Consider the following 121,896-nt stretch of genomic DNA (forward strand, 5'->3'; position numbering starts at 1 on the left):
TCTTAAATAATTCCTGATGCCCCTTCCCTCTCACCTTTGATCAACAGGTGATGGAGTCATTCTGACAAAAACCTTCCATAGTTGAAGTTTCTCTTTATCCTGGGAGCCTTTTGTTGATCTGGCCATTTTACACCCTTCCAGACACTTGTGAGTCCAGGATGGACACTGCTGGCCCCACCCCGTAGCCATCTGGGCCCCCTGGAAATCACTGCCTTCCACTGGGTTCCTGCCTGCACAATGCTGGTTGCTCAAAGCATGGACAGCACTCAAACCTTCAGCTTCACCCAACTTGCCTCAGAACCTCTGAAAAGTTCACTCCCACCCTGTTTTGTGGAAAGCCTCTGGTCCAAGCAATTGAGATTCTCCTGAGAATGGTGGGGTTGAGTGTAAGGTGGAACATGAAGCACAATACAGATTAATATTAAAGAAGAAATTCTCCACTCTACAAAATTGCAACTAATAAGAACTTTGAACATCCACTTGTCACACCAATTCTACATAAGATTTTCCCCCAATTTCAAGTACAGGGTTGCTTCTCCTGATCATCACAAGCTCTGCAAGACCCTACTGAAGTGGTAGGGTTTTTAATCAAGCCCTGCATACAGCAATTGAGAAGATAACCCAAGATACAGATGAAGGAGGGAGCCCTTCCCATGCATTGTCTTGCAGTTCAGCCCAAGACTGTGCATTTGTGGAGAGGGTTAAAGGATTTGATTGATTTTAAAGAAACCTCAACCTGCCACACACTATTCCATGAAAGTGAGGTTACTTTCCAGACTGAAGATAGATAAAACTGCTTTTGCACATCCATGAGCTGGAAATAAAACTGCATATTTATGCTACATCTACTTACTTCTTAGTAAAGGTGCACAGGACTGAACAAATCAATTGCAGGCACACGGGATCAATAATAAACTGGATGACCACAATCCTGGAAAATGCATTTGCTTAATTACATGGTTTCCACATTTCCCAATAAACTACACTTCCGTACAGCCACTAAGCCATTTTTACTGAAATGCTTTACCATAAAACAAACATATTTACAAATACATTTGCACAATGGATTGAGAGCAGCCCTAAGGAGAAGGACTTGGAAGGGCTGGTGGACAAGAAGCTCAACATGCCCTTCTGGCAGCCCAGAAACCCTCCTGGGTTCATCCCCCCAGCATGGGCAGCAGGTGAGGAGAGGATCCTTTCTCACCTGTACTCCTCTTGCAGTATCAGAACCATCATCAAGGAACTAATGTTATAATTGAAAAGAACTTATAAACTTCACCAAAAAAAAAAAAGGCAGAAAAAAAGAGAGTTAGTGATCTTAATATTTAAAGACTCAAAATTAAGAATAAAGGAAAAAAATGTTTAGAAAGCTAGAGATTATAGAATCGTCTCAGTTATGGAGAAGTATTGCTAACTCCTACCATTCCAGGAGAACATGCTCAACTCGCAAAAGGAATGGTTTGTTCTTAGAGCAACACAGCTATTTAAGAAAATTACATTTTTGTTGTTCTTTTTCTTTACCTTTGGCTCCATTTCTGGGCATATTTTACCTCTTGTTTCTAAATGCACAAGGGCTCTTTCCTTATGGAAGGAAGCAGATTCTCATATATTCAGATGAATGCAATCCCACATACCAGGACACTCAGGGAGCTCATAGGCCTATGAAGAGACCATGTAAAAAATGATCTTTTAACACCTTCTGTTTCAAATGCAGAAGAAAACTGCTTAATCCCAGGCTGGACATTACAGGGGCCTCTCTTTTTCCCCATCCCATGTCAATGAAAGATTTCTCTACAGAAGAAAATCACAGGGGCTCTTCAGCAGGTTGTAAAAGAACCTGGATTTTTTGCTTGACTTTTCATCATTAAAAATTGAGATCCTCAGCTGGAGAGCAGGGGGAAGTGTAGGAACATCACTTGAGCTTAATTTTGCTCTTACATAAATCCGACTCACTGGTGCTTTGGCTTTATTTGCTCTTCCTTTCATGTGGAGCCAGTCAGGTGTGTGGAAGGTGGAGCTGCCTGTGCACAACTGGCAGCGCCGCATTATCAGAGCCCAACGGGATGATCTATGGAAGATGAGGACTGAGCTCCTGGCTTTGCCTATTTGCTGTGGGAGATGTTCTCCTGTTGATAACCAGTGGTGAAAGGTTTTTAGCATTGTCATGGGAACGGCGGTCATCTTCGGAGAACAGCCTCTCCTCCATGCGAGGCTGCCTTGCTTGTTTACACTACAAAGCCATTTTTCAGGAGTATTTTGCCTTGGATTTCCAATAGTTTCACTTTTCTCAAAACCCAGGTAGTAGAAATTACAGAGATCATAATGATGAATGGTGATACAACTCCTAAAGGGAAACAGGCAGGACCCAGTATGTGTCAAAACCATGAGCTAATTTTGACTTGTAGGGAAAGTGATCTGACAACTTCATTACCTTCTACTCAAAAGGCTCACTCTTGCTCTCTCTCACACACATGCTTCCCCCAAGAATTTACCAACAGGATTTGTTTGTACAGTCTCACATGGTGTGGAGGTGAAGCCAGCACACTGTACAACCCTTTTTAGCATGTGCTGATGCAGAGACATTTGCAATGTCTGTGTCATCAAGTGACAGCCTGTGCAGAAACACAGCTGCTATGAGGGTCCCTCGGGGGCTAAATCTTTTATACTGCTGCATCTCCAGGTTACAGAGACAGAAGGAAAGGCCTGGCAGTCCTACCATGCCACCACCAGTAGCTCTTGTTAAGACCTAATGTTATCAGCTCTCAGGGATGAGGCAGCAGCAAGAAAAAAACCCTTGTGGAAGACTTTAGTTTTTTAAAAACTACTACAAAAAACCTGCACCCTTTATAGCTTCAGTACTCAATTCTGAAAGAATGTGGTAAAAGCAGGGTTTCCCATGATCAACAGTTTGGGTAGATTTTGAAAATGAAAAACTCTTCCAGTATCTGCCTCCATTCTGCTCCTGAAATGACCACCTGCCTCTTTAGGATCCGGTGGCTCAATAAGGGTCTTCTGCAGGACAAAGAAAACCTTCCAGTGACAAAATGCTACTCTGATTAAAGACCACCAAGAAACGAAACTGGCTTTCAGCTTGACAGAGATCCTCATTGCAAAAACCAAAATTACATCCTCCAGTGATTTATTCCCAACCCATCTCTGGGGATCACACCCCTTCGCTCACACACCTGCAAGTGTTCTTGAGCAGGCCACAAGTTAGTGACAGGTTATGTTACACAATGAAGTAACGTAACAGTGAAGACCTTTTGTTTTTTTCCTTAAAATTTTCCTACTCTGGGATGCTATCAACCCCTGTGAGTCTTTAATTCACAGACAGCTTGTAACACACCATGAGAAGCAGACCCTTGCTCTCAAATCCCTACTGCACTGGCCAAAGGCATCAGGCGCTTCCAGAGCTCTCATGGCCCACCACACACCTCAGCATCTGCAGCACAAACCCACAGTGCCCCTTGATGTCTCCGTGCAAGACCTTCAGCATGGTTATTAGAGGGGTTTGTGATCCGATTCCAGACTAGAGGTGGGGCTGAGCATTAACACTCTCTGCTGGAGCCAGCCCTGGCCACTCACCTGGGCATGACAAATGCAATGACCTTGACCTCACCCTGCAGCGAGTTCCTGTCTGGAACAAATTAGACAGGTTAAGAAGCTAAAGAGATGGCACCACACAGATTAATCAAACAGACAGACATTGGGAGAAGGTCTCCAGTCTCCTTTATTTTCATTTATAGAAATGTATGAATACTAATCAGCAGAATATAAGGAAAATATTTCAAGTATTTCCCAGTCAAAAACACAAGGCTATAGTCAGCCCTCCTGGCACAGCTGAGCTGACTTCCTATTTAGAGCCCAAGGACTGTATTGCATTTTGGACCAACTCAGGGATGTTCCTTGAACCTGAATTCCAAGGGCCAGTTTGTCCCTGGTACCTCCTATCCTCAGATTTGACGAACACATTTCCAAGTTCTGTCATTACCTCAGCAGCACAAGATCAACCCTCTGTAAGACTGAGGGCCAAATGAAATTATGAGACCAGGGAGGGTGAAAATAGAAGGAACAGATACACAAGCATGAGCAGGAAGTATCCACAAAGTGCTGTTGCCACAAAAAGAAGGCACTTGAGTTAATTTACTCTGCATTGTTGATTCCTCATTGAGACTTTAGAAAAAGAATAATTAAACCTGAGTTCTTATGGCCTTTTTTGTCTGATTTGTTATTTGGTAAATTCTCACTCCTTTCAAAAAAGGGGGAATTTGCAAGAAGTCATCAAGGTCAGACAAGATTCTCTCAGGGAGAAAAGAGATCAGCACTTCCCAGCCAGCCTGATTTCTTTGGAAATTGAGGAACACACAGAGAGAGAGAGGATTCCAGGTGCCCCTGTACAGCCAGCAACCTCTGAAAAGGCAGTGAAAGCAAAGCCTCCAACATGGAGAAGTCATTGCTTTGGCTCCTGCTGCTGCCGCACACTGGGGCTTGCTGGGACTGCCAGGAGAAGTCAGATGAACAAGAAGCTGTGAACAGAAGGGCAGGAGCAAGTGTCCAGCTGGCGAATTCTCCTCCAGGTTCCCTTGCATCGATGGTTCCCCACTGCCTGCCAGTGCAACAGCTGATTCCTGAAACACAGTCATTACAGGGAGAAGGTGAGAGAAAATGAGCTGCACCTCCACTGCAGGGCAGTCACCACGAGGTACAATAGGGCTTAAATCACCCAGTAAATCCCATTTAGTCTGAGAACATCCATTTTCACTCCATGGGCCCGGTTCTGCCTCTCTACCACTGTAAAGCAGCAGCAGCAGCAGCCACAGTGAGGCCCACAGGTTGTACCAATGTGAAGTAAAACCTAACAGTGACAGGAACAGACATTTTTCTGTAGCACTGTGCCCCTTCCCAGATTTTACCATTCAGTAAATACATCGGTATCTCCCAGCCCTGACCGTCGGAGAAGCACAGCTACCACAACTGGATCAACTCTTGTCCTATGCAGAGAGCTGCCCACAGATAGCCCAAAGACCCCTAACTTCTGCTTGGTTTATAGTTCTGCAGAAACTGGAATTATTGCTCTGCTCCAGATATGCCTGCCCTTGGCTTAATGAGGTGTCACGCTTGAGAGCTGCGATTCATGCATCACACATGGTTGGAAAAGGCTTGCTGTATTTTCCTCTTGCCTTGGGGTCATTTCAAAATACCAGAATCTGCACAGGGAGGATTCAGACAAAGCTGGCTGTGCACAGAGCAATTCCACACCCTCCAAAACTCTGGGCGGCAGCCTTACCTTTACTCCTTAAACATGTGAGCTCTCAAGTAGCTGGCTTCCCTGCTGGCTCTCACAGGTCTATAACAACATGGACCCACCAGCTCATCTTACAGCAGGACTCTGGGAACAATTTCTAGGCTCTGCTCAGTTGGGATGGACTTAAGATATCTGCTGAGATGTGGGCTGAGTCCTGATTTCAGGGAACCACTCACCCCAACTCCATTACTGCTGCCTCTCTCCAGTCTTCAGCCTGCCAGCATCTGAGGATCATTCCCACAGGATACAGTGCTCTTTTTTTTGGAGCTTCCATTCCACATACACTGCTCTTCAGCAGATCAGGTGGATGACGTTATCCCCTCTTTTTGCAGCCCAATGAGGAAATGAATTCCTGAATATATCTTTTATTTCACTTCATCTGATGCTCCTGGCTGGCTACAGAGTTTTATTAAAATAACATTACTGTAAGCTTTTATAATAACTTACATGTTGAATGCAGGTAAGAGCTACTCTTGGCCACAGCAGTTAAGATTTTCTCCTTCCTTATCTAAAAGCTTACATAACAAACTGAGGAAGAAAGGAAAAAACTCTATTGTGACTTCCTCTTCCTGAAAGACTGAGAAAAATCCTGCACACAAAGGCCATCACTGGCAGTTTTGGCAGCGCAACATTGTGTGCTTGAGGCTTGACAATCCCACTTTAGAATTCCTAGTTCTAACAAACATGCTTATTTCAACCTTTACATAAGTTTGAAACATACTCCTGCCCAACACTGATGGGCAATGATTTTCTCAGGCAGGGCTGCCAGTCAGTTTCAGAGGTGCCTTTAGTAAGCAAACAATGGGATTAGGAGGTACCAGGATTAGGCAGTGCTGGACTGTGCCTCCAGCGACCATCAGAGTTTGGGAGCCAGGACTTCTCTGTTGCTGGCTCTGCCCCAGATGTGTTTCCCAGCTTCAAGCCATCCTTCATCCCTGCCAGAGCTTACCTAACTTGTACAACCTGGGTGGTCCCCATCTATCACCCCAAAACTTCTTCAGTTCTCAAGGGTAAGGATGCTGAATGTGCAGAGACTTAACAGTACCTCCATCTCACCTCAGATGCCAGCACATACCCCAAGTTCCTAAGCCAGCTACCACTCACCAGAAGTACTCATAGAGGGTCACCCGTAGAAACAAAATCCCCAGTGCTAAAAAATAAGAAATAGAATTGGCTTTATTTGACATCTGACAGGACTGTTAACCTTAGAACTAAGGCTGGAGTGTCTTTACACTCCACAACTGTGCCACCCTAAAGTGAGTGAGATTCAGCAGACTGAGTGCAGGTATTCCCACATGCACTCCTGGCTCTGCCCCTGGTTTATTACATGAGCTCCACCACATCATTTCAATTCTGCAAGAAACTCATGGTACACAACAAGAAGCAGTTAGTATACATAGAGTGCTCCAGAGAGCTGCATGCAGTGCACTGCGACCCTGAAACAAGCGGAACAAGGGAGAAGAATGAAAAATTCAACACGGAAACAAGAGCTAAAACTCTCACTTTTGGCTGCCGGTGCCATCGCCATAGCAATGCTGACTCGGGGAGTGCAGAGCCGGGTGCTGACACTCCACGCAGATGGTGTGGCCCTCCCTGAGGTAATGCATCCAGCGAGTGTAGGAGTGGTGGTTGTGCAGGCAGCCCGGCGTGATGGCCACGAGCTGGAACTCCACACAGTACCTGCCAACCGAACAATGGCGGGTCAGCTCAAAAACCAGGGGAGGCCCTGCACGGGGCTGCCAGAGCCACACTCACCTGTGAGACCACAGATCACTAACTAAGAAAAACCAAACCAAACCAAACAATCCCCCCATCCAAGGTCATTAAAAGCAGAACACGTGGTGTACCTGCATTTTGACAAGGTTAAATAGGGAATAAAACTATTCTGCTGATGCTTTCAGCTAACATATAAAAAATATCAGGTATGACTGGCATCTGTTTTTACCAGTAGGGACACAGACTGGTCAAGCATTTGACTAATCTAATTCCAAGTCTGGTACCCACTTGCTGAGCCACACTTCCTCTATCATCTCCTCTCAGAACAGGTTTCATAGAGCAGGTTGTGACAGGAGCTAAGATTTGGTCTGTAAAGGTTTTCCTTGTGATGATCTCCCTCCTGCAACCAGAGAGACTCTGTGGGTGGCATATGGCTGAGTCCCTGAGCTGAGCCTCCAACTTACCCTGCCCTTTCACTGGCATCAGCTGCAGCTCTTTTCTTCCTCGCTTTTCCAAACCCTCCTGTAGTTATTAATGCCGGGACTGTGTATACCAAAGAGAAAGGGTACAGAGCATCAGTGGCAATGCTGCTCTAAGGCTCTTTATGTCTGCAAAACAGAAAAGATGAGCTTTTAATGTCATAGGGTTTTAACAGGCAACAAAAACAATTCTAAGTTTGTATTTTCATATTATCCATCACTGTCAACCATTCCACTCAGAAGAGAATCTGTATAACTGACAGATTTTTGCCTGAGCAGAGTAAGCCTACTTACAGGATCAGCCAAAGACAGGGGGAGGCAATATTCGCTTAATGCCAGCTCTCAACAGGTTTGAAGAAGTCACTTGCAGACTGGACAGATTTTGACCCCAAAATACCAACCAAAATGACAAGCAACTCTTCTAAAAGAATCATAAAGGTGTTCCATGAAAATCTGATTTGAACAAACTAAACCCAGGCTTTTTCTCCAGAAATCATCTGGAGGTCTCCCTTGCCTGCACTCTGCTCCAGTGCAGAGAAGGCATATCTCGGCCTTGAGAGGTATTGCTCTTTTGTGACTTTTTGCAGATAACTCATAAAATAAAAAAATACATATATAAAAATGAAAAAAAAAGTGTTCAACACCCACTTACAGAAGTTTTAAACAGACATAAATCTGCCAATCTTACCAAAATTTTCAGAGATTTACACTTGTATAAGTGAGAGCACAGCAGACCTGTAACATCTCACTTTTGAGACACAGTGGATCACAGTAAATAGCAGGTACCACTTCCAACACTGTCCTGGGAAGGATGTGTCTAAGCCCTTGCATGAAGAGCTCAGTTCTCAATTAGCCCAGGCAGGCCCATGGCAAACATCCCGGTGTCTAAAAACAATTCTTCAAATAGAGTAAAAATCAGCTCTGCTGACCCAAACCAGAGTCCTCCCCACAACTACCCAGACACTTTTCAATGGACTTACTCAGGGACTGTTGGCACTCTGTTCCTTGCTGAGTCCAGTACTCTACACAGCCAGCCCTCTCCTCCAGAGCAGGACATGCTTCTCCCCCGTTCCTGGGCTCCTGAATGATGTGCCTCATCCGGACACGATAGGTTGTCTTACAAGGCTCTGCGCAGCCACTCCAGGCACTCCACTGAGATACGACACAGGGGATCACTGGAAGAAGAGCAACAAATGGGGATGTGGAAGGTTAAAGGAATGATGCCAGTGAAATGCCTGCTCCAGAAATAACATTTTTTGACATAGCTCAGCACAACCTTCCTTATTTTAGACCTGTCCCATAGTTCTCTTGGGCAGTTCTGAGTAGTTCTCCTCCAGGCCCCTTCACCGACCCCACAAGACGCACTGAGCCCGGTGGTGCCCGGACACGCAGCCAGAGCCCGAGGAGAGCAGGGGGCTGGTCCGCTCGGGGGCAGCGGGGCCGGGAGCGGCCGCGGCCGCAGTCCCTCACCTGTGCAGGCCTGGGCGTAGTCGTGGCAGCAGTCGAGGGTGCGAGCGCACGCCTGGTCGCAGTAGCAGGGCCCGGTGGAGCCGTCGGGCCGCCGGCCGGCGCTCAGGCAGGCGGCGTCGCGGCCGGGGCAGCACAGCCCGCGGGCGGCGCAGCCAGAGGCGCGGCGGGGCAGGGCCGGCGGTGGCAGCGACAGCAGCAGCAGCAGCGCCGGGAGCCAGCAGGGACTGCCGGCCATGGCCTCGGAGCTCCGCCACCTGCGCTGCCGCCGCCCGCTGCCCCCCCCCAGCTGTGGCGGAGCGCCGGGGCGGAGGAGCCGGCCCGGCCCGGCCCCCACAAGCGGCAGGAGGCGGCCACACCGGGCGGCGCTGGGGCGAGTCCTGTGGCGGCCGCTTCTCCGGGACCACGGTGTCAGCGCATCCCCGGTCCGGGGCCCGGTGTGCCGGGCTGTACCGGGACTGTGCCTGCTTTACTGGGGTTGTACTGGGGTTGTACTAGGGCTGTACCGGACCGTGCCGGGGCTGTGGCCAGTGCCGAGCCGCCGCCCTGAGGCGGCAGGTGCCGCTCATACCAATACCCTCATCTCCTGCCACACTCTTTGTGGCACCTCGCGCTGGCCGCGCACCCGACAGTCCCTTTCGGTGGACTCATCAAACCAAAAACTCTTCAGCCCTGACTGCTGGCATTTACCCACCAGATTATCGAAAGATTATCATAAAAAGTAGATTATAAAGGAGACCAATATTTTTGCTGGATTTGACTCTAGCATACCTCAGGAGCCATTAAAAAACAGAAAGTACTTCATTGCCGGTACAGCAGCTCCTAAGGAACACGATCCAGCTGGCTATGCTACCTCTCTACAGAATTACCCTGTAATTTCTTCTTAATTCGAAATGCAAGAAGTTTAGAGAGATTACAGCTACTCCTGTGAATTATCTAGCTATTCAGTACAAATCAAAAGGCTTTACTGTAACTTTTTAATCAAAAGAGGCTTGCTCTAAAATATTGATCACAACAGATGTTATACCTTGCTGAACACTGAACTGGGATTTATAAAACCCACCCACTGGTTTTTGGGGGTTTTTTGCAAGCAATTATGCTATTGTACTAAGACGGGGTATGGACAAAGCATTCCCATTTCAGGGAAACTGCAGCAAAGATGTTTCTAGAAAAACAGAAAATAACATCAGAGGACAGGTTAACACCTTCAGCATGTACAATTCTGGAGGCATGCTGACACTGCATCAGCTTGGGCATGACATGGTAAAATGTTCCAAAAAGATAAGAAATAAAAAAAACTTTAGCTTTTTTGTATATCACTAGATGTCTGCAGCAAAGAACAGGCATCTCATTTTCTTGGCAGTGGTCATATTGTCACCTTGGAAATCGCACATGTAACAAATCCTTCAGTGAGCAAGAGGCATAAAAGCTGGGAGAGGAAAGAGCACTAGAAATCAGTAGCTGTGGAGTCTAGGAAGCAGGAATTTAAATATATCAGGTGTTAATTTCTGCCTCTGCCAATGAGTCACTTACTCTGTGACCTCGGGTAAGTCGTTTAACCAATGCATGTCTCGTTCTTGATCTAGAACAGGAAGGACATTCAAAAGGAGATTGCATTACTCAGCTAATAGTTCACACAAACCAGAGGCGGGTGCGGCTCTTGCGCAATCCCCCGAGGGGCAGTAACAGAGCACACTTCCCTGGTCCAGCACCCATGCTGCGATGCTCCACATCCCCCGCCAACAACTGAGGTAGGAGGAGCACCTTCACATTATTCTGAGATACACAGACTGAATGAAAATAAGCTTCAGAAAGCTATGGGTCTGCATAAAGACTGCAATTTTGACTGACCCTGTGCGGTTAGGAAAATTGGATCTGGGTCCAGGCATCTCAGTAGGGATTTTATTCAACCCCCCTCCCCAGCAAGTTCTTGGGAGCAAACTTTGTTTCTTACATTCCCAGAGTGACAGCAGTTCTCCCTTGTTCTGGTTTGACATAGCCCTGGGGATTTTTTAGGGTTTGGTTTTTTTTTTTTTTCCCTCTGACAGGCTCTGAAGATGCCAAGGAAACATGGCCCAAGCCATGCTGGACCACATCAGCCCAGCAACAGATTTCTTGCAAGACAATTGCCAAGTCTGGGTGGGTTTGCTGGCCCTGTGAGGAGTATTGGAGCCAAGCAAGCGTGATTTTACAGAAAGGAAATGTGGCTAGTCTGTCATACAGGGAAAAGTTCAGGAGCAGAACAGCTTGCAGGGATGTCCTTGGTAACACCAGTGGGTGCTCCCTGTTGTATAAAAAGGGGCATTCTTTTGTTGATGAAAAGCATAGTTGGTCAAGATAGAAGTTTTAAGAGCAATACAAACAGAGGATGGTAACTTTTGGGGAGAAAAGGTTTAACTGCACCTTCTCCTCCAGGTTTTTTGGAATTGTTTTTGCCCTGGGACCTCACAACAAGTTTACACAGGACGACAACCAAGTCCAGCTCTCTGGTATTTCTGGTAGGATCACGCTTTCTTCTGCTGCCTGCAGAACTCAGCCCATGAGTCCCAACACACGTTCTACAGTGTGATCACCAGCAATTTTTGACAAGTCAGATGATTTGTGCTGTGGATGATAAAGGAAGGCCTTTGGCTGAATGACCAGAGCTGCCTACAGACCTCACAGCTGCTGTGGACCAGGACTGAACAGGATTGGACCTGGATTTTATCCTAAGACATCATAGAGAAACAAGTTAAGAGCTTTCTTTGGCTGCTTTTTCCAAAACTGTATTTCCATAGACCTGTGTGACCCTGCATTAAAAATTAAGAGTGCTGTATGTTCTTTTTCCACCTGCAGCACAGCACTGCTATGAGCAGTGTCTGACTCAGAGCCTTGAAGAAAACAGTCAGAAGCAGACATCTGAACAATGAAAGAGGTCACATCTAGACCATATTAGCAGAAAACCACAGGCACTGACCTGAGTAACATCTCTTACCAGCACTGCACAATCCAGATGTGCATAGTAGAGATGTGCACAGTCCAGATGTGCACAGTCCTTTGCAACATGGTCCAAAGGGAGCAAGACCAGTTTTTTCTTCTACAAGAAAAGTTAGGCTGCCAATTACTCTGCTTTCAGCAAGTCACAGCTAAATATGACAGCAAGTGGGATGAGTTACAGCTGCAGAAGCTGAGAGGCCGGGCAGCATGCATACAGCTCTCACAGGACAAGGGCACTGTTCCTACTCTTCCAGTTCCTGAGGAAGTGGAATATGAGGAAAATAAAGATGAATGAACCCTGCAATAAACACTGCTACAACTCTCTCTACAAGGCTACCACCTCACCCTCTCTAGGAAATCCTCTATAGTTGTCATGATCAGGCAAACCTACAGGAAACCACAACTCACCCGTGGCTGAACCCAGTGCTGCATTCCTGAAGGCCTGAGAGATCCTGTCTTCTGTTAGCCTTGCAGACCTCCCAGGAAGCTTTATATCTTCCTGTTCCCAGCTCTCAAGCCACAGCTGGGGAAACAGCAATGCTGTGATTGATGGACAGACTCCTGTCATTAGGCAGAGGGAACATCTGACAACACCCAGATAATGGTGAGCTTTCCTCTTCAGTGTGAGGGAAAATCATTAGACTCATCCATGGATAGATGCCTTTGTTAGATTCCCTGTCACCATTCAGACAGGAAAAAGGCAGCTCAGAGGAGACAATGGTTTACGTTTTGGTTAAAAAAAAAAAAAGAAAGGAAAAAGAGCAGGGAGAGAACCCACCAATGCCCCTTCCAGCAGCCTGCAACACAGGGTAACTGTGAGGCACCTACTTGTTACTTGAAAGGAAGACTTAATCACATCTCTCAGGCAGCTGGCTGGGCCATCCTCTGTGCCTGTCATATCCAGCCCGCACAGCCTGGTGACCCTGCACCCAGACCCGATCTGTTTTCTGTCAATCCTCTCCCTGCTCTGCACTATTCCTGCAAGTACTTTTCTACAGGGCAGGAAAAGAACAGTAAAGAGCAGATTTGCAACTGCTTTATAAACTAACAAGATAACTCAGGAGTTGTCCCCTCCTCACCAAGCCTTCAACTTGCAAAAAGGCTATGGAACAGCAGGTCTACCTGGTCAGCTCAGTCAGAACAAAAACCCAAGTCTGCACGCAAAAACATTCACCAAGTCACTGTAGCTCCTTTTGAGAGATGAGACCTCACCAGCATCCCTTTCACTCCTGCCGATGTTGCTACTTACTTTACAGGCCGCAACTTCAGTCAGGAGAACTTCAACAGCACTCTGGTGGTTCCAGAGGCAAGACTGACTGGTGGGACTCTGGCCATAGTTTAGAGGAGTGACAGAGAGGGCTTACAGAAGGAAATAATGACCAGCAGCACAAAGTATGTCACCCATATGACACAGCAGCAGCTGCTGTGAAGCATGTGCCTGAGGTCCAGGTTTTCATATGCCAGGAGCCACTAGAGGATGCACATTGCTTCTGGCACCTTTGGCAAACAGCCTTTTCCCCAGGCATTTTTCCTAAACCCTACTAAGGCATTTCCTCAGGAACATAAAGTGCTGACTAAAAAGTTCTCTGTAAATTCCAGTCCTCCTCTATAGATTACCAAGAAAATTGCATCTATAAATATCCTGCTGTAAAACAGTGATGGCGAATACTCAGAGGAAAAGTCTGCTTTAAACTGGTGGTGTCCAGGGCCTGATCCACATCTGCTGAAAAATGGATTCACTCTCAAGACAGATCTTCTCCCATAAGGGCTGTATCTCAGAGAAAATATGTTTTTATACCCTCTTATTAGCCTAAATTCTTGCAAACATGAATGGAGGCCAAGCCAGTATAACAATTACAGCACTGCTCTTGTAAGGCTTCAAATGATCTGAAGCCATCTGCATGACATGACAACTGTCTCTCTTCATCAGCAGGCCAGATTTGGAAACATTGGTGGGGGGTTAAGACAATGTCCACCACTGCTGCAACTGTGCAGCACAAAGTGAGTACACATACTCCAAGCTGCTCAACAAGGGCAGAGGTAGAGCTCAGTATTTCTTCTCACTGGGAAATGGTACCCGGAAGGCAGCTGCTGCCCACAGGACAGGCTCTTTCCCAGACCGAAGTCCGGGTACTCCAGTGTGTGTGGGAGGATCAAAAGCAAAAGCCTCACCTGTCAGTTAAAGAGCAGCCCTGAACCAGGAGGCTGTTGAAGACACTGCAGCCACCCACAGTGGGAGGAGCAAGTAGGTGTGGGACTGCTCTGGGGCAGCCCCTGGGTGCAAGACCCACCTCCAGGGAGCAGCTTTCATGAACAGCCTTCAGGGAATCTGTCTGGGCAAGCAGCTTCTCATGAGGCTGCCTTTACTGACTGACCAGCCTCGTGCAGCAGCTGAGCCTCCCCAGCCCACAGGAAGAACACCTGCTACCCTGCTGGATCTGGAGGAACGTGCCTTGCTTCATGCAGTCAGCACTGAGACGGCACCTCCAAAGGTCTTGCCGGCCCTGGAGATCCTCGCTGAAGAGTGTTACGTGAACCTGAGGGAGTCTGCAAAGTAGAGAAATGAGGCCAGCCCCTGGATTTAGTATTTGCTTTAAGACTGAGGAAGTCAAGTTTATTCTAAGCACTAGAGGGAAGATTTTAAGCTGACCCAGTCACAGCATTCAAAACTGAGCAGAGCAAGCAACAGGCACAGACAAGTATAGACAGTCCAGTGGACATTTTCCCAAATGTAGCACTAAAGAAATCAGGCAGATTCTCAGGATTACATGGATAGAAAGGGTCCTGAGCCTGTTTCCATTTCCAAGACATTTTGTTGCACTCCACCACTGTAAGGGATCTGCCAAAATACATGGAAGAGTCTATAGTCTAGAAGTTATAGCTGCAGAACATCTGTTTAAAACACTGGATGCTGTAAGAGACAGAAATGCTCTGCTTCAAAACAAAGCCTTCCTCTTACTGCCTGGAACAGTCTGAGGGTCCCAAAATCTGGATCTTCCTTGGGTGGTCACAAACTCAAGTTTGTGCTTCGCTGGCTGTCCATGGAAATATCCAGCCTATCAACACAGCTGATGTGTCAGATAATCTTATCACTGAGCAGAGATGGAAGCAGAGGAAATAACACAGCAAGTAGAAGCAGCAATAAGTAATGGACTGTGCTTTGCTATAAGATAATATGCAGCAGCTAACACATGGGTCTAGAAAGAATAATAATCACCATGCAGTCAAAATATGCCTGGGTCTTTGGGAATACAAATGTTAAAACTCTCCCTGTGTATGAAAATTTCTATTAAAAGCAACATCAGACAGAGAAATAATATGTGCTATTTTCCTCTCAAATGCTCACGCCACCAAGAAACAGATCTGTTTGAGAAAAGTAAACATTTGCTTAAACATACCAGCCAGTGAGTGACTCCAGGTTTCAGTTTAGAAAGTTGCACAAGTACCTACAGGAAGGTTTCTGTTTCTGCTACAACTGATAGAACTGACAGCTCTGCCTGGCCACTGACCCGCAGAGCCCCCACAGCACCGAATGTGGACATGCCGTGGTTCTGCTTCGCAGGCTGCTGAGAGCTGCAAGGGAGTTCTGTTTGCAGAGGAAGAGCTGCAAGTCAGCCTTTGTCGAGAAAACGCTTCCTGACCTCCATCTCGTTCAAGTCAACCAATAGACAAACTCAGGAGCTGGCCAGGGCCAGCAAAAGTCAGGCTGCTTTAAAGCCGGAGTTAAACCTCCTCATCCCTACCTCTTATCAAAGCACGTAGGAAGAGATTTTCAAATGGGGTTGTCTGCCCCCATGCCTGCTACAGCTAAAGCAGTGTGTGTACTGGTTCCCCGTGCCCCGGGAGGTTCTGTCACGGCTGCTCTGGGGACACTGGAGCGGGTCTGGGGGGCTCTGGGTGCATTGGGTTTGGGGGGCTCTGGGTGCATCGGCTTTGGGGGGCTCTGGGTGCATCGGGTTTGGGGGGCTCCGGGTGCATCGGCTTTGGGGGGCTCTGGGTGCATCGGCTTTGGGGGGCTCCGGGTGCATTGGGTTTGGGGGCTCTGGGTGCATCGCCGTCTGGGCCAGGCCGGTGCAGCCCTGAGGGACGGCAGCGGCCGCACAGCGCCCCCTGCAGGCTGGGCCTGGCCCAGCGCCCCCAGGAACCCAAACCCAGCTCCCAGGAACCCAAACTCTGCCCCCCAGGAACCCAAACTCTGCCCCCCAGGAACCCAAACTCTGCCCCCCAGGAACCCAGACCCAGCGCTCCCAGGAACCCAAACTCTGCCCCCCAGGAACCCAAACTCTGCCCCCCAGGAACCCAGACCCTGCGCCCCCAGGAACCCAAACTCTGCCCCCCAGGAACCCAGACCCTGCGCCCCCAGGAACCCAGACCCTGCCCCCCAGGAACCCAGACCCAGCTCCCAGGAACCCAGACCCAGCTCCCAGGAACCCAGACTCTGCCCCCCAGGAACCCAGACCCTGCGCCCCCAGGAACCCAGACCCTGCGCCCCCAGGAACCCAAACCGAGCTCCCAGGAACCCAGACCCTGCCCCCAGCAGTCAGGGGCTGCCTGGGATTAGCACCCTACCAACAGTTTGAAATTGCATCCTGATGCGTGCGTGCAATAGCAACAGTCTGAAACCCGACCTGAGCAACTGTTCTTGCAGAGGTAGTAAAACATGCCAAGAACATGTTTAAGCTGCATCTGTGCCTCCAGCTCCCACTGGACAAGCAGCACTCTCTCCTCCCTACAGGATGTTTGCTGGTAGGTCTGCTCATTACATTAATGAAGTAATTATACTAGCAGCAGTTCTGGTCCCTCATCAATATGTAGTTTCAAGAGATCACACTGCTTACATTAATTGAATGAGAAAAATCTCGATTCAATTAAATTGAAGACTCCTTTGAATGCTGAATAGTAGTCGACTTTCCATCATTGCTGTTTCCTAACAAGCATACATGGCAAAGGCCACTGTCAGCTCAGACATCAAAAAGTCCCCTCCCAAAACCACTGGAACTGTTTTATTTAACTGAGGGACCACCCTTGTCCAGTGGCTGAGCACAGCCTGCCCTCGTGATACCTGCAGCACAGCAGCAGCCACAGCCTCAGCCAAGCACTTCTACTCCAGGGTGTGTGGAGCTCTGTTCCATGAGATCATGCCTCATCTCCTGGCTTGAGGCAGCAGGCAGCTCCATTATCACTCACAGCAGCACACTGTTGCTGTGCTCTCCAACTCCCCAAACAATTGGGAGATCCAGGAATGAGCTGTTAAACGTGGGTCAAGAGAATTTCAGTCACCAGCCAAATTCACCCAGTGCTCAGATTTTATTAAAAACAGGCTCTCAACAGTACAGAAACACACTGTGCTGCAGCATCCAGACACCCCTTGCCCTCTTCACAGACTGCCAGGGATACACCACTAAAGCTTTCTGGATTGGCAGGGGAGAATCAAGCCCTGACTCCTTTCCTTACACACAAGGCCATCCTCCCAACCTGACAACTGCTCCAAGGAGCATTTTCCTTGCCTTTAATGACTGTGGCAGGATAACATTCCAGGCAAGGAATGCAGCCCCTGCAGACAAAAGCATCCAACTGCATTAAACATGCAGCAAGTTCCAGCATACATTCCAGTTACATGCCTTGTACCCAGGGGACAAAAAATGTAACACCCTCTATCTGTTGGCAGGAGACAAATTCATCACGCCTGACAGCTCTGAGGAAAGACCAGAGCTGTCGCAGGGTGATGTGAATGCTGTGGCTTGGATGAGGATCCCAGGCAGCAGCATGGGAGCAGCAGAACCATCCATCTTCTTTAGCAGAGCACTGAAACCCCCGGAGGGCCCAGGACAACTTCTTATAAGTCTCAACCTGTCAAGAGAACAGGCAACATTGTGTCTGTCCACTCTACCACAACAGCAAATATACAGCTTTCAAATCACCCCAGCCCCCATAAAAACCACCATTAGACAAGGGCTGCTCTGCAAAGAGCAGAAGCTTTCTCCCTGTCAAACAGGATGAACTCAAACTGCACTGTGGGAGCTTTTAGAGCAGGACATGCCATCAGCCTGGGGGATCTAACAGAGCAGAGTGCCAGAGAAATGTTCAGGCAGCTCAACCAGCTCCACCATCTGAACTGAGCACTTGTGTCCTACTGCATCCAGGAGCACACAGAGGGCACAATCCTGCTCTTCAGAGACTTCAGCCTCCCTGGAGAAAGAGCAGCTGCACCTGAACAGCAACAGGAGGCTGGAACTGGACAAGCCAGTGGCAACAGCAGTTTATCTGATGAAGTTATGTTAAGCACACTTTCTAAAGAATTAGTGAAATGCTAACCAGACAGGTTTTCAAACGTCACAGTTGATCTTCGAGTAAAAAAAATAACACCAAAAGCAATCCTTCTCTTGCAAACAGACACATTGCCGAAAGCATGACTTTCATCCACTTCTCAAGACATTGAGAACATCCCATTCAGAGGTGGGGGGGAAACCCAAAAAGTATGAAGAACAAAAGCTCCCAGACTCTGCAAGAAGTACCTTGGTTTAGCACTGCTTAAATGGGGCAAGACAAAAACATTACATTTATGCCCTTGAAGTTGAATCAAAACCTTTCAGACCCCTCTGCCACTAATTTGAGGTCTTTTGGAAGAGCTTCAGCTAACAGGAACTTCCCTGCAGGGAAACTGAAGTATTTCAACAGGGATACTCAGGTTTTAGCACTTACAAGGGCCCCTTCTGCAATCCTAATCACTCTGCCAAATCTCCAGGGACATTACCTTGTCAAGGCACTGCAGAAACAACTTCCTTGGAGAAAGGTGTTCTTTCCATTTTTATTTAAGCCAGTGAACATAGGTGAATTAAAGTCTTACCATTCTCCCCTGGCACAGGGGCACACATGGTGGAGCAAACCAGACAACTGCTCACATCACACACTTCTTCACTGTCAGCTGCAGCCTTAACTTCAGGTCTCCCCAAGGCTCAGCCCCACTTCTGCCTTCACAGTGCCCTGGGGGTAAAGCCAAAGGGAACCATCAGCACCAGGCCCCTGATTCCAATGTTTTGGACAGTTGGTAACACCAGGGTGTGGGACACAGCAGCACTTCCCTGCTGGTGCATCAGACATGATCTGGCTTGAAGAGCAAGAAATCAACACTGTCGCTCTGATGGGGAAAAAATCAGTCATCACTTACACCAGCAAGTCCCTAGGAGCTGGAGCTGTGGCTGCACACCTATGGCAGCTGTGCCACACTCACACCTTCCCTGGCAGAGCCACAAGCACCATGATCTAATAGCAGAGGAAGTAGCAGAGCCATGCCCACATTTGCAATCCCTTCACACTCCCTTAACCTGGCCAGCAAGGGTCAGGGCAGAAAAGCCTTGCCAGCAGCACCTTCCACAGGGACACACTTCAGCCAGAATGGTTCCTGTTCCTTAATGGGGCAGCTGCTCAGGGCAGCCCATCACCCACACACCTCTGTGCACAGTGCCCTTAAAATGAGCCCTCTGAACACAATGCAGCAGGGAAGCAAACAGGACAGAGCAGTAAGCCACCATGCTATTCCACCTCAACACACACATGGGCAGCTTGCAGCTTCCTTGGCCTGCTGGTTGCCATTCACTTTGGACATGATGGAACAGAAGGCCCTCCGTGTACTCTCATTTCTGCAATACCTAGGCTAACACTCCTCAGTCTGGTCTCCAGGGTTAAACCAGAAGCAATTCCCTTGCAGAAAGATATTTCCTCCCCCTCTTCTTTTTTTTCCCCTCCCTTCTACTTTTAAAATTTAATTTACACATGTGATTCACACCTAATTCAAAGACTTACCATTATGTGCTAGAGGTTCAGGCATGATGGAGCAAACCAGACAACTGCCCACATCACACACTTCTTCACTGTCAGCTGCAGCCTTAACTTCAGGTCTCCCCAAGGCTCAGCCCCACTTCTGCCTTCACAGTGCCCTGGGGGTAAAGCCAAAGGGAACCATCAGCACCAGGCCCCTGATTCCAATGTTTTGGACAGTTGGTAACACCAGGGTGTGGGACACAGCAGCACTTCCCTACTGGTGCATCAGACATGATCTGGCTTGAAGAGCAAGAAATCAACACTGTCGCTCTGATGGGGAAAAAAATCAGTCATCACTTACACCAGCAAGTCCCTAGGAGCTGGAGCTGTGGCTGCACACCTATGGCAGCTGTGCCACACTCACACTTTCCCTGGCAGAGCCACGGGCAATGATGGAGTTCATGTAAATCCTTCCCCCAAAATAGGTGGCTGGTTGGCATGCTCTACAGGTACACAGGGCAGGGAAATATTCCTTAAAAATATGGAGAACATTGACACATGGGGGTTCCAGAGCAGAGCTCAAGACAGCCAAGACCCTTAACAGAAAAAGAGGCATCAGGCAGAGATTAACAGATCATTTCTGCCTTTTGCAGCCCCAGGTCTGGTGCCCATGCGAGGCTCTCGTTCTCCGCCGGCAGGCGCCGTGCTGCCCGTGCAGCCGCCCGAGCTCATGAGCACCATACGGTGCCCGGGGCAGGGCAGGACCCCCGGACAGCCCCGGAGCCGCCACGCACCGCCCATCCCGGGCTGCGGTCTCTGCCCGCGGGGCTCCTGCGGGAGGGACCCACACCCGGCACCTCTCCAGTGACAATGCGTGGCCCAAGTAAGTCAGTAACTCTTTTGAAACTGAGCAAATATATCTCTTTTGAAAGAGCAAATATAAATACGTGTGGTTTTAGTTCAGTACGGAACAGTTATTCTGCACTTACCGCTGGGCCCTGGCAGGGGCTCGGGCCTGCCGGCGCACGCCGCGGAAGTGCCCTCATCGCCGGCCTGGCGTGGGGCACGGGGCTCCCGCCGGCGCCTTGGGCTCTGCCGCGCCCTACGGGGAAACAAAGCACAGTGAGCACCGGGGGCAGCGGACAGATAGCACCGGCCCGCGGCCGCTCCGCTGGTGCATCAGACACGACCTGGCTTGGACAGCGGTAGTCAACACTGTCGCTCTGACGGGGAAAGAGTCATCACCTCTACCAGCGAACGCCTGGACACGTCCGGGGAAGCTCCGTGTGACCTTCCAGGGAAGAGCGGCCGGAGCCCGGTGAGGGGCCCTTGGGGATAAGACCCGAGGCCGAGCGGGAGCGAGGCGATCACACGGAACGGGCGGATGCCTCAGCGGTCGGGCGGGCGGGCACGGAGACGCCCCGGGCCGCCCGCAGAGGCCCGGCCACCCACCCAGGAAGGGGCAGAGGGGAATCCCAGATCCGCCCAGCCCACCAGTACCTCTACGCACCTCGGCCGCTGCGGAGAAAGAGGCCGCGAGGGCCCGCGCGAGGCGCTTTATGGGCTCCGCAGGCCCCGCCCCGGGCCCGCCCTGCTCGCCCGCGCTGAGGGGCAGCCATCGCCGCCATGTCGGGTGGTGCCGTGGCGGTCCTGCAGAGCCGCTCCTGCTCTATCCCATCCCCGCCCCGCCCCGCCGCCCGCAGGGGGGCCGGATCATCCTCCCGCCGCTGCCGCGAGCTGGAAGCTGGGGAAGGCGGTAGGAGGCACGGCTGGAGGGGCGGTCCGCCATTTCGCGGTGCCGCGCGGGCCGGGCGCTGCGCCGCATGGCGAGGCCCGGCTGCGCTGTGGGCAGATGAAGGCGGCCGGGGGCGGGCGAAGGGGGGCGAGCAGCGGAACTCGGGCTATCTGTATGTGTGGTATTCTTTACCGGGATGGGCGAGCGTGGCTTTGGACATTTAATTTTCTCTTACAAAATAAAAATAAAAACCAAAACAACAGTTCAGAGATGTTCAGTGACTTGTCCAAAAGCACGAGCAGCTGCAGCGCCAACATCCATCACGCCCGTGATCCCGTCAGGCCGGAGCAGCAGCCCCGGCAGTCTGTTCGGTGCTGCCCGCTCAGCCCTAGGTCGGCCTCTGCTGCTGCACCGGAGCTCGGCTTGGGTTTGTGTCGCGGGGGGACCCTGCTCCTGTCTGGGGTACACATCAGAGTCAGGTACTTGGCTTTTAGGTGCTTTAGACAGGTGAATTATGTTGCGTTAAATAGTTTGCCACTGAGTGACGTGAGGAATGGAATAAAGAGCAAAGGATGTGTCTTGAATGAAAACAGCCCAGTTTGTAACCCAAGCACTACCGTGAGTGGTGATTTTTATAGCTAAAAATTCAGCCTGGAAACGGGGTGTGAATTCAGTCATCGGGCTCTAGTGGAGACACTCCACATGACATCCCTGAATACACGTGGAAGGTATTCCCGGAGCCCTACACTCCAGCAGCCTGTGCATCTCTTGGTGTTCAGCGAGGTCAGCCAGGCACGGCGGCTCGCCCTCCCCGGGGGTGGCCGTACTGCAGGACCTGCTACCACACGATCCCGAGCTGTTCCCTCCCTCCCTCCGTCCCAGCTCCTGCCGGGGAGGGCAGGAACTTGTGTCTCTGGAGTAACAGCAGCTGAAGAGATGGGGTTGAAATGGAGCCACGCAGGGCACAGGCAGGGAGAGGGACAAAGCCAAAAGCCTTTACAGCAGCTGAGACTAAACATAGGAGATGAACAGCTGCGTGCTGCAGGAAGAAGCTTTGGTCCAGACAAGCTCACAATCATGTCGTGGCTCCATGCTTTGTTTTTTTCTGTTTGTAAAATACACACAGGTTCTACCCCGACAGGAGGCACAGCCACTTGGTCACTCATTCCAAGGTGTGAGAAGGGTCGGCAGTGTGTGACTTGTCCTGTCAGCACTTCACAAACCAGACACTACCTTGGTACCAGATCCTACCACCTCATCAGGTCATGAGGGGACCTGACCAAGCTGATTGGGAGCGGAGTGCATTCTCTGGGACCAGTGGAAGGGGAAGGTCGTGCTTGAAATGCGATGAGAACAGGAAAAAGCCACCTGGTGAACGTGTTGGCTGGTTTCCAAACAGAGCCAGGGCTCTGCAAATACCCTGGGGCAGCCACAGGAGCTGTTTTAGATGCTCTGAAAGATAAGCATGCCTTTTTTGATTCACCTTCTTGTCCACACATCCTGCAGGGAGATAAATGGGCCTTACAGGATGTCAGGCAGAAACTGGTTAATTCAGCTGTTAAAATGCTTTTTCCAAATTGTGTTTGTATGCAACTAATTTTTGAAAGCAGCTTATCAAACAGGACTTGTGGAATAAACCTCAATGCTGTTAATCCAAGTTCCAGAACACCAAAAGATGAAAAGACAATCAAAGGAAGGACATTTTAAGAGAATTACAGGGAAAACTAATCTTGTTACACTGCAAACCCCTGTCACACACACAACACAAAAGGAACTGTAAACGTGATTCGTGTTCGTGTTGCCTAGCTTGGCAAGGAAGGGAAAGCGGGGAGGTCTGAGATAGTCAACAGCTGCAGCAGAATTTAATATTAAATTTATTCGGTTTTATGTTTGGGTTTTATTCTCCTTGGCAAAACCAAGTGGAAAATGTCTTTAGCTCAGTCAGTCTCGTTGGACTCAGGAAGTTCCTCAAGAGACAGCAAAAGTCTCTTCAGTCCCAGTTCTCCTCCTTGTCTCCATACAACAGGAGCTCTGGTGCCCCACAGCCCATCCCGGGGCATCGGGGGACACTCCCGTGCCCCTGCCCAGCCTCACAGGCATGCCTAGGGTCAGGTTAAATAGCTAAAAGTCACGTTTTGGGTTTTTTTAAGTACCACAGCCCCGGGAGAATGTATTTGTATTCTCTGCCAGCCCTCACAGAGACTCTGTCAGCATCTCCTATGTGCCAGCACAGGATCATTGTTTTCTCCGGGCAGGGGAGACTTGGGAAAAGATGAAATGCTCCTGAAAGGCCTTGTTAGAGTAAATGTTTCATGTGTTTCATTAACTCTGTTACATTGTTACATATGTAACAACTGTTACATATGTTCAGGGTTCTTTTAAAAGCTGAACTGAACATGAAGAAATCCAAACTTTAGTTGGGATACAACCTCTGCTTTCCTGATGTAACAACCTAAACTAGAAAATCAGCACCAGATGCCTACAGTATTCTTGACATTTCTAATACAGATTGTGATTTTCCAGCAAATAGACTTTATTAAAAAAAAAAAAAAGGTAGGCATCAAGAAAGCCATGAAAAGACCTCCCTAAACTGTTGGGTCAGCAGCTTCACTGTGATAGTCAAAATAAAAGTCACACTGATGGGGCTTGGAAAAAATACTTCATGAGCTTCTGCGAAATCACACACACTGTTCTTTTAGAATAGGAAAAATCCCAAACACGAAATTCACAGAATGGATGGCTCCAGGCTGCTTCCCATTCAGCTCTCCTACAGAGCCTTTTACAAGAGCTAAAAGGTGCGTTTTAGCTATCTTGCAGGTCAACAGTCCCAAAAACTTTGGCACAAATTCTTTAAGATCTTCATCCTGAAACCAAGACCGATGGACCACAAAGTCACATTTCTTCCTTGGGGAGTCAGGCCTTCAGGCACTGAAACCAGAAGTGGAAGCTAGTGAGTCCAGCCCTCCCGGCTCTGCCCTGGGCAGCCCTGCATGCAGAATGACTGCAAGGTTAAAAGGCTGGGGAAATAAGGGGGTCAGTTTGAGGAGAAACAAGAACATTGTCTCAGCTGTGTCTCCTGCCTTTGCTGCATCACGCACAGAGGAGACAACAGGAAAAGCAAAGGACTGTAGTACTCAGGCAAAGCCCCACTTTTACCCAGAGCTCACGTCTGCTTACCCAGAATCCACACGGTGCCACGGAGTCTCTCACCAGGAGGCTGTGATTGCAGCGAGGTCTGGAAGAGGAGACACTTCTCTTACACAGCCCCAAGAGGGGATCAGGGTGTTTAACAGCATTGAGCAGCTTCCTGTGGCAAAGTGTCTTAATCCAGGTTCTTATAAAACACAGCATTAGCCACAAGTGACTGCTGCAGAACAATCCCAAGAGCAGGCTCTAGTCCCATCCAAGGAGAAAACTCAACAGCAGCAGATGAAGGCAGGGAGAACCCAGGCCCACGGCTGTCAGTGTGCTCCCTGCTTTCCAAAAGGAATTGTTTAGTAAGGAGTTTCTGAATTGGAAAAATTTGCAATACAAAGCCTCAGCCTAGCAAGTTTCTTTTAATTTTTAAATGTACAGCATTTTAGTTCTACAAATGTAAAAAAATTTAAAAACAAAAAACCTTTACAATGTTTGGGGGTTTTTTGCTTATAATGATTACACCCAACATGATTCAATGCAATCTGGTCTGCAGTTCCTGTGGCCTGATTGCTCTGGATGATGCAAATAAAATGGCCAAGACATTTAGCTGAGATAGCACCTGCAGGAACTGCTCTCTGTGGCAGGAGTTCTTGCGGGCACTGCACACAGGTGTAGGAACTGCTCCTGCAGGTCACAGGTAAGGAAACACTGACTGTAGCTCACACTCGAACGAGACACTGACACATGTCAGCCTGCGGGGCCAGTGCCGGGGCCAGTGCCGGGGCAGGAGCGGAGCTCTGGTTTGCAGCACTGCCCCCAACATCGCTGAGGCAAGGCAAGGTTGTGGCTCAAGTTACAATCAAACAAGGAAACAGTTTAAGTCTCTACTTTGAAGAAGTCCCATCCACCGGCTGTGCCAGGTTCCTCATTTAAGTTAACTTTAAAGTTTCACTTAGAAGTCCAGCTTGAGCTCCCATTAACACAGCTGCACTAACGCTGTGGCACAAAAAACAAACTGTACCCACATTACTTTGCATTCCCTTGCCCTGCCAGGTCTGCACACCCTGCACAGCACAGAACATAGAACATTCTATATGCACTTGAGAACCACTGGAAGTTACTCCACAGCTCAACACACTGCCCGGACTAGAGCACAAGCATTACAAATCTATAAAAAGCAGCCCCTGTGGTGGTGTACAAGAATAAATTAACCAAAAAAAATTAGTATTACCATTTATTGGTGACAAACACTACGTTTTACTTACATTCCATGGGGAGAAAAAATTCCAGCGTAAACAATGAACGGAAGCAGTACTGAACTCGCGCGGCTATCGTGCTGTACCTGGACCAATGCAAACCTCATCGCGCACCGGCCGTGCGCAAGAACACAACATCAAAAGCAACACAGTTATATATAAACATAGGTAATTTTTTTCAGCCCTACATGGAGATGTAATTAAACAGTATAAAGCACTCAAGGAAAATCAATCTGCAGTTTTATATGCACTACATTGAGATCATATCCTGTACTGTAGTGAGCTGTAAGCCACCGACACACAGTCCCTAAAACACAGCTCAGAGATCACTGAAAGTCACATTGCATTCGAGTTCCCCTACCCCACACTCAAGAAAACTAGAAATTAACCAAAAAAGATCAAACCAAGTTTAAAATTCCTGAAGTGTTTAAACTCCTTCAACCACTGGATAATTAGGGTTGGTTTGTGAAAATATGGGGCTTTTTAAAATGGTGGGACACAGCTTGTTTCCAGTGAAACGCTGCTATTCCAACAAAACCAAAATAACCACATACAGGGATATGATCTTCCCAAGTTAGTTCACAGGTAACATGTCAGTCTCAGAAGACAAAGTTTCTAAACTGTGCTATGGTTCTAGATACAATTAAGAAACTTTTAAATGAAAAATTTATAGTGTCATTTCAATCAAAACAACATAATGAAACTAAAAATGTATCACTGCTTGAAGAAAAAGCAACAGTTATGATTTAGACACTACAGTAGGTTGTAGAGACTGTAGCACTCCAACAGTTAGGTTACATTAAGAGGAAGCATTTGATTTTCTCTGGTGCTTTCAGGTTTGGGTTCAGTCAAGAGCCTATTTCAGGCAGTGCTGTCCAGTGTTTGTCCCAAAGGGTTTGCGCTCGCCGGTTTGAGGAGAGGGTCACTTTCCATTTCTTGTTTCACACATCTAAAATGATAAAACACCTGTTACTTAGGAGACAAAACACTATTTCCACGAATAAGATGCTTTAAATTGGATACAAATAATTTGATGTGCATTTAATAATTTGTTACCATATAACTGCCCCAATTTTTAATCAATTAGCACTTTGTTAATCCCACCACAGTTAATTTAAGAGTTTATTATCTCAATGAGAGGCTCAACTTTCTCTCCTCCCAAACCCAGCCAAGGGAATAATTTGCACCCTCTCCATGTTTCTGCTGAAAATGAGCTTTGACCCCTGCATATCCCTTTACCTGTGACACACAACAGTGCAAAAGAGAGAGAGAGGAGCAGCTGGAACCATGAGCCCACTGCGATGTCACACTCCTTACAGAGAAATGGGAAGGGGCAGCTGAGCTGAGGGAAGCCAGAACTGCTGGGGCCCAGAACTGTCACACTGGGCTGGGGTCACACCACAGCCCCCACACTTCACCCACTCGCTCCTGCTCAGTGCTTTGCCTTTGACACATGGAAGTGACAGGCTTGATCATCCAAACCCCCCTCTGGTCCTGCTGGAGGGCAAACAGCCCTTGGCATTCCAACCTTTCTGGCAAATAAAACTCCTCATGTTATTTGTCTAAAAACTCTCATAGGGTTAATTTGCATCAGTGCAAGGGAAGTCGGTGGAAACCACTCACACAGACATTGGTCCATTTCCTGTCCTTGGCATCTCTGTGGTTTGTTGGTCCAACTCAGACAGCAACTTTAAAATATTCAGTGCAGCCTAAAGAGAAGAGAGAGCACTCAGCAATTCAGCCTCTGGCCAGTTCAGTAATTTAGTGAAAGCACTCACTTAACCCAACCAAATGTTCTCATTTTGGCAATATTTTTAAAGAATTTTTTTTAAGTTGCATAATTATGGTCGAAAAGACAAAGGTGTAGAATTTCATCTTGCTTCATTAAACAGTTCGATGGCGCTGTGACTGGGGATTCCCACTGCACTTGTTTCAGCACTGGGGGAAAACTAACACACCAGACTAGAAACAGCAAGAAAAAAGACACTAAATTAGTAACAGCTCAAACGGTGTGGAGCTTAAGACAAAGAATAGAAAAATACACCGAACCAGAGTCCTTTTCCAAAAAAGAAAACAAGTTACACAAGAATCAAAAATACAACACAGGTGGGGCCCACGTGACTGTTTAACAGGGTCAGTGTGACATGGCTCAGGCCAAGGTCAGTCACCTCCCTTGAGAACTGGTATCTTTTTTCCACTTCATTCAGACCAGCTTCAGGTGCAGCTTCCCAGCACATCCCTGACTCTGGCACAGGCCTTAGTGACAGCTGAACTTTGAACCGAGGAGGGGACTCACAGTGGCCCCAGTCACAGTGTTCAAGCTCTGAACCAGCTGCTCTTTCCCCTTCTCCCCCCTATCCTGACCCCTGTGCTCAGTCTGACAGGAGCTCTGCATAGCAGAATGTAGAGATGGGCATGAAAATGTCCAAAGAAAGTGACAAAGACCAATGAAATCCATATCAAACAATGTCCATTAGAAAAGTACTGCAACAGTTTTTTTGTATAAAAATCAGCAAAATCAGGTTTTCCTACGTGTATTCACATATTGCAAACTATTCCTTCAGGCTGCTGCACTCAGGTCACCTCTGGAGCCCAAAAGAACAAGAAAAATTCCTCTGAAAGGGAGCAGACTGGGAACATCCTATCAGCTCCACGTAGTTTTTTATAGCCAAAGTCCCCTGTAGGTTTCAGTATAGCAGCCTCATTCTTTCACAAAGAAATATTTCAGCCAGTGGTAATAAAAAAATCTTTTTTTATAAAGGGAGATGAACAGATTTAGAGTGTCTTTTACTATCCAGTGCTGAACTGCATTTCTTCCACAAGGGATTCCATTTCTGCAGCAAGTCTGGGAACATGAACCCAACTATCACAGTTCCCAATGAAATATCAGCCCATTCTGACATGGTAAGAAAATAAGCTGAGATGCTCCTATGGTTTATAAGTTCCTTTTTGTGCATTTACTGTCATGGGCTCATACAAATACTATCAAGATGCAGCAAATGTGCTTTTTGTAGACCAAAACTGTGAACACATGTTCAGCATATTAAGCATTATTTAGATTAGATTCTGATATTAATAATCATTATTTCCACAACCTGTGAAATACTAGACAAAAATTAGCCAGGGAACTAACAGTGAACATCTAATTCCTTGCTCCCAGCAGTGATATAAAACCTCGGTCTCCCCTCAGGAGTAACATTTCAGCAATGTTCATCATACCATGTCGTGGCAAGACTCCACATCCTTTCCAATCCCATGACTGATCAGCGGTGGCTGAGAGGAACAGTTTATAAGAGATACAAACTCGTTCTTGTTATTTTTTGGAAAGTCTTTATATTCAACCTGAAGAAAAGAGAAGGATTTATTTCTTTTTGTTAACCAAGTACAGAAAGTATATCACAACTGCTACAGATTATTTGCCCATATATGAAGCTGAGCCTTTCTTCTCATCATTCTCTCAGCCAGTAGAACTACTCTATTTGAAGTTTAACCTCACTTACAATGTTTTTTAGTACTCACAAGAGCTTGGCAAGGCTCCTGAATGCAAGTGGCTACTCAATAATGATTGTTACTGGAACCTTTATTCTAATCACTGCTGTCTGCATTTCAAACTTCTGTATTATGCTTTTTGATCCACTGAGCTCATCTGTCATATGAATATAGGAACTTAATGCAATTCTCATTAAAGGGACCTAAAATGCAGAGCTTACAGCAAATGTTACTATACGACGGATTAGTGAAAGAACCTGATTTCAGATCAGCCACGTTCAAGTCCACACTGTCCTCCTACATCAGGACAATTTTCAGAAAATGCTTCTTTAATTTTGTTCTTCCAAGATCTCAGAGTAGCACTGAATTGGGGCTGAGAATGGGACAGAAATGTGCATTTGAAAATTAAATTTAAAAGGCTGCAAAATTTGGTACATGTCATAGGTAAATTCAAACTACGATATGAATTTCAGCAGGCTCAGAACTCATCTCTCACCAGCAGAACTGAAAAGCTTTTGAACAAACAAAAGGTTGGACCAGCTTGGATAGCTCTGGAAGAAGTCTTGCAAAGCCGAACATTTACCTGGATTCCTTGAACATTGGAAAGATAGTCCAGCTGCTCGGAGGGCCTGGTCAGAGGTCCATGGGGGACGTGGCCTGAGGAGTTGTTGCTCTTCAAAATGGTCTCGGCAGTAGGAGAAGTGCCCCCATAGAGCAGCTCCCTGGCGATCATCGCCGTCACAGTCGCCTTGGCAGGGTTGGGAGCTGCCCGACTGAACTCTTTGGTGTGGTGTCCTTGATTGGCTCCTACAGCCTGTGCAACCTCAGGGACCATGGGAAGAATTCCAGCAGGAAGCTGCTGATGGCTGAGATAAGGCATCCTAAACTCATCTTCTTTATTACCTGGGAGAAGAGAGGTGCACACTGAAGAGCTGCTGTTTGTGAGTCCTCCTGCAGGCACACACACAGGCACCAAAAGTCACTTTGGAAAAAAATAATTAATTTCAAATTACTTTTGAAATACTAACAAACTTGGTAAGCTCAATCAGCCTTTGGAGGGTCAGAGCTTCAGCATCATTGAGACAGTTTGTTTATTGAATTACTGACTCAGTGCAACACCTGCTTCTGCCAAAAGGGAGCCCCTTTACCTCCAGGAGCAGCTTCTCCAGGTCAGTCAAGCTCACAGACACCTCAGCTGAAATCACATTCCAGATACATCTTTTGCTTTCAGATTTTTTTATTCCATCATTTAAACTGTAGGAGCAAATAATGAAACCACAGAATGACCAGAACCACCATTAAATGATGTAAAGAGTGACAGTCCACAAAGTTTAAACTGTATATTGTGAGACAACAGGTAGGAAAGGTAAAATGGAATGTTAGCACAAAGAAGCAAGACTATTTACAGCAAATGTCCAGCCACAGTCAATTGATAGCAATTTGCTGACATTATGGTGTAAGTTAGATTAAAGAGGGATAAGAATAGCTTTTTAAAGGGGAACTCACACAGAGCTATGGATGAAACTTACACAGATGTGCTCAAGAAAATTGGGGAAGACAATGACACCAAAATAAACCAAGGAATCACTATTATGGCAGAACAGATTAATAAAGTTCTGCAGGGCAGAGCTGCTTCAAGCCTAAGGATGAAAGCCAAAACTTGTAGATGGAAGAAAACAGGGATAGAAAAATCTGAATAGGAAGTCAGGAAGTTTATCTAAGACCTTATGGATGCAGGAAAATAGTACTAAAGTCCAAGTCAATCCCAACTTAATATAATTTAAACAGCAAAGTTATACTCAAACACAAAGTACCTGAAACATGCTCTCTAGAACAGCAATCTGTGGTGACAGACAAACTCTCCATAATGATTCCTCCCACCAGATGACATTCTAGAGAGCAATGTCTGTGTACAGGGTGGCCAGGTTTGGGGTGCTTTGGTTCCAGCCTGCCACCTTGGGTGTGACCACCACAACTACTGACTGCCTGAAACAAGTGCAGGCACAGCTCCTGCTCTCAGTCATCAAAGACCAGGCACAGACAAAGGTGGTTCTGGACAAGGCCACTTCTTCCCTCTCCAACTCTGCCTTAGGTTGACCAGTTAGTACTGACACCCTTTCTCATCTTCATCCCAGGACCAGGGCCTTGGGAGGAATAAGTTCTTTGGGGTTTGAACCAAACCTTTCCAAGGGCTCCACTTAGTTTGCAAGGCAGCAGCTGCACAGCTCTGCTCATCCCAGAGTGCTACATGGCACTGCTGAAGGGACTGGGAACAGACCTGACACCCCCCAACAGGGCCCTGCTGCTTTCACCAGGTTACTCACTAGCTGAAGTCTCTTCAGAGCCCGGCTCAAAGAAGGTTACTTTTCTTCCATCACCTGGTTTTTTCACTGGGGTCTTAAAAATAAAAGGAAAAGAACTCAAATACACAATACCCCTTTAAAACTTTTTTCCCCATTAATTTTAAAACAAATTTAAAGTTTTCAAGATGCAGGTGATCTGACCAGCCAAAATTTAACTGAAAAAGTTATTATTCAAAAACATCAATAATCACATTGCTAGCAAGAAAAGAGAAGTTCAGTGATTCTTATTCATTGAAGGCCTAAAACTACCACATCCCAGAGAAGTGGTATTAGGAGCACAGCTACTCAAAACTAGATACCAGAATAAAGCCAGTTAAACTGCCATTAGTTACTGGTACTGCTGAGGGGAGCATACCGGACACAAATGAGCACATACACGAAAACAAGAGAACTAACCCTAGATTTGCTGTTTGAGCTCCCTGGTAGTATCTGCTGAATCACCAGCAGAACACAAGGCTCCTTCCCTGCTAAGGGACCCACCAGAGAAACCCATAACAAACTTTCCACTGCAACTGGTGACAAGGCTGTGTAAAACTATTGCTACCAGAGTACTGTAACCTATAGGTCCGCAAGTTTCTAAGACAAACACATTGATTATCACAGGTTCTGAGACATTTCACAAAGCAGAACACATTCATTTAGCCTTCTGATGAGACTTTGATTTACTTGAAAACCCAAACACTTAATGTATCCAAAACACTGGATATGAAATATTTTTTCAGAGAGCAGTCCCCTCAATACCATAGTTTCCTGGCTAGCGCAGAGGGAATGAACTTCCTACCCTGTTACTGCCTTGCAAAGCTGCTTCAGTTTCAGCTCAGCCTTTGCTGCAACATTAACCAGCTGCTGCTTCCTCAAGACTCACCTTCTCTTCTGTCTTTAATGCTGGTTTTGGAGGTTGAGGTTGAGGGACTTTGAAACCTAAAATTTCCAACATATTTTCAGCTGCATTGCGTTTAGCAACCTTTTTGTTCGTGCCCATTCCTTCAGCTGTGTGTACACCAACTTTCACCTGGATAGAAGAGGAAGAAAACACAATTCTTAAGCAGTAGTATGGGGATTCCCTTATTAGTGATCTGTGTCTCAAGCATGCTGTGAGTCACAAAACAGTTCCAAGTGGTCATTGTTCTAAGCAAGTTGTCATTTATTACCAGTGATCATTGGCCTTCGAGCACAAAAAACCCCAAGAGAAGTCACACAAAGAACTGTGTTTCATCATCTCACCTTGGGTACCCAGGTTAGTAGTAATAAATCCTTTGTTACAAAATATAAGCAGCTTAGTATCTCTTAGCAGAACATTAATACTCCTGTTAATTAAAACATTAGGCAGTTACAACATAGACTACTGGTGCCCTGTGCAATTTCTTTTTAAACATGACTCAGATCACTTTTCTTGAACCTTTATCTTCTGTGAATGTAGCCCATTAGATATTTTGTTAAATCATGTCATGGAAACCTGTTAACTCTGTATATCATCATGACAACCTGATTGCCATTAAAAAAAAAAAAAGAGATGTGAGCCACACCACCAGATCTGTGCAATGGTCACACCCCACGCCACCAGATCTGTGCAATGGTCACACCCTACACCACCAGATCTGTGCAATGGTCACACCCCACGCCACCAGATCTGTGCAATGGTCACACCCTACACCACCAGATCTGTGCAATGGTCACACCAACCTGCATCACGAACTCCCTGCGCCTGGGCAGCCCACGTTCTGTGATGAGCATGTACTCGGGTTCCTTCTCCTTCTTGGCCTGCTGTATCTGGGCAAGTCTGCTAATGGGATTCATTCCTTGACCGTATTCTGGACTTGTCTGCAGCTACATAGAATAGTGTTTAGGAAGTAAGACAAACTTTGTGAATATTTGGTTTAATAGACAAAACACAGCATGACACTGAATTCATTCATCTCAAGATTTTAAGAATACTGAAATAAAAATTGCTTAGTGAAACACTGTCACAGCCAAAGAGAAATACTGAACTTATCTGGCTCCGCTGTCACACTTGACCACATGTAACCTACCCTGCTAATAGCTTTACAAATTCTAATCCTGCTATATTAGGAGGGACAGCCTTGCAGGACAATTTGCATGAGCAAAATCAAGCAAAACCCGAAGCTGTAAAGTCTGAGGCTTTAAAGTCAGAGCTTGATTTTTATGCACTGCTCTTTCTTTTCTAAGGTTTCTCTTTCATCCAGAATTTACTGGTAACTGCTATAAAAGTGGTGTCAGAACCCCATTAGAGTGGGAGCAAAATAGCAGCTCATTTGTTGCACCAGACAACTGGGAAAGGTTGAGCAGCTGAAGAGTGTTTATAACTGACTCAGAAAAGCCTCTCTGATGATTATTTGCACAGTCAAATTTCCAACCTTTTCTCTCTTACCTTCACTATTGATTTTGTTTTCTTTTTGATTCGTGGCTTCATTTTCTCAACCATAGGAAGGGGTGGCAATTTTTTCAGTTCTTCTAGGACTGCTATTGCAGCATTTTTCTTTGAGATCTTCTTGCTCTTTCCTTCACCTTCACCCATGAATTCTCCAACTGATACCTTGGTTACAAAACTCTTCATATGGGGAGGACCACTTTCCTTGGTCACCTGTTTCAGAGGGAAAAACTGAGTGAAAGTGTGATAAACACTTATTAAAAATGGCAGGGCACATTGTTTATAGCAAACTTCTCTCAAGAACTAAGGATAAAGAGATTTTAGATCTTCATACCATCCAAAAAGTAAATCATATTCACTCTAATAACATATTCCCACCCAACTAAGCATATATTTTAAAAGGATGAGATGCAGCAAGCAGTAAACAGTATTTACACAAGTCATTAACCTTTCTTATTTAATTGACTGATTTACTGTTTCAGTATAAAAATATGACTGTTCTATTTCATCAGTGTGTACTTCCCCACAGTTAACATCACCTCATTAAATATATCATGGTACAGTAATAGAACATTACAGAGAAAGCAACTCTTTAGGATCTAGCATTTTAGTCCAGAAATTCTGACTTCTGAACTCTGAAGTTCTGAAGAATTCTGGAGATATCTAGGAGATAGCTGCCTGCTACAGATTTAGTCTTTTAACTCCACTCCTAACATCGTACTCCAAAATATCCATATCGTCAAAAAGTAAGAATGAATTAAGAGCTTCCACCCACAATTGGCTTTGTGTGACAGTGTATTTTTACCAGTGATTCTCAGGCTGATCTGCAATAATTGAAAGTTTCATGTAAAATTTCATAGAACTGTTTCAGAAGCAATTTAGTTACACACAATTGCATTTTCTTACTATAATAATTCAGATAGTTGGCTTAAATGTTACTCTGCCAGCTTAGGAAAGCAGCATGATAAATTATTATTTTAGTGAAATAGAGATGCTCCTGTGGAAGCTCCTGATTTAAGATAACTGAAATGATCAAGGAGGGGCAAAGAGGCAGCAAGCAGCCAGGCCAAAGGGAAAGGAAAGTCAGATGCACATGAGGTCACCTCATGGCAAGAAAAGAAACCTACTTGTGAGATTCTGCACCTCATGGGTAGTCCAGATCAGTGCTTAATTAAGCAAATACTTCCATATGTGTCTTTCAGAGTGAGCTCTAGTCTTTTGCCTCGACTCTGCACTTCCATGTTCTAACCACTAATGCAGGGTTGTGTTTTGGTTCTTCACTGTAATACGTTTTTTTCAAAAAGCTTGGAAAAAAGATTGCACAGACAACCACAGCATAGCTGTTCACTCCATGTGATCATTTTAGGGCATGAACTTGTGAACAGGTGGATTTTTCTTTTTTCTTCCCTTTACCATATAATCTCCAAGACAAATCAGGGTGACTGTCAAAGGTGAAAGTGTATTCACAACTAACAAGACATGTTAAAAGTCAGTTGTTTGGGTTATCTAGGAGAGACTCAGCTTAATGTGCACCCTTAATAGTCTAATAAAAACAAATCTAGAGCTTGTAAAATAAACATACCTCAAAATTCACAGGCAAGTTCCTTTTAAGTGCAATCTCAAAAACTTGGCTTATTTCAGATTTATTGAGATTTTCATCATCTGGTTCTTTTCCGTTAACCTAAAAGAAGCATACTCTATTTAAAATAAAGATCCTATTAAATTGAATTTTATCCATTCAACCACTTTACTGAACTCTGCAAATTTTAAGTACTCTAACCTTTACTGCCATGTTACGTGAATGTGGAGAAATGCAGCTCACACACTACAGAACTGAATCTTAAGAAGCTCATTAAGGTGTATGGGTAAAAGGTTGCAAACCTTCATATTTTCATGTGCTCATTACAAGAAAGAACAAATTGAATAAATGCCAATAGGTTTAAAAATGTGTTTAAAGAAAGTGCTACATGATTTCCAAATGGAAGTACCTTTATGAAATACAATTTTCATATACTGACTGGACATTTGCACCAAAAGCACTAAGACAGGATCAGGTAAGAGAAAGGGCAGGAAAAATAAAGATTCTAAGAGTGGGACCAGTGTGAATGAGGGATGGCTGACGAGCCCCCTGGCACAGTCCTGTCTTTTCACATGCTCCCTTGTAAGTGCTTCATCTGCAGCTTTGTTTTCTCATGTCAAGAACATCCTATCAGGAACTTCCCTAAATCAAACACAGACCATCTCTGAGAACTCAAACCTGCTAGGACAACAGTGCCAGGGAAGCTTTCCTACAGGCACATCTATGTATCTCCAGGTAAAACTTTGACTGGGATTCCAAAAATGTCTTCACTGGTGCTGGCATCAACATGAGCTAAGGCATGTCAACAGCAACAGAGAAATTTTAGGACTAAGTGTCCAGCAGGGATATTGGAAAGATTATGATAAAGATGAACAGCAACAATACCACCAATTTTATCATGCCACAATACTAGTTATGCAGCCAGGTAATAAAAATTATTTAAGTATCTTACTGGAGCAGCAGCAGGGGAGCTGAGCTAGAAAGTTTTCATAGATTAAAACTTGTTTGATGGCAGCAAGCATCCCCCAGGTCTGCTACTAACAGGTTAGTTTAAAACATGAAGGATTTTTTTATCCCATCAGTTAAGACAGCCTCTTCCCATCTCAGAAAAAAAAAAAAATTAGTAAAATTTTCACTCCTCCCACTGTCCCATCAGACTTCCCACTGTTCTCATGGGCTGACTTGCCCGTCAGGCTTGAGCTGCAGGGGAGCACGCTGGGCACAGCCCTGGCACTGCTGGTGCCAGTGGCAGAGGCAGAGCAGGTCCGTGTGGAGCCGTCCCAAGCACTGCTCCGCTCTGGAGCCGAGCCCGCGGCAGCCGCACTGGGCACGGCCCCGCGCGCGGGGCAAAACGGGGCAAAAAGGGGCACAGCTGGGCAAAAGGGACAAAACCAAGATCGAGTACAGCAGCCTAAAGTCTCAATCATCATCTCTCAAATCCCATTGCCAATGCACTTGCTAAGTTCACAAGGAACAGCAGCATATTCCCAGGAGCAGTATTTGAACTCCTAAGGCCACGTTCACTCTGGCACTGCCAGGAAGGGTCCGTCACTGTCCTCACTCACCAACATTGGCACAACAACTTCAATCACAAGTACTTTTCCTCTCCTTGTAATTTCAGATATATTCTAGTTTTTCAAATTCCAATGTTTTTCTTTGTGAAGATGACCAGGACTTCTCTTTACTGGATTAAATTTTTGCCACTTAATATCCTCTCAGGAGAACACAATTAACAGAAGGGAATTATTTGCTCTATTGCAGTGTATGTTCTTAACACATTCTAAGTCTGTGTGCACAGTGCAAAATGAAGGTTCTTTTCCTCAATACCTTTATCTAAAATAATGAGTTGTTGTTATTATTATTATTATGAAAATAACCATTAACAGACTATAGCTATTTTACTGATTATTTTGCCTCTACTTGAGTTCTGGATCAGTTTACTTTATAAAGCGAAAATAATCATACACACACACTCTCACCCTTTCCCTGCACACTTCAAGGCAGGTGATGCCTAAAGTTTATTTTTGAAGTATTTTGCATGTTTGCATTGACTGAACTCTCCAGGAATTATGCCTCTAAATCTGAATGAGACCCCAAAGCATTTACCACTCTTAGCTCTCATCACATTGTTCAAGCAAATTCCAGAAGTACTGTACTCCATTACGAGGGACTTGCCCTCTTCCAGGAACTCCTTCCACAGGCCCTTCCTCAAGGCTGCTTGTGAGCAAACACCGAACACCTGTGGAGGTGCTGCCCAGAAATGCACTGATTAATCAGTCATCAGTCTGAGCCTGTTCTTCCACATTAAGGGTACTAAGAGCAGCTGATATTTACCAAATGAGTTGGCAACAAACACAGAAGCAAATTTTGAGGCAAAAATAGAATCCCTGCCTAAGAATCATGCTAGGAAGCTCAGCTTTACATGTTTCCTAAGCTTTAAATCAATGCTTTATCACTTGTCTTTGAATATGCTAACCCCATCCTGTACCTTCACCAGCACGTCCAACCCCGGCCACACTGAAGGTCCTTGTGAGGGCTCCCACCGCAGCCCCCTCTCAATGAAGAGCTCTAACATTCAACTGAGTTCTTCACACAGGGCTTGGTCCAGCTGAGAGCCAATATTATTAGTTTCTTTTTCCTGCCTCTTGCTCCTAGATATGCAGCCCGAAAAGGTGTGAGAAATGGTCATTCTTTCCCTTAAAGTCTAATAATTTCATTCAATGATTTCTTCTTAGAATCACAGAACCATTTAGTTTGGAAAAGATCTTTAAGATCATTGAGCCCAACTGTTATTGTGCACTGAATATTTTCTAATTTAAAAATAAAGAGCAAAATTCCATAAAAACAAAAAATTGTAAAAAAAACCCCAAATAATAAAAAAAAATTAGAAAATTACTCCCCCTTAAAACACATTAGTTCAAACTTCAGAATATTCTGTTTACACAAGCATACACACAAATGGGATACACCAAAATAACTACATTTAAAAGGAAAATTACTGGCAACATCATATGACTGGGAGGAAGTATCAGGATTATGTCTGCTTGTGAAATCTTCATTTGCTTCCGTTGTATACAGGCATCTTTAACAGCATCTCTCGTGACCCCACACTCCTGTATCCTTTCAGGCCCCTGCCTCAGTGGATGCAGGAATGAACAGGGTTCACTTAGCACCACAACCTTCCTTATTCTACCTTCATCTTGGCTACAGTGAAATGCTGCTACAAAAACAATCCCCTCAGACTTTCCTAAAACTACAACAGTTGAAAGCCACAAATATCAATTAATTCAAGTACCAAACTTTAAGTGAAAACTCGATTTATTCAAGTATTTGTTATAAACCAGCACCCCCTGTTCCAAGGCCCACTCTCCTTCTCCTAAGCTGCATTTCCTATTGTTCCTTTTACAGACAAGTCAAATATAAATTGAAAAATAAAATGACAAATGCAGTTTTCTCAGAGTCAAGACACCATTCGGGTCCTGTCTTCTTAATAAAATAATTCTCCCTTCTTGCAGTCTTACATAATTTACTTCCTCTACCTCTGGATTTATATCCCTCACACAGAATGAGATACCCTAAAACAACTGCAGTGTTTGTTCTGAAGACCTCACATTATCCAACTCCAAAACACAATTCTCTACATTTCCAGAAAGTCACCTGTACTGAAGCATCTCTAAAACACTTAACAAAGAATAATTCAGTGACATGTGAGCCCTGCAGAGCTGCTCTCCCTGGGTCTGTGCTCCCTGAGGGGCGAAAGGGCCCATGAGAGCAGCTTATCTGTTACGAGGATGGGTGCAAAAAGGGGATGTTCTGCACCACTGATACAGAACAATATTCCAGAATTTGGGGTTCCCAGAACTGAAGGGGAACATCCTCCTCTGCTTTGGCCTCTCGTGCATGAAGACCAGCTGGCCCCTGCCCACACTCTGCCAGTCACCAGTTCAGATTTCAGCGCAGGGCTCACCCCAAGTCCCAGCTCCTGTTCCCAGCATCACTCTCTTTTCCCAACAGCATCTGTAATCCCTAGGAGCCTCCATCTTTCAATAATCTGCATTCCTCCAGGACAGCTTTTGCTTACCCAAAGCACCTCCACCAATGCCTCCCAAGCCTCTTCCCTGAACTGTCAGATCCAGTGCTTTTGCCCAGTTACCTGGGCAATGCTCACTCCCACACGCACCAAGTTTTAACTCAGTGTCCCTTGGCTTCCCAACACATTTCCTCAAGCCTCTTGCTCTGCCATTCCTGGTAGTTCCCAGCTATTTTTTTCTCAGTCTGAGACCCCTTGTTGCCTTCTTGTCCAATTCTTCATTTTCCTTCTTTCTCAGCACACAGCCAGACTCCATATCCAGCAAGTTCTCACACTCCCCAGACTGCAAAGCACCCAACACGCACGGAGGGGTGCAGGCTCCCAGCCAGCCCAGCAGCAAAGCAACTCCTGTGCCCACAGTGAGACCTTCTGCCTAAAGCCACTCAACAAAAAAGCATGAAAAACACAGTAACGGTATTGGAACAGAAAGTGCTGGGCAGCCATAAATATATGAAGGGATAAAAACTGTCTTCTTATATTCCTATCAAAATGTGTGTATGAGTTTACTACTTCCATGCATTTCTTGTTCTTCTAGAACTTCCATGGTTCTTTCCAAAATCATGTAGGGATTTTGCCCAGGAAGTAAATCCATGCCTGAGTTTTATGTTGCCTATTTATGCACTTCTTCAGAAGTTTGTTTATGATCTGTACCTGGTAAGATATTAATTCCTATCTATGCTTCCAGTGCTCATATCTGACAGAGGTCTACAGCATTGCTGTGGAAAAATATGACAGTAAAAAAATTAACAATATCATCTGGGAAAATTCTAGTTCCATAGAAATTTATGGTTTTAAATCAAAGTGTTTCTATTGACACAAGTAAGTCACCACTGCTACACAGAATTAAATTTCCCAACTGTCCCCTTCCTCTCAATAAGAAAAAAATCTATAGTAATATCCCAGTTTATTCTAGCAATTTATGCTTACGACACTAAGATTAATTCCCACCTCTGGTTTCTCAGGCAAGGGCTCGTTCTGCAGAACTTTCAGTGCTTTAGCAGCTGCATCATGCTTAGCAGCTTGTCTTGTTCTTCCCTTCCCATGAAACTGCTGCCCTCCAATTGAAAGCTCCACTTGGTAAAGTAAAGGCCCGACAGGAAATGGGTAAAAGTACCTGCAAAGAAAGAGGTAAATAAGCAAATGATTTGGCCTACAAAGTAAACAGACATCTAAGTTAGATGTGGGTCAATGTCTTGGATATCAATAACCACAATTCACCATGGAAGCCCTAATTTCAAAAAATCAAATTTTGATTTACAGCCTTAAAGAATTTAGTGAGCAACCTTTGAAACAAATATTGACACTCCTTGTTTTACAATAGGAACACATTTCTGACCAAGTGCTACACAAAGACAACATAACCATGCTTCTATGGACTTGGCAGGCCAGGAAGTTTTGAATTCTAAGTTCCTATGCCTATATAGAATTCTTTAAACTGCAACTTTAATTTAAATAGTTTCAGAAGAAGCATCAAACTGTTTTCTTCAGTTTTGCTTTTACACACAAAGGAAATGCAGGAAATATGTACCTAATATTTAGCTATTTGCTCAATGAAGCTGGCTATACATGAATGTTCTCAAAAAGACTTCAATTTTCAGTCCAGCTCCCTTGCCCCACCCCAAAGAAATAAAGCACTGGAGATAAGGCAAATTACAGATATTGGTGGGTGTACTTCTCCAAAGCTCCTGCCTCGCAAGCTGGCCATGTTTCAGCTGAGTGTCCCTGGAAGGGGGACACAGCCAGTTTTCAGCAGTCAGCACCGAGGCACAGGGTGGTGAGAGCAGAGGTTCAAAGGCAGGAGCCTGCAATCCCCCGAGCCAACACCTACCGTGGGGGGTAGGTACCACCTCGCATGGTGTAGTTGTAGGTGGATCTCATCCCCGTGTAAGGGTCGATGGGTTTGTACATGGGCTTCTTCCCCAGCTTCATGCAAAGTGCATTCAACTCCACTGTGGGGGTTACACTGTCTAAATAAAAAGGAATAGAAAGGGTTGTCCAGCTGTCACAAGGAACTGAGACAATTTAAACTCTTTTTGCTGGCTCAAAGCAGGGAAAAATGAGCTCAACTTTTGCCACATGCAGTATCTTAAATGACTGAATTCCAAACAGAACTGCTAATGAACAGAAAGAGAATAAGTCTGTATGATGCACATTAACATCAACAGCCTAGTACAGCTGTGGCAAGTCCTGTTACAAAAAAGTAAATTTGCAGGGAGCTCTTTTTGGATTTTTTTTTAAATTTTGCTTTTAATTTCTGAAGCTGCTAATTTACCTACGTTTACAGTGTATCTAACAAAGTGCAGAAAAAGAATTTTCTGCAGGAAAGAAATTTCTCCAAATATACATTCTACATCCTTTCTGTGTCTCTTGTTTACTGAGAATGATCAAACATTTCTCTGTCCTCAATGACCTAAGAACGATTTTTATGACTCTTCACTTTCAAATCACAACTGGCCTTGTCAAAAGGCAGGTAAATTGCTACTGAGGGCTAAAACATTTCTCTCAGTGCCGGTATTGTGGGCATGAAGAACTGACTCCCAGTCCATTCTCACTGGAGAAAGAACAGGCAAGTGTCATTTTTTTCTACCACAGGTCTCACTGGCTCAGAAATCAGTTGTACTCTAGTACAAGAGGTCTGGTGTGAGGTAATTGCCAAAAGAAAGCGAAACTATGGAACAGATGCACAAAGTAAGTACTTGCTAGCTTTTAGTATTTTCACTGTTGACCGTACAAAGTGTTTCTAAGGAATGAATTTAGGTAGTATCAGAACAAAGGAGAAGTTTTAACCCTTGCTGAACACACTAATGCTGTCCTAACAGCTTTGGGCTACATGCAAAGCACACACGTGTGCAGCTAAGATGTGAAGACTGCATACAGAATTTTACATTTTAAAAAGAGCTTAAAAGCAATCTAAGTAATGTAAGAACTTCACTAAACATAGCAAACTACAATTTCAATGCTTTTATACAAATCAATGTATATATTTATTTTTAAAGTACAAATTACACAAATTCCAAAGTTCTGATCCCATCTCCCACAACATAAACTTCTTTGGGTTTTATGAAATTAACATTTCTAAAGTAGTCTTTTTTGTCCAGCTTTTGAACTATCCTGTCAGAATTACGTAACTCATTCATCTGCCCATGAAAAAGATTATTCTTTGCTGTGACCAAATTCCTCACGTAGTTTTTTGTTCTTGTTGTTCTTTTTTTAATTTGGTTTTTTTTAGGATTAGGATAAACATCTTTTTCAGGATTTCCTAGAGTGTAACAATACAAGACAGTAAGTCAAGCAACAGGTTCTTCAAGCCAGAATGATTTGATGGAAAAAAAAAATATTTTAAACTTATTAATATGATTATATTTATCATGTCACCTACAACAATCAAAGATTAAATCAAGATGAAGTTCTCACAAAACCTGACAATTTCCATTATTAAACAGGCAGAATCACAGTTTTTATTCGTCCTCATGCAACTTCAATACATACCAAAAGCAGAAAGGTGTATTCTCTCTATGTATAACTATTTTAAATCAGTTTGTTGTGGCATATACCTGGATTCTTGCCTTCACTACGAGATGGACGAGCTGTAGGCTTCGGGAATTTTGTCCCTTCCAAAGCTTTGGCAGCTGCTGCATGTTGCGCTTTTTTAATACTAGTTCCTTCAGCTTCCCAATGCTGGTCCCCAAGAGTCAGCTGCACTGTAAACACCTCAAAACCACACACAGGGTATTTTGTAAAAAGCTGCTTCAGAATTAATGTAGTTTATTAGACCCTATTACACAAAACAATGAGTCTTTCAGTGATGCACAAGTTGAGAATATGGTAATCCAAGTTCTCCTTAACTCCCAGGTCATCTCCAGATTTTCAACACTTTGCACATCAACAGGATTTTCCCAATTACTGAACTAAGAATTTCACAACAATTGTAGCTGGCAAATATCCTGCATGAGATCTGACAGGCTAAAAACCCAGAGCAGTGTGGGGAGAGGTGACAGCCCCAGGGGAGCTGCTGTGCCCAGGTCACTGAACAGCAGACTGGAAACTCACCCTTCTTTGTGACACACAACTCCACTTCTGCTTTAATCCTCTGAAAGGTTTTTTAAAGCTATTTTTCAGCAGTTTGAAGAAAGTTAAGTTCCCACTGTACCATAAAAGCTTCTACATGCCCACAGGTGAATGAAACACAATTGAACAGATGTTCTCAATGTTATTCCAATACTTTCTGTAAATGCCAACTCCTTCACACCTTGACACCTTGTGACATTTTGAGAACCCAACTTTTTAGTTCCCAGGTACCAGTTTCACACTTCCCTACCATTGATGCTCTGGGGGGGCTTCCCTTTCCTCTCCATTACTCTGGATTATTTTGCACCAAAATCACACACTTCACCTTTCCACTCCTGAAGGTGAAAGAGCATGAGCAGCAGCAACAAGAAACTTGTATGAACATTTACCTTAGAATGAGCTGGACCTTGCTCACTCAGAAGCTTATACTCGGGCTGAATCTTGTTGAAACGGGCTAATTCATTCACAAGACACATGGGGGTTTTCTCTTTGGGGTTTGCCATGTTTGAAGGAGCTGAAAGGTTGCATAAGATCAGATAAATGAACCGATAACTGTGAACTGTACTACAAATTTTAATTAAAAAAAAGAAATCTCAGTGGCTTAGCATTTAGTTGTGTGCAATGCTGGAATAGACAGCTTTGCTCACTGGCCAAACTGGTAACAATCTATTGAACTCTGGGATTTCCAAGCAATGCTCATGCCTAAAAAGCATCATCATTAAATTCAAGGTTCTAATGCAAGCCAGAAGTAGGAAGTCAGAAGACTCCTGCATACAGTTCCCATCTTATCTAGTACATTTCAAGGTCCAAATCTTCCAAGTATTCATAATTACCACTTGCTTTGAATAAATTTCAAAACCTCACATTTCCCTTTTCCTGTTTTCCCCTATTAGCTATTTTTTATTACTCTTTATTTGTTCTCTTGCATTTTGTTAGTGTAATATATTTATCGTTAAACTGGTCATAGAAGAACTAAAGATAATAGAACTAAAACTATTTCCAACAACACTTCTTCATACTTAAAACAAGCTACTGGTAGAAAAGATGGATAGTAATGTTTCAAAAATTGATGTCATACTATTAAAACTATTCTTTACTATTACAAACATATCACTTAATTGCTGGAACTTTAGGTTAAAGTATGCTTCTAGCTGTCTCCAACAGATTTCATTCCATAGGGAGAAAGCATTGCAAGCTACTGCAGTTGGATAAATATTACTTTTAAATCATGTGTAGGCGCAAGGCATCAGGAATATATCAAGCCAAACTGTAAGGGTTAAAAATCTATACAGTTATTGGCCCTCTATCTTACCTGCAGCTGCATTGGTGGATGTAACTGAAGCAGAGGGCAAAGCAGAGTTTTGGATAGGTCTGCCTGCATTTTCAGAGGGCAAAGAACTAGTAGTAGAAGGTATACTCAAAGGCTGTGAAAGAGATGGGGTTTTATTCAGTATTTGGCTCCCAGCAAGGGCAGCAGAAGGTGTCTGAATCTGAACTTGAGACATGTTTCACTTCCAACCAGAGCAGATTCTGTAGGCAAACAGCTTTGAACGCAGACAAATTCCAATTTTGGAAGCCAAATTATTGACCTAAAATGTAAAGATGAAAACCAGATTATACTAAATATTTAGCATTCTCTAACTAACAATCTACTGAAATTATTCCTCCATCAGCAAAAGGGGAAACAGTGTTCAACCAAGCACCCATTGTTCCCATTTTGTCCAATTAGTCACTCACACATCCAGTTTGCACAGCACAGTTCCACCCATACACCCCACTGTGTTTCACACTTCTCTCATTTATAGAAGAGTAGTACAGAAGCGTTATTTATGCTTGTTCATTACTGTCTGTCTCTTTTCCCCACCACTGAATCCACTTAGAAAGCAAATCCTGTTACTCACACCCAGAGCCACTGGTTATACACTGAACAAAGAGCAACTTCCACAGACAAATTACATTTCATGCATTCTACCATTTGAAGTTAAACTTTTCCACTTGGAGGGCAAGAAATAAATGCAGTCTTTACAAAAAAACTGCTTAGAGCATACATCCTTTATTATTATCATAGAGTTTTCCCCCAGGATCACCAGGAATGCCAAGCCACTTAAGAGGAGAAAAAGCTGGAGTCCAGCAGGAAATGCTGAAGTAGCTCTGGTGGGGAAAAGCAAAGGTGTAAGAGTTCATAAACTGTATCAGCTACACGTATTCTGAAGGTTACTTCTGTTGAAGTCAGGACATGTCTCAGTCACAGTTCAAGCATCAATTTAGAGTCACTTGGCCTTGCAGCACTATAAACAAGTGTTGGAAGTGCTCACGGGCACTACCTATGGCCATTTAGGAAAACCCCCTCGGAGCGCAGGACGCGCCCCAGTCTGTGTGCAGTGCTGTGACAGATCTTTCCTGTGCTGACAAATTAGTATTAGATTTCTCTTACACATGGATGCAAAATTATCCTCATGTTCAGCCAGTGGAACCTAAATAGACATGAACAGGTCAGCTGTCCATATCCACTTACAAGCCACATATCAATTTATAAATACATTTTACAGCCAAGTAAATCCATTTTACACACAAAGGCACTCACACGTGCACAGACACACACTGGTCACCTACGGATCTAATCAGGGCAGCACACAAAGGTTTATTCTTTCCTAATTTATAGGTGAAAAGGAGAAATCACTGCTCCAGCTACCACCAGGCGGGCCATTAGTAGCAACACAAGTCCACTAGGGCTCTGTGAGCTTCAAATTCTGAACCTGTGAATGGATTTCCAAATGTGAGAGGAGCAGCAATGAGTCAGAGGGAAGTTTTTAGACAGTTACTGACAAAACAAGCCTAAGAGGAGAACCTAGATCAATACATTCATGGACAGAAAGATTTAATTATTTATTAAATAAGAGGTAAGAAGCTACTGGAAAACAACAGATACACCACCAAATCTACCATGTGGAGTATTTTTACTTTGGAAAAAAACATCATAAACATGTCAGACTTATCATACTACCACCTGTATAACTTTGTTTTTACTAGAGAGCAAAAATAGTTCAGTTCCCATTAGTCCAGAAGACACATATGCAGATTACACTCAGAATAAATCCTATATTTGACTACTAAATTTGCAGCAGTTACACTGGGTGCATTGTAACTGTGAGAGTGCTATTAGTGAGTCTGTCTAAAGGACCTCTACGAAATCATAAGACAAAGAAGAAAATTATTTAGAATAAGACTCCAGGGTAATAACTTTACAATCACTAAGTTTAATTCCCAAGAGCATCACTAGAATCACTGAAAATTTTCAGCTATAACACAATAATAATTGCCTGGCAAAGACTATACCAAAGCCTTGCAGATGAAGAAATGCAATGAAGTCTTGCAATGAAAAAAGCCAACTCTCCTTTTCTGCTGAAGTGCAATGTCTTTTTAAGTAACTGAAGTTACAGCTTTTAGCCACCCATTTTGAGAAGACAACACCAAAAGCTGTTATTTTGATGTCAGAAACATCAGGATGTTTCAGATCATGCTGGAAAGGAGGTCTGACATTATTTTCAGAAAACTTCTACAAGCAGTTTGCTTTTAAAGCAAGGCACTACCTTTCACATATTTGCCATTGCCTGGTTTTAGGGAACCAGGTTTCAGCTTCAAAACACATGGGTGAAAGTGGCTTTGTAGTGGTACAGTGCAGGGAAGAGCAGTGCACAATCCCTGGGGTTTGTTTGCCCAAGAAGGGGGGCCCCTGACAAGGACAGTCCAGTTTGCTTTTGCTGTTTCCAGCTGAGTCCCCGAGAAGCTCAGAGCAAAGCTCAGACAGTGCCCAGCTCTCCCCAGGACAGCTCCTCTGTCACAGCTCCCTGCTCACAGGGGCACCCAGGACACAGTGCAGCCCCTACTCACAGAAATCTGTGGGGACTCAAAGGCACATCCTACTGCTTGAGACAAGCAACTTCAAAGAACAAAAGAACAAAGAACAAAATCTGGAATTTGTGTTTGCATTCACAGCTACCTGTGCAGGTGACGATCCTTTAGCTGATTTGTGGGAAATATTTCACTCAGATGAAAGAACTCACTGTCCATCATTGCACACTTAACTACAGGTTATTTGGGGATTCTGAAAGGCTTTACAGCACATTTACAAAGAAATATGCTCTTTACCCTATAACAGGCTTATAAAATTCTAACTATCCAAGAAAAAAGCACCATAATTGAGAAAGCTGAAGCTAACCACTCATAAAGGCTGTTTCAGTGGACAGAGAAAGAAAGATGGCAGAATTTCAGGGGATTTTTCCATGTAATCAGGGCTTAGATCCTTCAAACTTTTCAAGATACCTACTGGTACAAGTAACTGATCCCTACACACAGTACTCGAGGTGTTGCTAGAATTAAAGGCCACTCAGATATCCAAGAGAGGTGAAAGAACAAAAATTTTACTCACACAATCTGAGCCAGAAGCTAATTACAGAACTGCTCCTTTCCCACCCTTCCACAGTTACTTTTCGCTAACTCATACCAGAGTATTTGAAGTGTTACCAAAACAGTGTTGCAGTAGAAGGTTATCCTCACCAGGTGGAGGGGGAGAGGGGGGTGGCTGCATCAAACAACTCAGTGACCTATGGACAATACTAAACTTAAATGGATTTCCAGGTGACAGAAGACTGCTCATCACTTGTTTTAGATTTTTATTTTCTTTTGGTGCATCAATGCCTGGAACATTCCCAGAAATTTTGAACACATTAAAATGCAAAGTTCAGGTGTCACTAAGGTAGCCAAAGAAATGCACAAAGATGTGAGCATGGTCAATCCACTCACCCAAAAAGAAATTAAAATCTTCATATATAAAAGAATGCAACATTTTTAGATAAAAGTTTTCTTGGGGGTTTTTTTTTTGTGTTGTAATTCACACAGGACTTGCAGATACAAGCCAGAGGACCAAACAAAAATCAAACACTTCCTGTGGATAACTGGGTTTTACAACTTGTCATTTTTTTCAACACGATGCAAATAGAAAGGTAAGAAACTTTAATGTTTTAAGTAAATTTCCAGTACCTTTAGGAGATCCAGAGAGTGAAGATTTGTATTTAGTTCTCAATAGGATATTTATGATGGACAATGCCTAAAAGAAAAAACAGAGAGTTAGCATTTTCCTTCCTAAAGGCACAAAAAGATCTTCTGTAGAAAATCTCTCACCCTACACTGAGTTTGCTTCACCTATTTGATCATGAGGACTTGTATGACCCTTCCATTACCACTGACAAACTGTTCAACACAGCCGCTTTTCCAAGCAGAATTTCCAACCTGATCCAAGAATCCTCCTTACTCTTTTCCCAACCCCAAGTGATGTTTCTCACCCAAGCAGTGGAATCTCACAATAGTGCTCTTTGCAGAATTATGAGTCACTTGCCAATTTTCTTTCTGTAGTGAGGCTTCCAGTTCTTCCGTAGTGAGGCTCTTCTTCCTAAGAGCCCTAGAGATCAGCTCCCAAAATTAGACCCAGACCTTAATTCACAAAGCCAAACCAAAAGCAAGCCACAAACTGAGAAACTCTTGTAGCTATTAATTGCAGAAATTGATACAGATTCCACCTTTTGGCTACATTTCCAATCCAGTGATTTCACTCACAAATAGGCTAAAACCATTTTAGAATAAAATTATCTCAATCCTGCATATGAAACCTGTCACTGCATGGACTGCTCTAAATGGAAATCAAAACCTATTTTATTCTGCTTACAAATATAGCACAAAGTGTTTAATCCTTCTTTTCCATGCCTAAGCCAACTGTGTGCAGCTGCCAGCAACATCACTACCAGCCACAAAATGGGGGAGATCTCAATCTTGATTAAGGTTAGAAGAGGACAGAGCTCTTGAATTTACTTCCGGCAGGCATTTCAAACTCTTAGGATGACTCCTAGGACTGTGAGCAGTTCTCCTGCTGGAACAAAGGAGGACGCAGAGCCTCAAATAGGCCGGCATCACACCTGTTGTTTACCAACAGGAGAGCGAAGAAGGAAGACAAGATTACAGTCGGCTCAACTTCTCTTCTAGAGGGTTTTCTGGAGGCTAAGCTAAGCATCTGAAAAACAAGGAAATGGGTAATATTTTCAGGCAGGGTCAAGACCAAGTTGCATAAAGACAACAGAATTTTCTCCCCCAGCCATCCCTGGTGCCCCTGCCAAGAATGAACCCCTCAACCTCAGCACAACAAGTGCAAGGGGCTGGGCAGGCACTGCCCACTGGTAACCATGGTAAAGACACCACTGATGGGCACCAGCAGAGTCTCAGCACAAACCGACGCTGCCAAGCTGCTTTAGAAAAAGCCCTCACCATCCTGAGATACAGCAACAAAGAACCAGCCCGAGCGAGGTCTGCACTAGTCCTGCTCCATACTCAGACACTGAGCCTTCAGCTGGAACCCTGCACCCAAGTGGGGGACCAGGCTCCAGGCAGAATCGACGGAGGAAAAGCCCCAAACACTCAGCTTCAGAGAAATATAACCTATAGGAAAACTACTAAAGGATTTGAACTTGTATATTCTGAAGAGGGCTGGCTGGGGCCTGAGAACCAGAAGTTCATGTACTTAAAAGGATTTTGGAGTGGAAAAGAACAATCTGTTCTTTATGGTTAAAGTGACAGAACAAGAGGCAACAGGCTTAAATAAAGGTGCATCAAGAAAACCTTTGTTGTAATGGTCACAATGAAGTACCCTGCTTTGAGTGACAGAGGGGTTCCCCGCTGGTGGCAAGCTGTAAGTCATTGATAGAAATCACGAGGATGAGGTTGGCACCTGAGACACTGCAGAGGAATGGATGGACCACTTCACTCTGAGTCCCTCTCAGGGTGGATTCCCAGCACTGAACACACTTCTGTGCACCTGGCTGGACTGGCACATTTCTATCTCTTATCCGAGGGACACCGAGGCCTGGTTGTTGTTAGACAACAGGTTTGGCAGCACAGGATCTCATGTGGGTCCTGCCACAGGCTGGCTCTGAACCCTGAGAAACCACCTGCAAATACAAGAGACTAAATCCTCAAAGAAACAGGTTTCATTCACTGCGAGGACCAGCATACGGAAAGGTGTCCTGCTCTTCAGGAGGTGCAGACTCGGAAGGCTGCAGGTTCTGATGCTCTTCTTGTGCCTCTTGTTAGGAACCAGCCGTATCCCCCATTCCCACCCTGTATGCACACACTCACCGCTCCTGCCCCACCAGCACCAGGCAGAGCAGCCCGAGAAGCAGGACAAATGCCAGACACAACCATCAAGTTCATATTACAAGGGCTTCCTGACATCATCAAATAAAATTCATGTGACAAACAATATCCAAGAAGCAGGTTTAGCCATAGGAAATGAGATGTTAAATGAGATTCCTCTCTGAAGAGAAGATGCTCCATGACACAGTGCACCAGGACAGTCACCAGCCCATGGCAGCCAGAGCAAGCCATGTTCCTTGTTCCTTATCAACAACAAACTGTTCTCATGCAAGAAAGTTCATTTATCCTCATTTCACAGGCGGGCACCTAGAACACGAACCCCAAGCCCATTCCTGCCAAAGGGGGTGGGTACCCAGGAGGGTTCAGCTCACAAAGCTGAAGAGGGTGTGCAACACACAGCCCTGACCCCAAGCCTCTCCCCTTGAGGCCAGGCACGACAGTGTGGAGCTCTGGGAGAGGGAGCAGGCCCAGCCTGCGCCAGAATTCACAGTCACCCCACACACAGCCCCACTAGTGAACAACAGCATTTTCTCCCCTTTTTTGCAGACTGGGAATACATCAGTGTGTTCACTCCTATTTAAACAGTGATTAGAATGACTCCCTCTCTCCTCCTGTTTTTAAGGAGTTTTAAATAACTCCAGTGTGGTGGCTGAATCTCTTTTGTCCCACACTCAACTATTTTGAGGCACAAAAAATAAATACCCAAAAACTCTAGGAGATTTGTTGAGATGCTTTGTTACCTAAAATACCTTTGAAAAACCCACATATGGGGTAGCTTGGAAACATACAGCATAAAATTTCCAAGCTGCTGCAACAGTTTTTTAAGAGCATCTATTTACAACTGGAAAGTCTAAATAAATACTCACTATAAATTGATAAACAATGACTAAATTTTACAGACTTAAGGCTATTTGCACAAAATGTAAAATACTGGTTGAACAATGTTTTCTTTTTAGATAATCTGCAATGCTTCTGCAAGACAGGGTCCATCTCAAAAGTAACACTGTAAAAAAAGATGCTGCTCTTTTTGGTAAGGGCACAAACACTAAATGTTATGCAAAATAGTCTGGGATACAAGATATGGATTATTAATAAGAGAAGAAAAGCTAAAATTTGAAAGTAAAAGCTGAAGGAAAAGAGGGAACTAGCAAACATACATAAGAACCAGGCAGTTCCAAACATAATGCAAATTGATAAACCAGGAAATGATATAATGAATAAACACTTAACTGTTTACTTCTAGCTCAATTAGCGTTGTGACAAAATAGTTCACGGATTTTAACTTTATTCCCTGCAGTAGAACAGGTAACAAAACCCACGGACACTGCTGAGAGCCAACGTGCCCAGATCTCCTTCACTGTCCCAGGGCATCTGTAGCTCCTCTAATGAAATAACCAATCCCCGGCAAGGATCCTGGACAAAGCAACCAGAAAAAGGGCTTTTTGAATGTTCATTTGTCTCCAAGACAAAGGTGATGTTCTTCAGGAAGATCTGAAAGGCACAAAGTTTCCAGTTTTGCTCTGACTTTGTACAGTCACACCACTCCAAACTTATTTCAATCTATGAATAATTTTGCCACAAAACACATTTTGACTGACTTGTACTGATAGTGAAAACATGATTCATGATGTTATGAAAAACTCTGAACAGAATGGCTGGATAAAATAACAATATAAAAAGGAATTGTTTCTTGCATACACCCTTTTAGAAGAGTTTTGAAAGTTTCTGATCCAACTTCAGAAAATAGAAAACACAGTAAAAAATTCAGCCCCTTGGCTCTTTACATTCCCATCAAGATGTGACAGACTTTCAGTGAATCTCTGCAAAAGTTAGAACAAACAAATTTGTTGCATGTATGAGATAATCAACAGACAAATCAGAAATTACTTTGTTACATTGCAGCCATAGTTGCATAATCAGAACTCAAGTTCTCATGTCCACTAGTATTAAAAAAAGACCAAACCCAAAACATTTCCTCCAGTTTGAGCAAGGGAACTGTGCAGTACACTTGCACATTCTAGTTAGAAGAAACCAGATTTTATAAATATACCATTCCAAAAGCAGACAACAGATTTCATTCAGATATTTTATTTCACTGATGTATACGTGTATATATAGACCTAGCCTTCACTGACATTGCAAAGGATGTTCCTCCCAGGTTTGCCTTAAACCTGCCAGAAAAGCAGTAACAAAAATACCCAACAGATGAATGCATCGTAAAAATGGCTCTGGCAATACCAAGTACAGCATCCCCTGGATGGACAACACAAACCTGCACTATCTCTAGGATAGACAAAGGCAGTAGAAAGGTTTAAACGGAACTTGTTGCTTTACATCTCCCGAAAAACTAGTGTTCTGCTCAGGAAACAGGGAGAAGGGATCCTGGAGCGGCGACGGCTGCCAGACCCGGTGGAACGAGGGGAAAGCCGGGGTTGCCCGTTCAGCTGTGCGTGCGTTCTGGGAAACACGGCCAGGAGGGGCTGGCGCTGACCCTGCTGCTGTCATCGCACCCGCACGCGCTGCCCCAACAGTCCGACCAGTCTGGTTCGGATTCAGGAGTTTTGGTACCGCCATCCTCTGCCCCGGGGTCCGCAGCCCGGGAGCGCTGTGGGGCTCCGGGCACTCCGCGGAGCGCGACGGCCGCAGCCGCGTCCCCGGGGCCCGGCGGCTGAACCGGCTCTGCTGCCGCGGCCTCTGCGCCGGGGGGCCCCCGCTGCCGCCCCCGAGCCGCGCCGGGGATTTCGGGCAGAGTGGGGAGCGAGCACCCCCCGTCCACGGCACCGGGATGCGGTGCCACCGCTTCGGGACCTCCGGAGCGCCGCTGTCACTGCCCGCGCCGGGGCGGCCGCAGCCCCGCCTCCCCCGACACTTCCCCCCCGAGGGCCGGGGGCGCCGGCGCCAGCGCCGGGCCCATCGCGGTCCGGTCCCAGCTCCCCGCCGGGGCCCTCTCCCGGCCCCGCCACCGCAGGAGCGGGTACAGCCCGGATGTGCGCGGGATGAACACCGGGCCGGGAACGGGCACACGGCGAGCCCCGGACGGGGAGGGGGTTCCGAGCCGCCCCCTCCCCACGGCCACGGCCCCGGCTCCGGCCCGGCCCGGCGCGGGCCCGCCAGGCCCCGCCGCCCCCCGCCCGCGGCCCCGCCAGGCCCGGGCCGCCCGCGCCCCCTCACCTGCGCTGGGCTCGGCTCCGGGCCGGGGCGGGCGGGGGTCGCTCAGTCCATGGGCCGGGCGGGACCGGCGGGGCGGCACAGGGCAAACACCAAAGAGAATGAGCGGGGCGGTGCGGCCCGCCGGAACTGACGGCACCGCGCCGGGGGCGGTGCCACCCCACAGCCAATCGGCAGCAGGAGAGCCCCCGGCGGCACCGCCCCCCGCCGCGCTCCTGACCAATGGGCGCACAGCTCTGCCGGGAGCACCGCCTCCTCCGCAGCGACTACAAGTCCCGGCGCGCTCCGCGCGAGCCGCAGAGCGGGAAACTACAGCTCCCGACGTGTCCCGCGCGGGGCCGGGGGCGGGGCCAGGCGGTGCAGTCGCGTCCGCCGCGTCCGCCGCGTCCGCCGCCGCTTCCCACCCCGCCCGTTCCCGTTCCCCCGCCCGTTCCCGCTCCCGTTCCCCGCCCGTTCCCGTTCCCCGCCCGTTCCCGCTCCCCGCCCGTTCCCCCGCCCGTTCCCGTTCCCGTTCCCCGCCCGTTCCCGTTCCCCCGCCCGTTCCCGTTCCCGTTCCCCGCCTGTTCCTGTTCCCCCGCCCGTTCCCGCTCCCGGTCCCCCGCCCGTTCCCGCTCCCGCTCCCGTTCCCCCGCCCGTTCCCGTTCCCCCGCCCGTTCCCGTTCCCCGGAGCCCGCGCGGCCTTTCCGTGCACCGAAAGCGGCCACACTTACGGTTTTTTTCTTGCATCTGCGCGTTCTGGGAAAAGAAACGTGAGACGAGCGAACGCAGCCGCTGCCGGGGGCCGGGGCGAGGCGCGATGGGCGCGGAGGGTCACCCAGCGGGGCCGAAGCAGGAGGTAGCGCAGATGTCACCAACACACCCAGGGACGAGCATTTAACAAACGAAAATCTCAAATTTCAAAACACGCGGGTGGGAAGGAAAAGTGATGCCAACCCTACAAAGATCCACAAGTAAACCTGGTAATTCCAGACCTGCAAAAGCCTTTGAACAGACACGGCCCAGCAGAAGCCTCCAGCCCTGGAGTGCACAGCTGCACACAGCTGGCAGGAATTCACCCAGCAGCCAAATAGGGCACACCGTGATTCAAGCTCTACCTTTGAATCGAGAGTCCCTGTTAAAAGGTGTGTGAGCCACACCGGTTTAGCTCCTGTACACAACCCCCACTGCAATATTTACCTGTCACTACCTTCCCCACAGCTCTCACTTTTGTATCTGCTGGACTCCTGTAATTACCGCCTGCAGTGAATCCATGTACAGGAGCTGAGTCAAAGCCCAGATAGGACTGTATTTATTTTGCATTAAGGAAGCAAAACTCCCAGCCTGCCAGTACTGAAGTCTCTGATTTGTATTAAATTCCCAGGTTTCACACAACGGAGCCTTTAGGCACAGTCCTGATGCTGCAGTACCTGCAGCTCCTGGCAGAGCAGCGGCGTGGGTGCAGCTGCCCATCAACTCCCGACAGAGCAGGGGGTCCCCTGGAGCCTGGGAACTGGAGCAAGGAAAATACCCCACAGGATTTAAATTCATCATCATTAAGTTTTTAAAGTCAAGTGTCATTAAATGTTTCAAAATCAACCCTTTTCTTAACCCCCAGCAGTTGTCAGAGCGGCACACCTGATTTCACAGCAGCCCTGCAGGAGCTGCAGCCCATCTGTGCTGGGCACAACAGAACACCCTGGCAGGAAAACACACCATGAGAAACTTTGGGGTCAGAAATATTTTATCTTTTTCAATAGGTAAAAATACATTTTAAGTCACACGGTGGCACTTATCCCCTGCGGCATCAATCAACTGCAATCAGTAATTTCTGCCACCGTTCAGCCCCCAGCATTTACTGACTGACCACAGGGAACTGGATTCCACAGAGACTGCAAAAGGCTTCAGTTTGTGGGGAGATCACAGCAAAGCCAAAAGAGAATAAAATACACCTAATATACCCAATATACCTAAAACTACATATCCATTTCTGCATTTAACAATGACATGGATCCCAAAGATACCATAAAGAAAATATATTGCACAATGAAAATCAACAATGTAGCATTGGAAAGACATTCTCCAGTATAGAAGTATATATATATCCCACATTCAAAGACCTAGTCAGGTGTTCTTGTGGTCTCTTGTATAATAATACATGCTGTTAGATGCTTTAATTATTATTCCAAGCCAGCAAGAGTCACATTTCAGCAGGAAATGAAATTTCAGCTGCTGTGCAATCACTTCTGCAAGGTTCAGCGTTGTCTGTTACGGAACATTTGTGCGAGTTTTTTGTAGAAAGTTATGTGGAGACAGCAAATTCCAAAGCTAGCTTTTTTTCCCAGATTGAGTTACAGTAAATTCAGATTTATGTTTTCTTTTTCCAGAAAACTGTGACTGTCTGGATAAGTGTAATACCTGCACAACTGAGACTAAAAGTATCAGCAGCCAGATCACAAAATTGAACGTGATTAAAGCAAATACACATGTAATTCAAAGGCCCAAGGAGCACTCAGCAGACCGTGTCAAATATCCAATACATGTTCTTTCATTTGAAGGACATTTACTCCTCTATCATGTGAATGATTATTAGTTATTCGAAAACATTCAATAGACTTGTCCACTCTTCTTTATGCATCAGCTTAAACAAGGACAGACTTTTTATAAAGTATTTTAAACTTTCATTTTCTTGTATGAAGGAAGCAGTACTGTAATAACAGTAATTTCAGATGTTCATAGAGAAATTTGATATGTGTTATTAATATATTTTCTTTCTTGAATACTTACTTCAAAATAGCCCTTATAACAGCCACAAAATCAAGACTGAATTCCTTTCACAGCTTTAGAAAACGAAAACTTTTTACTAGGAAGCTACATAGATGAACTAGCTGTACTAAACCCCTGCTATTCTGCTTTTCTGACACATTACTCATTTGTAACAAAGCATCTTTTACTTTCCCTTAAGATTCATTGCTTTATTATTTAAGAATTTTCTTTGTTCTCATCTTAAATACAATACAGTAAGTCCAGCATAAGCTTTGAGCTCCCATGAATCAGAAAATTCCTATTTTGAGAAAGAATTTTTAAGCCCTCAGTCACTTTGCCCAAGCTGCCACCAGCAGCCACAGAGCCTTTCGTGTCCTGTCTGGGCCCTGTCCCTGCAGCCCAGTCCCCAGAACACCTCACGTTTCCTCTGCTTTACAGTACAGGCAAGAACGTCTTCACACAAACGAGCAAGGGTAGAAAGCTAAGGGGAAACAAAGCATTGATGCTGCTTTCTTACACCTGTGTAGCTTTACTGAGATTTCAGTTTTCCCAGAGGAGCTGTGCCTAGAGCACCTGTGTGTGAACAACTGCACAATTCCCAAAGCAAATGCCTGGAATGGGACAAATGCCTGTGGGACCTCTGCTGAGGGCTGGAAGGACGGGCACAGCTCTGCTCTCAGCTTCTGCTGCTGGATGGAACTGACAAATACTGTTGTTTCTGAGCAGAAAGGATCAAGCTGTCTTCAAAAATCAATGTCTGGCCTCATCAGAGAGTTGTCAGAAGGAAATGTCTGGCAGGCTGGGAGGGTGACTCTTATCTTAGGACACATGTACAGGAAGGAACAGAGAAACAGAACTTTGCTTTAGTATGTGCTGCCAATGTGCAGCAATGCTGGGAGTATTGCAGCCCCTTCACAGCCCAAGAAAACAAGAAAACACACTGGTCTTGAGGGGGATTTGGTTTTGGGGTTTTTTAAACCAGCAATAAGATATTTTTTCTGCTACAAAAGCCTCAGGACATTATTTACAAGCTGGCAATCACAAATCAGTCAGTAGGCTCTAAGAAAGGACAGCAGATTAGAGTTCCATGACGTCAAAAGATCCCAAAACAGGCATCCCATTGGCCACTTCACACTCCGAGAGAATCAAGTAATATTTTTCCACTTGAATTTGAATTATCTTCTACCATTATCAGCTGCAAGTAAGAATTGGCTTCTTGCTTTCAGAAGATCTCAGTGATGGGCAGGCATTCACTGTCTTAACACAGAATTCGATGCTCCCAAAGCCTCCCAAGGTCCACTGATACTAGGTGTTCCCAGCCTGAGCTCTCCAAAAAAACTGGTGTTTGCCCAAATGTCCAACAAGGATGGCCTAGAGAGGTTTGACAATCTTGCAAAAAAACTGTTACAGCATTGCTCCATCAGCTTCCACAAAATTAATGGATAAACGTAGGTGGAACTTTGCCTTCTGAATCCTGAGAACAGGAGGTGTCAGGAGAGGCAGAAAGGTCCCTCCTCGATGCAGGGAGGGCACCGCTGATGGCAGAAGTCTGCACTGCACCGAGCAGTTCACTGCCCCAAAGGGTAAGTGCTCTGCACAAACTCTCCTCACCTCACGAATCCTGCAGAATGTGTTGGGACTGAGGAACACGTCACCGATTGTGCCACAGCCATGTCTACACAGTCTGAGTTACCCAGTTCTGACTGAAGTACAAGTATGGTATTTGTTGATCTGAAGTCACTTAGGCACTTACATGGAATGTCTGTCAGACAACCAAGTCCCATGTTGCAAGGAGTGCAAGACAGTGAACATCAAGATTCACTGGTAATTTTCCATTCAGAGCTGATTTTTCTTTGGCTGCCTCTCAAAAAGGTTCTGGCTTTTTGCTGTGAATCCTGTCCAGTTCCATCCATGCTGGTACCGGTAAGACAAGAAAAATCTGTTCCCTTACATATCTCAGCAACCTTGTAGTTCCTAAGAAGTCTTGCTTGCTTACAAGTGCACAAATGAGGTGATCTAAGGTGAGCCCCGAATGCCCCTGAGTGCCGCGGAGCCCCTCCCAGCGGTGTGCAGGACAGCAGCTCAAGGACACGCAAAGGAGCACATCACATTCCAGGGACATGGCCACCAGTACCAAGTCCAGTTTGGTTCCTTGAGGCTGACAGGAAAAAGTCTGCAAGTTCTCTAGAACTGTCCGCTGTATTATCCATGGAAAAGGACAAAGCTGCAGAGCAGAGCTCTGAGCATCCCTCTGTCCCGCAGGTTTTGAATGACCACTGCTCCACTAACACTGATATTCCAGGCTGCTTCAGCTCCTTGCAGATGCCACAGGTGTCCCTGTGCTCCAGCCTGGCTGTGGCACTCCTGCTGCCAGGCACTCCAGACACCCGGAACACAGCACAGGCTCCCAGCAGCACTAAGGCAGATGCTCCTCAGGATCAGCACTGCAGGGCTTCACTCCAAGAACTGCTTCCACCTCTTCCCTATGAACAAAGGGGACCTGACACTCCATGACAGACCAGGCACAGGAAAACCTGTTGGTGCTGACTCCTTTAATACTTTTTTCAGGCACTTAGTTACTTAAATCCATTGTCTAACAGGCAACTAATTTCTTTATATATGAAGAGCTATGGCCAGAATGCACTCTCACACAGCAGCCACAGGTACCAGGAAGCCTGAAAGACAGTTGATTCTGCCCTGTTCATCCCTCAGTTAATTCAGCAGCTTTCTTGACACAAGGCCCAGCTCCAACAGGCATTAACTAATGCGAATACAAAACACCAGTCCTAATTTGAGTCACCTGCACAGTGTCTGTGGACAAATAACTAAAACAACTCTGTCATGTATGACACTGCTTAATATCACATAAGTCTGGGACCTCACTTTTATTCAGGAGTTTTCCAGGCCTTGTAACTCGATTTATTCCTATCCCTGCAGAACCAGTGCTCTGAAAGCCCACAGTCTGGGAGCTTGGTGCCCAGGCCCCCTGAGAGCATGCAAAGCTCAGGCATTTACCTGCTCACTCCAACAGCCACAACCAGAGTTCAACTGAACTCTGTTCAAGTTCACTTTGAACTCAGGGCCACCGAACCTAATCAGTACATTTTTGAGGAGTCAGGGAGAACATCCAAGTTAAACCCAACTCCAAGATCATTGCTTCATTTTTAATACAACAGGAAAACCCCACCTGAAGCCTGATCCCCGCTCCCAGGGAGGACCACTTGCCCTCACTGCATGGTACTGACATGACCTGTTCCAGAAGAGATGTGCCTGTTGGTGAGTATCAAGAGTGACAATAGCTCTGGTCTTCTCCCAAAGTTCTAGATCTGCTCTGTATGATCTTACAATGTACTTATACTATTAAAGAAAATCTCTCACAGTCCCACTATTTTATATTCTATCCTAAGTGTAAAACATCTTTTTTTAAAACTACATTCTTCTAAAACAGTAAGTGCACGGTGACAGGCATTTTAAACAAGTACTTCTTATTTATTCACAATTTAGATAAAGTTTAAGGAAAGACAAAAGAAATACAAAGGACAACATTAAAATGAAAAGGAATTTTAGTGACTGAAGTGAGTTTCTACAGCCAGTGCTCTCCACACATTTCCAAGTATTATCCAAACACTGCAGATGCAGATTTCAAATAAATCCCATAACAAACCGCTATGACTATTCCCTTTGAAATTAAACTGGGAATGGAAGTTAGCCACCTTTATCTATGAGTACACAAACCATCAAATTCTTCAGTTTCAGCTTAAAGCCACACTTATCTTTTACAAGATGGAATCTGCAATACAATTTCAAGCAGCTTTTTCATTTTGTCTGAGCTCTGCTATAAAAAAGTCAAGTGTCAGCCTTCTGCATAACAAACCAGCTTCTGATCTTGCTTGTGGAGTATCTGCAGTTCAGAGCAGACTCACACTTGCAGCTTGGAGGTATCCCTGGAGATACTGCAATGCTTCTGCGTTCAGGCTGGTGCTCAGCATAGACAGAACCTGAAAGCACAGGGCGGAGCAGAGGTGTCAGTGAGTGAAACATGAACCCACTTCTGTCTCCTGCAATCAATCACACGAAGTCAGACACAGAGCACCAGTTATCCACGGGGAAAGTAGCTGATCTCTCAGGCAATCTTTACTTATCAAAATCTCGGACAAAACAAAGATGCTATGCGCTAAAAAAATTAACTGTACACTCACCTTGTCTAATTTTATATAAGCTGCCTGAACTCCCCACGTACATGCAATCAATTGAACTCAAGACATGTATTAGTCATAGACCATCAAGTGTGTAAATTTTCTTTTTTAAAATGGCATATTTAAGCTTATTACAAAATTAAGTGCTGTGAAAATAAGGCCTTTCTAAGGCTCCTGAGGAAAAACCTTACAAAAGCTATATTCCAACAAGGAATAAAACACAGCAAGATCTTGCATTCTAGTTATGACCTACTTCATTTTGCTGATTATAAAACATTAGCAAAGAGACCCATTCACACAAAGGCATTTCTGCTCTGCAGAATGCAGCATCAGCATGTAAGTGTACAAGTCACCTACCCTGCCTGGGCACGCTGTAGACAGTTTGTGGAGAGACTGTGCCAGATGGATTCTAGGATTGTTCACCATTTGACCTACAGGATCGTGTTCTTTCTTCCCAGCAAAGGCTAGTTGGGAGAATGCAGTCTGATAGCCTGGAGTATCTTCTATGTCAATGAAGTGTTCTTCGTCAGGGATCGTGTCATCCTCAGGCAACTCAAAGAGGCCAATGAGGGCCTGCAGCAAAGGAATCCTGGGAGCAAAGAGGGGAGGGCAAAATTGGAATGCTTAAAATATGTTAGGACAGGGTGTATTTTACAAGGATGCTCAAATTATTTGGAACCCTTTATAATTTAGCCTTTGCAGGTACTTGCTTGGCTACTGAAATTGTAAATGCCCAAGGTAAGCTGGACCAGGAGAACTGTGGGTCTGTATATTTTACAGGCATAATGTGGGTATTCCTATCAACAGCATGAGCAATGTATTTACTTTTTATCAGGTCAAATTGTCATGAAACATACCTAAAAAGAGCAATGATTTTCTGGATCACAACTTTTCTCTGAGTACATTAAAAAAAAAGTTCTAGTTCGGGGATCTAGCCTGGGATCCAGTTGGGATCCAGTTATTGTCATCCAACTCAAATTACCTAGCATCCTAGACTGGTGGACTGGTTGACAATCAAAATTCCCAGGTAGCTTTCCCCAAAATTCCACTCTCAAGCCAAGATATTACAGTTTCTTTGTCACGTTATGAATATGCTCAGGTCTCTTGACCAGAACAGTTATAAGTCAAAACTGGGCCTAGCTTTTCAGAAATAATACAAGCTGGAGGAAAGTAGGGTATTTCCCTAGATGGAGTTCCAGCTAGCCAAATCCTTGCCATCTCCATCAAAAACATCTCAAACCAATTCAGTCATCTGGTTTGAAAATACAGTTTCGTTTGTTGCAAAACAGAAGCAGTATGAAATGCCTAAAAAGCCTCGTGGACCTGAAGAGATCACAATGGAGTTTCCTTCAAGGATGTATTTTGGTGAGAGCTCACATTTTCAGTAACTCAAACAGCCTCACTAGCACAACCTGAAGAAGGGTGGTACTTACCACAGCTTGGTGTACTCAGTGTCCATCATGGGAGGACATTCTGTCAATATTTTTGTAATGCCAACAGCACAGATTTTCTTCTCAACTTGTCCAGACACTTTCTGGATTTCAGGAATTATAATTTTCTCCAACACCATTCCAAACATCCTATTGTGACATTGAGAGAAAAAGTATTAGAAAGCCTTATCAGCCTTATGGTGACAAATGAAAACCAGAATCACGGGGAAATAGAGACAACCAGGTAATTTGTTAAGATGCTTCCCTGCTGCAGCAGACATTTGCACATACAAACTTTTCACAAAGGATAACAACTGAAAACATCAATCTTCCCCTTTTATAATCTTCTTAGATTAGTAACTTGAACTATCAGTGAGGAACTGTAGTCAGAAATTCAGAAAAAGATGACTTGCTAGACAAATAAATGAACCACATTAGGAGAAACATTTGGCCAGTCAAATTAGTGATAAATGTAGTCTGACAGTTAAGCTAAAGAGACAACTCTTTCTTACTTCAAAAGATAAAAATAACACAGTAGTATTAAATATAACCCAAACAAACAAAACATACTAACTTTGGCTGTATGCTGTCAAATATTTCTTGCAGAGCTAATGCCCCGTATCTTACACAATACAAATTAATGAAGACAAGGAAACCTGTAACAAGAAAAAAGTCAAAGTAAAACCCTATGTGGAAACAAAATAGCTTTAGAGTCAGCAGCAAAACACATTCTAACAAGTTTTCCAAGGGGACAGAAATGAGAGTCTTTATACATTTTCAGTTTAAGTGAAGTACGTGAACTTGCTGCCTTGAATTTTTCCTAAAAACTGATCTTTTCACGCAGCACAACACAAAAACAAGGTGGTACAAGACAAAAGTAATTCCTTTTTCCCGTGATAGCAGTTATAAAAAGGCATTAGAAAAGCCATTTGCAATTTTTTTCAGATCAAGAACCAAAAAAACTCTTCAATACTTTTAGCAGAAAACTTCACGCAACACAGACGTTGAGGTGAGCTATGAGCCCTTTGTGGTGTATTAAAAGCACCACTTCAACTTTGTTTGTGGAACACCATTATAAGCAACTCTATCATTCTTGTTCCTATCAGGTGGCATTGACCAGATTTTATAGGATTAAGTAATACACACTGCGTAATTTGTGTAGTGATAGTATCATTCAAGTAATTTAATCAGTATGACAATCTTCTTGTGACAGCAGGAATAACCAGAATATGTATTTCAATAATCTGTCACAGCTTCGCTAGTTTAACATAAAACCTTATCAATAAATTTAGTCATACTAAGGCAAAAATGACACAAAAGTATGGAGTATTTCACAGTACTAACACACAACTACAGGTAACTCCAGGACGTGTGGCTAGCATTGCTGTGCTGCATGAGAGGGAAAGTTTGCTGTAATTGGCTGGAGATTAAATGGAGACATTTTCAGATAATGACATCACACACACTAGGAAAGGAAGAGAAATATGCAAATCTTGTCCATTATTTTAATTACATTCCCTCAATTTTCATGACGTAAGTGTCACCTGCTATGGTGACTGCCCCATACACCCCTCTTGATGAGAAATAATTTGGAGCAAGTTCTTGGAGTCACCACTATCCCTCCATCCACGTATCCACAGGGCGTGACAGGACATTCGTTCTGTGCAGCTGCACACTCTGAACTACTGCTGTCACCAGAGCTTTTCACAGAGCAAGGAACTTACTTTTGATAAATTTTGTTGTTTTGGAATTTTGAAGTCTTTGGAATAGCAGAATGAAGATCTGTTTCCTGTACTGGTCAACTGATTCACTGGAAATTTAGAAGAATAGTTATTAAATTCACACTAGGATTTTACTGATGCCACTTCACAGAAATATATGTATAGAATAGTTAAAATCCATTTGATTGAAAAATGTGATCTTTCAGCTGTTAAAAATTAACATTTGGTATGTTTACACACTTCATAATTAAAGTCTACAGAAGTTAGCTTTAAATTCAGCTCATACTCACGGAGGCATATGCTCGATGATACTGTTCAGAAGATAGAACCCTTGATGATCATTAGCTTTAGAGGCAATCAACTTCTGGAACACACCTAACAATCCAGGCTGCAAGAAAAGCAAATATAAAACCCTAGACAACAATTCTTCATATGTGACCTACCAGAAAATTTCCCATTACCATCTAAGGCATACAGCAAGGCAAAAGCCTTCATAACCTAAGCCAGGATTCAGTTTTTGCAGTTCAGATCAAAGAAGACACGCTTTGGCTTCTTCTCACTCACTCTTCTCAAGACCGTTTTGAACAGAACCTGAGAGGTCTCATTATCCACATGTTAAACATGAGGCAAACAAGACAGGAAAACTGTGGAAACTTACCTGCTTGCAAGAACTAAGAGCAGGAATTTTTCATCTCAGCTGACAAAAGCATGATAGCCTAGGATTCATTTATCCACATAGTGGAAAAGCACCCAAAAAGCTACATTCAGAATATAAGTCTTTCTACGTAAGCACCAAATTCTGCACAAATCCAGCTATTTGCTGAAGTTCCTCATGATTTGTAACCTCAGATCACCGTGTCTCAAGGCAAACACTGTGACTCAGCCCCAGCAACTCACGATTTTGTCGGCAGCAGCGCTGGCGATGGTACTGGCGCCCCGCTCTAAGTAAGCCTGCAGGAGTCGGACCAGAGGGGGAATGTTTCCTGTCCTTTCCCAGAGAACTGGCTGTAGTAGATGAGGAAACAATGCCATATAGGATGATGGGATTTCATTTTTATGCATTTCTAGCAGTAGGGACATCACTTGAAACACATAAGGAATGAACTCTGGAGGAGAAACAATGACATTTACAAAGTCAGACAACATGGTCACTGTCAGTTCCCAGAAACCACGTATCTGTGGATTGAACCCACAATTTAATGATATTATCACCAAGATTTCAATAAATAAAACTATGAAGAAACCTCTTCCAAAATGTAATTATTCCAAAAATTAGCAAGCATTGCATATATAAACTTTCTATTTCCTCTACCCATTAATGTTTCAGAACACAAAAAACTAACTACTAGAAACAAGACAATAGAATTAAGAATAATACTAAGAGGCTTTGGAATAGTGATTGCTAGATATTTTAGAAATGCAATTTAAAAATAAGTGAATGCTGTTTACATACCCTATGGAACAATCTAAACACTTTCAGACTGTGAAAATCTGTTTCTCCCCTTGAATTTCCTCTGGTACAAAAAATCCTGCCATAAGGTAAATCCTAGCAGCCAACCCCAGTGGAGAGAGCACAGGCACTCACTGACTGTCATTACCTTGCACATCATTCTGCAGGATCTCTGTGAACACCAGGAACAAAGCCTCCTCAAAGCTCCCCACTGCCTCTGGGTTTGCCTTGCACGTTATCCTTATCGACAAGCAGATTGACTCAAACATGTAATGGTTAAAGTGAGGTTTGCTGGGATTCTAAAAACAAGTTACAAAGAGACAAATCAACCCAAACTTGCAGACAAGTAATTTATTTTTCGACTGAAGACCAAAATAGCATTTGGGACTAAGGATACTTGTAACTTATTTCTTCATATGCTTATGAAATCAATTCCATAGATAAAAGCAAACATAAAGACCTCTAAGGCATAAAGGAGAGGGGTTTTTCACAAATATTTCTGTGACTACAAGTGTTTTTCAAAAGCTCTATGTAAACTAGCAAACAGTAAAAATATCACAGAACAAAAACCAGAAAAAGATTATTTTTCAATCCTCTAAGTGTCCAGTCAATTGTCTATTGAACACTTCTTATATGCTGCAGCTGAGTTTTAACTGTACAGAGAAGCAGTTTTTTGGATAGTTGATGAAAGTATTCTAAGGCATTCCCTGATATCAATGGTTAAGAATTTGGCCAGTCTAAACAAAAAACTAAGAGTACTTTACCCACCAAAAGCAGAAGGGTCATTTATTTAATTCAATCCCACATTTCAGTGCCAATATTTATTATCAGCTTCAGACGTTTCATGGGCAAAGAATACAGAAGTTGTGATAAAACCAGATTATTGTATTGGTAGCCTCTGCACAAGCAAGCATTTATACTACAACAAACTAGCGTTACAGAAAGAGTTCATATGCTGCTTCTAAATTTCAGATGAAAGGAGGGAGAATGATCTGAAAGTATGTTCTGAAAGGAAGGCAGTACCTTACTGGAATGCTGTTTCCACTTAGTTGAATCAGAAAATACTAACTATTTAGAGTATTCTAACAGAACACCACCAACAAGGTATACCTAAGTCCTCCGCAAGACCGCTCCAAAAGGTAAAAGGTGACTCTTTTGCTCTGTTTCTTTACCTTACTGACAGCCAGCAGTTTCTGTGTGAGCTGTGTGATGACAGAAGGGATGTATGGAATTATGGACTCCTGTAGCAGAGAAAAACTCCTCATGATGGCTGCAAATAAATGGAAAATGTTATCTTCTGAAGACAAAATAAACTTCTGCCACCCAATGTATGCCTAAATCTTTTACCTTTTACTGTTAAAATAGGATCCCAAGGAATTAGGTACAGTAAAAAGAGCATCTGCTGCAAGAACATTCAATCTATAATCATGACAAAGCATAAAACAAAGTCTCATTATTCCCATTCTACAGATGGAACACGGAATATTAAATAAGTTTACAAAGACCACTACTTGTCCTAGGCAAGTCTCAGATCTCAGCATCCTCTTAGCCATGACCAGATCTATCCTCTCATTAGCCATGACCACATCTCCTCTCCATGACCAGATTGCTCAGATCTTCCCCTGACCCTGTCCAGGTAGCTGTCCTGACTACAAGACTACCAGTTGAGAAAAAATTTCCCACAGTATTATGTTTAGTATTTCTCTTTGCTACCGTAAGTTCAGCACAGATGACTTGATACAGTTGGATGAGTAATGGCAGGCTCTTCAGCACATTTGCATAAAATAGGTTTTGCAAATAAAAATGTCAGGAACCTGTAACTGTAAGCCTCAAGTTAACCAAGTTATTCTTATATTGCAGGACTCATTAGGCATTTACCTTTCATAATGTATTCATTTTCAGATGAGCCAGGAAGCGTCAGAGCTTTGAAAAGGTTTGTTAACAGCACTTCTACAAATGGTGCCATTTCTGCAGCTGTAATGCTGTTAAGTGAAACACAGCTCTTTAATGATGAAAGAGAGTCACAAACTCCAAGCCTTATACAGTACCATAATACATGATATGAAGGATCCCCTACAGGTATTTCGTATACTTAATGCACAAAATCTATGTAGCAATGAATTTATTTCTGCTTGAAAACTTACAGGGTGGCATTATTTGTCCCTCTCATGGTAAAGAGTCTTTCAAGAGCATGAGCTGCATAGGTATGGACCACGATACTTTCTGCTTGGAGATGATTGATTAAGAGGGGAATAGACACCAGCAGTTGCTCTTTTGGTACCTACAAAAACAGAGCAACAACTCATATGTATGTTAAAAAATACAGATGGTTCCAACACTAGAGCACAACCAAGCTCATGAGCAACACACAGAGCTTGGCAGAGGGAGAAACCTTGGGAGGTTCCTCCTGTTGCTACATCACACCTTGAACAACCAGGAAGTACCTATTTCTGTCATCGCTCATATACTTCCCCTCGACACCAATGGTACATTTGATTAGCAGTAAGTGCAGATAATCCTAATGTATATTTCCCTTTCCATTTTACTTTGTCTTAGCAGGTAATTAAAAATATCAAGGTTTAAAAAACCAATATCATGTATATGTCATAAGAAATGAAAAAAGGTAATCTCAAATTTAGAGTAATATTCAACATATTTTCTTACCCCATCTCACAAATCAGAAAAGGTAAAGGACAAAACTGCTGTACTCTGTAACAACTACTGCAATGATACGAGCAATCAAGCATATTTGGACTAACACTGACTTGAAAATGTCTGAGTGTGCCACAGAATTAAGCAGCTAACATATTCAGTGTTCCCACAGCATATGGACAGCATATAGACTACATGTTAATTGGATATTTATAACAATATCATTTACTTTCTGAACTAAAAATTCAGCATGAAGTGTTACATATGACTATCAAACACCTGTTGAGTTAGCATATGGCCAAGTGCGATAAATTAGGCTTGGCAAGTATAAAGTAACAACCTACAATATGTTTTTACCATAAGAGTAAAAGAAAAACTTACTTGGTTTCTAAAAATCATGATATATTTGATACCATCTGCTTTTAGCACAGGGAATTCATTCACTGAAATAGAAAAATATGCAAACTTCATTGATACTTCTCATACAAATGTGATTACTGAACATGTACTATATATACAGGTGTCACTTGACACTAAGTAATGATCTTCCCCCATAAGAAATAATACTGGCCATGTTTTTCTATATTTCTTAGTTCCTGCACATTGGTATGGGCACTGTTAGAGTACCAGTTTTATGTACAAATCACACCCCAGTACCGTTAAGAGTATGGTCCAGCTCAGATGAAATCTCATCTTCTGGCTTCAATTTTAGCAGCCTCCAATTACACATTTCGAGACAACCCACTATGCTTCAAATATAGTAAGATAATTGTTGAAGTATAAAATAACTATGTGGCTTAAATCTAGACATCCACAACCTCATCAGTAAGGGCTGATGCAGGTCACATGGCCTCGGTATTTTAACTTCTTAGTGTTTTGTAGAGCATAGAAGTTTATCATAACATCTCAAATACAGAAATCAAATTACTTGGATTCAACAAGTTTAAGCATGTAGCTGATAGCAACCATGTGTGTACATGCCCTGATCTTGCAGAGAGCAGGTGACAAGGTGGCAATCCACCTTGCTGTAATAGCTCCTTCACTGCTGGCCAAACAAAAATGAATTACTGTGTGCCAGGTGTTAACAGTCCCTGTCTCAGAGATTATGCTGATAAAGGAGTGCTTCAGACTTCAGAAACAATGGTCACTGACAAGGTTATGATATATAACAAAAATACCGTATCAAAATTAACATTAACTTACCAGTAGCAGACTTTAAGTCAGGTTGAATGTGATTCACAAAGAATTCTGTCAGATTAACGAGTTCATTGGCCTGTGTTATTCCATGCTGGAAGAAGCAAAAAACAACTCTTATTTTTATATGTCGACATATAAACTGCTAGTTTTCTCACTCATTTTAAATACTCTTAGTTTTCTCTTAAAAAAATGCAGCCTCTTTTTAAACCAGGATTTTTAGATGGAGATTTTTCAATGAAGTGTTCTAAGTTAGTCCATATTTGCCATTAAATAGCACAGAAAAAGACACAAACTTTGCAGTTTCACAAATGCTACCAGACTGGTTCCCATTACACATCACTAACAACTGCTGGGCAGCAGTATACACCAGGCTTCAGGACAAGACTGAGAACCTTCAGCAAAATTGCATTAAATGCTGTACGTGTTTTACTATGTTTGCCTCAAATCAGTCTTGTGAAGAAACTGAGATTTGAACCGTAACAGCATTTAAAATATCTAAAGTATATCTAAACTTTTTCCATAGGACATTTGATACAATGCTCCTGTTTCCAAATACAGATTAGCCCAGCTGTGGTTTTTCAGTGTCTCCAGCCTATTAACTGCTTTCTCCCCAACAAGTAATGAGATCCATTTCCAGCCATCATTAGCATTCACATGTAATTTACAAATCAAACACTCGAGTAGCAGGAAACACTGGGAAATATCACGACAAGAACTCCAAGAGTCATTTAAATTCCTTTTAGTCTCTTTAACACGTCTGATCATCTTCTCTAAAGCTCTATTTGCCTTCCATGGCTTCCGGAGTGCCTCAGGACCACTTAGAGCTTAGAGGTTCCAGACTGGAGCAGGTTTTGTTTCTTTGTCTGGCTGGATCCCACGTGCCAGTCAGGCTGGCCAAATGGCCACACTGTGCCCCATCTACCTGAAGGTCAGATACCACCAACTGTGATAGGATTATATAAAGGACAGCTTTTAATCTCATCAACATGAACTACTGCACACACAGTTACTCCCATTCTGAAGCAGCTTAAAACGCACGGCAGGCCTCGCCCGCGCTGTAATACCTGAATGCAGACGGATTACAATGAACAGAACGTAGAAGTACCTTCTGTGTTTGAGCTTTCGATGCCAAAGACGTTACAAGGTAAATAGCTGCATCTTTGTGCTTCCAGTTAACAGATGGATTCTTTGCATATTCTTGCAGCATAGAATTAACATATCCAGAAAAAATCCCTGTCACAGGTCCTTCAAAAAATTTGCACAAGCCTCTGACTAGATCACAAGCTGCTCTGCGCCTGGTGTCAATATCTGCACGAGAACCAAAGATTCTTTGGATATGAGAAAGCATACAGCTTTTCATACTAATAAACATAATAATCAAAACAGTAACAGTTCCTCAAGTTACAGCCAAACCCCATGCTAATTACTGCAATCTTACACTGATGTGTAAGAACACACGTAAGCCTTTTATTTACTGTCACAACCAGACTACTTGTACACCAAGGACAAGGGACACCTGCCCCTGAGCAGTGGCAGCAGACATGCAGGGGGGCTGGTACTGGCTTGACATTATGCACCCAAACATACTGGGTCTGGCTGGGAGGGAGTTCATTTTCTCCCCAGCGGCCCATATGGCGCTGTTTTGTACCAGTGACTAAAGCTGCTGGTAACACCCCGGGTTTGGCTGCTGCTGAAGAGCACTGTCAGTGTCAGGGCTCTCCCTTCCTCCTGCTTTGCCTTCCCAGCAAGTAGTTTGGGGCAGGCAAGGAGTTGGGATGGGGCAAACTGGGCAGCTGATCCAAACTGACCAACGGGATATTCCATGCTGTATGACATGCTCAGCAATAAAAACTGAGGGGAGGGGGTTTGGGGGGAGGCAACCATTGCCCAGGGACAGGCCGGGCAAAAGTCTGCCGGTGGGCAGTAGTGAGTCATTAACTTCTTTCCTCTTTCCTTACTCTTTCTTTCAATTAAACTGTCTTTATCCATGAGTCTTCTCACTTTCACCCCTCCCACTCTCTCCCCATAAGAATGCAGCAGGGTGGAGCACAAGCGAGCTGCTGGCCCACCACTCCTGAAAGGACATTTTTGCAAAAAACTTCAGAAATACCTAAAATGCAGCCAATCTCGGATAAGAATGATAAAATGTTTTCTTGAAAAAAGTTCAAAAATTTTTCCTCCAATTTTGTCCTCCACTGCAAGTATTCAGTAATTGCTTAAATCTATTACGAAATGCCATTACTTCAAAAGTGTCTGTCAGTGAACTGCTGGGGCCCAGAACTGTCCCGCAGACCTAGGTTTGGCTCACTCGGGCTCTGGCCTGGCTGCAGAGCACAGCCTCCCTCAGCACCCCAAGCAGCTGGGCCGGCACAGCCATGTCCCAGGGCAGTCACTGCTCTGAACACGTGCCACATCCCAGGCTGGCTGCTGTACAGCTGGCCTGAGCAGAGTTTGTATGCAACCCCAGGCAGAATTTCAGTTTAAACATCACAGTCTCTCCCTGTTATTTAGAACTCCACACATAGGAACTAAATACACAGCTGGCTACCACTCAGCACTGACTTACAGGCTGTATTTGCTGAAATTTGCTGAATGTGGGCAGTGCAGAAGACATACCAATCCAATTAAGGAGAAAGACCTATAAACATTGTTCAAACCAGAAAGACACTGTGACGAGCCTATCGTGACAGTAGACTTGATCATAGACTGGATAAAATCCAGCTGGGGGTGGTGCGTGGAAATCTTCTCAATTTCAAAATGAAGTTATAAAAGCTTCAGTAAATTGCTTCAGCACTTTAGAGCTATATTTAAAGACCAAGTATTCTTAGTATAAATCTGTGGATTACCAGATCCTTCTAAATCCCTTCTTATATATTCTTCAGAATTATCTTCAAATGCTTCTTCATCAGCCGCTGAAAATATAAAATACATAGAAGTTTAAGTATTGAAGTGTCTGGTTTTTATGGTGAAAGGGTGTATCATTATCAATTTGCTATATTTTCCAAGGACTTTTCTATAACTTTAATAGTAATTAATCAGAAATATCCAGCCAGACTAGTCTGTTTAGCTTTTGTCCCACAAATTAGTCTTTCATACCCACGGGCTGATACATTAATTCAAAGAAAAACCTCTAACACATATTCAGTGCCAGGTGTATTTGAAGAGGCTTTGAGAGTCATAGACTTAAGAGAGACAAGCTCCTTGTCACTGCAATATATTTTCACTGCATTTTAAATATAGGATCAATATGAGCCCATCAAAAGTTGGAGAACTAAACCCTACAATTTGGTAGGCCTGACATTCCTGCCTATTCAGGCTCCCTGAATTATTCAGATACTCACTTTAAGCGTGGAAATTTATTGGTGGCATATAACCTAGGCTTCCTCCAGTGGGATTTCAACACAAAAAATTAGGTATATTCATACAATTCTACAAAGCCCACAGGACAGCAATCTGCTGCAGAAACTTGGGTTTGAATCTAGCACTAAGGTACACAAGAGAGTCACACTCAATTCTTAGTCCTGCAAAGCAACACATCATGATAATTAGTTAGATTTTTGTTGTGGTTTTTAAAATTAAAGTCTCAAAAAGTTACCTCTAAATTCCATATTGGGAACAATAACTTTTTCACAGATGCTTGTCAATGTATTCTGGTCTTCAAACAGATGCTTGTAATGTGGTCTCTCACAAACTGAGGCCAGAAACTGGATTGCGTTACTGACCAGCTACAGCACCACAAACAGAACACAAAGCTTTAGCATGACTGATCAATTTATAATTTATTATTAAACTTGACAAGATCAGATTTTAGCAACTCACCAAGTCATACTTCACTTCCTGGCCTGTTGTGACTAACAGATTCCAGATTGCTGTTACAAAACGTGGCAGGTAGGGCTGGAATTCTTCATCGTATTTTTGAGCATATAAAGCAGCATTATCACAAATTTGTGATTTCAAGAGCTCCAGCAATCCAGCTTCCTCTTCATCCTCACATAAAACAAAACTAAGAACTTAAGATCCAAACTTCAACACTACTTAAACATTAAAAGTATCAACGTATTTAAGTGAAATATTTACATCACCATTTTATCATGTTCTAAACAGGTGAAAGAAATCCCCCTCATGTCCCTAGATCTGCTGTATTTTGCTGATCTGTACCCAAACTGCTCTTCAAGTTAGAAATCATACCTGCATTTCAAAACAAGGTACTATGCACTTGAAAACAGACACAATGGTTCACCCAGAATTAATTTACATATGTAATATGAAAAAGGTAACACGAGGTATTGAAAAACATGCTTAGAAGCCACTATATCATGATTCTTTAAACTGAGTAGCTGTAGAAGTTCCCTCCCCTTCCCCACATCAGCTCAGATGTTTGTGGAACCACAATGTGAACTGGGAAATTGAGCTGGAATTAAAAAAAACCAACTCAATCAAACACCACCCCAGTTCTGTCTGCCCCTCTCCCCTCCATCCCCACCTTTCAGCTTTACTGCCTGTCCCAGTTCAGCTGCAGGAGTGCTTATGCTGGCAGCAGCCCACAGACACAAGACAAAAGAGCAGAAAAGCTTCTTTTAGCAGCAAAGTAACTAGAGCACAAGATACACTTAATATGCCTCCCTATGTGTTGTCAAGAAATTTACAGAGTTGTTTTGGCTCCATCAAGTGGCAAACTATTGTGCTATATCTGGAAGACATCAGCCCTTAAAATGAGAAAATATGCACAAAAATAACTGGAGCTTTGCTGACCTGCTATCAGCTTTCACCAGTGAAATTGCTGACTCTTTAACTAGATCAAGACAACAAATGCTAAAGTACATAGAGATGTCCTGCCCTCCATGGTCAATTGTTTCAAGTTCTTTAAGATACCCTGTTTTCTCGAACATAGTGCATGAAGCAGCTGAAATGTACAGAAAAACCTGAGCCCTGTGATGCTAATGGTCAGGTTACTTCAGCAGCTCTTCTTGAAAGAATCAACTCAGTGATGAGTATTAGTAATTTGATTTCTGTGCACAGCTGGGTATACCTGTAACTGTCAAACAGCTTTAAGAACTGAACCTCAAATTCCTTAGACAGCAGAGCAACATCTCTTAAACTCCATTTTCTTACAGTCATTCTACCCCCTTGTTTGCCCCACAAAAAAAACACTGCAATGTTCAGAATTCGACCTAACTTGTCAGTCCACTCTGCCCCCTACAGATGCAAACCAGGTGGTTTATGCAGTACTTACATCAGTCTGCAAGAGTTTATTATCTAAAGTTAAAAGGCTATGAAAATTTGTCATCCATGTTTCCATGTTATCTTCAAAAAACTCAGGAAGATCCTGTGAAGGAAAAGTATGAATCTACATTTTAATTTCTGACTGCACTGCTTAGATAACATACCTACACAGGAAATAAAGCATTCAACTTCTAATCTACTGAGGGACAATAACCTGTGGAAAACAATCTTCAAATTAAAACAGTGCCCCTTCCTCCTCCCAAACAAAAATTGTCCTCGAAGAACCCTGGAGTACAACGAGTTCCAAATAAACTAGTTGCTTAGATGCTACACAGCTCACACTTTCATAATGAATGAGCCTTATCAGCTCTCACTCTCAGAATGAGAGCACAAGTCTCTTTTAACTCCAGCTTGTTCTTTTGCCCCCATGGAAGAACAGCCCAAGGAATCCAGGCACAATCACACTTCACAGCTCATGATGAGACACTAAATAAATGTCACCTCAGCAAGGGAGCTTTTTACCATTTCCCATACAGCACATTTATTAATGTCCAAAATGTAGATCTGATTCCAAACCCAGACTACCCACACTGCTCCCAGAATTACTTGCTCCTACAGTGCCACAGAGCTGCTACATGTAATGGACTTTCACCTACATGAGCCAGTTCCTGTCAGTACAGACAATTCATAAAGGGGTTCAGTGAATAGAAACTCAGGCATTGGACTCCTGCCTTTCCCAGCTCCTACTCAGAGGCATCATACAACATCTCCTTGAAGCAACACCACCTCAGACTCCCTTGAAATTGTGTTTACACAGGGCCAAGCTAATGTCTTAAATAACCCATCCATACTGTGCTTTTACTCCAACACATGCACTGTTGATTTTTCTTTTTGCCATAAAACATGGCCTTAAAGGCTGCCTCAAATGAATTCTAGAGTAACAGCTTCATCAGAACAAAGCAAAACTATCCCAAGAACAAGGAGATTCACCTGAAAATTTAAACTGTAGAACAGCTTCGCAATTAGAATGAGAGAAGAAAACAGAACCTTCAGGGCACTGGCATCATTTGCATGTGTGCTGCAAAGTTCAATAGTTGCCTAGAAAAAGATGCAAGATCATCAAGTACAAAACCCATACCAACAAAAAATACTGAAAAGTGTCATGAAATGGTTTTTTAAAACCAGAAAACACAGTTATTTTTCATCCTCTTATCAATCTTGTTAGGTCTCACTTCATGACTTGAATTTAAACCCCTTTAACAGTTTCGAACAATTATTGAGTTTTAATTTTACAGGCATCCACAACAAGCAATTCAGAACATTAAACTTCTTTTAGAAATCACTCAACAAGAAATACCTTAAAGAGATTTGTCAAGGGTAAAGCAAAGGCATCAAGAACAAGTTTGATCTCTGTCCACAACTCATTTGACTTAAATTCATGGCGGTACCTGACAAGTAACAGAGAAACACATGAAAAACAGAATACAGTCTTCACATTTATTACCAAATTAGTTCACACAGATTTTTGTTTTGTGCTGAACCTTGAAACAAATACTGTCAAGTAAACAAGAACTAAGCAACGTAATTCAAAACCATGCAAGGTATACAATTGGACAACTACTTAAAAGGCATATGTAGAAGTCACAACTATAAGCTTTGTAAATCTCCAAAATTAAGTCTAACATGCCAGCTGAACAGAAATTTTACAATCCATACACAAACTCCCTTATTTCCAGTACCTTTTAAATAAAGAGTGAGCGGTGCGAAGAACCCCATTGATTACGTGGAAATCTCCGCTCTGAAAGCGATTCACCATTTCTGTCAGCAAGTCTGGCCACTTCTGAGGGAAGTCTTCCCGCCCAATGATACTGATGGCATCACTCAACTGCAAAGGAAACGGAACCGTGACGTGACAGAACTGCACACAACAGTCGTGCCAGGTGCTGCAAACATCCGAGAAAATCCTGGTTATTCTTGTCAGATTCAAAAATTACTGTGTTAATTATCTACTACTTTCCACACAAATACAAAAATCTCACCTTAAGTTCACACAGTCTCACTTTCTAGAATTGCTGTTTAACTGCCTAATGCTAGAACTTAGTGGTAAGATTATACAGTAATTGTCTTAAAAAATGTTAAAGTAGGTAGAAATACCTGTAACAATATCCTCGAAGTTATTTGGATCAGGATGAGCTCACTGGTAAGGGAACTGAGCTCTACCAATAACCACAGCCTCTAGACACGCTTAGAATATTCCCAAAGTTTCAGGGATCCCACCAGGAATAACATATTACCTGCTTTTGAATTTGTTCTGGGCTGCTAAGCATCAAGGGCACTATGTTGGCTTTAATGGCTATTCTGTCCGATTCACATATTTTATTTGGTTCATCCTCAACCTAAAATGAAAACAATAATTAAGTTACGGGCAGTATTCTCTGGGCAATGAGAGATGATCAGCACTTCAGAAACCAACTGCTTATACTGAGTTATGTAACTATGACATTGCTGAAGAACCTAAGAAGCAGACCTGTTCGAGATGCTGCCTTCAATAAATTTGGAACAGCAGTATCTGAAAAAAGCTGAAAGAAATAATGTCCTTCTGTAAAACTTTGAAGTTTTTTTCTCCTTCCCTAAGGGTAACTTTTCAGGTCCTCAATTGAGCAGCAGTGAGGGTGGGTGCACACAGCAATAAAATCCCCACATTTAACCAAGTCTCCTCTTCCACTACGCCAAACAGCACCTCTGAAAACCCCACTAATTGATTTTGTGTGAGCTGCCTCAAGCCATACTTTCTAGAGACTGTAAATGAAGGTGTAGGTTACACAACCAAAACGCTAACATTGACTCTAAGAGTTGTCTAACCAGTTCAAAATATCAATCAGTTCCAAGTCCAGTCAGTCAGCAGCGCCAAGCAACAGAAAATTGTAAAACTGCTACTGAAGAAATAAAATAATGAGATGGCTTGTCCCAACCAGTGACAGCAGTGATAGTCACATTATCTGTGATGACAGCACTGAAGTTCAGAGACCCTGAAATCATCCAGCAATTAAAAGAGAAAAGCACCTCCAGAGAGTCATTCAATCTTAAAATACCTTAAACCTGATGGTACCACCACCCTCCTTCTCACATCCCTTTTACCATCTTCCTGTTAACTTAAATCAAAAGTTGGCAATTTCAAAATTTCAAGGTATGCTTATCTATAACACCAGCCACTCGTGGGGTTCCCCAGGGCACAGTACTGGGGCCAGTACTGATTAATATCTTTACTAATGATCTGGATGAGAGGATCAAGGGCTCCCTCAGTAGGTTCACAGATGACACTGAGTTGGGTGGGAGCGCGGATCTGCTGGAAAGCAGGAAGGCCTTCGGAGGAATCTGGACAGGCTGGATCCTTAGGCTGAGGCCAAGTGTGGGAGGGTCAACACCACCAAGTGCCAGGACCTGCTCTTGGGGCACCACAACCCCATGGAATGCTCCAGGCTGGGACAGAGGGGCTGGAAAGCTGGGAAACGACCTGGGAGGGCTGGACAACAGCAGCTAAACATGAGCACAGGTGTGCCCAGGGGAAAAAGAGGCCAGTGGCACTTGGGCTGTGCTAGCCCCAGTGTGGGCACAGCCCCAGTGCAGTGCCCACCCCCTGTGCTGGCACTGCTAGGGCACCTCCAGTGCTGGGGGCAGCTCTGGGCCCTCACATCCGAGAGACCTGGAGGGGCTGGAGTGCTTTCAGGGAAGGGAACAGAGCTGGGAAGGGGCTGGAGCCCCAGGAGCGGCTGAGGGAGCTGGGAAAGGGGCTCAGCCTGGAGCAAAGGAGGCTCAGGGGGGACCCTGTGGCTCTGCACAAGTCCCTGACAGGAGGGGGCAGCCGGGGGGGAAAGGAGGAGGGTCGGGCTCTGCTCCCAGGAACAGGAGAGGGAACGGCCTCAAGTTACAGCAGGCAGGGATTAGATTGGATATTAGGGAAAATTTCTTCACCAAAAGCATCATACAGGCTGCCCAGAGCAGAGGTGAAGTCCCCATCTCTGGAGGGATTTAAAAGCCATGTGGATGTGGCACTTGGGGACGTGGGTTAGTGGTGGCCTTGGCAGTGCTGGGGAGATGGTTGGATTCGATATTAAAGATCCTTTCCAACATAAATGATTCTGCAAAAAGCAGTTATAAAAATAAGACACAGAGAACTTGCTTTTCCTCTTCTACCATACTGCATTGAATCAGAAGGTACAGAATTGTTATATATACCTTAAAAATAAGAACAAAAACCACAAAAAAGATCATCTTTAAAATACAAGCTTTACAAGTTTGTATTATGTGAACAGCAGCAATAACTGTTCTAGGCAAGCTCCAAGTAGGGAGGCAGGACTCACTGCTATGCATTTAGATAGATGAGGACAGAGGTGGTGGAGTGCTCAGCAACAGCAAATCCTCCTATGGAGTTAATGAGATTATTCAAAGAAATGAAACTTTTTTACAAGACATGAAATGAAGCACATACATGCATATTCTGTACATACTTCAAAAATAAATTAAAACCAGTGAACTCTTCCCTGGCTCCAGCAGTGCCCTGTGCATCTGTCTCTCCAGGCTCCAACAAACTGAAGTTCTTGAGTAGGCAAAACCCTTTTCCTTCCACTATGCTTTGTACAAGTCAAGTTCAAGGCTGTGAAACAAACCCCTGTGATCTAGGCAAGCCAGCCTTACAGCTGCATTTGCTGTTCATACAGCTGCTCCTGAAACAAAAGCTTCAGTTTTGGGCAAAACAAAGTGCCTGAAGCCACAGAGCAATCAGAACAGCCCTTGGGATGCACTCTCTGCACAGCATCTCTACCTACTTCAAAACAAAATCCCATCCTGAATTACACTGGCAATCCTTTTCCACTTACAACTTTTTCCATAAAACATTATTTCTACTTACAGTACACTACAGAAGATGCAATTTGGGAGAAATGACAAAAAACACGGCATCAAATGAACAAGGTCCTACATATGTCACGCCAGGCTGAATGTGCTGATGTTCTTGAACAAAACCAGACCCAGGACTGCTATAACCTCAATTTAAGTAGGAGGAGAAGGGCAGAAATCACATGCAAATTTGAAAATAGGTACCAGCTAAGATGTAATGATAAAATGTTTAAGTTTCTCTGCAATAAAGAAACATCTGCTATTTTTCAGACAGATATGAACAGTACTTTCAGTAAGGGAAAGCATAAACAGTACCCACTAAAACCTCTCATCATTCAAGGAGTTCAGCTGTCTAAAGCAATACTTTCTACCCTTAAATAAATTTCATGAATACTGAAAGCTCTGAATTAAAAATATCCCTGACCTCTTCAAGACAAAGGATGAGATGGGACTAAACAGCAACATTTGTATTCAATCACTACAAACACTTCCATGTGTAAAACTGGCAAGGCCACCAAAACAAACTGCCCCAGACAATTCTCTGCCCCAGTAGCACCTGCTGATGAATGGTACCATCACCTTGAGCTGCAAGGCTGGACAGAGATGTTTTCAACACAGATACAGGCCCAATGGGCCAGCTTGTTTGTAGACACTCCATAATCATTCCAGTTTAAATAACATTAGTTAGCTGAATAAGCTTTCAATATTGTGCTTCTGCAAAATATGTATATATGTTAGAGAAAATTATTGTTCATCATTTTATCACCCAGCTCTAGTAGTTTTTAACAGAAGGGACTCCAGTGGCCTGGGTTTCAGTCCCTTATTGGTAAGTTACACCTTGTGTTTGTTCTCTGAATGATCGACTGCATTTCCCAGACCACGGACACACACATTCCTCAGGGTTACTGAAGAACACCTTATTGTACCTTAAATGATGATTAAGTCTTAGCACAATTCCTCACTAGGATACCTACAATTCTCCAGTTCCTTTTAATATAATTCTTGAATGTTACAGATGCACAAACTTTGATGACATTTTCCTGTGATTTCTCCAGCAGCGTTAAGAGTAGCAACGGATAGTTCTGGCTTCCTTCCACAGATTCAAGGAACTTCTCCGCTGTAAGAGAATACACTGGGGTTAGCAAAAGCTGATCTGCTTTCTCTAATGGGAATCCTATAATTTCTCAAGTGTCTGTTTAAAATACCCAGCACAAACACTTCCCCAGAGCTTCACAGGAAGATGTCTGACAAAAGGTATCACAGGTTCTTTGCTCCCGAGCCCCTCAATGCTCCTGCTGTCAACAACAGCTCTCAGATCTCCAGCAGGATGGGGAAATACTGCCTCCTCACCCTTGGAAAAGCCATAACCTGAGAGAAGTAAATCCTGGCTTGTTGTGAACAGCAGCACTGTTTTAAATAACAGTGCAAAAAAATCAAGAATACAGAAAAATAAAATTTAAAAAAAGCAGATAAAATTATTTGTATTTATATCCATCCCTCATTAATCTTTTGAGGGTTTCATTTTAAAAGGATACTGAGAACTTCTGTAAAGAGGTTACTGCATAAATATCCACTGAAGTTTGCTAAACAGAAACAGAAGAGCCAAAAAGAAACAGAACTTTTTTGTTCTCACTCATGAGAATCACTTACCAGGACGCCTTATAGCAGGATCTGGATCTAGTGTTTTCTTTAGATATTCAGTTAAAGTTTGTAAATTGGCATCACTGAGCTCCATTTTGGCAGAACCTAAAACCCACAAGTAGTTTTGTTACAAGCAGAGATCAGAAAATCTATCCTAAAGCCACACATGTAAAACCAGATCCCACAGAAGCAACATCAGCTCTTTTCAACAATACCTCACAAGCACAGTCCCAACCAGAGTGCACCAGGCACAGGAAACATTCCACTTCTCAAGCAACAGGTAACTGCTAGTGTCTGGTTTATGGACCCAAAATTCCAGAAAAGGCTCACACATCCAGCAGACATGAACCAGGTACGGCCAAAAGAGGATCTCTTCCCCTTTCAGGACAACAAGAATTTGATTCTGCTTTTGAGAACTGCTGTCAGCCCCAGAAACTGCTCCTGACTGAAAAAGCTGAACAGTCCTGCCCTACATAATTATAAATAAAACAATTCAAAGTGTGTTGAAGAGTCAAGGTTTTTTTAAAAAGTCAAACACTCCTTATCAAAGAAAAACCTCAAAATAAAATACTTTTTTAAAAAACAGACAAAAGACTGTGCAAAGCCAGACACTTTGTCCTCTCTGTAAAATTAATTCAGACTAGGATGGAAGCTAATTTAAATGCAATACTTTTTACAAATAACTTTGTGCAGTAAGTCCATATTGCTCCTCTCTAGTAATCCTTCCACATGCATTCTTATCTGTACCACAGTTACTTCACAGCCTGCATTGGAATAATTTAAATTACAGCAACCCTACAACAGTAAGATATGCTTTAATGGAGATGTTCCTCTGGACATCATCAATCCTGCCCTCCTTCATACCACCACCAGCACAGTTCACTCCGTACAAAGGTTATGAGGAATCAAAGGTTTTCCATTTTTTCTATTTAGTAAGATTGACTGAAATTTACCTGTCCCACTTTGGAGTTGTTTCATGCTAATCATCAGTGCAATAAATAGTTTTATACAAGCATGCTTGCAAAGGCAGTGAGCTTTAGTGACACAATTTTTATGTCAGCTATGGCATCTATGCAATTTAAAAAGCAGCAGGATCTTCTTGAATTAAATGAATGTTAATAAGCAAATCAGATCCCAACATATTCTGCAAGAAGTAAAAATCTACCTAAAGAGTCCTGCCTCCCATGTTTCCCTCTGCTTTTGGGGTTTACTTGTCTGTAGTCTTGTTCACCAATTCACATCCACCAACATATTCTGACCTGTTACCTACATATGCTTATTTCCTTCTCTTCCTCTAGTTCTTCACGTTTGTTTTCCAGTACAAAAACATTGGTGGTACTTTAGCTGGAGTGGTACGATGCTTTGTGTTGTGTCGTAACATGTGCCTGCAGAAAAGGCCTCAGAAAACCCACAAACGTACGTAATACATCACCTACTTTAGTCAAATTAATGCAGACCGCTTACAGAGAGGAAACCCAAACCCGGGCAGAACGCGGCCGTGCCCCTGAGACTCGGACCGGGAAGAGCTTCACGCAACTCCATCCCCTCACCCAGCACTGACCGAACAACTCCCACCTGCCGAAGAATGTTCAGGACCCAGATCTGATGGGAAAAACTATCCTGGCACTGCTCTGAGCATCCCTAGGGGCATTTCCCGCTTCCCGAAGCGCGGGGCCAGGGGCGGCGGGAGCCAGACCGGCCCCGCAACGCCGCCCGCTCCCGCCGCTCCCCGCGAACCGCGGGGTAAGGCCGTGCCGGGGCGGCCCGCGAGTCTCCAGCGGGGGCCAGCCCCGCCCTCCCACGCTCCCGCCAGGCCGTTCACCCGCGGACGGGCCGGGCCCGCTCCATCCGTCCCGGCGTCGGACCGCGCCTGCCCCGCTCGCGCTGCCTCGTGCGGCGGCCCCTGCAGAGAGGCCCCGGGGCCGGGCGAGATCCCGAGCGGCCCCAGAACCCTCAGACAAACTCGGTTCCCCCCCCCCCCCGTGACGACGACAGCCCAGACTGGCAGCGGCCGCAGCCAATGAGGGGCGCGGGCTGTGCAGGCCCGGCGGCCTCAGCCCAATCGCGAACCGCGAGAGGCGGGCGGAAGGGCCCAGCGTGGTGCGCTGCGCCCGTGGCCGCGCCGCGGGCCCAGCGCCGAGCGCGGGCGGAGTTTTCGCGCGGGCGGCCGCGTGGCCGCCGGTGCACGGGGCCGCCGTTGCCCCATCGCCGTGCGGGGCAGCGCGGGCCGGCCTTACCTGGCGGCTCCCCGCGGCGGCGGCGGCTCCGAGCGCTCCGGCTGCGCTTCACATTCAAACCGCCGGGCGAGGGCGCGGCGGCGGCTGCGTGACCGCATCGCGCGGGGCGGTGACACCGCGCTGCCGCCAGGCCAATCAGCGGCCGCGCCAGCCCCGGGCGCGCCAGCGGGAGCCAATCCGCGCTGCGCTCCACGGGCGGCGGCCAATGGCCGGGCCCTTCCCACAGGGCCCCGCGGCGCCTCCAGCGGCCGCGGCGGCCTCGGCCTGGCCCGGAGCGGCGGCAGCGAGGCCGGAGGCGGCGGCGGAGCCCCTGCAGTGCCAAGGGAACGGGCCCGGGCTCGGGCCCCTGGCGGAGCAGGAGCGAGGCGGGAGCGTGCGGGGGTATAAAACACGAACCAGACGCCCCCGACCCCGCGGAGAAGCCCGAGTGGCGCCGCAGCCTTTGAGCTTAAGGAACTACCGGAGCAAAGACGCAACACTTCGTAAAACTTTATTGATTTATCACTTGATTAAAGTATGGAATATTATAACTATTATACATCGTATTTTCATGTAGAAAACTTTACATAGTTTTTCATATTATATAATTTTGGTATTCTCTCAGAACTCTATACATCCATTGGCAAGGAATGGTCTTTAAATTATTGATGGTAAATGCACTTAATACGGAGGTATTAAAACTCAGGCATTTTAAATATGTGAAAACATACATTTTAAACAAAGGTGCTGAACAAACTGAATTTACAGATTAAAGGGAAATGTACTGTTGACAGAGTTACTATTTTTAATCTTTGTCCTGAATAGTAAGATTGAGCTAAAATCTGGGGGTTGGCTGTTGGAGCAGTGGACATGGTTTAGATTGTGCTGTTGACAGTTTGGAAAGTGAGATACCAGACATGGATAACAAACTGCTTTAAAAACAGCCTTTTCCTGGACTGTAAGACACAACAGAAGCAACGTGAAGGGAGTTTTTAATCACCACGAAAGGGAGGGTTTAGGGTTTTCCTCGTTAGCATCCTCTCCCCCTCCCTTCCCTCGGGAGGTCTGAAATGACACGTAACAGCAAACCCCACGGAGTCTCCATTATTTATGCCATTACAGGTGGATGAGTTGCAGATTCATCTATTGCACAAACACGTCCAAGAGGTGACTTTCTCTCAGTGCCTGTATTGCACAGTCCTGCTCTCCAGACAGCGAGCCCGGCTGCGCTCCCGGTCCCAGCGGAGCCAGTAACAGCCGGTGTCAGTGGAGGGGGGGAGAAGGAACAAGCTGGGTCCACTCGAGGAGGGCTGAGCTTCACTGGGAGGGCTGTGGGTTCTGCCCTTTCTGACTCTCTGAGGAAAACCAACAAGTGCTGTGGACGTAACCTGAACACACCCTGATTATTGCTCTAATGGAGACAATCACCTGCAGAAACAGGATAGGATTAAGGCTCTGACAATGCAATTGCATTCCAGTTCCTTCTCCTTCATGCACTGCAGGCTCTGGGATGGTTGGATATCACATACCCAACTTCAGCAGTTTGTAACTGGTGTAATTACAACAAAAGCTTTTCTTAAGGAAAAGAACAGTCTCAGACCAAAGGCTGAAGGGAAGCATAGATTAAACATTCCATGTGCAGAGAGAGTACAAATGCTGCCCCTTACAGTAAAGAAAGCCCATGAAGCAACTGTGAAGTCATATAAGATCTCAAAATTGAGACTTGTTTCAAGACATGACTAGGGCTTTCAAACCTGTGACACACAGAGGAACATGCAGCTGGACCAGGTGTGTCTGATGGGACAGGAGGGAACACATTCCATGAGGCAATAACACATTCCAAATCTGAAAAATTACAGTTCCAATATTTTTCTTAGGACTACCTACAACCAGAAAAAAAGGAATAGCATATTCTTACAGATTTAAATAGAATTAAAATAAATACTTCATTTTCTGCAGTACCCAATGCAATGACAGTCCCAGGGAATGAGCAGCTACACGAGATGCAACACAAAAGGATATTTCAAATGCAGCAATTTAAGTATCAGCATTGCTTATTTTTCACTCTTCTCCTATTGTCATATATAGCCATATATTCCCTTCTACTAAATAGCAGTGTATAGATTTAACCTAATGGGCATTTAAAAGTCAAAGAGCCACAACCACCACTTACTTTTCTTTGGTTAAAAATAAAAAGTAAAAATAAATTGTGAAAGCCACGTGACTACTACTGACTGCAAAACCTTTCCCAAACAATGCTTACATAGGACAAGCTGATGTACTGAGGAGCACCATAAAAACCCTTTGGAAATAGATCACAAAAAACAAACAACAACAACAACAAGAACAAACCCCAAAGACAGCACATTCCCAGCAGCTCAGAGCAGCGTATCCCAAGAAAACCTCACCTGAGGCCATCCTACCAGGAAACTCAACTCAAAAAACAAAATAATGTTATACACTTAGTTCCATTCAAGTAGGTAGGTTGTTGTTGCTGTTTGTCAGTTTGTTTTTTTCTTTAAATATTGTTAATATTTTAAGTTTGCTATTCTGGATAGCACAGTAGTTAATACAACACTTTGCATTATTTTAGGAAGTGGAGCCTCTCCTCCCATCCTGCCACACTTTCCTGGTTTAGAGAAGTCTTGAAACTTGAAATTTAAAATTATTTCAAAGGTCAAGACAATATTCTGTCATGGAAACATTGTCACAGAAACCCAATGCATTTCAAGGAAAGAAAGAAAGAAAGAAAAAAAAAAACTCTTGGGCAAGCAAAGCTGTGGTGTCATGTCACATTTTGCTTCACAGATAACCTTCAAAGCACAGAATTGTGTTGGTCACTTAGAGCACAGGGATGAACTTGTTTAATTTTGCTAGAGCAGTTTTTTTGAAATTTGGGTTTTTTTAAGATGCCACTAGGAACTAAGAGTTGAGAACAAAAATCATTTGCACAAAATGACAAATCAGAACTTGCAAATCTGCAGTAAAAGGAGACAAACTTGTGTTAAGGACAGGACTTTTTGCTAAGCAGTCACAATTACTGCTAAATACGTTATATTCAAGGGTCAAAAAGGTGGGTTTATTTGTTCTGAGCCGTTTTTGATGTTCCTGTGTATGCTCTGTCCATGATCTGCCAATGTATGAAAGGAAAAGGAAAGCCTTTTCTTTTTCTTAAATGCCTTTAACTCAAGCCTAATAAACTAAAGGAGTAGATACTATTGATGCTCCTGATGTAAAATCTTCCAGAAAACTAAAAATAAGTCTCAGAAGATGCAGTACTGATACTAAATTTTTTTTTAAGTCATCTGCTAAACAGGAGGAAAACCTTCTCCAAATATCCTACAGGCTGTCCATTTCAACAGCCTGGTGCCCTGCCTGGCCTGGTCCTGGATACAAAGGAAAACCCAGAGGGATCTCGGGTGGTCACTGGCCACCGCAGTCGAGTTTATTATGAACACGTGCCAACATCACAAGGCTACACAAATACAGTCATTTTTTCCAAGGGGCATAACTTCTGTTGAGAGATCCAGCTGATTTATCAGCTCTACCTGGGATGCAAGACTGAGCAGTGGATAAAAGACTAGAAGAGACATACTGGATCATACAAATGATTAGCATTGAAACAAAGAGACTGCACACCTACTGTATTGACTCTGTAAGCAATAATTTAAATAAAACTGCTGACACTTTTGTAGGATGGACAGAACAGGATTATTTTCCTCGTTCCCAAATGCCATTGTGGTAAGAATAACTTGCTCCTGTGGTGATACATCAGGGTCCCATTTTTCTCCCATCCACTTCAACCCATCTCTGGACACAGCTTTATGTACAGGCTGGTGTAACAGCCTCACTTAGAGCTACCAGGAAGGCAGGTTTATCCCAGTTGTCCGTGCCTGCTCGTCCGTGATGCAGATGTTGAACACCACCCCTATGCGCAGGAAGAACTTGCGCAGCACCGCCCGCAGCTCGGGGATCAGGTCGAACTGCATGATCTCACACAGGTACGGGTAATACGTGGAAGCGTGTGCCCTGAACTAACCAAGATACAAAAACAGAACGTCATTCTCTATTGCTAGAGGAAAATGCAAAGTTTTGACACATTCATGGCTACACCAACTTGTTAAAACACCAGGTCTCACCCAAGCCCTCCCAACGGCCCAAGGGCACCAAGCTCCGTGTTGTTTGCGACAGCAGCACACACGGGGCCAGCCTTTGGTGTTACTCCCCAAGCAGAGTCAGGTTTTTGTGAGTTCTCAGACTAGAGGTGGTATCGGGGTCTTTTTGTAGCAACGTGAATATTTGCATTCCCTTTTCCTCAAAAGGGCCAAGATCCTGAGAATTATTCGTGCCATCACTGTCAAGGAACTGGAATTCCAATTTTACAGTGGTGAAATTCACCCTCACCATTCCTGTGCAGCTGTAATACAGCATAAGCGTATCCTTTACTGCACACTCATTGTGCTTTTATATGAAAGCTGTTCAGTAATTCTATTCACATTCCCACACAACTGGGAATTGGATGGATGCAGCCCCATTTCCACAATGCAGAATGCCTGCAGACAGTGGAGCTGCCACTGCTGTATTGCGAAGAGAGCACTCACTATGAGGAACGTCCCACCTCCAATCTGGATGGAAATGAAGACTGAACTCAGACTGAAGAAGGAATGAAAAACATACTCAAATGCAGATATGACTTCCAGCCTCTTCTTACCTTATCATCACTGATTTTTAGTGTTTTTGTTAAAAGCAACAGCAGGAGGTTGGTCCAGGCTTCTCTGTGGCTTTCTGAGTTGACAGTAATAAAATACGCCAGGGCTTCACTGCACACACTGGAGAGATGGCACAGTTCACACAAACCATAAAGAAAACCCTTACAAAGTTTTTGATTACATGCTCTATTTGTCCTCTCAGTGTACTTTGTTTTCAAACAAGATGCACTTCCATGGGAAAGTTTTCAATCACATGCAACAACTTTAACTACACAAATTTGCTTTTTCTGGTTCAGGAATTGTTCCAGATAACTGAACTGAAATACTTTTCATGTTGGTGACGGAGAAGAAAAAGTCTAATTTGCCTGATAAATATTTTGTAATTGAAGTGCTGTCACTTTTAACCTGCAAATATTATTTCCTGACCTGACATTGGGACAGCTTAGGCAACAGCACCATGAGAGAGCTCTCCCTCCAAATTTGGACTGTTTTAATAAAGATCTGCACAGATCAGCATCACAGATTACAAAGGAATTATTATTGTACTAATAAATTTTTGGTCCTTGCTGCAGATTGTCAACACAAGGTACAAACTGTAGCATTTACTATGGCTATTTTAAGGACACTCTTAATTAAAGAAGGACTGAGCAGATTAACATGTCTGTACATGCTGGTAGATCAGAATCCCCTGTATTAGTGCCAAGAACAAGTTGGGAGATCTTCACATTTGATAAGAGACTGGTACTTTCAACTTCTATGTACCAACTCACCCAAATACCTTTTGATATTTATTTAGAATTATTTTCTACATTTGTTTAAATTCCAGGTATACAGCAGCTTATACTGCACTCTTTTTCTATTAGTGTATCCTATCATACCTCTATCACTATGTACTCAGATGGGAAAACTATTCAGACATCACCACTTCCATAGAGAAAAGCCTATGTCAGGCAAGAAGATGCTTTGTCTATTCTAGACAGATTGCTTCCTTACTGCTAAGTGAACTTTTAATAAAGAGTGGCCACACCCCTCTCTGCCCATTCCCGTCCTGAGCAGGGCTGTCCTACCTGAGCAGCCGCCGCTGCACAGCGTCCCAGGCCTCCCGCCGGCTCTCGTCCACGTACATCCGGAACAGGATCCTCAGGCAGCATGCCAAGCTGCTGGTCTCTTGTTTTAAGAGATTGGGTTTTGATTTACCCTTGAACCCTAGAAATCAGTCCCACACAGAAAGAGAGGGAACATCCACAGTTGGTGTTATTAGCCAAAAATAAATTTTATCAACGATACCTGCACTAGTGACCAATAGTGATTTCTTGTCCAGACAGTATTTCCTCCTCCTTGATTTTGATTGAGTTCTGATTTATTTATAAAGATACTTAGCTACAGCAGTACCAGCAGTGTAGCTCTACTTTAATAAAAAAAAAAAAGCAGATAATTTAGCAAACAGAATTATTCAAGTCATCAGGAAGGAGACAAGCAATAAAAGCATGTGACTGTCTAATAAACTCTAGAGGTGACTGCGATGGCATACTGTTGTATCTTGTTACTTAAAGCTAGAAGTGTATTTCAGCATTTTTATCAAATAAAAATAAAAGCCTTACCTGCTCTCCATAACACAGTTCGCTGCTCATAATTTGAATTAAAGGCTTTTGAAAATGAATGAGACTCTTGCAGACAATCCAGTAACTTAAAGAGGTGATGTGAAGACATGTATTTATACATTCCTTGGTCTTCTGTGTCAATGTGGATGTCTGCATCCAGCGTGTCTCGCTAAAGAACAGGGGGAGAGGGACAGAGAGAGAGAGAGCACATGCCACAAACTCTAGTAACTCCTAATTCCAATTTATAGGTGCAATGCAGTATTAGTGCAGTACAACACAGCAGAGTGGTACTCTTCTCAGTAGGATACTTAAGAAGAGAGAGGTTATCATCTATCCTATTTACTGATAAGAAAATAAGACTCAAGAGCAAGGGAAGAACTCCCTTATTGAGACATTGCAGTCATAGCAATACAGTACAGAACATTTCCTCTTCTCTAGAAGCTGACTGGGTAGGTCTGTTGAATTCTGAAAAACATCAAAATGAACGACAAAAGCAGTGCAGGTTTAAATGCTGCCTAGTGTAGAAATCCCCCATCTTTGGCTCATGTCAAATTTAATTAAATTGGTCAATATTTTTAGCTAATTTCACTAGGAATTTAACTATACCATCTCCAAAATACTACCTGAATGCACGAGCCAGAACTTCCAGCTTAGGGCTTTATTAAAGCCAAGCCAGAGGTACTGTGCACTACTGCCCAGAATCAGAACTTTCAGGGACACAGGCATCTCCAAGGTTGGCAATGAGTGAAATCTTGACCATTGACCTTGCTGAAGTCCAACTTCGGCAACACTTCCTGTGCAAACATCCAGAGGCTGAGCAAAGCCTCAGCTGTGGCTAAATGAAGACACTCAGTCTAATGAGCAGAAAAGAATGCTTTCCCCCAAACAAACAAAAACCATTTTTGATGAGTATGTATTCATGATAAAAACAATTATAATCTATTTTATTGATAATAAAAATATAGGTAATGTAATACTACAACAGGCAGACCACCAGGCAACACTGGAGGCAGACAAAAAAATCACAACTTAAGAGTAGTTTACACACACATTCAGGGTAGTGCTGAGAGACAGAAAAAGACACTATTCTGTAAACACGTCAGAGCATTGCATAGTTTGTACTTTACTGTCACAACAAGATTACAAGTAAGCCTGATTGGTACCTGAGCTGCAGCCATGTGCTCAGCATCTTCCTTCTTGCTTGTTGCTGGATAGAACACTATATTATCAATGGTCTGTATCAACTCCAGCTGTACCACACATTTGATCAGGAGGCCAGCAAATAGTTTTTGGTCTAATGAAATGGAGCAACACAAGTTTCAGAAGCAATTCATGCCAAGTCACTTACAACAGGCTAGCAAAATAGGACATTCCCATTAACAATTTGATATTTAGTAATGCTGTGAATTATCTTCTAAAGAGAAAATCTCTCTGCAAGGCATAAACACAAATTGCAAAGACTTATCCCAAGTTTAACTGCCTCAAAACTTCCTGTAAAGAACTACAGAAGTGAACTAAGACTGGCTATAAAGGTGCATCGAAAAAGCTTGTATGATTTCCTTACTTGTGTAAGGACCACCTTTCCAGCTCTCATCTGTTGGATTTGAATATTGGCTTTGTCCTCTTTCAGAAGCATTTTTATCCATGCTGCTTAAAGACTGGTGATCTAGGTCCAAATCCTAGAAGAGAGTGCAGAGCAATTCCAGCAATCCAAAACACTAACTCCCAACCAGCTATCACTTTTCAGATTACTTCCCTAATCCTACATTCAAAGGCTTCCTGCGTCCATTCTTTACATCATTTTTTACAGTAACACCAAATACAATCTACTGTCTTTTTTTTTTGTCAAATGTATTGACTACAACAGAATTTTTCAAAAGCTAACCTAACACACAAAACCCTTCAAGTCAGTTTATTGCCGAGTAAACTCTTACCAAGTGTTTTTCAGATGAATCTTCCTCCATTCCTACAGGCTTCCATGTCAGCAAGCTTCACAGAGTTAAGAAAAAAAACAAACAAAAAACCAAACAAAACAACAACAACAACAACAAAAAAACAACACAAACAAAAAAACCAAACAAAACAGAACAAAACAAAAAAGGTAAATATTGTTGCTCTGGAATTTGGTATCAATGTAAGAATTAAACTTATGAACTTACACATGAGGAATAGTTGTTTTGAAGATTTCTAGCATACAATTGCATGTCTGGCCCCAGACTTCAGGGCTGAATTTCTGTCCATTGAGTATTACCAGGTTTTCTAGGCAGTTTGTACCTGATCGTGCCAACTGCTCATTATCTGTGAAAGAAACATTCCATATTTATCAACTTCTACAATATCAATCAAAAATTAAGCATTCCCTATTACTGCTCCATTAAAAATTTTATCAATTTTTCACAATACTGTGAAATGCACAGTGTCTTGGCTCAAAGCCTACCTATATAATATGTTACAACAATATGAAGCTGAGGAACCTACTGAATAAAAAAAAGAGTTTCAAAATAGCCTTCATGAGATGGAAATCCAACCAGGGAAGATAAAAGACAGGGCAGATGCAGTAGGGAAGCACACAGTGAGAAAAAGGAAGGAAAAGCAGCAATTGGAAACTTATGATTTACTGCACGATCGTCCCCGACATTCCATGCCAGTAACACGCAGGATTTCAGGTGTAAGAGCTGGAGCCAGAAGGAAAACACGTTCTTTAGAAAGCTGTATTTAGAAGTACACGATGGCTGGGAGAAGGGGGCGAAGCAGGTGTGAGAAAATAAGAAAAAAAGATAAAAATGAGAAAAAAAAGAGAAAAGAAAAAATCAGAATGCATGCACATATCTGTATGTGTAAATAAAGGAGGTAATGTATCCCTGCAGTCAAATGAAGAAAGGTTGTTGGCAGAAGATTCAGAAGATTGACACCAGCCTCCAAAAGCTTTTTCTGTGTCACAGTAACACCATGAGTACATTATGAACACAGCAACAAAATAGTTGCCTAACTCAATAAAAAGATTGGTGCTCAAATACTCAAGATATTGCATCAATCTGTTGCAACACATATTGTCCTAATGGGAACTTTTATTCTTCCAAAATTCAGTTAACCTTCCCCTTCTTAAGTAATGAACATTTAAAAATACATTTAATCAAAAAAACAGATAAGTAAGGTACCTTGTTTTACACACCAGTGTAACTGTGCAAGTATGTCGGGAAGAAGGATCTCGTGTAAAGCTTCATAGAACTGCGTGAACACGTCACAGATGGCATAAAGTGCATGGTTGCACGTCGTGGTCATCCACTCTGATTTCTGGGAGAGAAAATGAAGTCTTTGGTCCTATGGGGATTCATCCATAAGAACAACAGTTCGCTTATACATGGCTGGTCAGCAAGAGACACAGCTCTGAGGAGAGGAGAACTCAGAATTAAAGCCTCACGACTGCAGATGTCTTGTCAGAAATACTTAGTTGGCCACATGAACACTGCTCAGAAAACTGTACACGTTCACAACAGAGTGAGAACATTCTCCTTGAAAATAATCAGACAGAACACACACACACAGAGGTCACTGGACACTGTGGCAATTTTCATTCATGCCACAGAATTTGGCAGAATATAGAATGTGTTTAGTTAAGTCTAGGGCAGTATGGGGTGGCAATATCTGATGTCAATACAAACTGCTGCCTCAGATGTGCGAGTTCTTGAAAAGACAACTCTAGAGAATGCTTACTTCTTGGGGGTTTTTTGGTTTTACCTCTGTTTGTTGCTCAGGGAGTTTCATATTATCAAAAATCCGAAACACAATTCTAAACAGGTCTTGCCACCAGTGCTTTTCAAAGGTATGCCCATAACTCTTCATGATTTCAAACATCACTGTTAAGCCTCTATAAACAAACCCAAACAAGTATAGGAACAGATGTTAAAATGTGTTACTGTGATATCTTCACTAAATTAATTACAATTTTTTAAAAAATCAAAAAAATAAAACCTTGATTACCTTGTACGAACATCTAATTTGCAACGATTGATGATACAAGAAAGTTCAAACAAAATAGGAAACCATCCTCTGACCCACACTCTGTCCCCAGGAGCCACATTCATGTCATCGCTTGTGTATTCTCTTAATACCTTGAAGATCAGCAGGCAAAAAAGATTTAAAGAAAAAATTATCTTAAAAATCTTTAAATATGACAAATTTAGATACTAATAGTGGTACAGACAGACTTGGAAAGTTAGCTTAGTCCTACTGTAACACTCCAATCCTGCAAAATGTAAGTATAGCTCTGAGATGTAACTATTTGCAAAAATACTAGAAAATAACATATGGCAATAAATACTTCAATCTGTTTTTTAATTCAGTCCAGCTAAAGGCCTTACAAGTTGCTGAGGTCTGGACTTCTTAGCCATCAGCTTTAACAGTGACAGACAACTGTTATATCAATGCACGTTACAAGGAAATCTAAAATTGGCAGAAACCAGTTCTACACATCTCTGGTACACTGAATGCAGCATGCAGTGGGGACGTGCAACTGCAATGCAACTCCAGGCTCTCCTCAGCCAGTGATTCTTACATTCAGTATTCACACAACAGACTGATGTAGAAGAATACGCATGTTTGTAACCAACTGAACTAGAGATAATTAGGGTGACAGAACAGGAAGTACTGCTCTCCAAGTCATCTTAACACCACAAAACCAAAAAAACAAACAAGGACTATTTAATTCAGTTATTTCCCATTTGGACTTACAAGACTTAACATTATTTAACTAGCCCTAGTTTACTGCTTATATAATACCAAAATTTCTCCTAAATCCAAATAAGCTTTGAATACAAACACTTGCAATTGAAGTTTGAGTCTGAAAGCTCTTTCTTAGTAGATTAAAGTCCATTTAACAGTAGAAGAGAGTGTGAAAATGCAACAGGGTAAAAATTCAAATATACCTGTGGTCTTTCTGAGACATATTTTGCACAGTAACGAATAAGCCTGATGGCTTCCATGCTGGTGTCCGGGAAGGCAACATTACAGGCAAACTCAGAGAGGCATTTTACTGCATCCTGAAATGAGTCAATTGCTGCTGGAAAATGCTGCTGAAAAATATTTGCTGTGAAGAACAAACAAATACACTTCTTAAAATTTACGGATATTAAAATCCATAGATAAACTGCATCAATCTAGGCATGCCACCCATGGTATACTGCTGTGGAATAGACAAACATGAAAGGACCAGATCTTCTACGTTAAATATGGTTCTTTGCTTTCTCTTGCATTCTTCCCTGTCCTGCCTCACCAACTGCATTCCAAAGTTCTACAGCAGAATAGCTATATCTAGTTTGTCCTGTCCATAGTATTCAGGAGACTTAATGGGTATGACCCAGCTGCAGAGTTTAAACAGTCTGGCTGCAAGGTTGTGTGTTTATTTGCCTGCAAATACAAAAGCCTTATTCAGATGAGCCTTTTAAGGCAGACTCACAGCAGCAAAGCGAATTTGGGTGCGTGCATCTGTCAAGCACTACTTACTAACTATGTGTGCTGTAGTCTGAAAGGCCAGCTCTACGATATTCCCATCGTGGTCTGACGCTGCTTGATGAAAGACCGCAAAGATATTTTTCCAGCCTGAACGAATGTTACCAGCTTGAGAGTTCACCATCTGAGCAATACAGCGGATCACCATGTCTCGAATAGTCGGTGATCTTAAAACAAAAGGAGAAAGGAAAGCAAGACTACTTTACACTGGCACAAAGTAACTGCCCCACTTCCCTGTACATGACCATCTAACCCATGCCAGGTGACATCCTTAAGTGGGACTAAAGCAAGCTAAAGCAGAAATTGCAGTGCCTCACACCTGTTTTTCTTCATAATATGCTCAAAAGGCCTTAGGAAGTCCTTCTGGAAGCGAAAGTTGGCTAACTCTCCCTTCTCAAGAAATTTCATTGACAGTTGCCTTAATGAGTCTACAGCAAAGATGGCAACATCTTCATTGGGGTTACACCCAACCTAGAAAAAAAGCATATTTTCAAACATTTATCAGCCAAAGTGTCATTTATGTGAGTAACAAATTCATAATTCAGGTTCCATCTCAGCCCACTAAACACTGCTAGCACATTCTAGTGCTCAGATACTCGGGAAAGAAGGGGTTCCTGTTGAAGGGGGCTTTCTGTCATTTTGTCCATCGAAACAGACCCATGGATTTTGAATGCATCAATGCAGCACTATAATAGCCAGCTAGATGCTAAAATTTAAATTAAAATACAATACAATAAATGAAATCTTTGGTTAAAAAAATCCCATCCTAACATGGTTCAATTTCCTAAGGAAAACGATGGTTGTTCCAGGATCACCTGTGTACATTTCAGAGGCAAACTAACTTGGCATTTTATCAGAAGGAAAAGACAAAGAAAAATTACAAAAATACTAAATCATATAATGAAGATTATATGATTAAAGATCATTCCCGTAAACATTTCTATTGTAACTTCAGATTTTTAAATAGGTGCTTCTTTTAGGTGCTTTGAATGGAATTTTTTTCAATATCAGAGCTTAAGCCACTATCAACACAGAAGGGAAAGCTTGATTAAAGAAGTTCTGCTACTCATGCATATAGTGTAACTTGATTTTAAGAAGTACCTTATTGAAGTGATCTCCAATCACATGCCAAATCCTCGACCACTGCAGCCTAATGCGGTTCATGTTGTAATAGGATATCTCCACTATCTTCTGCAGGCTGAACATGCGTGGGTGGTGCGGGGACGCCAGCTCATCCATGGAAACAGCACACAGCCAGCGCACAAAGTCAACTGCACAGGAGAAGCCTGCTGTGAGCCAGGCTGCCCCAGTGCCAGGGGCCCTGTAACCCACCATACGTACCTATGGCATTCCCATCCAGCCTCGTGGAGCCTGTGAATATCCTACGGAACAAATACAGGAGTTGGAGTTTCAGCTGCGCATCCACAAGAGTCAAGTTAGTGCTGCAGCAAAAGGTCAGCACATCTGGAGGTACTTCACAATCCTCCATGCTATGAACTCTGCACCTCTTGTATTCTTGCTCCTTGGCAGCAGTACATGCATTTTTCCTCAGTCTAAGCATCCTCTTTCCTGCACCAAGTCACAGTCTACTGTGCTCCTGCCCCACTGCAGGAACAGGCACAGGCTCACAAGTTTACCCAGCCAAGTTATGCTGGAACACTCTGTTGGGTGACAGCATGTTAAATTTCATGGAGACAATAAACAGACAGTAAGAAAGCTTTGCTACAAGACTTTACTGGTTATCAGCCACCTTTTATCTTTAAATGCTCTGAGAATACGGTCAGCTGTGGCTGTCAAAACAGAAGAAAGACTGTGGATGCACCATTATCCCTTCTTCCCCTTCAGCTGTTCAGTCTTGAGAGAAGTTCAGACTACTGATAGTGGTCCATATAGAACACTGATAAAGTGCAGAACATTCCCAAATCTTCTGGACTTTGATGTGGTAACAGACACATTAATGGTTAGAATAAACACTGCAAGTCTGAATATATGATTGTGCAGACTTGCACAATTGTATCAGTAATTACTAAGCAGTCCCATTCCAACACGTGATTTAGGATAGAAGCATGTCTTTAGACATTTCAGAAGGGCAGATGACAAAGATGATGATTTAGGTAAGAGTGCAGAGATTACATTCTCAGTACCTGTCTACTGCTACCACCACACTCTGTGAGCTGGTCTCCCCCACAGACTCCTGAATGTTTGCCATATGCCGTTTGTCAGCCCCACTCCCAACAAGGTTCCCTGCAATAAAAGCCATTAAAAACCAGTATTTGCCATCAGGAAATAACAACTTTATATTAACTGCAACATCAAACAAGTAGACAAGAAGCGTCTACTGCTTCTAGGTACCATGTAATTTATATGGAGCAGATGGTGCCTTTGCCAGATCTGTGACAGATTATTACACAGCTAAACATCGTGTTTATTAAGACAATATGACATTGTTAATAAAATTGGAACTGATAAAATATTATTTTAAAATATTAACTCTAAGTCAGCCACAAGTAGTTAATCAGTTCTGTATTCAGCACAGTTCTGTATTCATCATAATCATCATGTACAGCATCCACTCCAGAGTTTTTTAAAATTAATTTCCTTAGTGGTTTTAAAAGTCAACTTGCCTTGTCCCTCTAATTTACAGCCAAAAATCTAAGGTTTGTTTCTTGCACATACTGCAGAAACAATAGTAACTGGAACATCAAGCCCAACATACAGAGGTAAGAAATTCCTTTGGAAAACCAATTGTCAGTTATCAAAACATCTATTAATTCCTAAAAGTAAATGGCTCTTTTTTTCTTTTAATTAATAATTGTAACAAAACCATGACTTTGTATGGCAAAACAGTTTTGACAATAACATATTCCAACAAATAAATCTGGAATAGTTATTAAATAGCTTAACCAAATTCCAAAGTTAGAACAGATGTGGTAATTATAAACACACATTGAAATACACAGTTTCATTAATCCAACACAGCTTCCCCTGGAAGCATGTAAATATATTTGAGTATGTTATAAGATTGAGGATTCTTTAACATCCTTACTCCACTTGTATGTGCACCTTTGTGAAATCCAGGATTAATAATCTTACCTAATCCCAGGCTCATAAACTCTTCTCCTGCAGAGGCATAGCCCTTAACGCTGCTTTCCCTCTCACGCCCAGAACCAGACAAATAGCGAGTTTTCACACCAGTTCCTATGAGCTGTGCCAGTTCCAGCTGGCTAATACATTTCAAGATCTAAAACCAAAATAAATTAAACATTGTGTTTCTGGACACCACCATATTTTTATTCTTAACATATATTTGTATTTAATATTTATAACCTTCCCAGGTTCTCCAACCATTAAAACAACTTTGACCATGACAGCAGCTTTGATGGAGCTAAAACATTGCTAATAAAATTGAAAATGAAGTTGAGTGGTTCATTCAATATTATCAGCCACCATGAATCATTCCAATACAAGAATAAAATAAACAGTGCTCAAAAATCTAATCTGGATCTCTAACTACTAAAGGAAACCTTTTTATTACTTTTTACAGCATCAACTTTCAAGACTATAAACAAGTTGGAGCTGATCTTCCAGAGACTTCATTGTCGTAGAGAGACAAAAAGACTGAAACGTTGCAGCTATCACCACTTTGAGTAATGATGTTCCAACCTAGACAGTTTAAATGCCAATGCTGTACTTGCCATAGCACAAAATTGACTCTCTTCCTTCTTCCTCCCCCACTGCCACATCCTTTGGCTGGCACGAGCACTCAAGAGGGTGTGCTGTGAGCCAGGTCTGAGGCATCTGTCAGCTCTAGAACCTTTTGACTCATAATCACGTAGCCCAAGACTAGAGCCAGAGAACTTAAGGCAGCAGAAATGCTCCTTTTAGCAGCAGCACAGATTTAGAGCTGATAAAATTACTCCTGGAAAATAGGCTTTAAGAAAACATATATGATCCTGAGAGCCTATCTTTACCAATCCCCCACCAGATTATTTTAGCCCTAATTTTTCATGTGTTTATGGTGTAAATGTTGCCAAATATTGCACAGACAAGTCTGGACCTGTGAACTAGAATATTTTTGTTTCCATGAATAAGAATACAATAGTTCATATGCAGAATTTTCTGAAGCCAAATGAGACTTCTTATTTCATTTAAAGTCCATGTCAAATGCACCCACAAGAATTACAATATTGTCACACAGTTTCCACAGGGTCTTAAAAAAAAAATGCAGTGCATTTTTTTTATATATATATTAAAAAAAACCAAAAACCAACCAACCAAACAAAAAAACAAAACAAAAACTTAACAATATAATGCACTTCCTTCGCATTTTCAAGAGGGTTCTGGGAGCTGATAGTAGAAGAAAAAATATGACACCACATTCACTATTTAAACTAATCAAGATTTACCTCATGCCAAGAATTGCCAAGATAGTTGCCATCTGTGTGAGCAACTGTAATGAGTGTCTTAATGGTATCAATGTTCTTCTGTTTCATTTCTGTAATGCTGGAACTCGCAGTCAACAAGGAAAAACGAGCAAGGGCCTGTACATAAGCATCTCGTTCAAGCTACAAGACAGAGAAACAACCATCAAAATCAAGTCCCCAAAGAACCAGAGAAAGCAACTTGCCTACAAATTTTCCTTCTATGGATAGCTGGCACTGTTAGAGCATTTTCCAGCTAAAGGAGAGTAGGATGCCAGTTAGCAAACATTCTTAATAGAAGATTCACCAAGAAAAAGAAAAGCAGAGCTGAAGAAATACTTGATTACATCAACACCTTTTACCGTTTCAAGAAAGCAGATGACACTTCATCTGCTATGTATAAGCTGTTTGTAATTCTTCACCTGCCTCCCAGAGCCCACATGTCTGTCAGTGAGTCCCAGGCTAAGTCTGGCACCAACCTGCATTCCAAAGATACAGGCTATCCTAATTGCACAGCGTATTCCTTCCAAACACAGGGATGCAACTTCTGTGTCATCACAGTTCTGCAAACCAACACTGTAAGCTGCCAGCAGTGGAGTCCAGACAAGCTAAAGAGAGGAAGAAACTAAGTTCAGAAGTCTCTTACAACTTTAGCCCAAAACACTGGATCACTGCAGTCAAATATATCCAAAGAGTCCACCTGTGGCATTTAGCAAACTCTGAAGAGTAACTTTCCACTTTTTTTCCCATGCTTAAAACTCTTCGTGATGAAGACACAGCGAGAACCTGACACTCACTTTGAACATGGGTCTGACATGATCCAGGTGAGTGGCGCTGGTGAAAGGTGCCTTTGCATGGCTCACTGCCTCCATGAGGGCTTTGGCTGTCTTTGCCATTTGTTCCATCTCCAAGTTGTACAACAACCTCCGCTGCTTCTCATTAGCTACACCTAAGGGGAACACCACACAGAGGCATTGATTGCTTTTCTTACAAGAGCGTATTCCATGTCTTCACATTGAGCATCACAAAATGTCAAATAAAGGTATTGCAACTGAAAAGATAAAAATCTTGCAAAATCTTAGAAGTCAGGAGGCTGCCCCAAGTTGCAAGCAAGGAAGTCCAGCACTAAAAACCACACCCAAGTTTAAGACGTTATTCTGTACAAAAAAACTAATTCAGTCCTTTACTATGTAACATCTGCTATTACCTAATTGTTCAAAGCCAGAGGGGCATACCCTATTAAGTCATTCTGCCTGTAAAAGTGGATGGAGAATCCTGTATCTTCTTAGGCTCACATCCCCAAAACAAAACAAGCCCTCACCACCATGATAAATAAATTGATAACTTAGTGTTTCTTTACCCTTATACTACCGGGTGCAACTTCAATTTTCAAGCAAATTAATTTTGTTCCTATTTTGATTTGAGAAAACCTGCAAACAGCATGAAAACACTGGAAAAACCACTATGCTGACGATTCAGAATTCACTAAGTTGAATTAAATTAGTACCAGCTATTCTCAGTAAAAGTAGGGTACAGCTGGGGATACTACACACAGAAGTCCTCATTTGGTCTGGATGAGGAGAGGTGACTATAGATCACAAGAAGTTCTCTAATCTCTCTGTTCTGCAAACACTATCAGAAGGACTGTGACACCTCCCAGCCACTGAACCATGGAGGAAGACAAAAAAACAGCCCAAATCAAGCCCTCACCCATTGTCAGCACGTAAAAAGTTAATTGCAAAGTAAGTTCCCCCTTGAGTTATTCCAGCCTTTTCCCCTCACACTCATGTTTAAAAACCCCAACAGATCTCGCTTCTTGTTTCTGCCGTGGTACCAGAGGCACCTACACAGCTGTTCCCACCACAGAAAGCCGTGTTAAGTTGTAACTGAGCCAGTTTCCCTCCACATAGCTCCATCAACCATTCTAAATGTACTCTATGTATTGCCCCAAGGCATTCTCACGAGGACTCCGCACACCACTGTGCCATCCCAAAGTTCCTGCAATAGTTCAAGAGCACTGTGGTCTTTCCCGTTTCTAGTTCCTTCTTACTTGGTTTACTACACTTGGTTGTAATTGCGTATTCTTTTGTCTCTTTCATCGCAATTTTCTTTCCTTCTATTTCTTCATAGATTGTGGATAAATACTCTTCTGGCAGGTCTTTACTGTCATTGATTCCTCGATTCATTTTAATGTACTGCTCCTTTGTCATTTTATTTTTTACCTGTAAGAAGGAATAAGTTGGATATCAGATTTTGAATGCAACTTCCAGGGAAATTTGAACTTCTGTAAGTTTGGATTTTTTTAATTTCTACCTGTGGACTGTGCAAGTCTGTAGTCAGCATTATAATGGAGTATGCCAAAACATAGGCAGTGTCAGCGCTAGCAAATAGTGTTTGCCTGAAGGAGGAAAAAAACAAAACAGGTTTATAGACTCCCAGTTCCTCAGTCCATTAGCTCTAGTCCCATATGCAAGAAAAATACCCATAAGTGCTATGGATTCAACCAAAGAGCCAACAAAGCCTGAAGCTAGCTTGATGCTAGAAATGCATCAAACCCCAAGTAGTTTAAAACACAAATAAAAAGGGGGGAAAAAAGCGCATCATCTTTACAATATTGAAAACTAGTGGTGACTGAGATTTTCAAGTACATTGCCTAAAGATTACCCAGAGAACAATAATGTATGATCTTTAAAAAGTTAAAGGACAGCTTATTTTTCACTCCCAGAGTTTCAAAAAGATTGATACAAAACCAACCCACTGATACACCATCTGGACTAAGGAATGGGAACTAATTAAGCTTGACGTGTAGCTAAACTTCAGTTTAGGTTATTGCATTAGGAACAATAGCAACTTTGCCTATTTGATATCAAATAGCATATACACATTTTGTTCCACATCTAACAGGCAAGCAGAAGCATTGTAACATCCTATTAGCTGTTTATGCCATGAATTCTAGCCATTTCTACTGCTTATTACTGCTTTTTTATACTTGACTAATCTACATTTGTCTAAAATTGTCTCTGCATAAGCTGTAGCATTTTAACCTACTCAGGGCTTCCCTCTTCCAGTAATTCCTTCTAGCAAGTCCTTGGGATTTAAGGAAATGCTAGCATCAGTATACGTCTTATCCAATAGCAGCAGCAAGATCTGCTCCTCACACGAGCCTGCAGAGGTTCCTGGCCGGGTATGAGCTTAATCTATCCTCCACCCCTAAGGGCCACAACAGTACAGCCAGGGAGTGCTCTTTGGCCACTGATCTGATACAAAGGGTTTGAATTACCGTTGGTTGCATTCAATATATCTAGCAGCAAACTTCTCCATTAATCTATCAATCTTCTGGGCTTCACCTGGCAGACGAAAACCTTCCAGAAATATACGCAGAGCGGAGACAAAGTCTTTTCCACAGAAATCAAGTTGGTCTACATAGGCATACATCACTTCCTTGTTAAACTTGCTGCTTTCCCCAAGAAATTCCCCCACTTGAGTCTAAAAAACACGAGACAGTTATTACTGTGCAATCCAAGTGCCAGCTTTGCAAGAAGGTTTCTAGGCCAAGAGTTGCGCAGCTGTCACCTCTGTAAAGCTGACGTGCTGCTGAGTGGGCAGAGCAGCTGATGGAGGGGTGGCAAGGGACAGGGGTACTAGATACCCCCCTCAGTCTGCATATTCCTGCTTCCCTCACTGCCAAAGGTAAGATCTGCATTACTGCAGAGCCAAGGAGAGCTGAACTGTGCCCAGTTGAACACGCAGCAGAGAATGCTTTGCCACTGCAGCACATGCTACTCCTTTGCTGGCAAGGTACTGCCAGCAACTGACACTACTCCATCTCCCTCCAGTCTCCAGGGACAGATGAAATGCACATTCCACTGATGGGGAACCCTCCAGCACTTCACTGTAACACAGTACTTTACTAAGAAGCCCGGGACAGCAAGGATACAGTAGGTAGCTTTGGCATTAGGTGTGTCCATGAGAAGCCTTGCCTGTTCGTTTCTCTAAGATACAAACTACAGAGTGGGAGCACACAGATACCAGGGACAGGGCCAAAGGTACTGGGGCAAGTGTATTAATTATGCTGCATGTAATCTTACAGAACAGAGGCGTTCCTCTTGGTGCAAGAATTGTGCCAGGTCCTCTGCTGTAGTGCCAAGCATTCCCTGCTCCTGTAGATACTGTATTCCTCTCTTTGGTTTTTTATTAAACCTATTCAGACAAAAACATGGGAAAATTGAGACATACAATTAAAAAATCACATCCTATAATATTTGAGTTTTACAGAGTCCTTATAAATCAAAGATTCTGTGCTGTAGCACCATGTCCTTTCTAGTTAGAAAAAAAGTTAAAGAATGTGCAACAAATCTATTACCTATCACACCATAGGCTCCATCTCATAAGGTACATTGAGCTACTGATAACCTTAGAAGTTATTGCTGGAAAACTCCAAAACTCACCGTTTTGAACATTTAAAATTAGAGACTTTACATGACATGTTAAAAATGGTGCTGTTCAAGACCTTCTTCTAGCATTTACAGACACGAAGACCTTCAAATTAAAAAGAAGTAAAGCATAGCTGGACAATGATCTAATTCTTCAAACTCTATTTCAATAAAAGACAACAAATCATGTAAGAGCTGCAAGACAACCGTGCTCCTCAAACCAATATCTCTCTAGGCATACACACTTTTGTGCAGCTGAGCCAGCAAAAGGACAGCTGTGAAAATCCCTTTCACTCCATCCAGGATTTTATTAAATTTGGCCTCCAGCATTGGTTTTTGACAACAGCAGGCAAGAGTCTTCAGCATTAATATCAATTTGTAAGTGTCCCTACAGGTGTGACTGTGTGAGACTGTAAGAAACAACACATTTTATTACTCATGAACTTCAGTTTTCCTGTCATACTGGGCTTACAATTCTATCCCATGTTCAATTATTTCCTTTTGTTGCTTGATGACTTCAAATTGCTCTGGATCATCTGGGACAGCAGTCTGGGTACCAACACTTCCAACTCCTGATGATACAGTGGAGTCCAAGGAACTGACACTACTCCGTCTCCCTCCAGTCTCTAGGCATTTACCTTCAGCCATTTCCTGTTCAGATGGTTTATATGAACCTATTTACAAACAAGGTGAGATTTAAGTTAACCTTGTTCAGTCAAGAGCTTTTAGTTACAGAACTTTTAAGGAGAAATCTAGGAGTCAATATTCTTATTTTACCACATATATTCTTTGTCAGTCTGCGCTACACTACATGAAGATGCTCTACTGATGCAATTCTAAAATAATCCAACAAAAGGCAGAAAAGCAGCAGCCCCTATGGAGAAATTCTAGCACTTCAACTCAGTAACTCCAAGACTGGTCACATGTATTGTTCTATGTGAGCTTTTATAGCATAAACAAGGGCCTGGCTGAAGCTCAGCAACAGAACCCGGTTATTCAAACCGGACGCTTGGAGAATCGGTTACTGCAACACACTAACAACTGTCTGTAAAATACCTCACTTATATAAACAAATTGTTAGGTACAAATCTGGCATCCACATTTCTGAATAGATTCTAAACACTGAACAAACACAAGAATGAACTGATTAAACAAATTAGTCTCTCCATACAGAAACAATCTTACCCAAGCTAGTCTGATGATTGGGGTTCACATAAAGGTCTTTGCTCCATTCTACCATACATTTTAAAATAGAAACCAAACATTCAAGTCCTTTTTTCCTCAGGCTTAGTTCCTAAAACATGAAGAAAAATAATAATAAAATAAAAAAAGAAAACCAACAAACAGTGCTGCAAACAGTCTCTACACCAGTCTCCCTCTAAGGACTTGGAAAGTATAATCTTAAAAATAAAATGCTTATGGTGGAGATATGGCACAAAGTCTGTGCAAAGCAAACCCCACAGAAGGTACCACTGGTTCATAAGCTCCAGAAGCAAAGTCATTTAAATGAGGCCGAGAAAGGCTCATTTGGTTCTCTCTCCCATGGCAGTCCAGCTAAAGAGACCAGAACTAGCCTGGTCTCACAGTGCAAGCAGGCAGCAAAATCACCAAGTAAATTAATGGCACTGCTTCAGCATCCAATTGCAAATTTGCGAACTAATAAAAAGTAAGTAACAGACAACCTGAACCACTGGAAGTATCAGTAAAGATGCAGAGATAACACTGTTTATGAAACAATAGTACCTTATCTTCAAAGCTGTTTTCCTTACCTGTAAAGGTGTCATTCCCAACTCATGCCCACTTCGTCCCTGTGCGATTTTGGACAAATCATTTACAAGACGTTCAAATATATTAGCAGCATTTAAATCACAATCATAATTAACATAAATATCCACTACACATTGGGCATCTGGAAAATAAAAGCAAATGAAAGCATTAGGATTCTGTGCAATAGAATTTTTTAAAGGGACCAGCCAAGTTGGAGCAGGCAGTGCAGATGAATCCAGACATTTCACCCAAGCACTCTAGGATCAAATTCAAATTTTCATACTTAAACATCTTATGTGGCATTTCTTTTCAAAATAATTTTCAACTGCTGCCAGAAGTGATTCTTTTACACAGTGGAAATACCTGCACAAATTCTAGTTAAAGTCTGAATCACCATCCATTTGTGTTCAAAGGAACTTGAAGAAGTCTCTAGAATATTCAGGAAGATCTCTTTGAAGAACACCTGCAAAATAAATAAGGTTAAGGACTTGATGATCTGAAACTTATTATAGAACCACGTCAAATGTACAGACTCATTTCTGTTCAGTAATTTCTCTTGAAGAGTAACATTTCATACATATTAGAATTTGGATACAGTAGTAATATACTAGTTTAGTAAGCAAACAAAACTAAGACGTTAAAATGTAAATTCCAGCTGTCTTTTCACCATTACAATATTTTGAGAACTAGAGCATATGCAATTTTATAGATTAAAAGTTTCTCACCTCAATCTGCATTTTTAAATGGGTCTTAAAATTTGAAAGCAGTGTGAGGAAGATGGCAAGAGAGAGCTCAAACACATCAGGAACAGAAGAGACTCCATTTTTAGATAATGCTACACAAAGATATTGCTTGATTGCATTGATGAACATTTCATGTGTCCTGAAAACCAGACCAGCATTCTGCAGCACTGACAGAAGCAGCTGGAGAGACACAACCTTGGAACGCAATTCATGGGATCTAGAAAAAATTCAACATTAAATGTATTTTTGTATTTCCTTAGTATATACTTGTATTCAACATTAGCACTCTAGCATTTCTTCCACATCAAGAAGAAATGACTGCTATTTTAATTCATTTGAATGCAGGGGGAAAGAGGGGTGGAAATCAGCCAAGTGTTTTTTTAACATCTACCACTCAAATTTGAAAAAATTTTCAGTAATATTAACATCTTAGACTAGCCTAATAGATGCAGCTCAGTGCTTCTTAAGCAATTCCCCACTCTCCCATCAAAAGCTTCACAAATACTACAGTCAAAGCCACTCCAACTGGTAAGATTAAGTCTATTATGCAAAAACCAAAAATCTCAGGTATTAAATTTTTAATAATTTAAAGCTATTTTCAATCCTAGATTCATCGAGTTAACTAAACCAAGGGCCTGACAAGTGGATTTTGAACATCTGCTTTACTATACAGCAGCTACTTAATTGTCTCCAAAAGCTACCTGGAGAGGACAGAATAATAAGTACAGCTCATTACTTGGGATCTGGTGGTCCATCCCCGAGCGGTTTCATGGAGAGCTTGCACAATGACCTGAACACAAGGAAGGCATCCTTTTGCAGAACATGGGAAAATCTGGCAGCACCTTGATGTCCAGATACATCTGTTTCCTTGAGAGTAAAAAACACAACACAGATCCTCCATGAGACAGAGAAACACAGCAATTAGGAGATTCCACAGCTCCTCTGAGAGTCAGCTACAGTTTGAAGAAAATAGTACATTTGGCAAAGTTTAAACTAAACCTAAACAGGATCTTTTCACTCGTGTTGACTGACCCTTTATCTCTGTCCCCACTCTGTATTAAAATACAATATAATCAATTTTAGGACGGGTATTTTCAAAATATGCTAAAATTCCAGCCGCTGCTTCCTTTTTGAACTGGAGCAGGACACACACATTAGGGTTTCTGTCCCTTTCTTCTGCCAAATCCCACTCTATTAGTTGGCACAATAAAAACATTTCTTCTCTCGTAGATGTATATTGGCATCTGGTGCAGTTATTTACCAGATTATCAGTGGAGGAAACAGACTGCCCATCATCTGGAATCCCGTTTGTTTGTACATTTTCATTGCTAGAGCCAGAAAGAAGAGTATCTGCAGTCTCCAATGCAGGCAGAGCCTTGACTGGTTCTGTTACCTGCTTTTCTTCAGCCACTAAAGGGGAAAAAGGAAAAATTATGAAAATCATGCATTAAGAGTTTTCTATCCCATGACTTTGTGAAGCTCTACCACCGAGTGGGACAGAAGTAGCACTGGTAAACTAGAAAGTTTCTCAGCTATCAGCAAAAGAATATTGTGATACAATCAAAACCTGTTCTTGCTGCCTCAGTAGGTGCTCTTGTCAAGATGCTTAGTAACAAAAATAACTTCCATGCTTCTATAAGCAATACAAATGCAACTATTTTACTTTAGAAGGCTTTACTACCTTTCACAGCTGACTCCACCACGTCTTCCAAGATGCCTTGAACCATTTCCTTTCCTCCATCAATTGTTTCCTCTAATGAAACACACAGAGAATTTTTTATTTAGTATTTTTGTTTAGGAAGAGGATTAAAAGGAAAAACATGAGAGAGGCAGAAACGTAAAAAATTATCAGTTTTCTTCAGCAGTTCTCATTGAAAGTAATTTCTGAGAAGTCACTCAAAAATGTTCATTGATGTTATTTATGTTGTTTAAATCAAAGCACTGATATTTTTAATGCAGTTATTTTGTCATTTGTATCTATCAACTGTTACAAACATTCTTAATTTCGATGCAGTATGTGCCGATGACATGGTCTTCATAATATGCACCATTTTTACCACAGGACTTCAATTACCTGAAAGCAATTCTGTCCCACGTATTATCTGTCCACGTATTACGTCCCACATACCATGACAATTCTCTTCCTTTCCTTCCCCTTTATTAACCTACTCAAGCCAAATTCCTTTAAAATTTTCTAGATAAAGCACACATAGTTTAACTAGAATTCTAGGGAGAACAGGAATCTTTCTGCAGCAGTTACAGTGTAGACACAAGCCGAGGATGGCAGCACACTCAAAGACTACTGAGGAGAGCCAAAGGAGCCAGTCACCCCAGTCACTGCTCCTCGAAGCGGCCTCCGAGAGCGCTTTCCAACAGCACCGCCGTAAGCGAAAGCAAGGGACACCCCGTACCCTGCTCACCTGCCGCGGGCAGGCCGAGGGCCCGCGGCGGCTCCCCTCGGCCGGGCTGTGCCGTGCCGGGCTCCCCGTTGGCCAGCGCGGCGCCGGCGGCTCTGCCTCCCCGGGAGCTGTGCTGCCACTGGCCCGGCCGCGGGGACCGCGCCGCCGCCGCGGACTGCGGCTTCTGCGCCGGCGCTCGCTCTGCTTCTCTGGATTCCTGCAGCTTGAAAAATCCGTATGAAAAGGTTCATCTAAGCACAAAATACACTAAGGGAAATTCTGTCTACGATGACTGCCGTTCCTTTGTGAATTCTCACGTTAGCAAGAAACAGTGAAACTACAATCACTTGGCCAATTAGATTTAAAAGATACACTTCAAGTTCATTTGAAAAGCATCATGTGTTTATGCAGTGCCATTTGGCAGAAGCTGCAGTGTGAAACCTTGTTATCAGCAGTGAGCCACACCTTTTATTTTCAAATCAGTCACTATGCCTTCACTGCAGGGTTTGACAGGTTTTCTAACATGACAGATCAACAGATATAAAACTACAATGACAGACTCATTAAAAGCAACAGTAATGAAAAAAGTTTTCAGCCATTTGCAAGCCTAAACATTTGAAAAAGGAATAGTTACTTACAGCTTGATTTTCCATCCGTGTAAAAATGACATTTAACATCTGTGTCAGGGTAGCTTTGGCAGTTGTCTGGTTAATAAGATTTTTACTGGCCAGATAGATGTTGTAGCAGGTTCTAACAGTTTGAAGAATTGTTCCTTCATGAATTTCTATATATGGAGATGTTACTGCAGTGAGGAGAGCCTAGAAAAGTCCATAACACGGTAAAAATGAAATCTAAGTAAGTAGGCAGCAATGCTCTTCATGCTCTTCTTCATGCATGTCTTCCAGAATAATCAGTGGGTTTGCTACAAAACACAGGTATCTTTTTTTAAGACTTTACAAGCAACAACATTTCAAATCAAAGAAAGTTTAAAAGGACTTCCATATCTCTGTTCTCTTCTGAGCTGTTCTTAGAGGGTTTTATCAAAATTAATTTTCCACTACGGGACATACTGCACCTCCAAATGAAAGTTATTATATTCCATAGCTTCATTTCCATGCAAGAAACAATTGTCCCACACTAACATCAAGCTGGATTACTAGAAGGTTCACCAACTTCCAAACTCAGCTACAGTAGCCCAAGAAGATTTCAGAGCCAGAACACACACCACTGATGGACACTACCACGCCTTGCTGAGAACATACACTGGCAGCTGTCTGGAAAAAAGTCCAGGGGAGCAGACAGGCTTGAACAGCACTCCACAGCACTGCATCCCATTTCCAGGGCTGCTATCAGGGCTGAAAGCAATTCCCTGGCCTGATGGAGGTGGGCACTGCAAGCCTCTAAGAGGAGCATGAAGTTGTCTGAAAGATGGCTCATCTTGGAAAGGACAAACATCTATAAAATATTCCCTTACATTCTGCTTTCCCAACAGGAAGTACATTTTCCTCACCACCTCTGCCCTGGTGACAGCCTTCCTGAATGCAGTGACACATGGGACAATGTAAGAAATGGAGCAACTGGGCCCTCAGTAATATTTAGCTTTTTTTTTTTTTTTCAGTTACAAAATGAAAGAGAGAGAAAGCAAATTAATATTGCACCAAAATAAATGAAATAAAATACCTTAATTATCTGCAGTTGTACTCCTTCATCTGTTTGGGGACCTTGAAAGCAATTGCAAATGGTTTCGACTATTCGGTCAATCAGTCGTTTTCCAGGAGCTCCACTGTCTGGAGCGTTGCCAGTGATATGCCCATATGCAATGAGTTTCTAGATAGAAAGAATGCAGCTTAGATGACCATATACTGTTAAGAAAAACACAGTTTAGCACAGCATAAAAAGGGGTGTTTAGATAGCATACCTCACTTAACCAGCTTTAATGCAAAAATTTAACACCATCCATAGTCTGGCCACCAAATACTTTGACTGCTCACATATGTGGACAAAACAGATTTCAGTATTACACAAAAGCTTTTTCCACCCAGACCATTTCTTCATACCATAACCAGAGAAATTTTTTTTAACACCAGTCCTTGTGTTACACCTTTGTGTAACACCTATTCAAAACCAAAGGGTTCTGCCCAAGATATACAAGAATTCTGTAAGAATCGAAAGAGGGAAAAAAAAAAAGAAAGACTCCAGAGTGTGACCTCTGCCATCACATCAGCACCACAAGAAACCCCAAGGTAACACTCCTTGTAGAGCACCGCAGACGAAGCGCCTTTCCTGGCTGATGTGAGGATCCCTGAGCCCCAGCAAAGGCTGCTACAGAAGTGCAGCCACACTCCTCCCTGTGCCACGCGCCCAGCCCACAGCGAGCCCAGGCAGGGCCAGGGCGTGCGCAGGGCAGGGCTGCCCCTCACCTCTGGAGCTGCACACCAGATTTGGTAACTGCAGCTTTCTCCATCTCACTCTGAGCAGGCTTAACCAGGACACTTACCTGTAAACAATCCAGGGAAGTACTGACGATGCGTGGAGACTTTGACTGGCAGGCCAGCTCAAATGGAAGGAAATATTTATCTGCTTCAATGAAATTTGCTTTTGGTGGAGCAGCAGTGCCTTCTCTAGGTCAGATAAGAAGAGTTATTAATTTTTCTAAACACGTACATCGCAGCAAACTACACTTTCTCCTTTTTCTAAATTTAAAGCTAAATAATGCATAGCTGCTTACAAATGTACTGCAGCTTTCTTGCATATACTTTCTTAAACTAAGATAAATTTTCTTTTAAAATGACACAAAACCCATTTTACATTTATATTCTATCTGATCGTTTTGATACCTTCTTCAGCTTAACTATTCCCTCACTATAGTCCAACACTGTCGCGCTATCTGAAATATTAGAAAATTCCTACACAACTGATGTATCTATCCATGTTATTCAAAACTGGTTAAACAGAGCCCATAAGAGGAAAACTAAGCAAATAGAAACACATTTGGAGACCCATCTACTCATTTTTAATCATAGCACAGTGCTGGAAAACGGTTTTAAAATTTTTATTTAAGTAATATTCAAATTGGTGTTCTTAATCTAGGTAATAAAGAGCACATGCTATCAAACAGAGGGTATGTATCGCTCCCCATGATTTCCTATGAAGCTATTGAGTCCAGTAAAAGGAAGCAAAAAACTGGCACCTTTTAGGAATTTTGCAATTTTTTCCTGGTGAAATTCAGAGGCAGTTATGGCTTGAGTACCCACAGCCACAAACATTGTGTAAGCGAAACACACAGGCCAGGCCATATGCTCTTGGCAGAAAGGTGGGTAACCGGGTATTCACAAACTCACTGCTGTAATGTATATACACCCTTACACTTCCACAAAATATTCCATTTGTCCTTTTCACACACTGTTTAGAGTAATTAAGAATTTACCTTTGCTTTTCCAGCTCACTTTTTATTTCATCTGGAAGAGAGAAAAAAAATCAAGCCTTAGTCATCATTACTAATAACACAGTAATACAGAAAAGTTGTTTCAAATCAAGTCTTGCACTTCAGTATTTGCTACTCCATTCCTGTAACACCTCAGCTTCAGAGATCAGTTTCACCAGTTATGGAAAGGTATATCTCTCCAATTTTACATTTAAAAAGCCATTTTTTCCAAACATTCTCAACAAAAGGTATCTTTAGAACACGCAGGCATAGTATGCAACTTTTATTCAAGTGCAAGTCCACATCATAGAGCGCTCAGATCTGCAGAAGCCTTTGAGCTACTGCATAAACCCTGAGCTCAACGCATCCGACCTTCCCGTCACCTGCAGTCCCAGCCAGCCTGCTTGTCTTGAGCCTTACAACAGGAATTGGCCAGACAAGCTCCCAGGAGATAGGAAATCTTAAAATGCACTCTGTCCTGTTGCCAGCAGATTTTTTTTTTTAATTACACTTTTAAAGAGCTTTTCATAAAACTAAAAACATGAGGAAAGAAAGTTCCTTTCTCATTTCTCTTGTATACAGCATCAGATCCCAAAGATCCTAGTAAGGCTTTTCAAGGATTTCTAAGGTATCACTATGATACAGACCAGCATAAGCACCCACTGTGAACACTGACAAATCCATATCTAAACAAACACCCACGGTAAGGCTGCACAGCTACATCATCTGTAACACAGTGGAACCTTCCATCCCACCCTACAGCACATGCTGCAAATTACCCTGACTCTGCAAATTACCATGCTTACAAATCTTGTTTCAATTGCACGTATTAGAAAATGATAATTCATTCAATACTTGTTCTCCACAACTCTGGAGAGGCACCATTGTTTGTGATCAGATGTCCACAGTTCAGATGATTTCACTGCTGCCTGTGAACCTCAGGAATTTCTTCTGTCTCAGGAGAATCAATACACAAACCGCACTAAGGAACAAGGACTGCAGCAAACACAGATTACAGTGTTTTGTACAGGCCTGATTGTCAGTGAATGGCACAGGAATTAATCCTCACAGCGCATACTGATTTTGTAAAATTACTACCCACACTGGATAGAGAAAATGGAAGCAAAACATAGAGAAGACCTGTACAACTATAAACTGTGAGTGATAAGCTCCATTCAGGACTCCTATTCTCTCTGCCATATCTGCTCATTAATGAGCATCAGTCTGACATCCCTTAGTCCTCATGGCACACAATGATGTTACACAAACTGAAGTAATGTTATCCATCCCGGAGTCAGCCAAAGAGACATCAGAAAAATGGAAGAGTCCCAGGCACACAGTGTTCCCAGGTCTCCTCAAGCCCATCACACAAACAAACATATCCAGCAGCTTTAAAGACCAGTTTTCATTTGCCAACCCTGCAGAAGCCAAGCCCAGTGCTCAGCACTGGGGCCTGGGGCTCCAGGATCAGAAGGAACTTCGCAGCTCAGTGACAGCGCAAACCCAGAACCACCATCCCCTGATACTTCAGGCTTCAAGTGGAGAGGAGACAACAGAATGGAGGCTGTTGGTAAGAAATGACCAAGGTTTTCTGTGCCAAACAGACAACGTAAATCTTGCACAGCACCACTTCCTGAACCACTGTGGTTTTCATTCCAGGATCCAGCTGGCCTACCAACAAGGTGACTAGTCAGAAATTCAGTTCAGCATAATTTGAATTCAGGCCTTTAGGTTTAATTGCCTTCCCCATCTTTAACACTATACTGTGATCCAAAGAGCTACTGAGAACAACGTATGCTAACAAACCCACCAGTGTATTGTGCTCCTGTTTTTGTCTGCCATGTTCTTAGCACAGCATATTCCCTAGGCATGCAGGAACCGGCTGCTTAAAACACTGAGTCTTCTGGGTAGCTTTATACCTTCAGAACGCTTAGTCCTGCCTCCAGGTCTTGGCAGAGAAAGGCATATTTTAGCTATAGCTAGAATCCCAAGTACAGCAGGATGCCAGGACCAGAAAAAACACAATTAATGCTGTATTTCAGACACCCTGTAGAACTAAGGTGTACAGAGCTTTTTCTTAATGAAGAAATTTTTCTAACACAAAAGCTCCACTAAGTTCTTCTTTCTTCCAAGGAGATCATTTTCCCCCCATACTGTTTGTTTTGCAGAGTAAAAAAGATCTTGAATTGAAACTTCATGAAGATTATGGCTCTAAGAGGACATGATCATGCCCATCTTTACTGATACTTGTCTTAGATCTTGCACTGGAAAAATAATGGAAGAATAACATCCCATATTAGAGCAACAACAGTTCAACTCTCAGAAGTACTCTATAAACAACAACAATAAAAAAAGTCTAACCAAGGCCTGACCAAGTTCCCCACTTTTATTATAATAAAAGCTTTTCTAAAGCCATATAAAAACATCTTCACCACAACAGTATTTTAATAGATAATGCTGGCAGAAAAGAATAAATGAAAGGACAAAAGGAAGCTACAGGCATACCTCTGCTACTGATTGCATCAAAATAGTTTGAAAACCTCCACGTTTGAAGTACTCATTTGGTGGTCTGACCATCACAAGTGAGTGAAACAGAAATAGTTGCCTAATTAAAGACTGCTGCCAGGAACAGCTTGCTAAGCCCTAACCAGACACTGCCAGCTTCCAGAAATCGCCTGCCACTGGTACTGTTTTTCTCCAGTCACAGGAGTAAGGGGCACAGCTCAACTCCCTTCCATAGCTACAGAACACTGTCTGAATTTTGGTCAACATCTGGTCACCCCAGCACAGTGCTGATCCCTCAGTTGGCGCTTTAGGTACCAGAGCTCCCTGTCACTCTCATGGCATCTCCTTCAGTCAGAAACATCTTCAACCCCTGTGCTGCCCACCCAATGAAAGTCCTGCAGCACTCCTAGCAAGCAACAGAACTGGAACACGAATGGCCTTGCAGCAATTTCTTCCAGAGCTTCCGGCCATAAAAGCAGGATGCAAACCCACACTGAGTAGCTGCCTTTCTATAGCAGATGGATGGGTTCAGTTCGCTTGCATTGAAAATTACACATTAAAAGAGAGGACATTTGTTGTCTGCCTGCAATTCGATGCCTGCTCTGTGGCCGTAGAGTCAGGTTTGTGCCAGTGGCAGCAAGCAAGCTCCTGTGCAGAAAATGGCTTGTGCTGGCACAAGGACACAGGCCATGCCCTTCCATAGCCCGTCCGAGCAGCAGGCAGCAGTGCCAACACAAACACACAGAGGAGCAGCCAAAGCTTCCCTCCCCCAGCCCAGTAAAGCCGACCGCGTTGCCCAACGGCAACCTGCCTTCGACTTCATCCAAACCCCAACACCCCGCAAGTATTGATCACATCTGTCCTACAGAGCCCTTCAGAAAAGGCTGCCTGGGGAAGCCGGAGTCTCCTCTTTGCCCCACCATTCTCTGAACACACTGGCCAAGAGGCCAAACTAGGAAACACAACTTATTTTGGACATTTGTCATTTATACACAGAGACTTCTTAAACACACAACCAGATTCCTAAGTGAAGGCACGGTTGAAAAGATTTTAACTTGTTAACAAGCTAACTAAACAAATTGTGTTGTTTACAAAGCTCGAAGATATGTATGTGGCAACCAAAGAAACCCAGGCAACCAAAGAAAGCCACAGAACCAGGTTGGCTGCACAGGATGTCATTAAAAATAGCCGCAGTAGGGCAGGAGTAATAGTTTATGTGAGAGACCGAGGTGCACAATTAGCTTTATTCTAATATGAACTGCTGTGATACAGACTATCAGTGTTCCACTGCAAATTTTTCAAGATAATTTCAGTAGATTTACTAAGAATCATGTGTACCTGGAGCTCCATGTAAATGCTTATTAAACAACTATTTTTATACAATACGGTGGTCTGTTGAAAACAAATTTTCTTTAAAACAGTTTTCTTAAGAAGAGCAGAACAGCTTCTCTGTTTAAAACCCTCCATTTCTCCCAATCTCTCCTGGGGTTTACTGGCACTACAAGTACAGGAGACAGGAGACAACCGTTACACCTACTGATGAAGCAAGAGACCGAATGAAGGAATCTATTCAAACTCTGCTTACTTAACATTAACACTGCATATTTCAAAGGAGGGGGTGGAAAGAAGAAAAAAAACCCAAAACCTCAAAAAACACCATTGCAAACTGGTTTTGTTCCTTTTCTTACATATTTCTTGTGTTTGTGTCCTACTTGAGCCTATGTTACTTCTGATTTCTACAATGTCATGTGTATTTTGCAGTCCAAAACTGATCAGTATTAGTCCAGTGAAAGGACTGAATTACAGGGAAAAAAGGGTAAGAAGAGTTTCAATTTAGAACAATTAACGCAGATTAAAATTAGAATGAAAGAATACCATATTTCCTACACAAGAGAGACAGCAACATTCAGTAGTGATTTACCTAAATTCACAGGAGTTACATGTACAAACCTATACAGAACTCACATAAGAAAACAAGAGCATCATTCCCACAGTTAGAAACTTCTTTCTCTCTCACCAAACAACAAATGTAAAGCATAGGTAAGTAAGAGAAACACTACTGCAGTAACACCACAGCAGAAGCCATAAAAATAGGTTCATTTTTATTAGGCAGCTGTAGAATACACCAGTTCCTCTCCATTTGGAAAAAAAAATTCATCTGAGACTTCCCTTGTCCCAGGAGCAGATACCATGCACACACGCTCTGTGCCTGTGTTGCCTGGTTTATAACTGGTGCAATGCTTCAAGGCTCCAATAAAAACACCATTGCATAGAGAAGACTGCACAGCAAAAGGGATTTAGGAAGTGGTAGAAATGGATTATTCAAACTATGACTTGGAGAAAAGTGCAGCAGACAACAGCTGACACAATGACCATTTTCATAAAGTAACTACATTTCTTTCAAACTGAATTATTTTTACTCAGTGTTAACTGGACTTTTTATTATTATTCACAACATTGAAGCTTCTTTCATCCATGACAGTTTGTGTAGGTTACGAAGTTTGGCCTGAATTCTTCAGACTGCCAGCAACATTCTTCCCTCATTTCCTCACATATATACTATTGCATAGAGCTTGAAAATTAAGTTGACACTTCTGGAACTGTCATAGTTAATATAAAGTATAAGCTTAATTAAAATTAAGTATATGGAAATAAACCTGGTTTTTTCACTTGAGTTAAAAAAAAAAAAAAAAAAGGCTTAACCAAAATAGAATAAAAGAAACTGCATTCCTGTTGGCAACCTACAATGCTCAAATAATATTCGCCAAATGTAACAGAGATCCTCTCATACAGTCATCCAGGCCCCTAACAGTTGGGTCAACAGAAGGTTATCTCTTTATGCTGACTTCTGCTTTAGTCCCGGAAAGCCTACGGACTCTTTTTCGAGGCAAGATGAGGGAAAAAATGTCCACCATCACAACCATCAGCTCCCCTCAAACATACTGTACCTCAAAACATGCAGGCATGGAATAGTCATAGTCTGAATGGCAGGTGCCAACGGGTGGCAACTGCACAACACTCCTCCCAAAATCGTCTGCGATGCATTAGCAAACACAGACCTTCACTAGGCATCTTACAAGGAAGTTCCCTTTCTCTACCTACAAATATATTTACATAGCAGCAAAACAGGTTCTCAGTCCTGTAAATGGGTTTGGTGCATGTGGGGGCAGTTGGGGAAGAGATCAGGAAAAGGAATTAATTAGGAAAAGCAGTCTCTAACTGCTGGGGCACATCTGTTATTCTCTTGCTCACAATGCCAACTTTAAATAATAATTAAAATACCCTCCTATCTGCTTACCTTTCTCTGGATATACTGTCACTACTGGTAGCTCCTACAGATCTCCTGGCAGCAAATATTGCAGGGAGGAAAATAAAAAGGACAGCATTTCTTTAAGCTTGCTCTCACTCTGCCTGGGACAGAACTTGCACCTGTCCAGCGTCCTTACACACTCAGCCTGTCTTTTCTTCTGTCCCGGATACATTAAATGTTCCCAATTCAAAGGAAAATATTGATGGGAAGCAACCAAAACTGAAAGAGAGGTGTCACTTTTGCAAATTAAGAAAGGGCCACAGAGAACTCCAGCTGCAGAGCTCTACTGTTCTACCCAGTTTATCTTTACCCTCTTTGTGACACACCATATGTTGTCAGAACTCTTAACACAGAGACCTTTACATAAGCTTGTACTTGCAGATTTCAGAACCAGTCCACCAACTTCACAAAAACCGCTTTCAGGTCTGAAAACATCACAGACATTACATGTACTTGGCCACACTGCTAACAGTCCTCAGCCAGTCCGACCACGACTTAGAGATTAGAGGTCAGATTTATCATCCCGAGAAGCTCTGGGACTCCATAAATCGAGGGCCTTAAAAAGTCTTGTTTCCTAGTCTAAAAAAAGCAATTAATTTTCTGAAAACCGAAGTGGCAAGTCCAAATTCCTCCTGTTTCATACCGAGATCAGAACTTAATAAAACAGATATTTGGGGGGTTTCCCCTCGTATTTGCACGTCTTGTACTGGAGGAAGAACGTTCCCTCCGCTCCAAAGTCCCGAGAGCAGCTGGGGGCGCGGGGCTCTCCCGCAGCCTGCCGGAGGCGGAGGGGACGTGTCCCGGGGGGCTGGGCCCCTTCCACCGCCGCGCCCCCTGTGCCCTGTGCGGGCCGGGCCGGGCCGGGCCGACTCACCCAGCGCCACCTGGCAGGCTCTCCGCAGCTGCCCGTGCGGGGGCCGCTTCGCCTCCTTCTCCGCCAGGATCTTCTCCAGGGCCCGCGACACGAACATGCTCTTAGTGCGGGCGTCCTGCTCGCGAGCCGGTGGCTGCATGACGAGGCCGGGAGCGGGGCAGGGGACGGGAGCGAGAGCCGGGCAGGAACTCGGGGCCCGCGGCACCACCCGGAAGGGACGCGCCTCCCTCAGCGGCCGCGCCGCCGCCACGGCGCCGCCATGTTGGTGCCGTCACGTGACTCGGGCCAGCCCTGGCCCACCCCCCCCAGAGCCGCGCGTGCCGGGGGCGGGGCCGGGGGCGGGACCGGGGCGGAGCTGAGGGGCGGAGCTGAGGGGCGGGGCCGGGGCGGGGCCGAGGGGCGGGGCCGAGGGGCGGGGCCGAGGGGCGGAGCTGAGGGGCGGAGCTGAGGGGCGGGGCCGAGGGGCGGGGCCGAGGGGCGGGGCCGAGGGGCGGGGCCGAGGGGCGGAGTCAGGGCCGGGGCGGGGTCGGGGCCGAGGGGCGGAGCTGAGGGGCGGGGCCGAGGGGCGGGGCCGAGGGGCGGAGCTGAGGGGCGGGGCCGGGGCGGGGCCGAGGGGCGGAGCTGAGGGGCGGGGCCGAGGGGCGGGGCCGAGGGGCGGAGCTGAGGGGCGGAGCTGAGGGGCGGAGTCGGGGCCGGGGCGGGGTCGGGGCCGAGGGGCGGGGCCGAGGGGCGGGGCCGAGGGGCGGGGCCGAGGGCCGCCCTCCGTGAGGGAGGGGAGCTGTGCTTTGCTGGCGGAGGGGTCGCGTTGATGGAATACTCGGGTTTGTAATGCTTCTAATCGAAGTATCTCCCCATTCCCATTATCCCTGTTAACTCTCACACACTCCTGTAACGAGGCATGGAGAGAGAACACATGTGAAAGAGCCAAAGCCGTATATTAAAAAGGACTCACTAAAAATAAAATTTCCAGGCACAGAAATTAACCCTCCTTTAATAACCTTATACCTAATTGTATCTTCTCCCTTTACCTTCTGCCTAGGTGGTAAAGCACCTTACACCCGAAATCCAGTTCTGGACTCCAGCACAATCTGTAGCAATAATCTGTATTTACTCTATCGACACCCTCCTCAGTCTATTAACCATCACTGCACGCAGCCGTCTCTTCCACGAAGTTCCACAGAAGTCTCCTTCAAATTCAGACGGCCACATCTAACAGAGAACACAGGAGCACATTCGATTCTCTAGGTTGCAGTTTTGCTTCCTTTTTTTCAAACAGCAGGACTAACTCTTTAAAATGTCATTAATGAACCCTTAGTGTCGATTTGTGAAGAACTGCAATTTTTGTCCCCAAAACCATTAACAAGGGCTCCAAACACCTGTGCAAAGCAATAGTTTAGTATTATGTCCCAGGGAAAATTTACCAGTGCTTGTATTTTTAGATACAGATTTTTAAAAAATGCTCCCAGTCAGAAATGTGCCTGCAAACCCAACCCCCCAATGTACGTCTGGACATGTGATTCTCCTTTCACTTACACTCCTGTAGATGAAGGGTAATTCTACTGTTATCACTGAAATTACAGTGATGCAGAAGTGATATAGCTAAAAGACAAATAAAGCCCTGAATCTTTTTTGAGGGTTGCTGACTTAGTTATTGACACAAAAGGAGGCTGTAATTACTGTCAGTAGCATTGCAGAACTAATTAAGCAGCAGAGCTTTTCATGTATTGTCAGCCAAATTATCAGTTCTGATTTTAGGGTTCTTATTGTGGGACAGGATTAGTTCTCAGGGGAGAAGCAAATGGATACAGGCTAGTTTTTAGAAAACAGATTGAACAGATGGTTTAATGGAGATTTTAAAAAATCTGTCTATCAGGCAAACCCCCTGTTTTTCAAATCATAGATTTGAAATCATATACTATAGATTCATAGTATCTGAATTCCTAGGTGTAGGGCTACACTGAGGTTATGGTTTGGATTTCAAAGAGCCAAGAGTCAATACTAGGCCTCAGTTACAGTGAGCTCTCTGTCAGTGGCAGATGAAGAACACAGAGCTGGTGGATGGCACACTCTCATAAGGTGAGGTTTGGTTATAGGCAAGCTCAAGTTTCAGCAGAACGTAAGTGGTTTGGGAACTCATATCTTTTTAGCAATTCCTATTACGCATGGCACGACCATCATCATTATTTTAAACCAAAAGAGACGGACAGTCATCCATGCCAAATGCCAATCTCGTAGGAAATAGTATTACACAAACAGTATAATCTGAAAATACAATATATGCCACTCTCCGTTTCTAGTACAGGGTACCCTGTACTAGAAATATCACTCTATACAAAATTTAGGCATCTGAAATGAATTTGCAAATTTCTTTTCTAGAAACAGGCATAAAAATTTTTACGTATTGTTTTGTCCCTGGCAAATTCTTCGGCCTTTCCTCAGGAGAGTGTAATGGATCCTATGTGTTGCACACAGGGGATTTATGGGACCTGTTCCTTTTACTTACCTCCTCAGTCTGCTCCATTTGCTCACCAGTTTGTTTTTGTATTACTGATAAATGTTTAAGCAAACTTCCTGGGCTGTTTACTCACCACAACAGCCTACCTGGTAAGGATCTCTAGTTTATTCTCACAGAACAAGCAATGAAGTAGGAAATCCAAGA

At 43.5% G+C, this 121,896-nt stretch overlaps 5 protein-coding genes and 3 non-coding genes across 18 annotated transcripts; all 8 read right to left on the minus strand.

The window, feature by feature from the left end:
- Positions 1-3,712: 3,712 nt before the first annotated feature.
- LOC116452701 (somatomedin-B and thrombospondin type-1 domain-containing protein-like) lies at positions 3,713-9,205 on the minus strand. The gene is made up of 5 exons (XM_032127371.1): positions 8,971-9,205; positions 8,481-8,675; positions 7,486-7,564; positions 6,809-6,985; positions 3,713-4,628 (listed from the first exon to the last, which is right to left on the minus strand). Exons 1-5 carry the CDS (start codon positions 9,203-9,205, stop codon positions 4,511-4,513), a joined length of 804 nt encoding a protein of 267 aa, XP_031983262.1. The 3' UTR covers positions 3,713-4,510.
- Positions 9,206-17,231: 8,026 nt separating this feature from the next.
- On the minus strand, positions 17,232-21,529 carry LOC116452702. The gene is made up of 6 exons (XM_032127372.1): positions 21,436-21,529; positions 20,895-21,222; positions 20,694-20,806; positions 19,784-19,880; positions 18,791-18,830; positions 17,232-17,793 (listed from the first exon to the last, which is right to left on the minus strand). The coding sequence occupies exons 1-6, from the start codon at positions 21,527-21,529 to the stop codon at positions 17,557-17,559; spliced, it is 909 nt and encodes a 302-aa protein (XP_031983263.1). The 3' UTR covers positions 17,232-17,556.
- LOC116452789 lies at positions 19,028-19,117 on the minus strand. Its single transcript, XR_004243603.1, has one exon. It is a non-coding gene; the product is annotated as a small nucleolar SNORD12/SNORD106 (small nucleolar RNA).
- LOC116452790 lies at positions 19,981-20,071 on the minus strand. The gene has a single exon (XR_004243604.1). It is a non-coding gene; the product is annotated as a small nucleolar SNORD12/SNORD106 (small nucleolar RNA).
- On the minus strand, positions 20,875-20,959 carry LOC116452791. The gene has a single exon (XR_004243605.1). It is a non-coding gene; the product is annotated as a small nucleolar SNORD12/SNORD106 (small nucleolar RNA).
- A 4,269-nt stretch (positions 21,530-25,798) lies between the features above and the next one.
- Positions 25,799-54,347, minus strand: STAU1 (staufen double-stranded RNA binding protein 1). Of its 9 annotated transcripts, none has more exons than XM_032126868.1 (16): positions 54,183-54,344; positions 48,852-48,918; positions 45,124-45,400; positions 44,201-44,325; positions 43,298-43,454; positions 41,572-41,710; positions 40,692-40,857; positions 35,657-35,755; positions 34,075-34,305; positions 33,369-33,512; positions 32,551-32,697; positions 31,647-31,719; positions 29,906-30,273; positions 29,053-29,175; positions 27,457-27,542; positions 25,799-26,782 (listed from the first exon to the last, which is right to left on the minus strand). In XM_032126868.1, the coding sequence occupies exons 3-16, from the start codon at positions 45,314-45,316 to the stop codon at positions 26,695-26,697; spliced, it is 2,139 nt and encodes a 712-aa protein (XP_031982759.1). In that variant the 5' UTR covers positions 45,317-45,400; positions 48,852-48,918; positions 54,183-54,344; the 3' UTR covers positions 25,799-26,694. The 9 variants fall into 9 exon arrangements, with proteins under 9 accessions (XP_031982759.1, XP_031982762.1, XP_031982763.1 ...); XM_032126871.1 differs by having other exon boundaries at positions 34,075-34,287; positions 54,183-54,342; XM_032126872.1 differs by having other exon boundaries at positions 29,906-30,225; positions 54,183-54,340.
- A 6,331-nt stretch (positions 54,348-60,678) lies between these two features.
- On the minus strand, positions 60,679-83,669 carry CSE1L (chromosome segregation 1 like). 2 transcript variants are annotated; one of them, XM_032126878.1, is made up of 25 exons: positions 83,565-83,669; positions 81,337-81,432; positions 80,661-80,803; positions 77,085-77,186; positions 76,530-76,675; positions 76,148-76,238; positions 75,781-75,888; positions 74,801-74,893; positions 73,387-73,554; positions 73,163-73,292; positions 72,414-72,479; positions 70,673-70,875; positions 69,574-69,658; positions 68,752-68,813; positions 67,863-67,999; positions 67,597-67,700; positions 66,891-66,988; positions 65,867-66,017; positions 65,166-65,374; positions 64,559-64,656; positions 64,272-64,357; positions 63,122-63,203; positions 62,551-62,697; positions 61,475-61,706; positions 60,679-60,919 (listed from the first exon to the last, which is right to left on the minus strand). In XM_032126878.1, the coding sequence occupies exons 2-25, from the start codon at positions 81,419-81,421 to the stop codon at positions 60,830-60,832; spliced, it is 2,916 nt and encodes a 971-aa protein (XP_031982769.1). In that variant the 5' UTR covers positions 81,422-81,432; positions 83,565-83,669; the 3' UTR covers positions 60,679-60,829. The 2 variants fall into 2 exon arrangements, with proteins under 2 accessions (XP_031982769.1, XP_031982768.1); XM_032126877.1 differs by lacking the exon at positions 83,565-83,669 and adding an exon at positions 82,889-83,085.
- A 364-nt stretch (positions 83,670-84,033) lies between these two features.
- Positions 84,034-119,512, minus strand: ARFGEF2 (ADP ribosylation factor guanine nucleotide exchange factor 2). Of its 2 annotated transcripts, none has more exons than XM_032126705.1 (39): positions 119,238-119,512; positions 112,552-112,582; positions 111,622-111,745; positions 110,805-110,951; positions 109,763-109,942; positions 109,146-109,347; positions 108,407-108,478; positions 107,987-108,135; positions 107,462-107,592; positions 106,708-106,942; positions 106,346-106,445; positions 105,985-106,124; positions 105,401-105,509; positions 104,688-104,889; positions 103,871-103,982; positions 103,063-103,268; positions 102,096-102,180; positions 101,833-102,004; positions 100,580-100,731; positions 100,262-100,390; positions 99,768-99,926; positions 98,455-98,602; positions 97,506-97,605; positions 96,703-96,743; positions 96,463-96,632; positions 95,681-95,832; positions 95,356-95,528; positions 94,779-94,939; positions 93,835-93,965; positions 93,592-93,721; positions 93,012-93,147; positions 92,013-92,151; positions 91,788-91,842; positions 91,418-91,532; positions 91,017-91,147; positions 89,854-90,022; positions 89,320-89,458; positions 88,255-88,372; positions 84,034-87,577 (listed from the first exon to the last, which is right to left on the minus strand). In XM_032126705.1, exons 1-39 carry the CDS (start codon positions 119,374-119,376, stop codon positions 87,401-87,403), a joined length of 5,361 nt encoding a protein of 1,786 aa, XP_031982596.1. In that variant the 5' UTR covers positions 119,377-119,512; the 3' UTR covers positions 84,034-87,400. The 2 variants fall into 2 exon arrangements, with proteins under 2 accessions (XP_031982596.1, XP_031982595.1); XM_032126704.1 differs by having other exon boundaries at positions 109,137-109,347.
- Positions 119,513-121,896: the final 2,384 nt, after the last annotated feature.

This window comes from Corvus moneduloides, chromosome 17 (genome assembly GCF_009650955.1).
Source record: "Corvus moneduloides isolate bCorMon1 chromosome 17, bCorMon1.pri, whole genome shotgun sequence".
NCBI classification, from domain to species: Eukaryota; Metazoa; Chordata; class Aves; order Passeriformes; family Corvidae; genus Corvus; species Corvus moneduloides.

Excerpts from the sequence above, each read along its gene's own strand:
- LOC116452701 (XM_032127371.1), bottom strand. The coding sequence starts at position 9,205 with ATGGCCGGCAGTCCCTGCTGGCTCCCGGCGCTGCTGCTGCTGCTGTCG. Across the intron at positions 7,565-8,480 it reads AGAGTGCCAACAGTCCCTGA|TCCCGGCATTAATAACTACA; the intron begins GTAAGTCCATTG and ends TGGTATACACAG. Across the intron at positions 4,629-6,808 it reads GATGGCACCGGCAGCCAAAA|GAATCAGCTGTTGCACTGGC; the intron begins GTGAGAGTTTTA and ends ACTGTGTTTCAG.
- LOC116452702 (XM_032127372.1), bottom strand. The coding sequence starts at position 21,529 with ATGCGGCGCAGCGCCCGGCCCGCGCGGCACCGCGAAATGGCGGACCGC. Across the intron at positions 21,223-21,435 it reads TCCCCAGCTTCCAGCTCGCG|CGGCCGAGGTGCGTAGAGGT; the intron begins GCAGCGGCGGGA and ends CTTTCTCCGCAG. Across the intron at positions 19,881-20,693 it reads GCCCCTGCCAGGGCCCAGCG|GGCACTGTGAAGGCAGAAGT; the intron begins GTAAGTGCAGAA and ends CTTTACCCCCAG.
- STAU1 (XM_032126870.1), bottom strand. The coding sequence starts at position 45,316 with ATGTCTCAAGTTCAGATTCAGACACCTTCTGCTGCCCTTGCTGGGAGC. Across the intron at positions 33,513-34,074 it reads AAACAAAATCAATAGTGAAG|CTGCAGACAAGTCCAGAATA; the intron begins GTAAGAGAGAAA and ends TATTCTATGTAG. Across the intron at positions 31,720-32,550 it reads CATTAAAGACAGAAGAGAAG|ACCCCAGTGAAAAAACCAGG; the intron begins GTGAGTCTTGAG and ends TTTATTTTTAAG.
- CSE1L (XM_032126878.1), bottom strand. The coding sequence starts at position 81,421 with ATGGAGCTCAGTGATGCCAATTTACAAACTTTAACTGAATATCTAAAG. Across the intron at positions 74,894-75,780 it reads TCTACAGTTTAAATTTTCAG|GATCTTCCTGAGTTTTTTGA; the intron begins GTGAATCTCCTT and ends TTTCCTTCACAG. Across the intron at positions 70,876-72,413 it reads AAGGGATTTAGAAGGATCTG|ATATTGACACCAGGCGCAGA; the intron begins GTAATCCACAGA and ends GTTCTCGTGCAG.
- ARFGEF2 (XM_032126704.1), bottom strand. The coding sequence starts at position 119,376 with ATGCAGCCACCGGCTCGCGAGCAGGACGCCCGCACTAAGAGCATGTTC. Across the intron at positions 91,148-91,417 it reads GAAAGGTGGTCCTTACACAA|ACCAAAAACTATTTGCTGGC; the intron begins GTAAGGAAATCA and ends CCATTTCATTAG. Across the intron at positions 87,578-88,254 it reads TAAAAATCAGTGATGATAAG|TTCAGGGCACACGCTTCCAC; the intron begins GTAAGAAGAGGC and ends TATCTTGGTTAG.